We start from the raw sequence: 144,179 nt of genomic DNA, 5'->3' as shown, positions 1-144,179 counted from the left end.
AATTCAATATGTAGTCTCAGGGTGACCTTGAACTCATGGTGATTCTCCTACCTCTCCCTCCTGATTGCTGGGATTAAAGACGTGCGCCACCACACCCAATGAAACTTGATTTTGTTTTCTGTAAGAAAGATTATTAAACTAATTTTCCTAATGACGTGTGATTCATATATGCCAATGTTAACACATCACGTGTGTTCAGATATCCTAATTCCAATGATTACATGTTTCCTCATATAATTTCAAAAAAAGAAAAAACAGTGGCCAATTCTGTTTTGGAAAGAAAAATTGTATTGTACTTAAGAAGGAAGGTAGGTAGTTTTTCCTTTGATCTGTGCACATTTTCTTGGAGTATATGTGAAACATTGTATCAGAGGGAGAAATTACTGAGAAAGGCAAGGCAGAACAGTGGGTCTTCAAGGATGGGAGATATATTTTCAATAGGTCTGGACTTGGGAGCTACTTTCAAACAACTTCAGAATTTTATTCAACTTTTTGGAAGGCCTGAGGTCAAATAGCCTTAAAATATAAACCAAATATAAATTCCAAGAATAGATGAAGGTAATGGACCTAAGAGTTACCCTCATTTGTTTTCCAGTAGGACGCACCATCGTACCTGGGGCAAACCTGACACAGTGTTTGTGAAACACACAGGTACATGGAAAGGAAAGGGTCTGCTTTTCTATCTTTTTAAAAATTTATTTATTCGCAAGGAGGGGATAGGGAAGGAGAAGGGGAAGGAGAGAGAATGAGAACACCAGGGCCTATAGCCACTGCAAAGGAACTCCAGACACATGTGCCCTTGTGCATCTGACTTATGTGGGTCCTGAAAAATCACACCTGGGTCATTTGGCTTCACAAATACCTTAACTGCTAAGCCCTGTTCTTGGCACATGTGTGTGTGTGTGTGTGTGTGTTAGCATTCCAGGGTCTCTTGTCATTGCAAACAAATGTGAATGGATAGGTGAGTGAACCCAGGCTGGCAATATTTGTAAACATTCACCTTTGACCACTGAGCAATCTCCCCAGCCTAGCATTGTTTATCATTTGGGGGTGGTGTTATGGTGTGTATTTTATAATTTAATTTCTGATTATGGCTGAATAATATCTTACTTTATGTAGAAACTGCATTTTGTTTATTCCTTTGATGATAAACCTAGGTTATTTATATATATTTGGCTATAGGGAATTATGCTGCTCTGAAATTAGAGTGCAAGTACATAAATTCTTGGTTTTCATTCTCTTAAGTGAATTCAGAGGAGGAAATTAGTAGATCACACAGCAACTGTGTATTTGCCTTTTGAGGAGCCATCCCATACACAAAGTTGTGTGTTTTCCACAGCATTTTACATCCCTCAACACCAGTATACAGGTATTTAATTCCCTCACATCCTTTATAACCTATCATTTTCCTTTTCTTTTTTAAAAATAGCTATCCTAGTGGGTATGAAATAGTGTAGAATGCAACATATTTATAATTTTTTCAGAGGTAGCTTTTATTAGAGGCTCAGTGTTCCTTCTAGGCATTATTCAGTTCATTCTGGAAATAATTCTTTCTCTACCTCTATCTACCTACCTACCTGTCTATCTGATGTGAGACCTGTGTGAGGTATAAAGAACACAGCAGGGATAAGATAGGCAAGGTTTCGGGCTGGAGAGATGGCTTAGAGGTTAAACGCTTGCCTGTGAAGCCTAAGGACCCCGGTTCGAGGCTCGGTTCCCCAGGTCCCACCTTAGCCAGATGCACAAGGGGGCGCACGCGTCTGGAGTTCGTTTGCAGAGGCTGGAAGCCCTGGCGCGCCCATTCTCTCTCTCTCCCTCTATCTGTCTTTCTCTCTGTGTCTGACGCTCTCAAATAAATAAATAAATAAAAATTTGAAAAAAAAAAAAGATAGGCAAGGTTTCTTCTTTCATAAAGTTAATACTTCAGTGGGAAAATAGACAGTTTTTAAAAAGGTAAATAAATGAGATGATAACTTTATATAAAGAAATACAAAGCACTGTGACAAGAGAGCTTGAAGTTAGTATTTGGACTTGGTGCTCAGGACCCAGGTCCTTAGAAGCATCTGATACTTCTTCTGAGTCCTGGCTAGTGAAAGGACTAAATAATGTGTCACGTTCAAGAAATAGATGGACAATGACAAGCAGCTGGTGCTTGTCTACCATTCAGAGCCACCTGGAAACAGGCTTACTGGGAAGTCAGTGCCATCACCAGAAGCCACATCATGAAGGCTCTCAGGGGAAAGAGTACCGATGTTACTCTAAATGTGATGGGAAGCTAGTTGGTGGCTTGTAGCAGAAAAAGAGACAGAGGCTTGATCTGATAGACCTCAGCACTTTGTTAATGGCAGAGACAAGTGCATGCACAGTACTGCCACTGTGAAGAGCATCTGGGAAAGAAATGATGACACCTTGGTCTAGCATGTAGTGGGAATTAAAGCAGGAAGAGAGGTTTGATAGTTTGTAGCAGAAGCAACAGAATCCATGGGACATACAGGAAAGACATTATGTTGAGGATGAGCCTAGGTTTTGACCTGAGCAGCTGGATGGGGCCATTAACCATGATGAGAATGGGTGGAGGCTAAATGGGTTTGGGAGTAGTTATCTAGACCCCTATAATGTCATGGGATGGTGTTGCCTACTGGACATCCATGCTGACACCTCAACTAGGTGGTGCAATATAAGACTGTAGGAGCCTGTGGAGGTACAACATTTCGTGTTTATTTGCCCAAGTGATAGTTAATGCCTTAGATCTAAGTGGGGTTACTTAAGACAGATGGCTGCTGTAGAAGAGAATGGATAATCCCTGGAACTTCAGTATTTAGAGATCAAGCAGAGACAAAATGCCACTCAAGAAAGTAACAGACCAGTGAGAGAGCAGGGAAGTCAGGCCAATTTCACATCTCACAAGTCAAGGAACAGAAATCTCTCTCCTTGAGAGATAAATCCATTAGCTGTGCAGAAGAATAAAGTTAAGATAGGGTAAAGAACTGGCTCTATTCCATTTGATAAGGGCCCTCATGAGTATGAAGATTCTATATCCAACATCATTAAGTCCTTCTTTCAGTGAACAACTCCTGAGTCTACAAGTTGCCAGAGACCAGCCCAAGAGGGTGAGATGAGAGGGCCCAGTAGAGAAGTAAAACAAGGACAAATGGCATTATAATTCAGCATGATAAATTATGACAACAGCTGGCTCAAGGGGACTTAGGATGACAGTGACTGAGACAGAGCTGCATGCAGTCCTGGTGCTGCTCATTTGCAGCATGACAAGCTGTTCTCTCAAAGGGGCCTGGTAATGCCAGTCTCAGCACGTTGAACCACAGCAAGGGTTTAATGAATGTCAGCCATGGAATGTGAGGTAAGAAAGGGATGTGGCCTGTCTGCAAGAACTCAGTAAGATGTCACAGAAAGAGGGATCATTCGAACTGGTTCTGGAAAGTGCAAGGTGAGCCTATCTGGGCTACAAGAGACCTACGGGAATTCTAGACTGGAAATAGAGGAGGCAGGCGCAAGAGTGGAAAGAGAGCAGCTGTGGAGTGGCATGGATGTAGTTTCATGTATGTATTATAGGTATGTAGTGAATGAAGACAGCTGAGCATAGTTTGGTTGGAAATGCTCTTGTATTCCATGAAGGAGAGCAGGCCTTGCTCTTCAGAGAGAAAATCTTCCAAGAAGATTCTTAAGCAAAAACCTGGCATGGCTAGGGTTCCATACTGGAAAGGTGACTACTGTCAAAACAAGGAGAAGGAGGCACAGGTTCTCTGTGTGGGCAATTAGAAATGTAGAAGCATTGGTTTATAAATTAACACAGGCAAGTATGAGAAAATTTAACATTTTTAGTGTTGTTTTGTTTATTCAAGGCAAGGTCTCTTTACATAGCCATGGATGGCCACAAACTCACAGACCTGTTCCTCAGCCTCGTAAATGATGGGATTCCAGGTGTACACCTCCTTAACCAGGGACATTTTTGATTGCCAGAATATGGGTTGTAAAAAAGTTTGAATGATGTTATAGTGGAAAGCAAGACTGTAAGATGAAAATGGTGGTTACAGAAGGAAAAACGGGACATAAATTTTATGGATTCAGATGTAGGTATGAGAGGGAGTCAAAATGCTGAGAATTCCTACCCTGCATGTGACCCTAAAAATGGAATGAAAGCAAAAAGCCCTGCATAATTTGGGGGTAGAGGATCAGTGAACATTGTAGCTGACAACATGCAAAGGACATTCACGCATGTTACTCCTCTAACCATTATAGCATGTTGCAACATAGCCATGCATATCACTACACTGCAACTGGGAATGACTCAGAATCATAGTGCAGCAAATGCAGTCTAAGTAGAGTTCAAATCCATTTCTCCAGAAACCTATAAAGAACTTTGTAGAACTCAGTAACTTGCAGGAAACAAGGACCTGTGCTCTACAAAAGACCCACGAGTAGTAGCTCTTCCTTGTCATCCAAGCTTTTATGTTTTTTGTATGTTCCTGGAGAATAAAGAGAGTAAAGTATGACTTACATTATTTCTAGATTTACAGTAGTTAGTTAGGACCTAACTTAAGTTCCACATATGTAGCTTCAAGAAAATTTCCCTAAGCTCTTATGTGGCCCACAATATAAGACACTGGACCCCTGTCACAGAATACTTGCAGCTTAGCTGCATGAAATAATGCAGAAGTAGTTAGTATCGGAGTTAGTAGAATTAATGGTTCTTCATTGTGAGCATCCTTTTGAATGCCATAGCCATAAAATTGAGGTAGGAATCCACATCAAGTAGTGAGAGATGGAATTATACCTCTTGTGAAACAGCTTCTTGAATGTGCCACCATCAACACACTTACGAATTCCACGCACACAGGAGCATCTAGAAGCTCAGGGTCTGCAACAAAGCGTATCATTGGTAGCCAACGAGGCCTCCTACAATGAACGACAAGGCTCAAATAGAACCTAAAACCACTCTGCCAAGAGGAGCAGTGGAGTTGCTGCACACTGTATGTTTACAGTAGTTTCCTCGCAAGGTCCATGTGCATGTAGAAGAAAGGAGATTCTTCAAAGAAGAGGCATGGCCCAACACATGAGCACTGAGAGCTATGGGGCTATACTCTTAGGATGTTTCTTTACCAAATCCATTCTCATGAATGTCAGAAGCCCCAGAATTATTTAGAAATAAATAAATAAATAAATCACTTCCCCAAGGGTATAGACCTTTGGGAAGGCAGTTTTACACCAGACTTTAGCTCAGAATGTCACAGTGAACCTGAATTTATGAATCTCTTCCCTTTCTATTTAAGAAAGCTATGGTTTCTCAGTAGCTTATAGGCCTCCATGCCCTTTAGGGAACAAAGCTTACCTATTTGGCAGAAATGTTTCCAACAGAAGCCTCCAATGACAACAGGGATGACTTAAAGCAGTGCCACAGGTGTTGTGCCACGACCCCTGACCAGGAGCCAAGACCCCCGGTCACCCAGGAATCACCTAGAGGACCGCCACAGAAGCCGAGACACTCAAATGTAAAAGCAACAGGTTTCTTTTAATGTCAAGCTTAAGCAGGGACTCAATCCACACAGACCGATGCAGCGGGAGTGGGAGAGAGCCTCGACCTTCTAAAAGTAGGGGTTCATAAAGGAAAAGAGTGGGAAGGGGGAAAAGGGGTTACATCACATAGCATCTTTTAAAATGATTGGTTCCAAGAAGGCACGCGCGGGAACATTTCTAGTTGCTCATCTCTGGTCAGCAGACTGCTTGCAGATCCTATCTTTTGCAAGGGGCCGGAGGCCCCCAGAGCTAAGTATTTCTGGAATGTCCTGTTGAGCAAGCGAGCATGAGTTTCAGAAGCAAAGGTCGGCACTTTAATCAGTTAGTTCCTTATCTGAGCCGAGCCCGGGATCCTCCTTTGTTCACAATGGTTTGTCCTACAATGGCAGTGTCATTGTTTAATTAGTTACGTGTTATTTCTTTCTGGTCTCTCATTTCCCCCTCTCTGTGTGTCTTGGGGAGCCTATCTAGGGTCCCTATTTGAGTGTTTAAATATTTCCTGTATCTATGTTGGTTGTCACTGGTTGGTAGGAGTAATTTCTTTGTACCATCAATTGGATGGTGCCTAGCCGTTGTTTCATAAACTGTACCAGCTTATTTAAAATACAGGGGCCAAAAGTAAGCAATAGAAGTAGGATGAGTAGGGGTCCTAGGAGGGTGGATATCAAGGTAGTGAACCAGGGGGAGCGATTGAACCATGATTCAAACCATCCTTCTTGAAGTATGTGTTCACGTTGCCGCTTCTGTAATCCCTCCCTTATTTTAGTCATTGATTTTTTAATTACTCCAGAATGATCAACATAGAAGCAACATTCTTCTCCTAAAGCTTGACATAGTCCCCCTTGTTGTAGAAGGAGTAAATCTAAACCCCTTCTATTTTGAAGAACTACCTCCGCTAGGGAAGTAAGTGACTCTTGTAAATGGGAGATTGACTTTTCTAATTCTTGGATGTCTGAGTCTATTGCTATTCTGAGGTCAGTGTACTGTTGGTTCTGAGTCACTATGGAAGCTATTCCCGTTCCTGCTCCTGCAAGTCCCAAACCTAGTAGTAAACTAACAGTTAGGGTGGTAATCGGCTCTCTCTTTGTTCTGATTAAGTCTACACCCAGATAGCGGTTCATCTCTTCAGCTGAGTAGTAGGTTATTTTAGGGATTAATCGTACCTGAACACAGGAATCCTCAGCAGTGGTTAGCACAGCTGCATTAATGCAGGGTGTGAGCCCTGTATTGTAAACCCACCAAGAGTCTTCAGAGGGAATAAGAGGAGGAAGAGGCATTGAGAAAAATGGTCTGATCACATAAAGGAGAGGGAATTGAGTTAGATTGGGCACCAGTGACACATAGTCTTTGTCCGGATACCTGTTGGAGGGTAAGTTTTATATTTCTTGGCTGTTGCCATTTGAATTTGTTTATATCTGATGATACATTATATGAATCAGAGACTGCGACTCCTTCATAAAATGGGGGCCTCGCATTATAGCATAACCAACAGGATTCGGTGAGATCAGGTCTAGAGGAGTTAAGGAAATGATAGGTAGAGTCTAAGAGTGAGAGAAGAGGGTTGTGTTCTTCTTCTTGCATTAAATCCCTGCTAGGGTTTCTTTCTGTGTCTTCTGCAGGCCTCCCTGGAGGTTTTTGTGTTGTCATTTTATAGGCTTGTGATGGGGGGGGGATGGGGCTTTGAAGGAGGTAGGGTCCTGGTGTTATTATGTGGGGCAAGAGGTTTGACTGGTGCGGCTTGAGTTAAAGCCTTATTGGGCCCTATAGCCTGGGGTGGCTGTAGGGGTGTAATTTTTAAGAGAATGGTGAACAGGACTCCATTGTTATATCCTGACTGGTAGAGTCACAATCCCCAAGTAATCCCTGCATCCCATTTTGTCTCCTTTTTTCCTGCTTCAGTAAAGGAAACGACAATGGGATTACATGTAGGTTGCCTCGGGGTACATTGAGTGGCCTTGCTCCTTCGGATCTTAATGAGGCTTGAGGGGGATGGCTTTACCCAAGAACAAGTCCCAGTCTGTTCACATCCCCATGCTTTACAATAAAAATCTGCTTCTCCCCCACATTTTGAGATTTTCCTCCTATCTGTGGGGACTGGACATACATAAAAGCAGGTGCCCTGTAAGGTTTGCATGGCAGTATGAGTTCCACATCCTGGGATTCCTATCCTGCCTTGGTGATGGGGGTCCTGTTTAAAAAGGGCACATAAGTCTAGAGTCAGATTGGGCCACCAAGTTCCAGGGAGATGTGTTTCCCAAGTTTGCATTACCACCTGTTTGGAACTAGGGGTGATGATCTGCCAGAAAATGTTATGTGGGAGATGAGGGTTTCTAGCAGCCCAGCAAACCTGGCTATTAATTAAGCAAACAGTAAGTAACAGTATCAGTACTTGTTTTAATTTGGGTCTTTCCGGTGGAGGCGGAGCTTCAGTGGGTCCTCTGGGTCGGGATGGCTCGTCCATGTGTCTCCAGCTTGCCAGGGAAGCGGCTTTACGTGGGTCCAATGGATCCATGAAGTGATGCCATCTACCTTTATGGCTGTGGGAGTGGTCATCAGCACGATGTCGGGGCCTTTCCATCTGTGTTCTAAGGACCTCCGTTGGTATCTTCTGATGAGTACTTTGTCTCCTGGTTGGAACCTGTGGGGTTTTGGGGGAGCAACAGTCTCATATACAGCCCTTAAATGTGGCCAGATCTCTTTGTGAGTGAGCTGTAAACGCTTTAAAGAGCGAATTAGGTCCTGGTCATCCATTTGTTCTAGAAGGTCAATTTGGAGGCTTGGGATAATAGGAGGCGGCACTCCAAACATTATCTCAAAAGGGGTCAGACACATATGATATGGGGAGTTCCGAACTCGGAACAAAGCAAAGGGAAGGAGAGACACCCAGTCAACGCCGGTCTCTAAAGCTAATTTAGTCAAGGTCTCTTTTAGAGTTCTATTCATTCTTTCTACCTGTCCTGAACTCTGAGGGCGATAAGCACAGTGCAACTTCCAATTGGCCCCCAGTGCAGTGGCTATTCCCTGACTTACCTGAGATATGAAAGCTGGTCCATTGTCTGAACCTAGAGAGATTGGGAAGCCATACCTGGGCAATATCTCTTCTAGTATCTTCTTAGCAACCACCTGCGCAGTCTCTGTTTTTGTAGGGAAGGCTTCTACCCAGCCTGAAAATGTATCTATAAACACTAGGAGATAATTATATGCTGTTTTTCAAGTCCTAATTTCAGTAAAGTCTAATTCCCAATAGGCTCCTGGTCTGGTTCCTCTCAGTCTGGTTCCTGGATTGGAGGGAAGAGATGTAGCATTAGTCATACAGCAAGGCTGGCAATTAGATACAATTTGCTCAATGATCTGACTGGCATTTTTTATTTTGAGGTGGGAGTTACGCAGTAACTCCTGCATCCGCTTGATTCCTAGATGGGAAGAATGGTGGATCTTTTTTAGAATTCTCTGTCCCAATCTTTGAGGTAGAATCAGGCGGCCATCCTCTGTTTTCCACCAGTCATCAGACTGTTGGGCTCCTTTTAATTGTTTAATCCATGTTAAGTCTTCTGAGGTGTATTTTGGAACGTCTGGAAGTTTTCTGCCTCTGGGGTCTACCAGGACAGGGGCTATCCTAGTTGCCAGGGCCACACGTTTGGCTGTCTGGTCAGCTAAGTTGTTTCCTTGGGGAATTAGTCCGTCCCCTTTTTGGTGTCCTGAACAGTGAATGATAGCCACCTGTGTAGGGCCCCAGAGGGCTTGGAGCAGATCTAGGATCTCTTGCTTGTTTTTAATGGTTTTTCCTTCAGCTGTCAAGAGCCCCCTCTCTCTGTATATTGCTCCATGGACATGTGCCGTAGCAAATGCGTAACGGCTGTCCGTATATATGTTTAGTTTTTTTATTAGCCCCTAGTTGTAAGGCTTTGGTGAGGGCTATAAGTTCTGCCTTTTGGGCTGATGTGCCTGCTAGAAGAGACTCTGCCCAAATGACATCTGTCCCCGATGTGACTGCGGCCCCCGCGTACCTGTGTCCATCCTGGATGAAGCTGCTGCCATCTGTAAACCAGGTTACTTCAGCGTCTTTGAGGGGGGTGTCCTTGAGATCTGGCCTTACGCTGTACACGTGAGCCTGTATCTCCACACAGTCACGGAGAGGCATCTCCAAGTCCGGATCAGGCAACAGAGTGGCAGGGTTCAGAGTAATGGGTGTCTGGAAAGTTATTCTGGCTGGATTCAGGAGCAGAGTCTGATAGTGGACCATGCGGGCGTTGCTGAGCCAGCGGTCCGGCGGTTGCCTTAGCACTCCCTCAATGGCGTGAGGGGTGGCAACCGTAAGGTTTTGCCCCAAAGTCAGCTTGTCTGCATCCTTTACTAGAAGGGCTGTGGCAGCTATAATCCTCAGACATGGGGGCCACCCTGCTGCTACAGTGTCCAGTTTCCTTGACAAGTAGGCAACAGGGCGCCGCCAGGGTCCTAAGCTTTGGGCGAGGACTCCCTTTGCTATCCCATTATGTTCATCTATGAAGAGCATAAATGGCTTAGTCACATCAGGGAGGCTTAGGGCCAGGGCTTCTAGAAGGCGTACCTTTAAGTCATCAAAAGCTTGTTGGTGATGATCTGTCCATTGGAAAGGCTGGTTTTCCTTGGTGGCTTCATATAGAGGTTTTGCCAGTTCTGCGAATCCAGGGATCCACAGACGGCAGAAGCCTGCTGTGCCAAGGAATTCTCTAACTTGCCTGGGTGAGGTTGGTGTTGGTCATCCGGAGAACAGTCTCTTTCCCGGCATCTGACAGCCAGCGTTGCCCATCCCGGAGGATGTATCCTAGGTATGTCACCCGCTGCTTGAAGATCTGGGCCTTTTTAGCAGAGGCCCGGTATCCCAGATTGCCCAACGCCTGTAGGAGGTCTCTGGTTCCCGCCAGGCATATCTCTTGGCTGACTGCTCCTATTAAAAGATCATCCACATATTGTAACAGAGTAAGTCCTGGGTTACGTACCCGGAAGTTTGAGAGATCTTCATGTAAAGCCTCATCGAAGATTGTAGGAGAGTTTTTGAATCCTTGAGGCAGCCGAGTCCAGGTGAGTTGGCCGTTGATTCCAATGTCCGGATCATGCCATTCAAAAGCAAAGTATGGTTGGCTCTGTGGGGCTAAGGGTAGGCTAAAGAACGCATCTTTTAAGTCCAGGACAGTATACCAAATGAGCTGAGGTGTTAGGCTTCCCAACAAAGTATAAGGATTAGGAACTGTTGGGTGGATATCCATTGTTCTTTTATTTACTTCCCTCAGATCCTGGACTGGGCGGTAGTGTTTGAGTTAGGCTTTTTCACTGGTAGGAGGGGAGTGTTCCAAGCTGACTGGACTGGCTTTAGGACCCCCAACTGGAGGAGCCGTCTGATGTGGGGGGTGATCCCCTGTTTGGCCTCCATTGGCATTGGGTATTGTCGTACCCTAACTGGTGTAGCTCCGGGTTTTAGTTCCACCAGTATGGGGGGCCTGTGTTGTGCATATCCCATCCCACCAGTTTCTGCCCAAGCTTGCGGATATGCCATCAACCAGGAAGAATCTAAAAGTTCCCCCTCCTTTGCATGTTTTTGGAAAAGCCTGTATTCTTCTGTTATATTGGTAGTTATAAGAATTTGGGCTATTGTAGCCTTTAATTTGGGTGAAGATCCACCCATGGCAGAAACTTGTGCCCCCTGTTCTGAAAAGGATATCTAGGCTTTCATTTTAGATAACAAGTCACGTCCCAACAACGGATATGGACATTCAGGTATGACCAGGAAGGAGTGGGTCACCTGGTTGGTGCCTAACTTAACAGTCCTCCTAGTTGTCCATTGGTAAGGTTTGGTGCCTGTGGCTCCCTGGACCCAGGTAGTTTTCTTTGTCATGGGCCCCTCTGCTTGTAATAGTACCGAATTTTCTGCCCCAGTATCCACCATAAAAGTTATTTTCTTCCCCTCCACATCAAGGGTTAGCCTGGGCTCAAGGAGGGGAACTGAGCCCTGTCCCCCTCAGTCACTGTCTTCTTTACTGGCTGCCAGGATATTAGTCTGTTGTTTAGTTTTGGGACAATCTCGGACCCAATGTCCTTCCTCCTTACAGTATGCACATTGATTCTTTCTTACCTTAGATTTTGTTCCTTTATTGTCTCCCTTCCAATGGGATCTCCTCATGCAAGTGGTGTCCTGGGTGGTGAGATTTCCAGTGGCAGCTAGAATTTCCTTAAGATCTTGACGATGCTTGGTCTGTTGTAGTTCTAAGATCTTAGTTAAATTTCTTTCCTGTCTCCTTTCTTGTTTAATTTCTTTTTCCTCTATGCTTTCTCTTTTATCAAAGACCTTTTCCGCCACTGCTACTAAGTCCCTAATATTTTTCTCTCCTAACCTTTCTAATGACTGTAACTTTTTCTTAATATCAGGGGCGGCCTGATTAATAAAAGCAAACATGACAGTGGTAGCCGCTTCCCCTGACTCAGGCTCATATGGAGTGTATCTGCAGAAGGCTTCTTGGAGTCTTTCTAGGTAAGCGGCTGGACTCTCATCTGGTCCCTGTCTGACATCATATACCTTGGACATATTGGCAGGCTTTCTTGCTGCTGCCCTGAGACCCGCTAACAGAGTCCGGCGATAGATCAGGAGTCTCTCCCTACCTTGTGCCGTATTGTAGTCCCAGGTGGGGCAGGTAGTCGGGAAACTGCCATTTATTATGGCAGGGTCGGTGGTGGGATCTCCTGTAGGCCCTGGAATGAGTTTGCGGGCACTTTCAATGATCCTGCCTCGCTCCTCAGTGGTGAACAAAACCTGTAGGAGCTGCTGACAATCATCCCACGTGGGCTGGTGGGTGAAGAGCACAGTTTCTAACAGATTAGTCAGTCCCCTAGGATTCTCAGAGAAGGGAGCATTCTGAGAACGCCAGTTGTACAGGTCACTGGTGGCAAAAGGCCAATAGTGAAAGGGCTGATTCCTATCCGCATCAATGGGTCCAGCAGGGCGGAGCGGTAGAGCCACTGTCTGGTCAGGGACTTGTGGGGTAGCTGCCCTCCGGCTCCGTGTAGCCTGAGCTGGTCCCTGTGGATTTGGAGGCAGGCTGTCTGGGGCTGGGGCCTCTAATGGAGGTTGGGGAGGATTAGGGTTGGGAGGAGGTACATAGGGGGGAGGGAAGATGTCGATTTCCTTGTTTCCTCCTGTGAGGATGGGGGCCGTCACCTCTGCAGTGGGTTTGGTATCTCTTTTAGGGGAGGCGGCCAGCACCTGTGAAGAAAGGGGTAGGGGGGGAAGGAAGGGCTTTATCCAAGGAAGAGGTTCTTCTATCAAATTTCTCCAGGTTGCAATATAAGGAATTTGGTCAGGGTGTCCACTCCTAGGACGAAAAACAATTTTTTCAACTTCTAATATGGTATTCAGGTGAAAAGTTCCCTCTGGTGGCCATCCTACATTAAAGGTGGGCCACTCAGAGGTACAGAGCGTGATCCATTTGCCTTTCTTAACAGCTATTCCGTTCTCTCGGGCGACACTTTTGACATCCTTCCAGTGTGCCAGACAGAGTCCTAGAGGAGAATAAGGTGTCTGTCCCATGTTATAAACGTCCAGGGGAAAGCGTCCGTAGGATCAGGGTGAACGTAACACACAGACATACAAGTACAACACAAACACAGAGGGCCCAATAGAGAGTTATGTGCACTTCAGAGCTAAATTCAAATCCGTGATGGCCAAATGAGTCTGTGTCCTTAAGAGACAGCTCAACAATACCAAACACGATACAAATGGGAGCTGGTCTCCCCAAATCCGTGATGGCCAAACAAGTCTGTGTCCTTAAGGGATGGCTCAACAATACCAAACACGGTACAAATGGGAGCTGGTCTCCTCAGTAGGTTGGCTCTGTCCTCCAGGACAGGGTCCCTACTCAAATGAGGGGGCAAGACGTCTCAAGCCTCCTCCAGGTCTGCCCTTACGGTGCGTCCACCAGGGACATAAGACCTGTCCAAAATTACAGGACTACAAATGCCATGAATGCGGCTTGCCAGCAAACTGAAAGTAAAAGGGAAAAAAAAGAAAAGGAAAAGGAGTGCTCAGTTACTCACCCGGCCAGTCAGAGAAGAAACCTTCGGGGTCTTGGGTTCGTTGGGGGTCTCTAGGGATCCCGGACGAGCCCCCAAGATGTTGTGCCACGACCCCTGACCAGGAGCCAAGACCCCCGGTCACCCAGGAATCACCTAGAGGACCGCCACAGAAGCCGAGACACTCAAATGTAAAAGCAACAGGTTTCTTTTAATGTCAAGCTTAAGCAGGGACTCAATCCACACGGACCGACGCAGCGGGAGTGGGAGAGAGCCTCGACCTTCTAAAAGTAGGGATTTATAAAGGAAAAGAATGGGAAGGGGGAAAAGGGGTTACATCACATAGCATCTTTTAAAATGATTGGTTCCAAGAAGGCGCGCGCGGGAACATTTCTAGTTGCTCATCTCTGGTCAGCAGACTGCTTGCAGATCCTATCTTTTGCAAGGGGCCGGAGGCCCCCAGAGCTAAGTATTTCTGGAATGTCCTGTTGAGCAAGCGAGCATGAGTTTCAGAAGCAAAGGTCGGCACTTTAATCAGTTAGTTCCTTATCTGAGCCGAGCCCGGGATCCTCCTTTGTTCACAATGGTTTGTCCTACAATGGCAGTGTCATTGTTTAATTAGTTACGTGTTATTTCTTTCTGGTCTCTCAACAGGATGCTGACGTGGATAAGGCAGGGAAGTGTCTGCAAGTAGAGGCATGAGGCTCACGGAGACTACCAATTCATCACTGGGTTTAAACAAGCTTCCTCTGCCCCTGCAGGCCAGGAGAGCAAATATTCTTTTTGGTTTTGTTACGTTCTGTTTACTCCTTGCCTGCCTCTCCACATTGTTTCTCTAGATTCAACAGAGCAGGTGAAATTGTCTAATTGCATTTATACTGAAGGTACATAGATTTTTTTTTTATTTTAATCCCCTAAATAATCCAATATAACAACTGTGTTCTGACCTGAGCAGGTTTGTGTATACTTAATGAGATAGCTGAGGCTAGAACTTAAGGGTAAGCATGAAGCTCGTTATTGTTCCATTTACACCTTATGCATGCACATAGGCTAAATGTAAGCTTACACAACATTATTAATTTGCAGCATCCATCATATAAATATAAACAAAAACATGCTCAGGTCTCTGCCCTTTCACAGGGATAGAAACTAGGGTCCTTCTACAGCATCTAGCACTATCTCATGTGGGTGAGAACTACAGTGGAACTGTAACATTTTTTTATTGCTCTGGCCAATGGAGTCTAGGGCCTTATTCTACCTCTAGCTATACTCCAGATCATTCTCAGTACTATCTGAAAAGGCAACAATAGATGGGAGAAACTACTCTCTAAGGCATAGTTCACTGTGCAGCCTGCCGGAGCCTGCCGGCTAAAAGGGTTTGAGCCTGATGGGGAGTGAGGATTAAGGAAAGACAGAAGAAAAGAGTGAAAGCATGGACCCCAGTCCAGGGCTGAAGCAAGGCCTCAAGCCAGGACTGAAGACCTGATTTATTTCACAGCATTCCTTTTTATATCTTTTTACAAACAGTTTTTCTATGGACAAAGATTTTATGAGCTTTACAAGTTCCTTATCAAAAAACCTTCCCATTACAGAGTTTTTGCATTTCAATCATTTCTCAGTACACAGGACCAGCAAAATGGCTGAAGATACCTAATCTTGCTTACAGGTAGGCTGTTATGGTTATGCTAATGTCTTGCTGCCAGACACTGAAGATACACAATCTTACTTGCTGGAAGGCTGCTATAGTTTTGCTAATGTTCTGCAGCCAGAAGCCCAGGGCTATGGATACAAGTCCAGCCAAAATAGCTCCCAAAAGTAGCCTTAGAAGACCACATTTCCTCAGGAAAGACCCAAGAAAAGCCAGGTGTAATTATGGAACTGCAGCATTGGTACCAGTTGGATGGCCTAGAAGTGTGAATTCATGGATGGAGAGATCACTTCGAGGTTAAAGGAAAAATGTCATTTCTTTTTTAGAAAGTAGGAAAATTGTACACATTTCTTTTCTTTTCTTTTTTTTTTTTTTTTTTTGACTTTTTTGAGGCAGGACCTCATCCTACTGGCAGCTAAATTGGAATTCATCCTGTATCTCCAGGCTAGTCTCAAACTCATAGCACCTCTCCTATTTCAGCTTCCCAAGTGCTAAGATCAAAGGTATCTGCCCTGCCCCCATGCTCAGCTATTTTCCTTTTTTTGAAAAAAATATTTATTTATTTATTTGTTTGTTTGTTTGTTTGTTTGAGAATGAAGGAAAGAGAAAAGGAGAGAGAGAATGGATGTGCCAGGGCATCTAACCACTACAAATATACTCCAGAGGCATAACCTATTTTGTGCTTCTGCCTTTATTGGGGAATTGAACCTGGGTCCTTAGGCCTTACAGGCAAGCCCCTTTACCTCTGAGCCATCTCTCCAATCCTATTTTTCTTTTTCACTGAGAGGTTTAATATATGCATGTGGACTAAATTGATCGCATTCCCATCCTTTCATTCTTTCTGGTCTCCTATCGCCTTGCCCCCCTCCCTTCCTTGAAGACCCTCCTCTTTCAAGGTGTCCTTCCTGTGTTTTGTTGTTTTACTCTTCTTGCCCTCCTCCGTCCTCCATGTCAAAACGTTAAGGGCTCAGAATCATGCAGGTCTTGTGGGGTATCTAACCACTGTGGGATCATAAATGCACCTGTCAGTTCATGTTGGAGAGACAGAGTCCCAAAGTACATCTAAGCACCCTGTGTCTCTTACATTCTTTCAGCTCCCTCTTCCCCAGTGTTCACCTGGAGGACATGGTAGAATTCTCCTTTATCACTGGACAGTCTCTAGGTTCCTCCTTTGATGAGTTTCAGTCTCTTTTGTGTCTACCACCATTTTCATAGAGATGGTTTTCTTGTTAACATTGACAGCAGCAGTCATACAAATGTTAACTATTGGGCTGGAGATATGGCTTAGTGGTTAAGGAACTTTCCTGCAAAGAAAAGGACCCAGGTTCAATTCCCCAGTACCCACATAAGCCAGATGCACAAGGTACTGCATGTGTTTGGAGTTCCTTGCACTGGCTAGAGACCCTGGTGCACCAATTCTCCCTCCCTCCCTCCCTCTCTCTGCTCCCCTCTCTAAATTAAATAAAAAGATGTGTTTTTTTTTTTAAAAGAAACATTAATTTGTAGGTTCTGTTTTCCCAGCCCAATTACAAGTTTGGAGTAAAGTCCAACAACATGCACCCAGGTGGCTCTAATATCTTCTCACATTTGAAATCAACTAGAACTAAGTTTCCACTAACTTTCCATTTTCATAATTCATCTACACCCACGACTACGTGGGAGGAAAAATGAACACAAATAGGGTTATAGCTGGGCATGGTGGTGCACGCCTTTTATCACAGCATTTGGGAGGCAGAGGTAGGAGGATTGCTGTGAGTTCGAGACCACCCCAAGACTCCATAGTTAATTCTAGGTCAGCCTGGGATAGGGTGAGACCCTAGCTTGAAAAACCAAAAAAAAAAAAAAAAAAAAAAAAAGGGTGGGGGCATTATAAGTGATCACAAATAATATAAAATGATAGAAAATGATTAGTAAGAAAGTCAATATACCAATTAGTTTTTTTCCCTTAACTGTCAAATGTGAGTTCTTTCAAATTATGTTACAAAACTTCTATTTTTGCCATTGTGCTGGTGCACTACTTTAGTCCCAGCACATGGGAGGCAGAGGTAGGAGGATCACTGTGAGTTGGAGGCCACCTTGAGATTACATAGTGAGTTCCAGGTCAGCCTGGGCTAGAGCAAGACCCTACCTTAAAAAAAAGGTACATATGTTTGAAAGCAATCTTAGACACATCTTGCCTTGGTATAATTTGCAGGTGAGGAATCTGAAGGGTGTAAGATTTTACTGATTCACAAGGTTAAACAAGCTCATCATTGTGTGTCTCAGGAGTGAAATCTCAGGTTAAAAGTTTAGACTGGGTTAGGGCAAGAGGCAGGAATAAAATCTTTGTTTACACCTTGTATTATGTAGCTGTGAGATCCATTGATGCCATCTTCCCCCAGAGCGTGAGTTTGAGAACTGTCTCATTTATGTTGCTCTCTCAGGAAGCCACCAATCTGCTGAGGGACCAGACACCAGGCAGCATTTGCCAAGGTAAAAAGCCTTTCACCTGGTGTTTCCTTCCTCCCCAGGGCCAGGCACTACACCACCCCAGCCTCCACCTTCCCTCTGTTACACAGACCTCAATTCTGGAAGGCCATCATAAGCAGCTCAAGCAGGAAGGACTGTTTTGAGTGAATGATGGGACCAGCTTACTGTTATTACTAATGGCCACTGTTTGATATGCGCTCTTTGTTCCTCCTTTCAGATCTCCTTTAAGAAGTGGGGATTAGAAGGTGAAAGCCTAGAGCATCAGGCCAGATCCATGTCTTCACTGCTTCCAGAGTGCACATGAGACAGTAATGAGGGACAATGGCAATGCAAACACATGGATATTGCTCTCACTTTGGGGACCATAGGAATGGTAACTGAACATTGACCCATTGGTTTTTATTTTACTTTTAGAGGTAAATGTCTCATATTTCTGTAAAATCACCCTGAAGCAAAGGATAACAAGCCTAATATTTTTATCTTTCTATGTCTGGGCAAATATATCTTTCCTGATTTTCTTGGAAGAAAGTGCTTAGGGCTGAAGATGCTCCACACCAGAATCCAGGCATTAGTAACAGCTAGGATAAGGCCACCATGGTTTGAGTTAAAAATGAAAACCCAGAGCTAACAAAAGGCATTGATGAAATACCAGCAAGATTTGGAGTCTAATATGACATCCAGAAAAAAAGTGCCTGCTAATGCTAAGAAAGGTTTTTTCTGATAGTAATCATAACCCCCTTCGGGACACATAGAAATTAATTGTGATAATACTGATAATTTTACTGATTTTTGACTATAACTTTTGCTTTGGGTTTTATGGGACTATATGAATTAAGACAAGCTAAGTCCTGTTATTCTGCCTGGGCTCCTTGCAATTTAAAATATTAGGAAGAAAATTAACTACTCAAGATGTTGACAGTTGGGGTAGAAAAAGAAAAAAAAAACAACAACAAAAAACAGGAGGCAAGTGACCTTGAGCAGGAGAGATAGCTGAGCAGTTAAGGCGCTTATACACTTGATGGCTTGGGTTCAATTACCTAGCACCCATGTAAAGCCAGATACACAAAATAGTGTACATGTCTGGAGTTTGTTTGCAGTGGCAGGAGGGCCTGGCACACCCATACAATGTCTTCTCTATATATGTTTGCAAATAAATAATCAATAAAACTTATTTATTTATCTGACAGGAAGAGAGACAGACAGAAAGACACATGCATGCACACACACACAAAACACATAGAGAATGGGTGTACCATGGCCTCTAGCCACTGCAAACAAACTCCAGATGTATGCACCACCTTGTGCATCTGGCTTACATGGATACTGGGGAATTGAACCTCAGTCCTTAGGCTTCACAGGCCTTAATCACTAACCCCTCTCTCCAGACCCAGTACAAATACTTTACCATGACTGATTTTTTTTGTTGTTGTTGTTCTTTTTCTTTATGTGGCTTTATAAGCCATGTAAGTTTCAGTCCTCCTGAAACTTGGATTCATTCCTGACAATGTGTACAATGGCTACCAGGAAGAAGTGAGCTGATCAGTGGAGGATGTGGGTAGGACATTTCCACCAGCTCATACTGGCTGCTCTGTGTCTGCTATTTTCATTATGTTGAAGTGGACTAACATCCAATTTCATCAAGTATGGTGCTTGAGTTTCTGGCCTGGGTCCCAGGGTGTTTGTCACCAAATAGAGCCTATTTAAAGACAAAGAATACAAGTTCAATTTTGGATATTAAAATTGAAGGTACAGATAAATTGTCAGGTACATGCCTAGAAGTTAGCATTGGGAAAGTGAGCCATGGAGTCCAAGGGGGAGGTTAGAGTTTTATGTGTTAGCCCTCTGTAGATAGGTAAGGCAGTTGAAGTCAGTTTGGATAAAGAAAAATCCAGGGAAAGTTTGTAGAAGAAGAACGGATCATGTCTCAGGATACAAACCAGAGTATGTATGTATATGTGTGTGTGTGTGTGTGTGTGTGTGTGTGTGTGTGTGTGTGTGTGTCTGTGTGTGTGTGTGTATGTATGTATGTATGTATGTATGTATGTATACATATACACACATTCTGAGATCTGTAAATGTCAGAGTGTGGTGTAGCTCCCCCTCCAGAAAAGTTCACTACACTTGAAAATGTAAAATTCAAATTTTAGCTGCCTCTACTGTCCTAATGCAAATGTTCTGGGTTTAAGAACACCGTGTGGCTATGTAGGGATATGTAGTATTTTATCTTTGAAGAAAGTCATGTGAATAAGACACAACCTATTCCTTGTATCTTTTAGTCTTTATTTAAATTAAAAAATCAAACATCAGGCTCTGTTACTATGACTGTGGATCTGGGGGACATGTCCACTCAGACATGATGGAACAGGACAGCCTCAAATCTACTGGATGACAAGGAATAAGCTATTGCGTGCTGGTCAATTTTCAACAGTGATCTAATTTCAGAGTAATTTCAAAAGATCTGACCAACTGCACAAGCTAACACTACTGGGCATTCATACTAAAACTTGTCTGTGTTAAATAAAAGCCCTAATGTTTTGAGGGGTGGTGTTTGACATATCAGGCAGAAGGAGAGAAGACTTGTAGGGAAAAGGTGAAGGAGAGACTAAGGGCCATGGCAATTGTGGGTGGGGGAGAGGTGGAGGAGGCAGAGGGAGAGTCCTGTTCACTCTAATACATAATTGATTCCTAGACCCTAACAAACACAATTCAACTGGATTCAGATACACACCAAAAACTTGCAGGGAAGGAGATAAGATCAACTAAGAATCTTTTAAATTAGTCTTATATTCAGAGAAAAAAAAAAAAACAGAAATTTTGTCATCATCCTATTCTTTCAGATCATCAGGCAAACAAAAGATCCACAGGAAGTCATTTAGATCTGTGCTTCTTAAATCCAGCCCCTGGGGCTATCCCCCAAATAATGAATCAAGCTCATCCCCTGCTGAGTGAATCTAACTGAAAATTATAAAATATTGTGTGTGTGTGTGTGTGTGTGTGTGTGTGTGTGTGTCTGTGTGTGTGTATGTGTGTATATATGTACAAATACATTCAAGAACAGAGGTTTGCCTTCCCCCTTTCTTATTCACCTTAAAAACAGAACCTTAATATAGAGGACAATTACTGCCATCACTTCAGAAACAGTCTCACATAGCTAGTGTGCAATGCAACAGTGAAGTAACTTTTTGCAATTCTCTAGGAACGAAATCTCACTCTACACAAAGGCTTTCTCCTCAAGTTGTTGGTTTCCTTATTGCTGACAAAGCTGACAGCCAGGAGACAGACAGCAGAGTGTGGCGTGGGTGCTCTTACATACCAACCCACCCCGTGTCCTCTACCTGGCTAAGCCTTGAACTTCCTCACGGGTTGCATACAGAGATCTCAAACAGGGAGGGCAAGTTGGGGTCTGAGAGGAGCTCCTATCTGACAGTGAGGTCCCACTTGAGAATGTGATGTTGGAATACATTCTTGCAATAAGTGAGCTACTACGTTGTAAGTTTATCTAACAGAGATGCAGTAAAAACCTTGCAGTCAGATGTGAGTCCTGAGCGTTCTTCTTCAACACTGGGGTAATATCTGCCACATGTCCAGAGCCTGGCTGGAATATGATAATGCCTGTTCAACACTGGGATAATGTCTGCCACATGTCCTGCGCCTGGCTGGAATATCATAATGCCTGTCTAAAGTGGATGGCACAGGGCAACTTTGGAACAGTGTTCTGCTAACGTTGAGTAACACAGACATAATTTTTTTTTTTTTTTTAGTACTGGCATTTACAATCAATATTTTGATTTACAAAGACTATTAAAAATAGATTTACTATAAGGATTTTGTAATAGCCAAATAGGGTGGTGAATGCCTGTAGTCCCAGTACTTTTGAGGTGTGGAGGAGGACAGTGAGTTCAAGGTCAGTCTGGATTATATACAGTGAGTACCAAGCTAGCCTGGGGTAAATAGCAAGACTGTCTACAAAAATAATGAGCTAACCCAAACAAAAGTAAGTAGTAATTCTTTTTTAATTATATATGTATATAGCATATATATTATGTATGTGTGTGTGATAGATAGATAGATAGGTTTATGTGTGTATGTGTGTGTCTATATTATATATATGTATATATATTATATATATGTATATATGTTATATATACATATATAATTTATATATATTATATGTATATTATATATACATATATATAAATGTATGTATGTATATAAAAATGTATAAATATGTGTATATATATGTATACACATATACATACACACACACACACACATATATATATAAATACATATATATACATATATATATATATAGATGGATGGCAAACACAGAGGGGGGAGAGAGAGAGAGTAGGAGGGAGAAAGTGAAGGAGAATGGGCATATCAGGGTCTTTTGTCACTGCAAATAAACTCCAGATGCATGTGCCACTTTGTACATTATATATCTGGTTTTACTTGGGCACTGGGGTATTGAGACCAGGCTGTCAGACTTTGAAAGCATGTGCATTTAAATGTAGAGGCATCTCTCCAGCCCACATAGCAATTCTTTTTGTTGTTTTTCTTTTGCTTTTTGAGGTAGCATCTTACTCTAGCACATGCTGACCTGCAACTCACAGTGATCCTCCTACCTCTGCTTCCCAAGTGCAGGGATTAGAGGCATGCACCACCACACCCAACTCCAAATAGCAGTTCTCAGCAAAGTTTAGAAAGCTTTCATTTTCCCATCAGGTGGAAAGAGGGTTTTGTTGATGGGCTCAGAGCGATTTATCAGTTTATTGTCCCCAGGATTTAGGAATTACATTCTATGACTGTATTAGGCAGAGCCACAGGAAGATGCTGACACTTGCACATTCACATGGCTCCACAGAGTGTTTACCTGGCTGTGCCTTCTGAAAATTAACAGCTGTTTCTTCTTGTGCTGTGCTTTATGTTGCTGTTGTTGTTTTCTTTTGTGTTTATATGAATTTTATATGTCTGATGATTCAGAATTTATGTTCTGGTAAACAGATCAGAAATCACTGTTAAAGACACAAAAAGTCTTCTGCTTAGTTTTTGTTCTCCTTGTATTCAGATGTTTTATGCCCCAAACGGTGAGTTAGTGCAGCTGGCATGTTCGTTTAGAGGACGGGATTGGCATAGGTTACATTAAGTGAAGTAATCCAAACTCAGATGAGCAAGCCACGTGTTCTCTCAGACAGGAGGGTGGTAGCTTGTAATATCTGTTAGTATGTCTATATGGGAGACCAATCTGAGTAGAACCTGTAAAGATAGAATGACATAACTAAAAATGCGCATAAAGAGGTGAATAGGAGCCAGGGGGGATGGAAAGGTGAAAGGTCACCTGTGACACATAAATAGGATGGGGGACATTAAGGAAGAATGGAGAGCATGAATCAACTAAAACAAATTGCATTTAAAAATCCCAAGACAGATGATGCCTAAATTTCTGCAGGCTAACTAAAACAATGAAATTAAATTTTAAAAGAGGAGATGGCTCTACTTTGGTTTGCTTCTAACTAGGGCCATTTTTGTTAGTGAATGTAGACGCTGAGGTGGATAACAGTGCTGTTGGTGCTATGTCCAATGTGGCTGCATTGTGAAGTTTAGCTCCATGATTGCACCTGTCCTTGTGTTAAATGTTAGAGAAACACCACAACCCCATGACATTTCTGGGAAGAGCTATGTAGCCATTAGAGATCTCTAAATTAATGTAGCACTCCCTGCGCATCACTGGTGACTCCTCCAAAGGTTGTTTGTCTACAGAGGAATCCAAAGACACTGAGAACAGGTGAAGGTCACTTTGCATTGAAAGTCATGACTCCTCCAACACACGAATAGTGTCAAACTATTGATATGGGGATTCAGACCTTGGCAGGGATGAGGGGGCAGGACAAAAATGTTCTTATGATTGTTACTTAGTAAACTTTTATTTGGAGAGTGTACTGCTATGTATGTTACAGACAACAAAACACATGACCTGTGAACCATCATAAAGAGTAAAATCCACAGGGTGGTTCATTCTGAGGTTGAAATGAGGTGGTTATATACACATTACCTAGATACAAAATAATGTTAGCTCTCTTTTCCTTTCCCACATGCACAAATATTTTCTTCCCCATCTCAGGGGAAACCTTGTGTCATATTCAGTTTGTATAACATAACCCTAAAAGACACTCTTAAAACCTTTCTTTTCCACCTCTGTCCCTGTTTCCAACTCCCAGGAACTTACTAGGACAGCTCTACCATTCATCATGCTAAGGGCTCAGTTAGTTTTATTTTTCACAAGGCATCTTCAATAGATCAAAGTTTAAGCTTTAGAGGAAACATCCATTTTAATTTGCACAGGAGATAGAAAAGAGGACTATTTTGTGGACATGTTACTAAAACACATGCATTGTGGAATGTGGAGAGGGCAAGGATAATGGTATTTTTTATTTAAAAACTCCCTGCATTTTATAATATTTTATTGTTATTAGAGAAATTTTTCCTTCTTGAGATAGGTTCTTCCTGTGATGTCCAAACTGGCCTTGAGCTTGACTTGGAGTGATTGCTCCTGCCTCAGCCTGCTCTGAAGTAGCTGAAACTACCTGGGGATGAAGGCACATGTCACTGCATCTAGCGGGAATGCTTTTGTTTTTAGAAAAATCTGGTGAAGAAAAACGATGTATTACCATCTATCTGTAATCAAATATTGCTATCCAGGTATACCGGGATGGAAACGACCAAGTCAAATCCCTTTGCAAACACACTGACTAGACCAAGGAAAATGCTGGTCAAAACAACAGAATTCTCATCTGTGGAATGTTTTTAGTAAGACACTTGTAGATGTTCAGACGATTTTCGATAAATGAAGCTGGATTCTACAGGTTTGCAGAGGATAGCACTCTGGAAAGTATCAGTATCAGCCATTTACTTCTGGTAGGTACAAGAGGGAGAAAACCCATGACTGAAATAGCTCTGCATGTGTGATGGCTGCCATTCCATAGCAAGTGACCTCATGTGCTGGTTCTGGGGCCGGAGGGTGTTCTGAAGAGGCAGAGAAAGGTCTGAGGAGATAAGTTGTCAATTTAAGCCTGTCTAGTATTTCTGTGTGTCTGGATAAAAATGAGAATTCTTTATCTGATTCAAGCATCTAAATATTTAATCATTTAAATATTAAAAGTTACCTCACATGTTTTCAAAGATTATTTTCTGCTAGTCTCAAGTACCATCAGCTCAAGAATGTGTGGTGAGGGGCTGGAGAGATGGCTTAGCGGTTAAGCGCTTGCCTGTGAACCCTAAGGACCCCGGTTCGAGGCTCGGTTCCCCAGGTCCCAGGTTAGCCAGATGCACAAGGGGGCGCACGTGTCTGGAGTTCATTTGCAGAGGCTGGAAGACCTGTCGCGCCCATTCTCTCTCTCTCCCTCTATCTGTCTTTCTCTCTGTGTCTGTCGCTCTCAAATAAATAAATAAATAAATAAATAAATAAATAAATAAATAAATAAATAAATAAAAAAGAATGTGTGGTGTGTTTGGTGCATGATGAACTCAAATTTGGGTGACCCTGTAAACACACACAAATATAGAAAAAATAAATCTTAAAATTATAAATTTTGACTGGGGATATGTGTTAGCCTGCAAAACCTAAGTATCCAGGTTTGATTCTCCAGTACCCACGTAAGCCTAATGCACAGGCTAGCACATGCATCAGAGTTCATTGCTGTGGTAAAGGCCCTGGAAAGCCCGTTTTCTCCCTGTTTTTTTTTTTTTCCCTCCCCACCTCTCTCCCTCTTTTTCACAGTCAAATAATTAAAATAGTATTTCTTAAAGTGTCAACAAGTAAACAAATACTATAAATATGGCAAAGTCCAGACAAATAACAAAATTATTTCATTAGATTGATAATTGATTCACCCTTAATACTTTTTCCTTCGTCCCCATACCACCTTCATAATGTATAATTTTTCCTTGACAACTTCTCTACTTACAATAAACCATGATTATGCCCTCCCTCCCCAATTTCCCCTTCCCAACTCCGCTCTTCATCATATCCCTTCCCTCTTTTTGTTAGTGTCTCTTTTGTTTTTATGTCATCATCTTTTTTTCCTATTATGGGGTCTTGGGAAGGTATTGCTAGGCACTGTGAAGTCCAGGATATGGAGGACAATTTCTGTCTGGGGAGTTGTACTGTAAGAAGTCCTATGCTTCCTTTGGTTCTTACATTCTGTCTGCCACGTCTTCCACAATGGACCCGGAGTCCTGGAGTGTGTGATAAGAAATGTTTCAGTGCCGAACACTCCTCTGTCACTTCTTTTCAGCTTTACCTGCCCCCTCTTTAGTTCAATACTATTAAGCAAAACTTAGGGTGGCGACATAGATTTTGCATCTTGCACCTACATTGGATCCAGCTAGCTTAGAGGTTAACCATAGTAAATGAGTTGTGCACACAGGGTCAGAAGGCACTGAGACGAATTAATAAAGCTATAGGGAGCTAGTTAATCTGTAACTGTGGCTCATTGTCGAGATTGGAGCTAGTTTAATTGCCCTAGCCCTTCTTCCATCTTGCTAAAATGCTGTCAGATCATATTGTTAATTCAAATTCTCAGGATCTGTTGGAGTTCAAACTCACAAATCAGTTTCTCTCTAATAAACTCTACTAAACTAAAGAACTCTTCCTTTCGGCAATCCTCAACACTTCTTCATAGAAAGGAAGATCTTGCAAAGGTTCAGCTGGGAGACTAGAAGAATGAACCCCATCTTCTCCTCTAATATATTTTCCCCCCCTTCTTCTGGATAAAGTAGACAGAAAGGTAGGGGTTAGGTTCCAGAGTGGGGGGACTCCAACCTTTGTTTCCCACCCCACGTTCGGGAGGGAAGTTTCTGGAAGTTGTTCTTGGGTGTGTCTCAGCTCGGATATCTGGACCCCTGGGGGGCCCTGCCTTATCCAGTTGCCATGGAGCGCCCCGGCTGTGGTCCTTCTGGACCAAGCATCTTTTGCACGCTCCACCGCCATCCTCCCTGCCTAGGGCTCCGGCGTCCTGGGAGGCCCAGAGCGGTGGGGCTGCGGGCAGCTAGGAGTTCCTCTTCCAGCACATTCCTTGCTGCTGGTTTAAGATTAATCTCTCCTTCCCTCTCCTCCTACCCCAGGGTCCCAGAGACCCCGCCGCCCACATCTGGGACAAAGTTACCCTTGCTCCGCGGGCTGCTGGGTGACAGGGCATTAAGGCGCCTATGGTTGCTGGCTGGGTTTTTCTCTCTCTGATTGTCATGAATTGATACTAGTTTTTCAAGGATTCCCCAAGGTTGGTTTGTTTTAGCTCCGTGACTTTGTGTTCAAAACTTTTTATCGCCGCGGTAAAAATGGCCTCAAATAGTTGAGCTTAGCAACTTTTCTTTCAAATTTATCTGAGCAAATAGATGAGTGAATAAAGGTATTATTAAAATGCCCTTGGTTTTAAATAATTGTCAAAATTTCGATACTGCTCGACTTATTTTTTTTTTTTTTTTTTTTAGAACATGCTTTGTATGGGAACATCATGGGTTAGTACCATCTTTTTCCTCCTCCCAGCCCCCATTCCTCTAGGGCCCTCCTCAGTGGGGTTGCTGGTGTTCCCCATTTTCTCTGTTTTATTGTTTGGATGTTGGGCCTTATAAAAGAGATCCTTAGTTTCTGTTTTCTTGTTGTCCATCTTTTCTTTATGCTTTGCTTTCTGGCCTTTTTTTTTTTTTAATAACCTTGTCCCTCTACTGAGCTTGTCTTTCCAACTATTTTGTGTTTAATTTCTGAAAGCTAATATTTGCGTGTCCTTTTAGGGTGTATGCATATCTTTTGTCCATGCAATCGTTCTCTTTATGTTACTTTATAGACAATTGTATTTTTTGTTTTCAATGTTTATTTTAGAGAGATGTTGGGAAAAGAGAGAAGAAGAAGAAAGAGAGTGAATGAATTAGAAGGGGTACTTCAGGGTTGCTGCTAAGGAACTCCAAGGGCATGCTCTATTTTGCGGATTGGCGTTTACATTAGTATTGGGGAATTGACCCCAGCCACTAGGATTTGCAAAGCAAGAGGCTTTAGCCACTGAGCCATCTCTCCAGCACATTAGTCCTTTTTTATTTTATTATTTTATGTATGTGTGTATGTAGGTATGTATCTGTCTGTCAGTCTGTCTGTCAGTCTATATAGAGAGAGGTATGTGTGTAATAAATTGGCACCCAGGGCCTCAGCCACAGAAATTGAATTCCAGATTCTTGCACCAGCGAGTGGGCATGTGTGACCTAGTGCTTGTCTCACCTTGTGTGTTTGGCTTACATGGAATCTGGAGAGTACAAAATGTGTGTTTAGGCTTTGCAGGTGAGTGCCTTAACCAATAAGCCATCTCTCAAACTCCATTATACCTTTTTTTTTCCTGATGTAATTGTTAAGGTTTTTAAATGCTTTGCTGTTTGCTGCATGTTGTTCATTTCAACCAAATTGCATTGCTTTATCTTTTTGTAATCCATAATTGTCTGCATATATGCATGTGTACATGTACACACACACACACACACACACACACACACACACACACATTCTTATAAGTCCAGTGGAATTACAGTCCAAAACCCTGCTGGATGTTTCAAATCATGGACAATACTGAACTCTTAGGTACTATTTTCGTATACATGCCTATGATAACTTAAAACTCTGATGAGTTCTCATGGTAAGAAATTAACAATAAACTAGCAATAAATAAGACAAGCACAATATACTTTTCTAAAAGTTCAACAAGTCTGGTATCCCTCTAATGTATCTTATTGTATTGAGCTCCTCTGGTATTGATGTAAGCTGGAACAAAGCCTGTGTGAAATGCATGACATAGGTGTCAAGCTGCTGGGAAACTGATGTAGTGTCAGATGTTTGGTTGATCCAGGCTCATTATATACACTATGGACATGTTGATTGTTGGATGTCAGCAGTAGCTTGTTTTCATGGTTGTGAGTCCTTTGCATTGAAAGATATTTGCATAGATCTTTTGGAAGGACATTGAAATCAGAAGTTTCTGTTCTTCCATGTTTTGTGCTCAAGTGCCTCCTTTGCATGTTTGTGAATGTAGGTTCTGTCAGAGGACCTGGGTTTATCATAATTATCCTTTTTTCATAATTTCTTCACCTGGCAGAAATGTAACAGAAAGTTGGTTCTTCACTGGCAGATGCATCTCTGGTAGTTTGTGTTTCTCAAACTGATAAATCTGTGTAACCATCCCTTTACTTGTAGTAAGTGGTTGGTGATTCTTGTTTGAGTGAATCCCTCACTTGAAATCTTCATATAGACTCAGGTTTTTGTTGTTATTGTTGTTGTTGTTGTTGTTGTTGTTGTTTGAGGCAGGGTCTCATTCTAGCTCAGCCTGACCTATAATCCATTCTGTATTCTCAGGGTGGATTTGACCTCAAGGTGATCCTCCAACCTCTGTCTCCTGTCACGCCCACCTCACCAGCAAGGAAGACGACACAATCAGGATTCTTCTGTACACACTTTATTGGGGATTGCCAAGCTGCTAGATGCGAAGTCCTCAAACCAGGAAAGGCCATGGGTTATATAGGGTTCTTGACTGAATGTCCACTAATGATTGGTTACCAAAGGATATGTGACCGCCAGTGATTGGTTACTCCCTGGATACCTCATTAGCATCTGCCCACACCAGGTCGCTTGCGTAAGTGAACATGTGCACTGTGCTTATTTATTTCAACTGTGACCAAGAAGAAACCAGAAACTGGTGCCATCTTGTAATGGCGTCTGCACGGCTCCTTACATCTCCCCCTTTTTCATTTTCTAGACACCAAGAGACCAAATCACCGATCTAGCCTTTCCCACTTCTGGCAACAGGCAATCAAGGTTATAAGGCCTTGGAAAACTCACAAGTCACCTTATCCCATGCAATGAGTTATTCCTCAGGGATGTGTAAAGGCTGAGTGTGAAATAAAACTAGAAGTCTTATGCCTAACCTGGTGCAATGAGAACAAGCTCTCAGGGTGCAAAGGCCACAAGACAGCTTAAAAGAGGAGAGAAATGTACAGGTCAAGCAATTGTAAAATTACGCACAGGCACATCAGGCAATTACCAAAGAAGCCCAGGGTAAACACCAATCCTCGGCCTCAGCTCATTATTGTTTCAGAGTTATCAACCAAGCATTAGGTGAATGTCCTGTTTCCAGTGCATCAAATGCTTGCACTAGCATGGCATTGTCTCTGAGTCTTTGACTTTGCATCTTACAGAAACACCAAAGACATCCGACTGTAGCAGCGATCATTAACAGCATCATGGAACCCATTCCAGCCCATTCCTTCAAATAGAGGGTAGCTTTCTGTATCCAGTGCGATAATCCCGCAGCCAAAGACAAGTCCACTCATGTCGAATTCACATGGGTAATAGCAAGTCAAAGTTCTCGTACAGATTGATCAAATTCAGTAGTCCAGTTAGTAAGCAAATAATGTGATACTTGGCGTGACAGATTTGCAGTATAAGTTAAATTATGATATTGAACAGAGGTTATACACAATCCAGACATTTTCCATTCACATCCCAATTGTGCCAATTGCCATAAAGTATCAACTTGTTCTTGCACTAAATCAATTCTTTGATTAACAATCATTAACCCTCCTCTTAATTGTGCATTAATAGAAGTCATGCATTACAGGTAGAGGTTTTGGGAATACTGAGAGTATTCCCCAACAGGTTTCTCTCCATATCCCCAGCAGGTTGAACAGGGGTAATATCATCAGCACAGCAATCACGATCTTCATCCTTTTCTGGACTCTCTTTGACCACTCACATCAGTCTGGCAGGAACCCAAATGGGATTATCTTGATCCTGTGGAAAAACTCGAACAGCTCCCCTTGATCTTATTAAAACTGGATCCGGCCCTTCCATTGATTAGATATAACATCTTTCTATTTTATTTTTTCTGAAACTGGTGATGGTGGCAGACAATGCCTGTCTGCTGCTGACCTACCCATCACATCCAAATTTAAAAAATTAAGTATAAAAAGAGCTAGGGAAATAGTTCCTTTAGGTCCCAACGTCGTGGGGCCTATTCCCCCTTTTTGTTTAGATAAATATGTCTTAAGTGTACCATGAGCACGTTCCACAATTCCTTGTGCTTGTGGGTTATAAGGTAGTTCTGTCTTGTGTTCTATACCTAAGCGTTGACAAAATTGCTGAAAAGTCTTTGAAGTATAGGCCGGATCATTGTCTGTTTTAAGACTGTAGGGTTTTCCCCAAGCAGCCCAGGCCTCCAAGCAATGAGTGATGACATGGGACACCTTTTCCCCAGCAAGGGCCGTGGCATGTATAATACCAGAGTAAGTATCCACAGAGACATGAACATATTTCATTTTTACAAAAGCAGGAATATGAGTTACATCCATTTGCCACAAATGTAAGGGGCGCAAGCCTCGAGGATTAACGCCCAGACAAGGAGTATGTCTGAACTCTGCACAATTAGGACAATGGAGTACAATATTTCTAGCTTCAGCTCTAGTTAGCTGAAATTTATATCTTAAGGTTTGAGCAGGAACATGATATAGTTTATGAAAATCTACAGCAGCTTCGTACCTGTTTGCAACCCAAAAATGGTGTGTTGTGGCAACATCAGCCAAATCATTAGCTCTAGCCATAGGGCCAGGCAACAGAGTGTGAGCTCGAATATGTTGTATAAAAAAGGGATGACACCTATTTCTGATAGAATTTTGAATATCATGAAAGATATGTGCTACTTTACTTTTAGCATTAATAGGTCCAGCAACTTCTAATTGTTTAACAGCATTTACAACATAATGGGAGTCTGAGATAATATTAATAGGTCTTGAAAAGTGTCGCAACACCAAAGCAAGTACTGCACATCCCACCAATTGCGGAGAAGTTAAATTAAACTGTAATTGTACTGGCACTTGGTCAATAACATAGCTCCCCAGACCTGTCTTTGATCCATCAGTATAAATGTCTATAGCTCCTAAAAGAGGTTGAGAACTAGTAATCCTAGGGAAAATTATTTCTTGAGTGAGAGCAAACTGTAATAGTGGATGTTTAGAATAATGGTTATCTATTTCTCCAGAAAAGGTGCATCTTAAAATGGCCCACATATCAATAGTGGCACAGAGAGTTTGAACTTGAAATGTAGTATAGGGAACAATGATTGTTTCAGGAAATTTGGCAAAATGTGTGATGGCTAGTTGAAGTCCTTTTAAAGCAAGCTCTGAAACTAACGTAGGATAATGTCCAATAACTTTTCCTGGAGAGGAATGAGAATGGACCCATAACAGAGGTCCATCCTGCCACAAAACAGCAGTGGGTAACAAGGATGATTGTATTATACACAGCGAAAAAGGTTGATCTTCCGTTATTCTAATTAACTGAGAACTTTGTATAGCCTTTTCTATTTTTTCTAATACCTTAATAGCTTCAGGATTAAGATTACAAGGAGAAGTAATATGAGCTTCTCCTTCTAAAATTTGAAGCAAAGGTTTTAACTCAGATGTGGAAATCCTCAAAAAAGGTCTAAGCCAATCAATGTCTCCTAATAATTTTTGAAAATCATTTAAAGTTTTTAAATGATCTCTACGGATTGTGACCTTTTGAGGCATAATTTTATCAGGATATATTTTTGTACCTAAGAAACTACCTATTACTCCTTCTTGTACCTTTTCAGGAGCAATTATTAAACCTTTTAAGTTTAAAGATTCATTTAATCTCGAATAAGCTACTTTTAGGTCCTCTCCAGATTGCCCACATAATAAAATATCATCTATGTAATGGCAAATTTTTATTTTTGGAAATTGTTGTCTTATTGGCTTAATGGTATGAGAAACAAACAATTGACACATAGTTGGGCTACTGGCCATGCCTTGTGGCAGGACCTTCCACTGATATCTAGCATCAGGTCACTCATGATTGACAGATGGTAAAGGCAAATGTTTGTCTATCACTCTGATGCAAAGGGATGGAGAAAAAACAGTCTTTAATATCCACTATAATAAGTTCCCTATGTTTTGGCAGAACTGAAAATAAGGACAGACCTTTTTGTATAGGTCCCATACGTCCTAACTGACTCTGCAAGATCCTTTAACTGTTTATGTCCTATGGGCTCATGATATCGGCCCTGAGCTGGATCGTCAAACACTGGAAATATTTGTTGATTTTTTCTTATTTCTTTTGGCTTACAGAAAGAAGTTCCCTCCATGTATCTTGGCACTTCCCTATTTGTTAAGGGTGGGGCAGAAGGCACAACAGGCAGGTCAGGGTGATATCTCTCAGCCTGATACTTGGCAGCTTCCTCCTCTAACACAGCCTCATCATACAAGTCCAACTCCCCTTCGCTGTCTGAGGATTTAAAAGATCTTACAGAAGCAGTCTCAGAACTTGATGAGCTTGCCACATGTAAATGTTTGAATTCACTTAATAAAGGACATAAATTATTACCTTCTAAATCTTTAAGCTTTGTTTCCTTTTTACCACTAACCTTCATTACATTTTGTTCTTTCTTTTTATTCTGTTTTCCTTTTTGTTCCCTTTTTCTGTTTCTGACATACTGTCCTGATGTTCCGCTAAAGTCCTCTGGCCCTGTTTCACTTTATTGAGCATACAGGGCAAGAAGAAAATCACAACAATAGGATCAACCCCCCAGACAGCATACCTATCAGAAAAAAGTCCGGATCCGTCCGTCCCGTGTGTCAGTTCTGAATCCTCCTAAAAACAGGGATCTTCACTGGTGCAAGATGTCTTTGTTTCCTGGGTTTCAGCACCACTTGTTCGCCCTCCTCACCAGCAAGGAAGACGCCACAATCAGGATTCTTCTGTACACACTTTATTGGGGACTGCCAAGCTGCTAGATGCGAAGACCTCAAACCGGGAAAGGCCACAGGTTATATAGGGTTCTTGACTGCATGTCCACTAATGATTGGTTACCAAAGGATATGTGACCACCAGTGATTGGTTACTCCCTGGATACCTCATTAGCACCTGCCCACACCAGGTTGCTTGCGTGAGTGAACATGCGCACTGTGCTTATTTAGTTCAACTGTGAAAGAAGAAACCAGAAACCGGTGCCATCTTGTAATGGCATCTGCAAGGCTCCTTACAGTCTCCTGCTGTGAGTGCTGAGACTAAAGGCATGTGCCTGGCTCCCACTGCCTTTTGTTAGACACATTTTCTATTCATTTCTCCTACACTTTAATTTCTTTTCTCCCTTTCTCTTTCCTCTCTTTTGTCCCTTTGCCTTATCCTTTCCTACCCTCCACCCTCTTCTATTTTATTTTATTCTTTTATTTTGACACAAGATTCCAAGCTAATCTAGAACACTCTACATATGTTGGATTCTAACTCATAATCTCCTCACATTGGTCCCTCTCAAGTGTTGGATTTCAGGCATGAACCATTACACCCACCCAGCATACCCAGCTTCTTTTCCTTCTCAGCAAACAAGCATGAGTTTCTTTGTTCTTCACAATTCCATAAGTAGAAAATTCCTTTTTAAAGCAGATCTTAATTAACACCTTCAGCCTTTGAAGTTTTAATTTCCTAAATTGAGAAGTTTTAGTTTTTTCATAAGGAAGTATATTACATCTTTTCTTTGCCCAGCTCAGGCTGCTGGCATCAAAGTTCTTATGCTCTGAGGCCACTGGTTAGTAAAATAAGGGCTGCTTGAACACAAACACTGGAATCTGGCAGTTGTGATAAAGGACAGTGCCTACTGTGTAGTAAGCACACACACACACACACACACACACACACACACACAGGAGTAGCATATATGGCATGGACACACTGGACAAAAATGATTCATATTTGAGATGGAATGGAATGAGATTGCATGACATTACTCAGTGACATAAAACCTTTATTTCTGTAAGGTGCTATTTCTAAGTAAAAGGTAATATGAATGATTCTACCAGTCTTCCATCATTTCTTCTTCTCATTTTGTGACTCAACTCAATTTTAATTAACTACACAAAAATCTGGATTTATAAAAATAAGTTTCTTGCTGGGTGTGGTGGCTCACACCTTTAATTGAAGCAGTGAGTTCCAGGACACCCTGAGACTACAGAGTGAATTACAGGTCAGCCTGGGCTACTGTGATACCCTACCTCATAAAACAAAACAAAACAGAAAAAAAAAAAAAAAGGAAGAATGAATTGTACAGTAAGAGTCTAGTTCCAACTCTAACGTTTCACATATTTGAATATTTGGTTGGGAACTACATTAGAAGAAGTGAGAAAATTTTTAAAGATATATTTGATTTATTCTCTTAAAACCAAGAGCTTTTATTTATTCACTGATCTGCTCCTTAGGGCTTTCTCTGTGTCATAGGTAAGAGCAGGCTTTGGTTTTGCAATAGTGAACGAGTTGAGATAAGTAAAACTTCTGTCCTTAAAGTGTGATCAGGTAGGAAAGGCAAACAGTAAGTAGACAGAGTCAGATGAGATAATTACATCTGGAATATTTTCTGTTTTATAGAGATGGAGCAAGAGTTGCAAAATGGAGAACCTGCTGAAATTAGAATCATCAAGGAAGCATCCAAGAAGGCGTTTATGTTTGTAAATAAAGGACTGAACACCAATGAATTCGGCCAGAAGGAAGAAGCAGAAAACTACTACAAGCATGGAATAGGACACTTGCTCAGAGGAATTAGCATTGTATCCCCAGAGCGTGAGCACACAGGTCCTGCGTGGGAGTCAGCTAGACAGATGCAACAGAAGCTGAAAGAAACACTAGGGCATGTGCGCACCAGGCTAGAGATTCTAGAGAAGGGCCTTGCCACTTCCCTGCAGCACGATCTTCAGGAGGTGCCCAAGTTCCATCCAGAATTCCCACCTAAATACATGGTGAAAAGTCAGGTGAACCTCAGTCCTTCAGTTCTCCAGTCAGCATGCTGAGGTGACTGGGAACACTCCAGTTGAGTGCAGGGCCACTTGCCACAAGACCCTCTTCTCTTTTAGCACCATCACCAAGCCATCCAGCAGAAGCTCCCCCCACTTACACTCCACAGGCTGCACTGTGTGCTATGGACCAGACTGGGGATATTTCATCATTTGGAGAAGACTTCTGTAGGAACCACACACCTCCACCCCCTCTTGAAACCTCAGGGCTAGATGCAGATGAGTTGATTTTAATACCAAGTAGAGTACAGGGTTTTTGTTTGTTTGTTTGTTTTGTAAATCCTGCAGGAGAGGTTAATATGTGGGGTACTTTCAAATTGTGAGGTTCTTGGATAGTTCTCTGGATACAGCTCTAAACCAGCCTCCTGGGTTGCTTCAGGTAAGCATAAATTGAAATACATGCTAGATTATGTTTCATTATTTTTAATGTCTGTAGTATGTGTTATGTGGTTGTGTGTGTGAGGTGTAAGCACGTGTACGTTTCTAATGTGGTATTTCTGCAGGGCTTCCTCTTCATTCATTCTTACTCGTAGCTCATTCTGTATTTCATTCTCACCAGTCTCACAGCCACTGAGCAGATGCAGTCATCCCCAACCTTGTCAGGCATTGGTTGAGAAATGTCTGTCTAGAAGCTCAAACTAGAAAATTTGAGCAGAATGCAGTCAGTCCAAGAGGAGAGATTTGCCCTAAGTAAGATTAATGTCAGGACATTGCTGTGCATTTTCCTGAGGTATTATGAAGGTGGTCATCTAGGGGTACCAGGTTCTGAAAGGATGTCTGCAGGCATGGGGAACTTGGGGTCTTGAAACAGGAACCACTCTGAGTATAACAAAGGAGCTTCTTTGAAGGGAGAGCACTAAGTAAACAGGGCCATTGCTTTTGTCTTGAGTCCAGATGAGGTGGTTTACTCATGGCTGTGGTTATCTATACTCACTCTTCCCTATGGAATGGTGTGCTCTGAGTACTTATGCAGCTTTTACATGGAAGTCAACTTGAAACTTGTTTAAAGATAGTTGGAGGCTTATTAGAGTTGTGTATAAGAGACACTTTGGGGCATTGTTGAAAGTATCATTGCTGAAGTAGAATAATGCCTAGATTATTTTGTGAAAGAAGCTTGATTATAAAGAGCAACTTTTTTGTTTGTTTGTTTTTCAAGGTAGGGTCTTATTTTAGCCCAGGCTGACATGGAATTCACTATGGAGTCTCAGGGTGGTGTCCAATTCAGGACAATCCTCCTACCTCTGCCTCCCGAGTGCTGGGATTAAAGGGGTGTGCCACCATGTCTGGCTCAAGAGAAACTTATTGACTAGGGCGAGGGATGCTTTCATAAGAGTGACAATCTCTTCTGACGTGATAGGAGTGCTACTGGTAGCATAAAGCTTAACAAAGAAAGCAAAAGGAAGAAAGGAAGGAAGGACTGTGTCTTTTGCAACTGGAGATTAACAAAGCTCACCCCAGGCACCTTGTACTTGGTTATATGATCTCAACTATTAAGATGATTTTTACACTTGCCTTTCAATTTGATTTTCAATCTTTTTCATGCTCCCATTTTCGGTCTGAACTAAAAAGTAAACTTGCACCTAGCATTTAGTTACTGTCTCTTTAATAAGCTCTCATTTATGTGTACACAGATATTTGTAACAGACTATTGTAAAAAGGTGTTAACATATGTTACTCAGTGTGCTTACCTTAAAATATAGACAATAACAAACCCTCAAAGTGTTAGACATTAGGTAAAATATTCTATGCTATAGCAAATCACCATTATTCTATTTATGAAATGAGAACAAGATTATTTTAAGAAGTCACCCCTGGAGTTTTAGAACTTCAAAGATTCTTTTTCCTTCAATTTTAGTTTTGGTGTGATGAAAAACCCATTCTATCTCATACAGAACATACATGTATGATTTCCGTCTGAGAGTGAGACTGGGAGAAGTCAGCTAATGGAAAAGCTCACCAATCACATTTAGGAATATTCCCAGGAAATCAAGATGAGCAAAAGTCACAGAATAATAAGTTTTCCAAGTATATTTATTTTAGCATTTTTTCAAATCTATATCCATACTATTAGCTAATAGTTTATTGTATTGTCTGACTTCTTATTTTCATCATGTATATACTCAGTTTCCTTAAAGTTTCCAAATTACCTTGCATCCTTTCACATGGCATATCTACCTGTCATGCTGTAGAAAGCGTAGTAATTTGCTTCATTATGACCTGCCTGATGTTTTACTATATCCAAAGATAATGTCTTCTGACTTTTTATTTACTGATAATAGCTTTTGACATGAATAGAAAAATGAATCCATAAAAGAAAAGGAATTTTAAATGCATGTTAAGCATATTCCAAGAATAAGTCTTTAGCATTACTGCTGGTGTACATCATGCTGGTGAGAGTTAATGATACTGTCTGAATTTTCCATTGTCCTTATAAAATCTCACACTCTTAACTTGTGTTCATCACATCACATGTTATTTTACTAGTGTGACAAACCATGTTTCTTGACAGTAAGACAGTGTTCTAGGAATTGACAGTTACATTTTTGTTACTAAGAGAAAATAACACACGAGAAATAAATGCACTGCAGAATTCTAACTTACTAGCTTCTGAATTTAAATAGAGTGTAAGCCTGACCATTTTGGCAAGCCAACCTCCCCATGTGACACTGCAGGATCACAGGAGGGCTTTGTGTCATTTTGTTTTAATTTCACAGTACATAGTGATCATAGAAACATGTCTGTTTCAGCTCTTTGATGTCAGGTTTTCTTGGGATTAGTACAAAATAAATAATACAAACCCTATAAAAAAAAAAACAAAACACCTGTTTTGTGTTTGTATTTACAATAATTTCTCTACTTCTTTGCTTTCAATTGCATGTGTGAAGGTCCAAACATCACTTTTTAGTTGTCAATCTGAGCAACTTAATTGACCTGCCTTTGCTTCAGAATTCTGGTAATCAAAGGACAATAATCGTCACCACTTTAAAATGGAAACAACCTAAATGCCCATCAAATGATGCATAGATAAAGAAACTATGCTACATATACCCAGTGGAATACTATACATTATGGATGGAACAAGACATTATGATGTTAGGTGAAGTAAACCAACATAGCATGACCAGGAACCATATGCTGTTACTCATGTGTGGAATCTAAAAGCTTTTCTTATACAGTTGAATAGAAATATGGTTATTAGCCAAGAGGAGTGGGGCAGAGGGTCAGATAAAAAAGCCTGATCAGTGGATACTAAATTATAATTAGGTAGGAACAAGTTCAGGCATGCTGTTACATAGGGTGATTACAGATAACAGTGCACAGTACACTTCAAATATCCACAGAGAATAGATTTGAAAGGCTTCAACATAAAGAAATCATGAACAAAGAGTTAATTATGTTCACCTGTCTTAACTTATAAAGTGTACACATTCATCAAAGCTTTGGTACACACCATTAATATGAACAATTTTTATGGTTTATGTACTAGTTAAAATAATTTAAAATGTCAGCCAGTTTTAGAGGATGTTATGAGGATGTGAAAGTATTTAAAATACTGTTTTTAGTTTTATGGAAAGGGCAAGAAACAGATAGAAAGAATAGGTGTGCCAGGGCCTCTAGTTACTGCAAATGAACTCTAGACATATGCACCATCTCGTGCATCTGACTTTCGTGGGTACTGGAGAATCAAGCACCTTAACTGCTGAGTCATTTCTCTAGCCCTAAATAAGTACACATGTTTGTAACACTAGAAAACAGTTTAAATTTGCTTGTTTGTCACAAATTTTAATTATTTATTTCAAGCAAAGAAAGATAGAGGAAAGAGAGAGACATACAGAGTCTCCAGCCACTGCAAATGGACTCCAGATGCATGTTCCACTTAGATACGTGTGCCACTTCGTGTATCTTGCTTTATGTGGGTATTGGGGAATTGAACCCAGGCAGTTAGCCTTTGCAGGCAAGCTTCTTAACCAATGAACCATCTTGTCAGCTGAGTTTGCTTATTAACAAAAAGGGATGTCTAAATAGAATAAGAGAGAGTTTTAATTTGCTTGATCAGAATTTGTTTAAATCTAGCATCATCTTTAGTTAAACACAGGACTACTTATGGCCATCAGTTTCAAGACTGTTATTAGTAGAATTACAGTATTTAGTAGTCTTATTACAGGATGATAAGACTAGCAAAAGATTAATTTTAATGGTGGTGGACTTTTCTAGTATAAAATTTTTATGAAAATGTATTCTATTTATATTATTTAAATTTTTTTTCAGGTGTGTGACTGCTTGTATCATCTAGTTCCTGACAGATCCCCAGTTCTGAAGTTCACTGTGGGAGCCTATATGTTTCCTGGCACTAAGTTACAAGCAGCAGGCTGCTTTGTGGGAGGGGTTTTATTCTCTGAGCTACCAGAAGATGACAGAGAACTCTCTGGCGATCTTTTAAGACAATGTTTGACCTTCAGCTCTAGGTAATTTGTGTTGTTTGGAATGAAGTGAGCACTGCTGCTTTTGTATATAAGAGGGCTGAAGACATAGCTCAGTGGTTAAAGGCTCTTGCTTACAAAGTCTGATGGTCTGTGTTCAATTCCCAGTTCTCACCTAAAGCCAGATACACAAGTGGCATATGCATCTGGAGTTTGCAGTAAAAGGAGGCCCTGATGTGCCTAACTTTCTTCACTTCCCTTTCTTAAATTAAAAAAAAAAGTTAGAAACCTTATAATAATCTTCAATGTTACCAAGGTTAGGAGACTGGTAGTATATAATTTTCTTCTTTATAACTTCTTGACAACAACTTGATTCAAATACTGGTTGAGATTGTTGGCTCCAGAATCAGCATTTCTGGGTTTGGATTCACATTCTTCCAGTTAGTAGCTGTTAAATGCATCCATCATTGAACTTCTCTGTCCTTTACTTTCATTATAATAAACTGAGGGAAATAGTACTAGCATCCTCATTGAGCTGTGGTGGAGATTCTCCTGTACTGGGAGAGGGTAATGCTCTGTGAATGGTAGGTATTTCCACAGCTAGTTTACTGTTTGATTGAACCAAATTGCAAGTACTGAAGGTAATTTTAGCAAATGGATTAGTTTGAAAATATTAGGTGTCCTATTGGCATTCTGGGATAGACAAAAATGTAGTGTGTGTTATTTTTTAGTTGTAGAGAAAAGAAGAAAGTACTTTGCCTCATGGTCTGCTGACTGTGAGTTTAACATGCCACAAGTAGAAACATGTCAGAGAGCCTGGTAGAGGATAGCTGCTCTCATCATGGCAGTTAGAATTCACAGCTGGGGTAGGAGCTCAGGACAAGATATACTCTTCAAGTATACACCCTATAAAGATCCCCTTTCTCAAATTAGGTCCCCCTTGCAGTTCCTACACTGATAATCCTTATCACCACATTATTCCATCAAGTTCTTGCCCTCTAGATCTAGTCAGCTGTCAGTTACTGGATCAAGTGGCAGAAGACCTGGCCTTCAGCACTTGAGCCTTGAGGGACATTTCATACCCAAGCCATAGCAATCATCCCATGAACGTTTCTTATTTAATAGCCTGTCTTGTCTTTGCACACACTTGTCTGCCAGGGAGCCAAGATGGATTAGTAAATTGAGGTTTCCTTAGGTGTTCTTGCTCGTCCTGTTTGGCAAAAGGATACTTTTTATGCATAATGACAGTTATATGGGATTTAATGAGGCTAGAAAGATGATAATATAATTAGCATGTATTTGGGCTGTTTTTAACCAATTGTTATATCATAGGATAGCAAGTAAGAATAGGAGAATACAAAGTTATAGATAGATAAATACATATATAAGAGATCTGACTGTCAATCTATCTACCTACACACCCACACATACATGTATACACATACACATGTACACCTGTATAAATGAAATAGTCACTATTAATATGACAACACATTAGAATAGCCAGCAGTTATTTAAGCACTGTTAACCAAACAATTTTCATACAGAATGATGTGGCCTTGCAAGTTCAGAGGGAAGAGTTTGGGACATGGTTTCTCCCTGAAGTAATATGTCGGTATTCACAGACCTAATGCAGTACTGCTATTTCCTTTACCACTAGAGTCATTGGACCTTTAGTGCTGGCCTTCAGGTAAGAGACTGACTGACTTTGAGGTTACAATATCCTCATTTTCTGTGTTGTATGTATATTTTCTGTGTTCAACTGTAAATTACATTTGCAATAATTTTTATTCCTAAGCACTCATTCAGCTAAGTGTTTGCTAATAAACACCTACAGTATTAAATGAAAACTGCAGAAAATTAAGTCTTCCAACAATAGGGTAGTAAAAGTGAGTGTTGTGAATTTGCCATTAAATTAATTTTAGTATTCTAAATATTTCCTAATTTTATTATTCATTAAATCCAAAAGTAACAGAATGATGGTAACTGATTCCAACAACTGCTGTTAGTTGTGCTTTATTCTTCCCCTTTTGTAATTTATCTGAAGCTGAATGCTGTGTAACAATCTCTCAGTGTGTTTGAGGTTTGGTAAAAAGTGAAATAGACATTTAAAGAAGAGACCTGGGGAAAGGATAGTTGTTTAATGCTTGTGCTGCACTGACGACTGGAGTTCAGATCCCAGCACCCTCTTAAAGCCAGACATGCATTGCAAGAAGTCAGGCGAATCCTAAAGCATGGAGGCCAGCTAGTTTGTGTGTTCACAGTGGCCAGTGAGAAACCCTTTCTCTAACCATGTGGAAGGCGAGGATCCCACGCCTGTTCTCTGACTTTCACATGCTCACAGTGGCGCATAGGCACATGCCCACGTTAACACATGCATATGCTTGCACACATACACAAAGTTTAGAGAAAAGAAGTGAGTTGTTTGTGGACTATTAGACACTGATGTTTCAGCAAGTATGTCATGAGACCATGGTTTGATGTCCCTAGAGGAAAGTTGTCTGAATAGTCCACTTTGAGGTACGCTTAGTTTCTTATTCCTTAGGCCAATTGCAATGGAGCAGAAGGTGAAGATGAGTTCCAAATCCCCGGAGACACAAAACACCCCCTGGCTCCCTGACTGAATCTTCTGGAACTGATGTGAGGCAGTTGGATCCTTCTTTAGGCCAAGGCCGCAAGGATGTGCATCATAAAGGAAAACATGGGGGGAAAGGTAAATATTAAAAAGGAGGGTGTGTGATCTGGCTAATGTGTATATATGATTATATTCTCCAAAGAACATCAGCTTGTGTAGTCACAGACTGATCACTGGCAGTCACATGGCCCCCTGTAACATTCCCTTTTCAAATATTTGTATTCAGCCTGTTTTTAAGGAATGGGTTTCTTACTCTAGCCCAGGCTGAACTCGAACTCACTTTGTAGACTCGGCTGGCTTTGAACTCTTGGCAGGCCTCTCTCTCTTAGGTCTCCTGATAGCAAGGATTAAAGGCATGAGCCTGGCTTGAATTCTTTTTTTTTTTTTTTTTTACAATAATGACAATGCATACTTTTCACTTGTTTTTTATTCTCTTTGATCTAATTATGCCCCTGTTTATTTATTTAAATTCCATTTACTTTAATTTTTTTTTTATTAATTAGATTTGTACATAGTGAATACAGTCAAGCTGGTATTCTTGTTAGGCTGGTCCAAGTCCTATCCCCTCCCCTTCGTCCCTCATTGTTGAGGTATATTGGTCATGCAGTGTGGAGTTAGCCCACAGTTATGGGTAGGAGAAATGTCTCTTCAGATCATGACTCAACATGTTACTCTGACATTCTTTCCACCCCTCTTTGCAAAATTTCTCTGAGCCATGTTGGGTTCATTTTTGGTCTGCTTTAGTGGTGAGTTGTTGGGGACCTCTAGGTCTCTGAATCTGATTTGGTAGGAGTTGGTTGTTCTCTTGGTCATCCTCCTTCACCCTTGTGCTAGTACTGAGTTCACCAAGAAAACAGCACCCTTGCTTGTTTTGGCAATTGTCCTTAATTTCAGATGGAGTCCTTTAGAGCTATGATGGGGTGGTTCTCTCCTTAGGATCTACATCTATCTGAAAAAGAGAAGCAGATTCTCCAACAGAGAGTACAGTTAGCCTGCTTTCGAATATAAAGGCCCCTGGTGATAGCTAGACTGATTGCCACTGGTGTTTTTTCTGGTTGAATCTTTTCTTGGAGTTTAGAAGCCCCTATTTGGATAGCTTTACCAGTGAATTCAGCTCCTTATACTAAGCCCTAACTCATCTAGGAAGCACCTTTTTAAAGAAAAATTTAAATTAGAACCAGTTATATTTTAAGCTCTTTAATAAGTAACATCACCAAGAAGAAGATAAAAGCTCAATATTTAGATCCCAAGTATGCCATACCATAAGCATTCAAGCCAACTAATCTTAGTGTCTAATACTTAGATCCTACATCTCTGTGACAAATCTGTACTGGTTTTTGTGGTCACTACTGCCTGTAGACTCTGTGTATGTTACTGACCATGGTGCTACAGACAAAGCATGAGTTCTGGCACCATTTAAAGACAACATTTGACAGGAGGTGTTGCAGTCCGGTTCGCATTGCTGGTAGAAATCACCCAACCAAGAGCTACTTCTGGGAAAAAGAGATTTATTTTGGCTTACAGGCTCGAGGGGAAGCTCCACGATGGCAGGGAAAAATGATGGCATGAGCAGAGGGTGGACATCACCCCCTGGCCAACATAAGGTGGACTACAGCAACAGGAGGGTGTGCCAAACACTGGCATGGGGAAATTGGCTATAAAGACCATAAGCCTGCCCCCAAAAATACACTCCCTCCAGGAGGCATTAATTCCCAAATATCCATCAGCTGGGGAGCTAGCATTCAGAACACCTAAGTTTCTGGGGGACACCAGAATCAAACCACCACATTCCGCCCCTGGCCCCCATAAACTGATATCCATACATGGTGTAAGATACAATGCATTCAGTTTGACTTTAAAAGTCCCCATAGTTTTTAATCAATCTCAATGATGATCATACATCCCCATAGTTCAAGATCTTTTAACTGAGCCATAATACCAAAATATAACCTCAAAAAACCCATAATGACACAAAATAAATATTCACACTGCAAAAGATGGCATTGGGCATAGCAAAGAAACATTCAACCAATACAAGATTTAAAACAACCAGGGCAAACATCAAACTCTGTAGCTTCAAGTCCAGCAACTCTAACCAGTGACAAATATTCAAGTCCGATAATTCTAACCAGCAACAAGTCTCTGGCATTCCAATTCCGCCCCTCCAGCTAGGCTACTCACAGTCCTGGGAAACTTCATCGGGGCCGGCAGCTCCTCTGCAGCCATCTCATGGTCCCGGCATCTTCACTGGGTCTCCACTGCAAGCCACGGTTCATCCTCATGGCCCCATGGGGTCTCTATGCAGGCAACCAGCAAACCTGCTTCACATTGCCCATGGCCATTTCCAAAACACAAGACCATGTTGCAAACTCAATGACCCTCTTTCCAGCATTTCTTATACTCCACGATACCAGGTAGGGTGCCAATTTGTTAATCCAGGGGGGAATAAAGCAGACTTTGAAGAACAGGACATTCCCTGAGCACTCAGGCCCCTTCAAAAAAGTCGACATTCTTCTTATTGCCCCAGCGCAGGTCAGCTAGCCCAGTCTCAAAGGTTGTAATCTCTTAGTTGCAGCTGAACAGGCAACAGTTCACTCAAAGATTTTTCTTTCTGTGCCATATCCCTCTGCACACACCAGTTCATTTCTACGCAAAGCAACCCTGTCCAACTTCTCAGGACACAGGCACAAGAGCAAGCTTCTCACACAAACTGCTAGCCCAGTCCAGGCACAGCTCTTTCTCACCCTCATAAGCCAAACCTCACAGTCCATAGTTCTTACTGCATTCAGATCTTGGAGCTCAGACCAGAATCGTCCTTTAAGCTGTACTTACAGCACTGCGACGCATCTCTTAGGCCAAGGTTTCAACTCCTCCCACATTCCTCTTGAAAATCAGTTCCAAAAGGCCAAAGCCACACAGTCAGGGGTCTAGCAGCAACCCCACTCCTCGGTACCACTTTATTGTTGCAGTCCGGTTCGCATTGCTGGTAGAAATCACCCAACCAAGAGCTGCTTCTGGGCAAAAGAGATTTATTTTGGCTTACAGGCTTGTGGGGAAGCTCCACGATGGCAGGGAAAAATGATGGCATGAGCAGAGGGTGGACATCACCCCCTGGCCAACATAAGGTGGACTACAGCAACAGGAGGGTGTGCCAAACACTGGCATGGGGAAATTGGCTATAAAGACCATAAGCCTGCCCCCAAAAATACACTCCCTCCAGGAGGCGTTAACTCCCAAATATCCATCAGCTGGGGAGCTAGCATTCAGAACACCTAAGTTTATGGGGGACACCTGAATCAAACCACCACAGGAGGTCCAGTCATTTTTGTCCTTTTGTCTTAGTCCAGACACCATTTTTCCAAGATATCCTTAAAGAGACACAAACAATACAAACTTGAAACCTGAATATGTGTATTTCAAAGATCATGGGTGAACTATTTGCTTTGGACTGAAGGAGGTAGGTAGAGAATCTAGTTTGTTGGGCCCTGAAAGGCCCAGGCGTGAGGCCTAGTGGAACTTCCTGAGCCTAGCTAAAGTTTGGCGACCTGTCTCTGGCCAGCTATGACTCAGCAAAACAACTAATGGCTTCTAGCCTGCTACCTCCACATGGCAATTGTAATTACCATTTCAATAGTTAAAGTTTACTATTAGCCCTTACTTCTTCACACATGCTAAAATCCCCGCTTTTGTCCCCAACATGATATAGGCAACTGATCAGAGTAATAAAGCGAGTTGTTTCTGCAAGTTCCTGCATTGAAAAGATTCCTGACTCAGTGTGGTTTTTCTCTGGTGGTCAGGAGAGGTTTCTGAGTCTTCTGACACTCATAATCCCTACAACCCCTATGGAGGAACCAGCAGGCCTGGTCCTTCCCTCAGCACTACCTGACTAGGAAGGAGCCCCACATAGTTCCTTCCTTATCAAAAAGCCCAAGTCCTTGGAACACTGCACCCGTTAGTTTACTCAGCCTGAGGAAGGAAAATATGACAACACTGAGAGGAAGAGATAGGTCTGGATGGCTCAGCCATGTCACCAGCCAAGGTGTGTTGGCCTTTGTTTTCTCCTGCTGTGTGCCACTCAAATGCCAGAAGTCATTGTCAGAGAGACCAGATGGCAGGGCCTTCTCCAATAGAGACAAGAGGTCCAAAACCAGTAGAAATGAAGACAAAGAAGTTGAAGAAAGAGAGCAACAAGAGGATAGAGAAACACAGTTTCTCCAAAGATGGGAATAAGGGCATTGCCTTCCTCTCTAGAGCCCAGGACTTAAAATGTTTTTCTCTTTGGATAAGCTTGAAACAATAAGTTTTATAAAGTGTTCATATAAAACATTTAAGGATGTTCTCCCAAGACCTGTGGCATTGTGATGTGATTTCTCCAGTCCATAGTTATGAAGTGACCAAATGAAAAGCATACCAATTTATGTGAACATGTTAACAATGAAAAACAGCATATATGTGGAAAATGTGGTTTATCTTCTTGTTTCTGTCAATAACCTATCTTTGTCTCTACTTTTACTCACAGTCCTACACAGAAAACAGCAGTAGGAAAATCAGGGCCAAACACAGATTCCCATAAGTAGAGAAACCTACAAAATTCATGAAGACACCGCATCACAAAACTTTCTGAGTCCCTAGCTTATAGGTTAAGAAGGTTTAACAAAGGAAATAAAGTTGAGGAAAGAAGATTGAGAAATCACAAAATAAGAGACAATGAAACACTGAGAGTACAACAAGGATTTTATGAAGCAGAAAAGGATTTCTTTTTGATAACTGAGAAAAATGTATGAATATAGAATATCAAAACTCACAGAACTAATAACGATAAATATTAGAAGTGAATAATTACTGCCACGTGATAGAATAAGAGTGTAACACTGGCAAATATATTAAAACTGCAGACACTGTTTAGATAATATCATTTACTGGTACCTATGTGTTCTAAATGATGTGTGTTACCAAATATAGGCTAGCTTTATTCTTACATCCATGTTGTGTACTGGGCAGTGCTGACACATGATAACAAAAAGCAAAAATGAATGTTTGCTGAAAAAATATGAGGTAGATCAGTAACTTAGATATCTACGTTGAACCTTACTACAGTTTCGGGCACACTGGTTACTTTCAACGAATTAAAGAAACCAACTATCAGTATTTGCTCTTAAGAAGAAAATACACAAACCACAGCTTTCTATGCTGGACACAGCTGAAATTCAAGGTAACACAGATCTGACATTAATGATAAATTTCAATAGCTTTATAATGATAAAGTTAGTTTGTGAATACTAATTGTTCCATATTTGGTTTCTGATATTCTTTACCTGGTTAATAGAGTAGAAAATTGGTATACTGACTACTGCAACATGAGGACTACTCCTCATATGACAGAGATTTTTCCTTGTATTTTACTTGGCTTGTAAAAACCAGGAAGTGACTTATTTTAGCCTTCAGCTATGTCACCAGATCTGTTGTGGTTTTATAGGAGTATTGTCTGTAGATGTTCAGTTTATTCTCTGTGCTCCTTGGGAGAGCCTAAAGACCACACTAGGTAACGAGTTCCTACAGAGAATTTAATAAAAAATACAAGGGTGACTTCCAGTTATATGGTGGCACAGGAACCATGCCAAAGCAGCTTAGCAGAGAAAAATCCAAAACACACAAAACAAACAAACAAAAACCAGCAAAATACACTCTTCTGCTAAAAAGTGAAGTGTGTAAGAAATTACCAATGGCATCAGAGGAGAGTTCCAGAGCCCACATTTGCAGACAGAAGTGGCTCCAGCAGCAGTGCACCAGGTCCCTGGGGCCACAGCTTCCATGCTTGGCTTGAGCTGCAAGAAAAGCCAGGCGACAGGATTTTCCACTCATGCCACAACTCTTCACAGACTCAAGAAACATGAAGGGAAGATAGCAGTGAACACAGAGGAGTAGGTCAAGAGGTAGAGCATACATAGAACAGCGAGAGACCTACAACAACCACTGACAGCCTCCCCTCCCCCCCACCAGCATAAGCACCAGAGACCAGCAGGAGATCACAGAACACAGCACTGGCGACCATAGCAGTGATCCAATGACCCAAGCAGCCTTCCTGAGCCTGCAGTGCACCAAAGAGGGACCCAAACAGGAGCACAGCATAATGGAATGCAAAATCATCCCAAAAGGTAACTGGGATTACATCAGGTCAGTACCTGCCAAGTGAGCCTAGTATATAGGCCTGAAGTGGAAATGCTAACTCTACCTTCCATATCAGGATAAATTATATGTTAAATCTGATGGATGGTCATATTTACCATTCTTAAATAAGCTATATTATGGGCTTGTTATTTGTTGCTTCATGATTTATAGTCGCTTTGTTTCCACTTCTGTTGTTCATTAAGGAAGTGTCTCACCTGGTCACAAGCTAACTTGGAACCCTCTACACAACAGATATCTTAACCTCTTAGTTGGTGTTAAGGGTGTGGGCCACCATACATCCTAAGAGGCAGTGACTTTGTTAGAGGACCTGGTTGTCAAAAGACCTATTGTTCCATAAATACTCTGTGTTGTTTTCCATTGAATGTATACATTGTTTATATAAATTTTAGACTCTGCCTGTAATTTGTTCCACACAGCCTACTTGGATACTCTCATAGCAGGCAAACCCAACAGCTAGGGTTACTTTTGTAGATATTCTGAGAGTCTTGAGAGCCACACCTAGTGTTTTAAGATCCTACCCTGAAGGTATGTAATAGCAGCCTGATTGATACATCTAATAATACTGCACCTAACTAGAAAATTCAAGCATTAAAATAATCCAAGATGCAAAAATACATACGTTATAACACATGAACCACGAAAAATCAAGACAATATAAATCCATCAAAAAGTATTAATGGATCAGAAATGACCTTCAGTGAGAATGACTTAGAGGAAATTCCTGAGAAAAATTTCAAATGAAAGATTATGAACGTGCTCAAAGAAGTTAAAGAAGAAATCATAGGAATAAAAGAAGACGGAGGAGACCAATTTAATGAAATAAAGAGGTTAATACAAGACATAAATAAGGAAGTAGAAATTATAAAGAAAAAAACAGTCAGAATTACTAGCAATATTAAAGAAATAAGAAACTCTGCAAAAAATCTCACCAGTAGAATGGGTGAAGGAGAGGACAGAATATCTAAGCTAGAAGACAAGGTGGCAGATCTAATACAGTCCAACAAAGAAAAAGGAAAACTAGTAAGAAAGTAATAATGGGAATTTCAAGATATTCAGCGTACTATGAAAGGGTCAAACATAACAATTCAGGATATAGTAGGAGAAGAATTCCACTCCAAAGGCAGAGTAGGTGTCTTCAACAAAATCATAAAAGAAAATTTCCCCACAGTTGGGAAAGTGGTGCCAATGCACTTGCCGGAATCCTTCAGAACACCAACCAGATAAAACCTGGAAAGAAGCTCTTCTTGCCAAATTATAACAAAATTATCAAACACACAAACCAAAGAAAAAATATTGAAAGCAGTTAGACAGAAAAATCAAGTTACCTACAAATGTAAGCCCATCAGGAACACAGCAGATTACTGAACAGAAACTTTCAAAGCCAGAAGGGCATGGAGTGATGTATTTCAAGATCTGAAAGATATCAACTGTCAAACAAACTGCAAAGGTATCCATTCAAATAGATGGAGAAATAAGGATATTCAATGACAAAAGCAGGCTAAAGGAGTATTTGAAGACAAAACCATGTCTACAGAAAATACCTGAAAGAATCCTCCATGCTGAAGAGAAAGAAAAACACATATAAGGAACCTGAGAAAACAAACAATACTCAGATACTGGTTAATGAAAGAGAGTAAAGTTAAAACCAGAAGAACTAAAAAAAAAAAAAAAAAAAAAAAAATGTATACACACCTTTAAATATCTTTAATATCCATGGACTCAATGCCCCAACCAAAAGACATAGGTTTGCAGACTGGGTTAAAAAGCAGGATCCTTCAATTTGTTGCCTCCAAGAAACTCACCTTTCCACAAAGGATGGGACACTATTTCAGGGTGAAAGGTTGGAAAATGATGTTTCAAACAAATGGACATAGAAAACAAGCAGGGCTTGCTATCCTAATATCTGGCAAGGTAGACTTCAGTTCAACATTAGTCAAGAAATATAAGGAAGATGAAAGGCCCAAGAATTCAGAAGCTGAGAAACACTATCACGCTCCAAAGGGAGCTTAAGTGGGCCCCCTGCATACCTCAAACTCCAGGCTTTACTCTCTGTTAGAAGCAAGTAAAGAATCCCTCTTCTCATTATATCAGAGACTGCCTCTAATATAAAACTAGGTAAAAAGGGCATGAGATAGCCCTCAAGGATGGGAAATGAGTAATGAAGTGAACCACTTATTTGGTTTCTGTAAATAGCCTGCACCATAAGACTTAATAGCCCACACTGTAAGCCTTAGTAGCCTTAATAGCCCACTCTGTAAGCCTTAGTAGCTCGCACCATAAGCTGTAGCAGCCTGCCTCAGACCACCAAGGTCATAGGAGGCTGATACCATACTCTGTTACCCCCACCTAAGGAATTGCACAAGTGCTGACCTCCAAGGTCATAGGAGACTGGTACCACACTCTGCTACTCCCACCCAAGGACCTGCGCAAATGCTGACCACCAAGGTCACAAGAGAATGATTGGTCCATGAGGGGCTTGAACAAAGTAAACTAATTGGCTTAGAAACTATGGGGTGGCACAAACTGACTGGCTAACACCCTGAGGGGCTCCTGATATTAAATAATGATTGGTCTAATGCACAGGCTTTGTTAGAAACCCTATAAAAACTGCCCCATTCCTGCATTTGGGGCTCTGCAGTCCTCTACCCCTGTGTGGTGTATGACTGTGGGCCCCAGCGTGCTTGGAATAAAATCCTCTTGCAGTTTGCATCAAGACCGCTTCTCGTGAGTGATTTGGGGTGTCACCTTATCCTGGCAGAGTGTGGGGGCCCCCTGCAGGGGTTTCTTCCTACATTGGGGGCTCGTCCAGGATAGAAGGCCCCCACACACACCTGAGAACTGACTTGGAGGTAAGGGGGCCCCTTTGGAATGAATGTTTGCTGGCAGGTGTTTTCGTTTTGAGTATCTGGTTTCTGGGATGTGCGCTTTTGGCTTGGTTTGATTTGCAGCTGTCCTCTAGGGCCTTAAAGGGCCAGGGGACCGTGATCAGCAGACGTGCTAGGAGGATCACAGGCTGCCACCCTGGGGGATGCCCTGGGAGGTGAGGAGAGCCAGGGACACCTGGTAGTCTCCTACTCACAGTCAGAAGACCGAGTACTGCTGTTAGAGTGGAAGCTTCCTCCTTCGCGGCCATCCGATTCTTTTGCCTACTTGTGGAGGACGCGGACGGGTCACTGGTGTCTGGATTTGTTAGTCTCAGTTGTATGTGTTGTTGTTGTTCTTTGTGTCTTTGCCTATAGTTCTAAAATGGGACAGATGTTGACGACGCCCCTTAGCTTGACTCTTGACCACTGGAGTGAAGTTAAGTCTAGGGCCCATAATTTGTCAGTTGAGGTTAGAAGGAGACCCTGGCAAATGTTTTGTGCCTCTGAGTGGCCAACTTATGAGGTCGGATGGCCATCAGAAGGAACCTTTAATTCTGAGACTATTCTGGCCATTAAAGATATTATTTTTCAGAATGGACCAGGCTCCCGTCCCAACCAAGAGGCTTATATCCTCACCTGGAAGGATTTGGTGGACATCCCCCCGCCATGGGTCAGGCTGTGGCTGAATAAACACAGGAACTCAAGCTCCAGAGTCCTGACTCTTGAAAATGCAAAAAAACCCTCTACTCCCCGTCGCATCTATCCTGAGATCGAGGAACCTCCGGCTTGCCAGAGACTCAGCCTGCCCTTTCCCCCCTTACCTAGTCCTGGGAGCTGAGGGAGGGCCTCTGGCCCCTCCCGAAGTTCCGCCCTCCACACTTCCCACACCTCCGCCTCTCGCCTCTCCTGAAGTTCCCCCCTCCGCCCTTCCCATGCCTCTGCCCTTCACCCCTCCCGAAGCTCTGCGCTCTGCCATGACCGCTCCATCCCTCGCCCCTCCCGAAACTCCGCCCTCCACTCTTCCCAAGCCTCCTCCCCACTCCCTCCCTGAGCCTCCGCCTCCAGGCTTGCCCAGGCTTCCTTCCTCTGCCTCTCCTGAGCTCCTGGAAATGGGAGGGCCGGCCACAAGGACACGGAGCTGGAGAGATGCTACCCCGGAGGGAGCAAATGGTATTGTAACACTGCCGCTATGCGAGGCAGGTCCTCCCATGCTGGGGGGCCAACTACAACCCCTCCAATATTGGCCTTTTTCCTGTGCAGATCTTTATAACTGGAAAGCTAACCATCCCCCTTCTTCAGAGGAACCCCAAGGCCTCACGAGGCTGATGGAATCTCTTATGTTTTCTCATCAGCCCACCTGGGATGATTGCCAACAGCTGTTGCAGACACTATTCACAACTGAGGAACGAGAGAGAATTTTAATGGAGGCCAGAAAAAATGTCCCTGGGGCCGTGGGCGGCCCACGCAGCTGCAGCATGAGATAGACATGGGGTTCCCTCTGACTCGCCCTGTTTGGGACCACAATACAGCTGAAGGTAGGGAGAGCTTAAAAATCTATTGCCAGGCTCTGGTGGCGGGTCTCCAAGGTGCCTCCAGAAGGCCCACCAATTTGGCCAAGGTAAGAGAGGTGATGCAGGGGCCAATGGAGTCTCCCTCAGTGTTTCTTGAGAAGCTCATGGAAGCATTTAGGAGGTTCACCCCCTTTGACCCACCTCTGAGATTCAAAAAGGCTCAGTAACATTAGCTTTCATAGGACAGTCAGCTCCTGATATCAGAAGGAAATTTCAGAGATTGGAGGGATTACAGGAAGTTGAGCTGCGTGATTTAGTAAAAGAGGCAGAAAAGGTATATTACAAAAGGGAGACAGAAGAGGAAAAGGAGCAGAGGAGAGAAAGAGAGAGAGAAGAATGTGAAGAGAGACATGAGAAAGAGAGGGAAGAAAGGGAGGATAGGCCCAATAGATGACAAGAGAAAAATCTGACCAGGATCCTGGCCACAGTGGTAGAAAAAAAAGGAGAAAGGGAGAGAAATTTTCAAAAATTTAGGACAGGCCCTAGGCAGATAGGGAACCAGGGCAACAGGACCCAACTTGATAGAGATCAATGTGCCTGTTGCAAGGAGAAAGGGCACTGGGCAAGAGACTGCCCTAAGAAGAACAGCAAAAGACCTAGGGTCCTAACCCTTGGAGAAGATGAAGACTAGGGAGGACGGGGCTCGGAGCCCCTCCCCTAGCCCAGGGTAACTCTGAAGGTGGAGCGGAAGCCAGTCGAATTTCTCGTGGACACTGGCGCTGAACATTCAGTACTCTTGGAACCAATGGGAGGGCTAAAAGATAAAAAAATCCTGGGTTCTGGGTGCTACCGGACAATGGCAATATTCATGGACTACCCAAAGAACCATTGACCTGGGAGTGGGATGGGTAACTCGTAGTCATTCCTGAATGTCCAGTGCTCCTCCTTGGTAGGGACCTATTAACCAAGATGGGTGTTCAAATTTCCTTCAAATCAGAAAAACCAGAAGTGTCTGCTGGAGGTCGACCCATCACCGTGTTGACCCTCCAGCTAGATGATGAGTATCGATTATACTCTTCCCCGGTAGAGCCTGATCAAGACCTAAAGCCCTGGTTAGAACAATTTCCCCAAGCCTGGGCAGAAACTGCGGGCATGGGCTTGGCGAAACGAGTACCCCCACAGGTCATTCAACTAAAAGCCAGTGCTACACCAGTATCAGTAAAACAATATCCCATGAGCTGAGAGGCCCGAGAAGGAATTCGGCCCCATATCCTAAGACTGATTCAACAAGGTATTCTGGTATTGGTTCAGTCCCCCTGGAACACTCCCTTACTGCCAGTTAGAAAACCCGGGACCAATGATTGCTGCCCAGTACAGGATTTGAGAGAAGTCAATAAGAGAGTATAGGACATACATCCAACTGTCCCAAACCCTTACAACCTCCTTAGTGCCCTCCCACCAGAGCAGATTTGGTATACAGTGTTGGATCTAAAAGATGCTTTCTTCTGCCTAAGATTACATTTGGACAGCAAACCTCTTTTTGCCTTTGAATGGAGAGACCCAGATACAGGAAGGACTGGGCAGCTCACCTGGACCCGGTCAGGGATTCAAGAACTCCCCAACCATCTTTGATGAAGCCCTACACAGGGACCTAGCCAATTTTAGAGTTCAACACCCACAGGTAACCCTCCTTCAATATGTTGATGACTTACTCCTGGCAGGAGCTACCCAACAGGACTGTTTAAAAGGTACAAAAGCATTACTGCTGGAGCTGACTGACCTTGGTTACCGAGCCTCGGCTAAGAAGGCCCAAATATGCAAAAGAGAGGTAACATATTTGGGGTACTCCTTGCGGGATGGACAAAGATGGCTGATAGAGGCACAAAAGAGGACTGTAGTACAAATACCGGTCCCAACTACAGCCAGACAAGTTAGAGAGTTCCTGGGGACAGCTGGGTTCTGCAGACTATGGATCCCAGGGTTTGCAACCCTAGATGCCCCCCTCTATCCACTAACTAAAGAGAAAGGAAAATTCATTTGGACCTCTGAACACCAGGGGGCATTTAATGGCATCAAGAAGGCACTATTAAGTGTGCCTGCCCTAGCCCTCCTTGATGTGACCAAACCATTCACCCTTTACGTAGATGAGCGTAAGGGGATAACCCGGGGAGTCCTAACCCAATCCTTAGAGCCATGGAGAAGACCCGTTGCCTACCTATCAAAGAAACTTGACCCTGTGGCTAGTGGATGGCCTATATGTCTAAAAGACATAGCGGCAGTGTCCACGTTGATCAAAGATGCTGATAAACTAACTCTAGGGCAGAGGATAACTGTCATTGCCCCCCATGCCCTGGAGAGCATTATCCGGCAGCCCCCAGACCGATGGATGACTAACACCCGTATGACTCACTACCAGAGCCTGCTCCTCACCAACAGGATAACGTTTGCCCCTCCAGCCATCCTCAACCCCGCTACTCTTCTGCCTGAAGAAACTGATGAGACAGTGACTCATGACTGTCATCAGCTGCTGGTTGAGGAAACTGGGATCTGAAAGGATCTCACAGATGTCCCACTGACTGGAGGAACATTAACCTGGTTCACAGATCGAAGCAGTTACATTGTAGAAGGTAAGAGGATGGCTGGGGTGGCGATAGTAGACGGAACACGAACAGTCTGGGCCAGCAGTCTGCCAGAAGGAACTTCAGCACAAAAGGCTGAACTCATAGCCCTCACACAGGCCTTACGACTAGCTGAAGGAAAGTCTGTGAATATCTACACGGACAGCAGGTACGCTTTTGCTACTGCACATGTACACAGGGCCATCTACAAACAGAGAGGGCTACTTACTTCAGCAGGGAAAGAAATTAAAAACAAAGAAGAAATTCTAAGTTTGCTAGAAGCCCTACATCTACCCAAAAGACTGGCCATTATGCATTGCCTTGGCCACCAAAAAGCCAAAGATTCTATCTTCAAAGGAAACTAGATGGCTGACCAAGTGGCCAGGCAGGCTGCCCAGGGGGTCAACCTTCTGCCCATAATTGAGAAGCCAAAGAACCAAAAAAGTGAGCAACGATATACCCCAAGTGACTGGCAAGAAGTTAGAAAGTTAGGCCAGTTCTCTGAAACTCCAGAGGGGGCCTGTTTTACCTCAGAGGGAAAAGAGATTCTACCTCAAGCAAAGGGACTAGAGTACGTTCAACAAATACACTGCCTAACTCATCTGGGAGCCAAACATCTACAAAAACTGCTGCAGATGTCTCCTTACCATATTCTGAGGTTGCCAGATTTAGCTGGCTTAGTAGTCAAGCATTGTGTACCTTGCCAGCTGGTCAATGCTAATCCCTCAAGAATGCCTCCTGGGAAGAGGCTAAGGGGAGACAGCCCAGGTGCTCACTGGGAAGTGGACTTCACTGAGGTAAAACCAGCTAAGTATGGTAATAAATATATACTAGTTTTTGTAGACACTTTTTCAGGATGGGTAGAGGCTTATCCTACCAAGAAAGAAACCTCAATCGTGGTGGCTAAGAAAATACTGGAAGAAATTTTCCCAAGATTTGGGATACCCAAGGTAATAGGATCAGACAACCTTTGTTGCCCAGGTAAGTCAGGGACTGGCCAAAGTATTGGGGATTGATTGGAAATTACATTGTGCATACAGACCCCAAAGCTCAGGACAGATAAAAAGTATAAATAGAACCATTAAAAAGACCCTCACCAAATTGACTGCAGAGACTGGCGCTAATGATTGGATAGCTCTCCTACCCTTTGTGCTCTTTAGGGTTAGAAACTCACCTGGGCAATTTGGACTGACCCCCTATGAATTGCTATATGAGGGGCCTCCTCCACTGGTAGAAATAACCTCTATACATAGTATTGATGTGCCACTTTCCCAGCCTTTGTTCTCTAGGCTCAAGGTGCTCGAGTGGGTGAGACAATGAGCATGGAAGCGACTCCGGGAGGCTTACTCAGGAGAAGGAGACTTACAGGTCCCACATTGCTTCCAGGTGGGAGATTCGGTCTATGTCAGACGTCACCGCGCAGGAAACCTTGACACTCGGAAGAAGGGCCCCTACCTCGTCCTACTGACCACTCCAACGGCCGTGAAAGTTGAAGGAATACCCGCCTGGATCCATGCATCTCACGTCAAGCCTGCTCCGCCACCGGGCCCCGAATGGCAAGCCGAGAGGACAGACAATCCCCTTAAACTCAGGCTTCACCGTATGGCTTCTGCTTCTCCAGCTATGTGATGCCTCCAATCCCATGTCCCCCAAAAGTTGACTTGGCAAGTGCTTTCTCAAACGGGGGATATAATATGGACTGCAACTAGGAAAGCACCCCCCTGGACTTGGTGGCCTGTCCTGACCCCAGACATCTGTGCCCTGGTAGCCGGGATAGAATTTTGGGATATCCCAGAGCTCACCCCAGAGGAGGTCTCTAGAGAAGTCCACTCTCATGTGGCAAAACAGGCACTCACACAAGGGGTCATCTCCCAAGGTCAATATATGGCAGACAACCCGGGTTGCAGCTCTGGGCCAGCCCAACGTAAGATGCAGTATACTCCATTTTATGTCTGCCCCCGAACTTCTAAACGAAGTTGTGGAGGGACAAAAGAGTTCTACTGTAAACACTGGGGTTGTGAAACTACAGGTAATACCTACTGGCACCCAGCTTCCTCCTGGGACCTGATTACTGTGCAGGAAGGATTAGATGGGAAGAAAGCAGTTCCTCTCAGCATCTCTTTCACCCCCCAAGGTCGAGAGTCCCGAGACTGGATAAAAGGAAAAACTTGGGGACTCAGGTTTTTTATGACAGGATGGGATAAGGGCCTAACCTTTACTATACGACTTAAGATAGAGCCTCCCACCCCAAGACCAGTAGGACCTAATAAAGTTCTAGTAGAACAGGGACCCCCTAAAGTGGCATTACCCAAGCTCCCACCCACAGTGGCAACTAAGACCCATCACATAACGACTGCTAGAACCCCTTTGACTAGCCCACTCTCGGAAGCCCCACACGGGACAGGACAGAGGCTCTTTAGCCTAATCCAAGGGGCCTTCCTCGCCATAAACGCCACCAACCCCAACATTACCTCTGCCTGCTGGCTTTGTTTATCCTCAGGACCACCCTACTATGAGAGGATGGCAACTATGGGAGAGTTTAATATAACTAAAGAACATAATAGTCGGTGTTCATGGGGGACCAAAAACAAGTTGACTATCCCTGAGGTCTCAGGAAGGGGGGCATGTATAGGAAAGCCCCCCCCCCCATCCCACCAACATCTTTGTAATGTTACTCTGACCTATAGTCAGACTTCAGACAACCAATATCTAGTGCCAGGGTATAACAGGTGGTGGGCAAGTGATACTGGGCTGACTCCCTGTGTTTCTACTTCAGTTTTTAACCCATCCAAAAATTTCTGTATTATGGTCCAGCTTGTGCCCGGGTTTACTACCGTCCTGAGGAAGTAGTCATCGATGAATATGACTATCATCCCACCCAATCCAAAAGGGAGCCTGTAACCCTTATCCTAGCAGTCATACTTGGCTTAGGGATAGCCGCCGGTGTGGGGACGGGGACCACAGCCCTGGTCACGGGACCACAACAATTAGAAAGAGGGCTTGGTGAACTACATGCTGTCATAAATGAGGATCTCCAAGCTTAGAGAAATCTGTTAGTAATCTAGAGGAGTCCCTGACCTCCTTATCTGAAGTGGTCTTACAAAACCAGAGGGGATTAGACTTACTGTTCCTAACAGAAGGCGGATTATGTGCAGCCTTAAAGGAAGAATGTTGCTTTTATGTAGATCACTCAGGAGCTATCAGAGACTCCATGAGCAAACTCACGGAAAGACTAGAAAAGCGTCAAAGGGAGAGGGAAACTGACCAAGGATGGTTTGAGGAATGGTTTAACAAGTCCTCCTGGATGACTACTCTGCTTTCCACCCTGATGGGACCCCTAATGGTTTTGCTCCTGATGCTTTCAGTTTGGCCTTGCATACTTAATAAGATTTTTACTTTCGTTAGAGAGCAAGTGAGTGTGGTCCAGATCATGGTACTTAGACAACAATATAAGGGCCTTCAGGGCAGAGAGGAAGATTATGTTTAGTCTTTCCAAGTTCTAGGATTAGAACTATTGACAAGAGAAAAAGTGGGAAATGAAAGGCCCAAGAATTCAGAAGCTCAGAAATACTATCACGCTCCAAAGGGAGCTTAAGTGGGCCCCCTGCATACCTCAAACTCCAGGCTTTACTCTCTGTTAGAAGCAAGTAAAGAATCCCTCTTCTCATTATATCAGAGCCTGCTCCTAATATAAAACTAGGTAAAAAGGGCATGAGATAGCCCTCAAGGATGGGAAATGAGTAATGAAGTGAACCACTTACTTGGTTTCTGTAAATAGCCTGCACCATAAGCCTTAATAGCCCACACTGTAAGCCTTAGTAGCCTTAATAGCCCACTCTGTAAGCCTTAGTAGCTCGCACCATAAGCTGTAGCAGCCTGCCTCAGACCACCAAGGTTATAGGAGGCTGATACCATACTCTGTTACCCCCACCTAAGGAATTGCACAAGTGCTGACCTCCAAGGTCATAGGAGACTGGTACCACACTCTGCTACTCCCACCCAAGGACCTGCGCAAATGCTGACCACCAAGGTCACAAGAGAATGATTGGTCCATGAGGGGCTTGAACAAAGTAAACTAATTGGCTTAGAAACTATGGGGTGGCACAAACTGACTGGCTAACACCCTGAGGGGCTCCTGATATTAAATAATGATTGGTCTAATGCACAGGCTTTGTTAGAAACCCTATAAAAACTGCCCCATTCCTGCATTTGGGGCTCTGCAGTCCTCTACCCCTGTGTGGTGTACGACTATGGGCCCCAGCGTGCTTGGAATAAAATCCTCTTGCAGTTTGCATCAAGACTGCTTCTCGTGAGTGATTTGGGGTGTCGCCTTATCCTGGCAGAGCGTGGGGTCCCCCTGAGGGGGTTTTTTTCTACAAAGGTCACTATATATTGATTAAGGGCACAGTCCAACTGGAGGACATTATAATCCTAGACATATATGCACCTAATCGGGGGGTTCCCAAACTCATCAAACAAATGCTAATACAACTAGGGTCACAGATAACACCAAGAACAGTTGTAGTGGGTAATTTTAACACCCCACTCTCATCAACTGATGGGTCATCATTATTTGCAGATGACATGATTCTATATATAAAGGACCCAAAAGACACTATCAGCAAACAGTTAGAGCTGATAAACACCTACAGCTGTGTAGCAGGATACAAAATAAATACACAGAAATAAGTAGCCTTTCTATGTGCTAACAACAGACACACAGAAGATGAAATCAGAGAATCACTGTCCTTCACAATGGCATTAAAGAAAATATAACACCTTTGAATAAATCTCACTAAGGAAGTAAAGGATCTTTACAGTGAAAACTATAAAACACTCAAGTGAGAAATTGCAGAATACACTAGAAAGTGGAAAAACATTCCTTGTTCCTGGATTGGAAGAATCAATATTGTGAAAATGGCAATCCTACCAAAAGCAATCTACACATTTAATGCAATCCCCATCAAACTTCCAAAGGCATTCTTCATGCAAATAGAAAAAACAATCCAAAAATTCATTTGGAATCGCACAAAATCTCAAATATCTAAAATAATACTGAGCAACTAAAATAAGGCTGGTGGTATCACCATACCTGATTTTAACCTATACTACAGAGCCATAGTAACAAAAACAGGCTGGTACTGGCACAAAAGCAAACATGTAGATAGATCAATGGAACAGAATAGGGGAACCAGATGTAAGTCAGCTGATATTCAATAAAAATGTCAAAAATACTCATTGGAGAAAATACAGCCTCTTCAGAAAATGGTGCTTGGAAAACTGGATATGTATTTTTAGAAAAAGGTCTTTGCCAGCTATACATCAATAGAGGATTAATATTTAAGTTATACAAAAAACACAAAACAAGATATCAAACAAACCAATTATAAATGGGCTTAGGGACTAAATATACTGTTCCCAAAAGAAGAAATATGGAGAGCATATAAACATCTAAAAAAAAATGTTCTACATCCCTGTTGGGCTCCTTCCAGCACAGGTAGTGCTGAGGGTAGAACCAGGCTTGCTGGTTCCTCCCTAGGGGTTGACGGAGGTTGATGAGCATCTATCTGCTGAACCACAAACCTCTCCTGGCCACCAGAGAAAAACCACACAAACCACACTAAGTCTGGAATCTTTTGGAAGCAGGAACTCACTTATTGTCACAGGCGCGTGTTTATATAATGTTGAGAATGAAGGCGGAGACTTTAGGGTGGGGTGAGATGTAAGGGCCAATAGCATACCGCGACCTTTTAGATGATTGGTTCTAAGAGTGCATGACCTTTGAGATGATTGGTTCTAAGTGCGCATGAGTGGGGGACTCTAACTTCCTGTCTGGAGGTGGCAGGCCAGAGGCCATTTGGCCCCCTGCTGAGTTCTAAGTGCCCATGAGCAGGAATTCTAATTTCCTGTGTGGAAGTAGCAGGCCAGAAGCCATTTGGCCCCCTGCTCAGTCATAGCCTAGCAGAGGCAGTTAGGCTCTGGAAGTTCCACTAGGCCTCATGTCCAGGCCTCCCAAGGTCCAACACATCCCTAGTCAGATTATTGGGCTACTGTGTGAGTAGGAAGAAACTCAGTAGCATAGGTCAGTAAGCTAGAAAAGAGATATTAGGGGAAGAGAAAGGAAGGCAGAGGGTTGTTTTATAGAATGGCATTGTACATATGTAAGTAGAAGAATAGATTAATGCAGGTGAAAAGGCCCAAAGTGAGGTCAGGGGAAGAGATTCAGTAAAGGAAAGATGGAGGGAGGGCTAATCAAAATCTGAGAGGATATAAATAAATCTTATGGAATCCTCTGGTTTCAAACAATGGAACACTCAGGAGCCTGAAATCATTGCTATAAAATTTTCAGTGCCAGGAATGGGATACCTTCCAGTGAGTTGTTGGCCAGGGAGGTCACTGATGCCCCCAAAACATTATAGGCCATTGCCGAGGCTGTTGGTTTCCAACCAGGAATAGACGGTAAGACCCTATTGCTGAAGATTCCACTACTTGGGCTGGAAGGCCACTGAGAAATCCTGCTGGAACTCACCTGATAAGTTCCTCCACATAGAGCAGCTGACAGAAAGTTGAAAGAAGCAATCTGCATGCAGTTCAATGGGAGAAAGAGAAATTATGAGTGAAGATGAAAGGCCCAAGAATTCAGAAGCCCAGGAATACTATCACACTCCAAAGGGAGCTTAAGTGGGCCCCTGCATACCTCAAACTCCAGGCTTTACTCTCTGTTGGAAGCAAGTAAAGAATCCCTCTTCTCATTATATCAGAGCCCACTCCTAATATAAAACTAGGTAAAAAGGGCATGAGATAGGCCTCAAGGATGGGAAATGAGTAACGAAGTGAACCACTTATTTGGTTTCTGCAAATAGCCTGCACCATAAGCCTTAATAGCCCACACTGTAAACCTTAGTAGCTCCCACCATAAGCTGTAGCAGCCTGCCTCAGACCACCAAGGTCATAGGAGGCTGATACCACACTCTGCTACCCCCACCTAAGGACCTGCACAAATGCTGACCTCCAAGGTCATAGGAGACTGATACCACAATCTGCTACTCCCACCCAAGGACCTGCGCAAATGCTGACCACCAAGGTCATAAGAGAATGATTGGTCCACGAGGGGCTTGAACAAATTAAACTAATTGGCTTAGAAACTATGGGGTGGCACAAACTGACTGGCTCGCACCCCGCAGGCTCCTGATGTTAGAAAAATGATTGGTCTAATGCACAGGCTTTGTTAAAAAGCCTATAAAAACTGTCCCGTTCCTGCATTTGGGGCTCTGCAGTCCTCTACCCCGTGCGGTGTACAACTGTGGGCCCCAGCATGCTTGGAATAAAATCCTCTTGCAGTTTGCATCAAGACCGCTTCTCGTGAGTGATTTGGGGGTGTCGCCATATCCGGGAAGAGAGTGGGGTCCGCCTCCTGGGGTTCCTTCAAAGATACTCACAGTGGACCCTGCAAGCCTTATAATTGGCCAGCCATGCTAAATGAGCCAACAGGCTCAATAGGGGCATGTCTGTCATGGTGGAAACCAACTGCCCTCTAATTAGACTGGAGGGAATACATCCATGATACTGAAAACTTAAAAAAGGTGTAGTCATGACCCTTAGGGGTGTAATGTCTGCTGATATCTGGTTAAATGTATATAATATGCTTATCAAAGTGCCCAGTAAGCACTTCTCTTATAAGATGTTCATTAATGCTACTCTCACTTTTGGTAGAAAATCTTCTCCTTTCAGATGGCAGTGACCTTGGGATAACTCAGAAGGCATTATGGTGCTAGAAAGAAATGATCGTAGTGCTCAGTACTGTAACACCTCTATCACACATTCCAAGGCTCAAGGTTTAATGTGGTGGAGGTGGTGGAAAGAATGTAAGAGCCAAAGAAGGGTAGGACTCCTTACAATGTGCTCCCCCAGACACAAAATGCTCTGGATATCATGACCTCACAGTGCCTGACACTACCTACACAAGACCACCATAAGATGATGCAAAGTTCATGACTTCAAAATAAAAGAGAGACTTATTGGGTTGAAAAGGGTATATGATGAACAGTGGAGTTTCCAAGGGTAAAGTAGGGGAGGGACGGGAATTACTGATAGTTTTTATAATCATTGAACTTATTAATAAAAATTTGAAATAAAATTTAATAAAATAAAATAAAAATGTGAAACTGAGCTGGAAAATAAATACAGGGGCCTTGTTATATATACTCTTTTTCATAGATTAACCCAAATAGAAATTTTTTGCCATAATCAAACAGCACAAAATGGTTTCCTAAAATATATGATTTTGTAGACTGGTTGGCTCTTGTTTGCTATATCAGCTGAAGGTGAAATATTGCAGTTTGTGGACAGAAAGTCACCTTGTACTTTGTGTCAATCTGTGTTAGTATTTTTGCAAGAAAATCCCTGAGAAAAACAACTTTAAGGAAGAAAGCTTATTTTGGCTCGATTTCAAAATAAGTATTAGTCCACGGTGAGCTGTCACCATGGCTTTGGTGTGAGGTAGGCAAATATCATGGTGGAAGGTCATGTTGGAGGAAAGCTGCTCACTTCATGCTATTAAAGGAGGCACAGAAAGACAGGAAGAAGCTGGGACAGGCATATCTTTCCAAGCTACTGTGAGAGACTACACTTAGGCATGGCATGCAATTTAGCACTTCTAGATTTAAGCTCTCCCAACCCTGAGGCCAGAGGGGAGAGCACAGGATAATGAGCCCCAACTGTCAAGTCACTCTCTGAGTGTTCCTAACAGGGTCTTAGACATTACAAAGCAGATATAAGCCATCCCTCCTGTTAACATTCTGATCATAAGTTCTAAACAAAGCAAACCATCTTCTGTTTTTTGTTTTGTTTTGTCTTGTTTATATGCCTTTGAGATTGGGTAGGTTGCCCAGCAGTAGTAAATGAACAACTCATGACAGTATAAGCTCAAAAAATCTGGGGAAATGATTTTTGAATCAATTCATTTACATGTGAATGACAGGCTGGATTTCTAAACTTTGACCTAGTAATGGTTGGCAGTCTGTAAGGAAAAGGCCAAGAAAACAAGAGGAAAAAAAATTGAATTGGGGATTTAGCTCACTGGATTAACACTTGCCTAGAAAGGATAAGGTCCTGGGTTAAATTCTCAGTCCTGAGAGAAAAAACAAAATCACAAAAACACCAAGAAAAACAAAAAGGTATATGGAAAAAATAATTTAAAAAAAAAAAGGATTTTATTTTCTTTGAAAATCTCTTGAAGTGGCACCTATTGCAAGTATATTAGAAATTTTGTCTTGATCTCTTCCCCCATCTCAAGCACAGAACTTTGGCAATGGGAAAAACATTTCATTATTCTTAGCTAATTAACCAGCTTTAAAAATACTTTTCTGTGTGTGTTTGTGTGTGAATGTGTATACAAAAGTATTTTAAGTATGTGTATATATATCTATATATATACACACATACATACATACACACATATATGTGTGTGTATGTATATATATGTATGTGTGTGTATGCACTTAAAATATCACATATATATATATATATATATATATATGTGTGTGTGTGTGTGTATAAATATATATATATATATATATATATATATATATATATATATATATATATATATTCATATATACACACACACACACACATACATACATACATATATGGGGTATGTGTGTCTGTATGTAGGCACACATCTGTGTGGATGTGCATGCACATGTGTGTGCATGTGAAGGCCAGAGAACAACCTTGGGCTGTTGTTCCTCAGGTTCCAACAACATTTGAGGCAGGGTCTCTCACTGGCTTAGATCTCATCTACCAGGCTAGATTGGCTGACAAGGGAACCTCCTATCTTCACCTTCCCAGCACTGTGATTACAGGCATGCATTGGCACTTTTGGCATTTTATGTAGGTACTGTGGATAGAACTCAGGTCCTCATGCTTATGAAGCAAGCACTTCATTGTATCTTATCATGTCAGTGCCTGATCAACTATTTCTTTAAGAAATTACTTTAATGCATGGGTGGAGCTCTAAGTTCATAGTTTTTTAAATAATAAAGACCTTTTCATTGTGTCGTGAGCTTGATTTATTGAAATATTACTGGCACATTTTAAAGATAGGATAAAAGGAATACATCAGCAAGCCTCTATGGACTGTGAGGTTAAATGTTGGATGTTGGATGTTGGTGAGGACAAGCATTCTGGTGTTTTCTAAAGCTGCTACCAGCAAAACCTGTGAGTAGTCTCTTACTGCCCAGACATCTTTCATGGACCCCCACAGCCTCTCATTTTCACAGTGCACGTGTATGTGCTTAAAGGGCGGTTTGCTTCCTGGTGTGCTCTGAATGCAGATTCCCCAAAGATCCCTTTGGAAAAGGCTGAGCATCTTCAGTCGGTCCTACTGGGAGATGCTGAGGACCATTAGGAGAGAAGTCCCATCAAGGGGGATTATGGCACCCAAGTCATCTTTTTTCCACTTTCTGGTCATGGTGTAAGTAGTCTGCTTCCATGTTCCTCACAATTGTAAAAAGTCAAAACTGAACAGAACACTCAATTTTGAACTGGAGCCTCCAGCACTATGAAACAGCCTTTTTAACTTTATCAAGATAAGGCCCTCCAGTGTTTTGCTGAAGGAACAGCTGACTAATAGAATTTGAAAGACAGATAAGCATTTCCATTGTTTTGGGGGTAGGCATCTTAAACTATTTGTACTACATAACAAAATACTATAAATTTGTGGCTTAGAAACAATATAAATTTACTTCTTTGCTGTCTTGAGCCTGGGCAGTCCAGTCTGCTTCCTAGCTCACTGTACAGCACCTCTGTTTTTCCCATGGGCAGCAGCAGATGCAGAACATTGCTCTTGGGTCTCTTTAAAAGCAATCAGTCTTATTCAGGAAGGCTCCTCCCTCATGACCCAATTGCCAAAGTTCCCATCTTCTAACACTAGCACTTTAGGGATGGGTCGGCACTTCAAAATTCAGATTTTTGAGAGGACACAAACCTCACAACACAGCACCTAGGGGAAGAGGATAAGGCAGAAATTGTAAAGACAAGAAAATCATTTTATATTCATATCTAATTGGTAGTGTAAGGATTCCTGAAGATTCTCATTGGCGCTTCTCCTAAGAGCAAAACATACAAGACCATGCCAGGAAAAATGTGTAGTTATAGGACAATAGATGATACTCTAAAAACTAGTTCTTTCTACTTCTGGGTATTTATTTCTACATTAATAATTAAAAATGAAAATACAAAGCATTGATTTTCTAGCTCTGTCTTGTAAACAATGCTTTTCCTAGGTTATGAAGTTTAAAGCTGTAGGGGAAACTCAGCATTACTATGATACCTGACAAAATGGTGTGAGCCACTTTTGCACTCCATTCAGGTAATTCTTTAGCCTTTTCTTCTGAAATTGGCTCACAGGGTACCATATGACTCAGATTAACTTCTTCATTTGAAATATCTTTAATCTAAATAGTAAAATTACTTCAATATGTGTAAGTCAGTTTGAAAGAGGAAATTATATAAAATACCAAGCCAACAAATATTACCTATAATTAATGAAAACTTTATCTTAAGTTAACATATGTCATAAAATGCAATACCAAAATTGCCATAATGGTCAGAACTGTTCAGGTCTCATGTAGGCTTCCAGTGACAAGACTTAAGTATCAATATAACTCCAAAACAGCATTTGCTAATTAACATCCAAAATGTCTAAGGTTCCTCTTTCTTTGACAAGCCTATGAGTTGCATCATATGTGGATATCTTCCCTACAAGTTTGTATGTGTATGTATAGCACTCATGTTAAATGGATAAATAACAGAGGATACATCTTAAAAGACTGGCTCTGTGCAGGAGAGATAGCTAAGGCACTTGCCTATAAAGCCTAAAGACTCAGGTTTGATTCCTTAGTACCCATGTAAGCTTGATGCACAAGGTGGCTCATGCATTTGGAGTGGCTAGATGCACCAGTGCACCCATTCTCTCTCTCTATCTGTCTCTTTCTCTCATAAACAAATAAATTATATGTTTATATGTGTACATATTTACACACACATATACATAATATATACATATATGTATGCATGCATCATATATATACATAATACACACACACACACACACACACACACACACACACACACACACATAAATAAATCCTGGCTGTATTATAAGCCAAGTATAAGTCCAAGTGCAAACATGATTATGTATAAACATGCAGTGAACTGACATTCCATTTAAATACTAACACTGGAAATGACATGGCCATTGCACTCATGAATTCACAGCAGCTGTGGTGACTGTACAAAATATAAGACAGGGCCAGACATCATTCCTTCATGGTTGAAGGAGGGACTTCTGAGTTCTTGCCACTTCCTGAAGTGCTACTGATAGTTAATGGTGACTGAAAGAAGAGGTTTCATTATCTTCAATGCTTAATGCACTAGTATGTGGGGAGAACATTGGTTCAGCAGCAGTGGGTAGGGTTACAGGGGTTTAATGTAGTCCATGTATCAAATTACAATGTTCATATGAAACCATTAGGAAATTGTGAATATTTCTTTGACTATGCATGAAATATACTTGGATAAATACTATGTTAAAAATTACTACTCTAGAAAGAGAAGGTAAGTGACTGCAGACAGAAAAAGGGCACAAACATCTTACTGCATATCCTTTTGTTCCTTTGAAGCCAGGTTCATGCCTTTAATACCAGCTATCAGGAGACTTAAGATAAAGAGGACTGCCAATAGTTAAATGCCAGCTTAGTCTACAAAGTGAGTTTGAGTTCAGCCTGGGCTAGGGTATGAAACTCAGTCCTTAAAAGCAGGCTGAACACAAAAACTTGGAAAGGGAATGTTATGAGGGTTACTGTCAGTGAGCAGTCTGTGACTGCACTCAGGTGTCATAGGTTGTTGCTAGAAAATCTTCAGTGCCAGGGATGGGATACCTTCCGGTGAGTTGTTGGCCACTGAGGTCACTGCTGGCCCCACAACATTATAGGTCATTGCCTCAGCCCTTAGTTTCCCATCAGGAATAGTTTGTAAGACAATATTGCTGAATACTGCACATACTTGGGCTGCAAGACCACTGAGAAATCCTGCCGGAACTGAGCTGATAATCTTTTCTATGTAAAGCAGCTGACAGGAAGGTAGAAGAAGCAATCTGCATGCAGATCAATGGGAGAAAGAGAAATCACCAGTGAAGATGCTCAACAGTGGACACTTCAAGCCTGATATTTGGCCACCCAGGCCAAATGAGCCAATGCATGTAATAGTGTCATGTCTGTCATGGTGGAAACCAACTGCCCTCTAATTGGACTGGAGGCCCACACCATGGGAGGGAATACATTCCTGATACTGAAAACTTAAAACAGGGGTAGTCATGAGCCCTAGGGGTGCAATGTCTCCTGATGTCTGGATAAATTTATATACTATGGTTATCAAACCACACAGTAAGCACTTCTCTTAATATTTACACCCTTATATTAATGGCTACTCTCACTTTTGGTAGAGAATCTTCTCTTTTCAGATGGCAGTGACCCTGGGATGACTCAGAAGGCATCATGGAGCTGGAAAGAAGTGACCAGAATGCTGATCACTGCAATATCTCTATCACACCTTCCAAGACTCAGGGCCTAATGTGGAAGAGGTGGTGGAACGAACGTAAGAGCCAAAGGAAGGGTAGGACTCCTTACCACGTGTTCCCTGCAGACACAAATTGCCTGGATATCCATGAACTCACAGTGCCTGGCACTATCTACACAATATCATCATAAGAGTAGGAAAAGATCATGACATCAAAATAAAAGAGGGACTGATTGAGAAGGCAAGGGGATATGATAGAGAATGGTGTTTCAAAGGGGAAAGTGGGGGGAGAGTGGGTATTACCATGTACTTTTTTTATAATCATAAAAGTTGTTAATAAAAACATGAAAAAAAGAAAAAAGTAAAGGACAACTGGAATGTCTACACAATGGAATTCTACACAACAGTTAGAAAAAAAATGACACAATGAAATTTGAAGAAAAATGGTTAAATCTAGAACATATCATTCTCAGTGAACATATCCAATCACAGAAAGATAAATGCCACATGGTCTCCCTCATCTGTAATTCCTAACCTCAATAAGCCCGAGATGTTGACATACCTCATAAGCATCTTGAGGACCTGACAATGGGAGGGGGAGAGCAAGTGTGGGAGTGGAGTACATAAAACTGAAACTAAATGGTAATGGTACCATAGAATTTCACATCCTGGAAGACAGAGTAAATGGTTGAACCTTAATAGCTCCTTAGAGGGATCACCTGAATTCAATTAATCTCATCTCTCTCTCTTTCTCAATTTCTCTTTCTCTCCCTCCCTCTTCTCTCTATCTCCTTTATATTACCTGTTCTTTCCTTCATTCTTTTCCATGGTGCTGGCCTGTAGCTCCCTATACCAGCATGAGGATAACATCCACAATGAGCTGTTGATCAGAGAGACTTCCAAGTTTTCCCAAAAGTAGGCAGATTTCTGTCCAACTACTTGATGACCCACCAAAAGTTAGTGGTAAGTCTCTAAGTCTGAAGACACCATAAGCCATTGTCATGGAACATGAAGTGACCTTGCTACAATCTGGAAGGGACCAGAGTGTTGGTTCATCTGGTGCCAGAATGTGCTATCTGAGTGAATAACAAAACTGACCAACATCTGTCCAAGCAACTCAATATCTAAGCTATCCAGCAATAAACAACCTGACATGATGATCACCCAGGTGATATAGTGTCACATATACATTGTGGGTAACCAACTGCTCTTTAATTGGCGAAGTGATCCACTGACTGGCACATAACCCATAGCTGCAGCTGGGAAACAAGTCAAAATCATATTAAAAAAAAAAAAAAAAAAAAAAAAAAAAGAGCTCACTTTCCACTATCAAGTTCCCACCAACTGTGGGCTATAAGAGGCCTGACTTCACTCCCATCTGGACAATTTTCTCCTCTTTTTCAGATGGACACAGATCCCAACAAGAGAATAAGCCCATCAACAGGGTTCTGGATGAAACCAACTGTAATTGGGGAAATGAGGAAGAGTACTGCTTTCTTAATTAACCTGATAACAACACAAGGTTAAAGGAGATAGACACAGAGAACCTTACCTCCTACCAAACCAGATATCCAGAGGCAAAGAGGCCCCAAAGGCCAAAACTGAACCCAACCTGGCTCAGGGCAATCTGTGGAAGATGGGGCAGATTGTTTGAGAAACAACTTGAGTCATTATGCACAGACATTGCCTCTTACCCGTAACTGATGGCTAATCCCACAATGCATGACTTATATTGCCCAACAAGGAGGGTCTCTGAGGATGGGGAGGATAGGGAGGAGGGTAATAATGATATCAACATGATAGTGTATACAGTGTGTACATATCTCATAAAACATGGAGGGGATTGGAGCATATGAAGTCATTGGCTTTTATGATGGTTGTTAAAAGAAGAAATGAAAAATTGATTGTTGGGAACTATGTGTATTTTAGGAGATATATAGATTCCTGTGAAAATCCTTTTCAATTGCCCAGGAGGCCTTTACAAGAAGCAATTTGCTATTAAAACAAAATATCCAGGTCCTAGAGAGTTTCTTTAGTGTTTAAAGTGTTGGCCATCAAAGCCCAAGGACTATGGTTTGATTTCTCAGTACCCATATAAGCTAGATGTACAGGTGATATATGCATTTGGAGAGTTTTAGCAATAGATAGAGGCCCTGGCAAAAAAAAAAAAAAAAAGACAAGCAATCATGTCATAAGAATGCCCACTACAGGTATGGGATTGGCTCTAAGTTAAAGGCCTTTGGTTGCTTAGTCTGCTGTCCCAGTTTCCATTCCTCTGTACCAGGATAAGTTAAATCCAGATGTACAAAGTAGCACATGTATGTGGAGATTGTTTGTAGTTATAAGAAGTCCTGCTGCTCCTATTCTCACTTATTTTCTTTGCCATTAAGTAAACAATTAAAAAAAAAATACAACCAAGAATGCCTGACAGTACTGCTCCCCTGTAAGACAATATAGCAACATTTTTGTGCTGTCATTGATCAGTACCAAGAACATGATCTTGTATCAATGAATACATAGGGAAAATACCACCATAATTGCCTGCAGTAGGTGACCAATCAAGCTACATAATCAAGGAAAGATGGTGGACTTTGTCTTGCCTCTTGAGTTGCATTGCCACTTTGTTGTTTTGCCTCTTTCTTGCCTGTCCTCTTGCATTACATTGTCTCTTAATCTTGCTCAGATGTTGCTTATTACCTTTCCCCTTGCCTTGCCCCTTGCCTTGACTTTCCTCTTCCCTAATCATGCCCTAAATGCCTTGACTTGCCTTGCCTTACCCCTTCCCTTAACTTGTGTCTTGACTTGCCTCTTGCTCTGACTTGTCCCTTGCCTGGCATTGCCTCTTTTCTTGCCTAAGCTCTTTCCTTGCCTTGTCTCTTGCCTTACTGTGCTTTTGAATTTCTTAACCTCTACCCTTTCCCTGCCTTGCATGTTGCTTTGCTTTGCCTCTTCGCTAGCCTTCCAGTGTCCTTGGCATGGCTTGCCTTACCCTACTTGCCTTTTGTCTTACTTCACCCATTGCTTTCCCTGGAGCATTGCATTGCCTTTGCCTTGCTTTTCCCTTTTGCATTGACTGCATTGTCTTTCCTTGCTGTGATTTCCCTGCCTTATCTCTTGCCATGCCTGCCATTTCATCTTGCCTCTTGACTGACCTCTTGCCTTTCCTGAGTCTTGTTTTCTCTGGTGCCTTACCTTGCCTCTTGCCTTGCATTATCTCTTGTCTTGTCTCTCCTTTTGCCTGGCCTGGATACTTTCCTTGCCCCTTTGCTTGCATGACCTCTTGGCTATCTACTCTCATGCTTTCCCTGCAATACTGACTTTACTTACCTTCATCTTCTTTTCCTGAACTCTTTCATAACATTGCTTCTTGCTTGATCTCTACAATTGCCTGGCCTGTTGGGAGCTGTAGCTGTTACTTGACCTCTTTTCTTGAGACTTTAGACACTTAGGCATTATTGTACAGCCTTGGTGAAGTTGACTGTAGGCACATAGGCATTGTTGAGAAAGTTATATATATATATGCTTGTATCTGCCTGAATAAACATGAGCCTTGATCAGAACTTATCTTGGCTCCATTCCTTGTGTTCTTGTCTCAGATCCATTCCCACTCCCTCCTTCGGGGTCTGCTTGACTCTCATGCAGCAGGTCAGCACAGTGTGGTGCCTGAACAGGGCCATGAATATGAGGGGCTTCAGTGAGGAATGCCAACATCACCCAGGATCTGCGGAAGAAAGTGAAACTAAAAGGAGGACTGTAGTTGCCCGCTCAGTCTTCTGGAATAAGGTAAGTTGCCACAATTATGGGACAAGCAAAGAGTAAAATGGAACTAATTTCTGTAGTAAAAGATATTTTAAAAGCACAAGGAATTGGGATTGCAAATTCTTTAAGCAATTTTTTTGATTTTTGTTAATCAAATGAGCCCTTGGTTTATAAAGCAGGACAGGGAAAATTCTAATAACAGATGGCTGGAAATCTCTAGGCAAATCTTATTTATCAGAGGATTTGTTCTTTCTGTGTATGTGTGTTCATTGTGCTTGCTAGTTATGTCACATTTATGACTGTTTATAACTAAAGAGATGAGATGGACGCAGGTAACAACCTTTTCTCTTCTAGAGAACCATTTCAAGGAAATCAAAGACCTGAGCATAGAAAGAAAAAGGAAAAGTTAAATGTCTTTTGCAGGAGTGAATTCACCAGATATTTGTTCTACATCAGCTTCACCTTACATAGATGATCATTACAAACAACAGAACTCCCTCTGAAGAGGTAACATAATTTGTCAGATATTTTTTAAAAGATTGTGATGTCCTGTTTCTTAAAAGGAGGAGGCAACTGACTTGACTTCTAAGCCAGCCTGCCTCAAGATAACAACACAATTTGCCTTAATTGCTCCTAATAAAATCATTTCCCAGTCTGTTATTGGTACGAATAACATAAAATTGTATTAAGACTACTTTCTTTTCAGTAGTAGGATTAATCAATTTGGTGTAATTTTTAATAGCCTTATAAGGAAGATGTTTAATTATGGGGTGAAATGAATTGATTGAAGGAACTGCGAAGGAATTTTTCAATGTTGGGACATAGAGGGCTTGATAAAAATGACTTTCAAGTGGTAGTCAGATCAGAGTGTTAAAGCATGTAAATAAAGGTGTGCGGATGTAAAAAAAAAAGAAAAATTCAGGCTAAACCTAAACACCATCCTAAAGTTAGAGGTTTTAAGACTGTTTACAAACTCTTAAGAAAAAAATAAAACTAATTTTCAGGCTAAAATATGTAGGGATAGCAGCTTGCTTAAGCTTTGTCAAATTTAAGTCATGGATAAACCATAAAATTGTTTTATGTTATTAAAAATGTCTGTGGTACATGTAATCAGTAGCTATCAAGTTTAAGCCAAAATCTTTGGTTGTCAAATAATGTTTTTTTTTTTCTTTCAAAAAGATTTATCAAGGGTTATATTAATATTTAGCTAGCTGTTTTGGCTCAGAAAACACCAGATTCTACTCTATTGTATGTAAAGTAACTGTCTCAATTTTGGCATCTTAAGTCCAGTGCTTATAACAAAATTAACCCTTAAGACATATTCCCTACTTTAGGGTATAGCCTCATGCTCAAACAATGGTCATCATCTGAGAAAAAAAAAAAAAAAAACAGTCAAGCTCCATGGTTCTGTTTCCAATGTTCTCTGGGTAATTTGTACCCACACAGGTATCTGAAGTAATCAAAGATGTTTTCACACAGGTACTAAGACCTTATACTGTCTTTCTTGTCCTTTTCTGAGAATTTCTAGTTAAATTCATTAAGTTTGTAAATTAACTGGTACTGTTTTCAAGATTGGTAACAGGTTCTGCCTATATTTATAAAAGTTAGATATTTAAAATGTGAAATGTGCCTACTTTCTATACCTCAGATATATGGCTTATGCTGCCACAGTACAACAAAACATTTTAAAGATAAAACAAAATGATTTTAGAAGCGCTTGTGTCATTCTTTAACTATGTCTATTCAGTAATTAAATGTGCTGTATATGTACATACATCCAGGCTGGTGTAACTTCCTTTCTAAGTGTATTAATCACCTATGTATAAGCCAAAGCCAATTGGAATGATCGGAGTAAAAAGTGTCAATATTTTGGCCTGTGCTCCCAGGTCGTGAGGCCACTAGAGATGATGGGACACTTCTACACTGGCATCCTAGTAAGTTGCCTGTCTTCCTGAGCAGGGATGATATGGAGACCCAAACAAAATTGGTGTACAATGTGAAACAGAAGAGTCACAATTGAGGAGCAATCAGTCCTCCTGAATTCCCAAAGAAGGGAAAACTATTTGGCCATCATGGCCCTGACTCCTAACAGGCAAAAGACACCAGAAAGCTATTGGGCTACTCCTGTATCCCTAAAGTCTCTTTGGATAGACCTCCAAAATTAATCCTTAATTAAAATGTTGCTATCTGAATGGTCTTAAACACTCAGAGAGAAATGTATAACCAAAGATAAAAAAAAAATACCTTAAATATATGAATGGCCTATTAAGTAACACAAGAGCTTTTCAAGAGGGGAAACAAACAAACATTAAGCCATCTTTTAGTTCTAATTCTATAATAAAAAAACAACTATAAATGTTCAAAAGGTTATTTTCAAATATAAAATATATAAATAAGTTCTGAGACCAAAAAATATATTTGTACAGCCTTTAATGACACCAATAGCTCTTTGTTATCAAGAATGTGCATTGTGTATATGTTTCTGATAACTCTGCTAACATCGCATCTATTTTACAAGCCATATTGAATACCACTATGCCATTTAATGAACAGTTTTTAAAGAACATCCCAGCCAGCTCATCCTCAGATGGTCCTGAGACAATCCAAGCCTGTCTACCTAGATTCCTTCGACCTCCAAAAAGACCAGTTTGCTGTGTGCTCACTTCTCATTAACTCCTTATTTTTATTCTTTCTTTATTCTTTCTCTGTTTCACTGTGTACACCACACTAGCTAGCATGTGAGATTCTTGGGATTCTTTTGTCTCTGCATTCTCTGTTAGGTTATAGGTACTAGCTCCTGCATATGAGTCCTAGGGATCTGGACCCAGGTGCTTGTGTTTGTGTGGCAAGAGGTTCCCCCTGACATATCTTCCCAGCCCCTTACCATATTATCTTTTTGTTTTGTTTTGTTATGATGCTGTGAAATGGATCAAGAGTCTGATCTATATTAGGCAAGCACTGATCTATTCCCTCAGATTTGTGTTCACCTTTTACCTTGGAAATAAAGTCTTGCTTAGTTTTCCAGGCTGACTTTGAATTCCCTCTTTAACCTAAGAGGGTTTGAACCTGTGATCATCTTGCCTTTTGCAGTAGTTGGATTATTATTTCTGGGACAAAACACAAAACACAAAACCAAAAGTAGCCTGTGGGTGATTTCAGGCTGACAGTTTGAAGAGGAAGTTACAACATGGTGGAGAGAGCATATGACAAGGAGGAAGCTGTCACATAACTGGGTGGAAATAGTGAGTATTTGGCTTGCAGTTGAGCTGACAAACCCCACAGTTGGCTCCCTGTGACCCACCTCCTCCTGCAAGGATTCAAGTTTTATCATGGTTGAAAAGCACAGGGGAGCAGAGTCTGAGTATCCCATCTTTTATATCTGCTGGGAGGTAACAGCAAGAGTGAGCAAACTAAAACCAGCAAATTAGGCTAATAAATAATCCTCTAAGCTCACCCTCAATGACACACCTCCTCCAGCAAGGTTCTGTGTCCCAAAGTGACACCAATTGGGGATGAGTAGGAGGAGTAAGCACAAGCTCATGAGGCCATAGAGGGCATTTCACATTTAAATTACCCCACCCAGCTTCCTAAGTAGCTATGGTTACAGACTTATACTACCAGGTTCAGCTTTTATCATATAACCTTTTAAAATTCATGGAAGAGGGGGAGAAAGATAGTTACAGCCATAACCTTGTAAAATTCATGGAAGAGGGGGAGAAAGATAGTTACAGCCATAAGCTTGGTTATTATACACATAGACTTTGCCTCTCCCTCATAACTGATGGCCACTGCCACAATGCAAGACCCACAGTTGCCATGGGGGGATGATAGAGAAGGCTAATTATGTTACAATCATGGGTGTATACACACTAAATGCATAACTGAAAAAAATACATAATTTACACAAAAATGTTTCTAGGGAACTAAATGTAAAATTAAAAACTAAATAAATAAGTAGTTTTTCATGGAAGAAAATTGAATATATTGGGTGTCAGGTGTCTGAAAAAAAATCTGTCAGGCTCTGGTACCCTAGAACCTGGCATTATTTCTTAGTACACTAAGAAGTGTCTGTGCTTTCCATAGTATTTCTGAAACAATCTTAGGTGATTATTCACTAAACTGTCCAAACTGAGGACTCCATTCAGATGCAGATTATTCTCTGTAATCTATTCAGAACACTTTTCTGGTCATTGCCTTTCCCAATGCATTGAGGGTACTCAATGTGACAGGAATTCAGTTGTCCTTTCCTTTCCACATTGATCTCATCTTAGATCTACCACGGACCTGGGCCACTGTCCACTTAGCAATGCCCACCCCAGAGACATTCCTCCCAGAGCAAGCCTCCATATCCTGAATGTTCTACTATCCAGAGGTCAGTATCACAACCACATGAAGCTATAGGGAATATTTCACATCAAACATACCACATGAAGGGCTGGAGAGGTGGCTCCTCAGTTGAGATGTTTGCCTACAAAGTCTAATGACCTTGGTTTGATTCCCCACCACCCACTTATAGCCAGATGCACAAAGTGGCAAATGCATCTAAATTTTGTTTTCAGTGGTGGGAGGACTTAGCATGCCCATTCTCTCTTTCTCTCCCTTCTTGCAAAAAAATAAATAAACATTTAAAGTTTACAATCTAAAAGCTACCACATCAGACATATGACTTCTTGGATTTCTCTCCACCATCCAGGCAGGAATTATAGAGCTATCTAAATGGTATCATATAAATCAATCTAATAAATCCCATTTTATTTCATATAAGTGTACATATGTATACATGTGTCTATGCACATATAATATGCATTTTATAATGTAATATATATTATATTAATATATTAATTTGCAATGTATATATGTATTCTGTTGAACGTGTACCTTTAGAGAATCCCACCTAATACATCCTCCTCTAAGTATAACTCAGGGAACATAGACTTTTTAATGTCTTGTGCTTTTTTAAACACAATTTCCCCTTTATTCATGTGGTGGTTTGATTCAGGTGACCCCCTTAAACTTATTCATTCTGACTGCCAGATTCTGAGCTAATGGAGATTTTGAAATTAATGTCTCCTGGAGGCAGTGTATTGTTGGTGCAGGTTTATGGGTATTCTATCCAGTTTCTCCTTGCCAGTGTTTGGCACACTCTCCTTTTGCTATTGTCCACTTTATGTTGGCCAGGGGATGATGTCCACCCTATGCTCATGCCATTGTTTCCCCCTGCCTTCGTGGAGCTTCTCCTCCAGCCTTTAAATGCATACAAACCCCCTTTTTTTCCCAAGAAGCTTCTTGGTTGGGTGATTTCTAACAGCAATGCGAACCTGACTACAACAATTCTATTTGATGTGAAATCTGGAACTAACAAATCCCAGGACTGTGTAAGGCATGAAAGAACAACTCAAGAATTCAGTACAAACACCTGAAGTCTAGCAATGGAGCTAGGCTCTTAATCTGAAGCTGACATTGACAGCTTGACTATAGGTGCCACTCAGCTTTGTGGGTTTCTTTGCCTTTCAGCAGGGATGATTAGCAAGTACTATTTCTGCTGACTGAGGAAGAGTAGCCAACCAAGGCAGTGTGAACTTGAGTGTGGCTGCAAAGGTCAGGGGACTGTTGATGTTCAACATTGATATCCTTTGAATAGAAATGGGACATACTTAATCCAAATAGTTGACTTGAAGTCCCCCTGAGGGGACTTCTCCTCCATGCATATTACAATCCAGAAGAGAATGACATTTAGTAACATAAGGGTGAAGCACATAATTTCACCTGAGATTCATTCTTGGTTAACAAGATGATTAAAAAATTGTGGGACTTATGGAGATAGATTAACTTATGCAATGTTTGCCTTAGGACCATAAAGACTTGATTTCAATTCCTAGAATCCAAAGGGGTGGGGGTACAGATGTGGTGGCATCTATCTATAATACAATCACTAGGGAGGAAGAAGCAAGTGGATTTCTGGGGAGCATTGGCCAGGCAACCTAGACTAAAGGTGAGCTCCAGGCCAATGAAAGACAATGTTACAAAGAAAGTGGATGGGCTTTCTGATGAATGACAACTTAGGATGTCCCTTGGCCTCCACAGACATATATACATAAACACATCTATGCATGCCTGCATGTTTACAGACACACACATGGTCTATGTTTGCACATACACTCACAAATATATACATACATATTTCATATATGTATATATGAAAATAAACAAAAGTCTAAGACTTGCAAGTTAGTGAACTCAACTAAACTACCTGGAGTCCCAAATTATGGTAATTGGTAATGGAATACAGTGGTGTGCAATTTTAAAGATAGGACAGTAAAAGAATAAATATTGGCCTGGAGAAGTGGTTCACTGGGTAAGACACTTGCTTGCAAAGACTAAACAACCAAGGTTTTATTCCCCAGTACACATATATGGCCAGCTTCACAGTTGTACATGCATCTTGAATTTGTTGGCAAAGGCTGAAGGACTTGGCATACCCATTTTTCTCTGTGTGTCCATTCTCTCTGGGAGTGACCACAGCTCAGCAACATGGAATTAGGTTACCCCATATTGAGTGTTCAAAAGTGGCAACAGGGTTGTTGAGATGGCTTGGTGGTTGAGACACTTGCCTACAAAGCCTAAGGATCCTGATCCCCAGCACCCACATAAACCAGATGCATCTCTCTCTCCACCTCTCTCTCCTCAATAAATCAAATTAAAAAAATAAAATATTTGGGGTAACAGATTCATAAAGTTTTTATTAATAACATAAAAAGAGAGTCATAAACCAAGGCAGTTTTCCAATACATCTTTAGGAACACCAGCTAGGGGGGTTCCAGCATTGTGGGAAAGTCTCTGCTGTAGACTTCAAGTACTATATGATGACATTGTTAACCACTGGGTTTGAGGAAGCTAGGAGGTACATTTATACATTGCAAGATAATTTAGCTAATATTTTCTGAGGCTGGCAATCACTGACTACTTAAGAGGCTTAGCTACTGGACCTGATGGCTCATGCCTTTAATCCCAGCTGTCATGAAGATGAGTTAAGAGGCTCAGAGTGAGTTTAAGGGAAGTCTAGAACTACAGAGTAAATTCATACACCATGAACTCCAACCTAGAAATAAAATGAAGTTGAGACAGCCTGAGACATCCAATATTTCACTATTATCACAGGGGTTCTGGTTAGTCAATCAGCATACAGAATGCTGAACATAGATGAGCTTTTTTCCCAGAGAGTTCCATTCACCACATTGTTACAGACATTCATGCACACTTAGACAAATCTGAGAACATGTCACTGTTGTATATGAAAAACGACCTTGACCATTTCTTACAATTCCCTATTTTTTTTTTTCCTAGAGAGAAAATTGAGGTGGAAATAATTCAAGCTGGATGGTAATACAAATATTACTTCCAGTTCTAGAACAAAGAATGTTCTAGGTAAATTCTCCATGTTGCAGAATCACAGTGAGGCAGAGGAAGGGGAAGGCTTCAAGTGTCTCCTGTGTGGAGGGATTGGACCTGGAAAGCAGAAAGCTGCAAGCTTCTATCAACAAACAGGCCAGCATCTGAGATTAGTTCGGGGTAACATAATTTTCTTTCTCTTTTGATTTTCCCAAAATAGAATTAAGAGGCAAGTAGTAGGGGAGCAGGTGATTGTTAAGAAAATCCCCATTGATTCTTGTAATTATATTGGTAGATATTTACAGTTACAGATGATCCACCATGTGGTCTTTGGAGCGTTCTATGTTGAGCATGAACCCCCTGAAGAAAACTCCACAGAGGAGAGTGGTACAGTTTGTCATGGGTGTTGTTGAGAGTTCACATGGTTCAGTGGATAATGTGCCTTTCTGAAAGCATGGAGCTGAGGTTGATCAATAGTAACTATGTAGAGATGTGGGGCATGGTAAGACATACCTGAACTCCTCATGCCTGGGAGGTGGAGACAGGAGGAGCCAGCCAGTATAACCTATTGGGTGATCCATTGAGGCCCAAAAAGAAGTGGACCATGTCTCTGTGGAAGAGCACCTGAATGCTCTGGCTGTCCCATGCATCTACATGTACACACATGAATACAGGTGGATGGATAACAAAAGTGATTTGAGTGGGGGATATTTAATTATTTTTTTTTCTTCTACCTCAGAAAGCTTCCCAAAGCAAGTGGAGGGAAAATAAATTCCCTGAGTGCATACACATTTAATGAAACTTGGATATTCAATTCAAGTAGCCCATTAAGGCAAAGACTGTAATACAACCAAAGCACATCCAAGTCATTCCAATCATGTTCTCACAGTGATCAATAACCAATTCATTCATGAGAGACACTCAAACTCATATGGCAATGAAAGTGATCATCTGTGTTTCTTAATTCACTTTATACATAGGAAAAACTACTGTTCTGTTCTCTATCACACAGGTAGTTCTGAAAATGGAGCCCCTCTCCACTGATATCAACCTCCAGTACAGTCTGGGCACTTTGTATTCTATCTCAATTGAAGTTCAAATTTCAAAGTCTTGGGACTTAGGAAGACATCTTTTACCCCCAATCTGGTTTAAAAAGAAGTTTCTTTGCTTTCAAAAAAAATGCCTGATATATATTTCAAAGGGACTTACATTTCAAAGTACACATAATGTTTCTAAAGCATATGGTCCAAGAAGAGAAAGAGAGAGAGAGAGAGAGAGAGAGAGAGAGAGAGAGAGAGAGAGAGAGAGAGATTATACCTCTACTTACAGTTCGAAATGTTTACTGACACATGATGAGTATAAATGCTTAGGGATAATTGTGATGTTTACCTGACATGTAATGTGTATCCTTACTGAGACATGGTGATGTTTAACTGACACATGATGAGTATATATACATAAGGGTTCATGGTCATGTTTAACTTATACATGAGTGTAAATACCTAAAGGTAATTGTCATGTTTACCTCACATGTGATGAGTGTATATCCCTAGGGACACAGGGTGATATTTAACTGACCCATGGTAAAAGTATATATGTAAGTGGTCATTGTGATGTATAGCTGACACATTGTGAGTGAGGGTGTATACCTAAGGGGACATTGTGATGTTTAGCTGACACATGATATGTGTATATATCTGTGGGGTCATGGTGCTGTTTTCATTTATGTGTGCAGTGTATCATGATTATAGTGGCATTATTTAGCTTTTGTATTTTGTTCATAACATTTACATTTCTTTGGAGTAAGGATATTCACAATTCTCTAGTACCTCACTTGAAATACATGAGACAATACCTTAACTCTTCTGTATGACCACAAAAACTCATCCTCTCCATCTAATGGTGTCTGTGTACTCATAGTCATGACATAGATAAGGAAAAAAGCTAGCTTCATGAGCGTAAGCCTTAAAAGTGCAGAGGAGGAAACATCTCCCTTCCACAAAAGTAGCTTCTTCTTTTAAATTAATAATTTCTATACTTACAGACAATAAACCAGGATATTTCCCTACCCTCTGCTACTTTCTCTTTCAAAATTCTAATCTCCATATTTCCTCCCTCTCTCCATTGGTCTCTCTTCTAATTTGATGTCAGCATCTTTTTCTCCTATTATGAGGACGTTGTGCGGGTACTGCTAGGCACTGTGAAGTCATGGATTCTGAGGCCAATTTCTTCCTGGACAGTTGCATTGTAAGGTGTAGTACCCTTCTTTAACTCTTACATTCTTCCCACCACCTCTTCTGCAATGGACCCTGAGCTTTGGAGGGTGTGATAGAGGTGTTTCAGTGCTGGATACTCCTGAAACCCTTCTTCTCAGCACTGTGCTAACTTTTGGGTCATGCCATTTGTTATCACCATCTGAAAAGAGAGGCTTTCCTAGCCATTGAGAATAGAATTAATATACGAATATGAACATGAGATGTAGTGCTTTCTGGGCAGTTTTATAAGAATAGTATATACACTTAGCCAGGCAAGAGCAGGCTTCATTGCCCTAAAACTCATGACCTCCCCTGCCACAGGCTTTTAATTAGGTTTTCAAGACCAGGCCATCATTACCTCCCATATAGTGGGGATGCAGTCCAATTAGACAGCAGTTGGTTTTCTCCAGAGCAGACATGCCACTATTGCGCTTATTTGGTCATTTGACCTGTGTGGCCAAACCTGAGGCTTCCAGCATCCACTGTTTTCACCACTGATGTCTTCTGTCTCCATGGGAGCTGCATGAAGTACAGCTTTCTGTAGCTTTCAGTTGGCTACTCTGCAGGGAGGAAGTTTTCTACCCAGCACTGGTGTGTTCCTCAGTGACTTTGCTGCTTAGGCATGTTAAGTCTTCTGCAATAGGGTTTTACCACCTGTTTCTGGAGAGAAATCAGGGGCTTTGGCAATAGTCTGTAATATATGGGAGACAACAGGGACCTCCCTGGCCAACAACTCACTGGAAGGTAACCCATTACTGCCACTGAAAATTTTCTAGTAACAATCTATGGCTTTTGGATGTGCCATTATTCAAAAAGACAAGTTTTCATATGTCTTATTCAGAATATCTTGAATATTGTTTGACCCAACCTCCCAGACTTCTTTTACACAACCTCTTCCCCTGGCCTCATTAGGCCTTTTACCTCCCTGTAATCTGTTCTTCTACTTACATATATACAATACTATGCCTTAAATCTTTCCCTCTCTTATATCCTTTTTCCAGCTTACTGGCTTCTACTACTGATTTTTGGTTCCAGCTCATACAAAGTTCTATATATTTGTAGCTAGGATCTGCATATGAGAGACATCATGTGGCATTGACTTTCTGGGCCTGGGTTGCCTCACTTGCTATAATCCTTTCCAAAACCATCAATTTCCCCACAAATTTCACATTTCTTCATGGCTGAGAAGAACTACATTGTGTAAATGTACCATATCTTTCTTCTCCATTAATATGTAGAGGGACATTTGGCTGGTTCCACTTCCTAGCTGTTGTGAATACAGGATAAATAAATATGGGCTGAAGAGATGGCTTAGCAGTTAAGCGCTTGCCTGTGAAGCCTAAGGACCCCGGTTTGAGGCTTGGTTCCCCAGGTCCCACGTTAGCCAGATGCACAAGGGGGCGCATGCGTCTGGAGTTCGTTTGCAGAGGCTGGAAGCCCTGGCGTGCCCATTCTCTCTCTCTCTGCCTCTATCTCTCTTTCTCTCTGTGTCTGTCACTCTCAAATAAATAAATAAATAACATTTTAAAATAAATAAATAAATAAATAAAGTTGCACAGGTATCTCTATGGTAGTGAGAAGCGTTATTAGGATATATGTCTAGGAATTCTATAGCTGGATCATATGGTAAATCTACTTGCAGCTGTCTCAAGAACCTGCACACGGATTCTGACAATGGCTGTACCAGATTACATTCCCACAAACATAGAAATGTTGTCCATTTTCCACATGCACAACAAGATCCATTTTAATAGTAGTGATAAGGACACTCAAAGTAGTTTTAATTTGCATTTTCCTGATGGCTAAGGATGTAGAACACTTTTTTAGATGTTTATATCCTATCAATATTTCTTCTGATGAGAACTTTCTATTTAGTTCCATAGCTCATTTTTTAACTGGGTTGTCTGACTTTTCTTTCTTTCTTTCTTTTTTTGTTTTGAGTATTTGTATATTCTGCTTAATAATCCTCAGTCAAATGTGTACCTGCCAAATGTTTTCTCCCATTCGGAAGGTTGACTGATGTATTCAGTGTCCTTTGCTGTACAAAAGCTTTGCAATTTCATGAGGTCCCACTGGTTGATTACTGGTTTTATTTACTGAGAAACAGGGGTTATATTCAGAAAGTAATTGCCTATGCCAGTATGTTGAAGGGTTTCCCTTACCTTTTCCTCTAGCAATATCATAGTTTCAGGTATGATATTAAAGTTTATGACCCACTTGAACTCGATTCTTGTGAATGGAGAAAAAAAAAGAATCTATTCTCAACCTTCTACATATACATATCCAGTTGACTCAGCACCACTTGTTGAAGAGGCTGTTTTGTCCAATGAATATTTCTGGCAGTTTTGTCCAAACTCACAGGCCTCTAGTTGCCTGAATTAACATCTGAGTCCTGAATTCTGTTCCATTGACCTACATGTCTGTCTTTGTGTCAGTATCATGCTGAATTTGGTACTATAGCTTTGTACTATAGCTTAAAATCGAGTATAATGATACCACCAGCATTATTTTTACACTTGATCTTAGCCAAAAGGCTGAGAAACAATGCACCAGCCTTATTTTTGTTACTTAAAATTGTTTTGGCTAGTCCATATTTTTGTGTGCTTCCAAATGAATTTGAGGATTGTTTTTTCTTCTTCTGTGAAATTGTCATTGGCATTTTAATGGGGATAGAAATGTGTACATTGTTTTTGGTGAGAGTGACATTTTAAAATTGTTGATTCTTCGAATCCAAGAACATGGGGTGTCTTTTTGTTTCCTCTTGTCTTCTTAAATTTCTCACTTGAGTATTTCAATGTTCTCATTGTAGAGACCCTTCACGTCCTTGGTTAAGTTTATTCCAGGGTTTGTGAAAGGGAGAGATTCCCTGATTTCATCCTCCATATGTTTGCTGTTAGTACATGGGAAAACTACTGATTTCTGCATGTTTATTTTATATCTTGATACACTGCTAAGTATTTATAGCTCTAAAAGTTGGATGGTAGAGTCTAGGGTTCTTTATGTATAGAACCATCTCATCTGAAAATAATGATAATTTGATTTCTTCTTTCCAATTTGTATCCCTTTCTGAGTGTCTTTCGCCTTATTGCTATAGCTAAGACTTCCTAAAGGGAGGACAGTAAACACCTTGCCTTATTCTTGAATTTAGTGAAAAAGCTTCAGGTTGTTACCCATGTAGTTTTATGTTGGGTTTATATTTTTCATAAATAGCTTTTATTATGTTGACATCTGTCCCTTCCATTCCTAGTCTTACCATGAAGGGATGTTGGAATTTGTCAAATCCCTTTTCTCCATCTATTGAGATTGTCATGTGATTTTTGTCTTTCAGAAAATTTATAGATGCATTACATTTATTGACTTGTGTACATTGAACAATCACTGCATCTCTGGGAAAAAGCCTACTTGATCAAGATGAATAATCTTTCTGATATATACTTGCATTCTGTTTCAACAACAACAATATTTTGTTGAGAATTTTTGCATCTATGTTCATGAAGGAGAATGGTCTGTAATTTACTTTTTTTGTTGTTGTTCTGTCTTTGTCTGGTTTTAGCATCAGGTTGATGCTGGTTTTATAGAGGAGTTTGGTAGGATTCCTTCCTTTTCTATTTTATGGAAAAGTTTGAGAAGTAATGGTGTTAGTTCTTCCATGAAGGTCTGGTAAAATTCACCAGTGAATCCATGTGGGCTTGGACTTTTTATTTTAGTTGGGAGACTTTTTATAACTGCTCCAATCTCCATACATATTAGAGCTCTAGTTATATGGTTTACCTCTTCTTTATTTACTTTTGCTAAGTTACATGAATTAAGGATATCATCCATTTCTTTTGGAATTTCAAACTTAGAGGCAAATGTAGTCTTAAAGTATGTCCCTATTATGTTCTGAATTTCCTTGGAATCTGTTTTTTATTTGAAAGTAACTTTTTAAAATTAATTATTTTTGTACTCAGTGAATACAATCAAGTTGGTAGCATTATTAGGCTCATCCATTACCTCCTCCCTCACCTTGGCCACTCCTTGTTGAGGTATATGGGTCACGCAATCTGGAGTTAGCCCACTCTTATGGGTAGGATAAATGTCTCTGCATATCATGACCCAACATATGACTCTGAGATTCTTTCTGACCCCTGTTCCATAAAATTTCCCTGAGACATGCTGAGTTCATTTTTGGTCTGCTTCAGTGATGAAGGGATGGGGACCTCTGGGTCTCTGGATCTCTGATTTGGTAGGAGTTGATTTTTCTCTGTGTTGATCTCCTCAACGCTTGTGCTGGTACCAAGTTCACTGAGAAAACAGAACCCTTGCTTGTTTCACCAGTTGTTCTTAGTTTAACCCAGGGCCCTTCTGAGGTATGATGGGGTGGCTCTCTCCTTAGGATCTACTTCTTTCTGAAAAAGAGATGCAGATTCTCCAAGGTAGAGTAAGTTATCACCAGACAAATGAGATAACCCTTACATTTTTATAGAGAATTTAATAGGTGTAGGCTCTCTTGTAGCCCACAGTTGTGATAGCTTGATAATGGACAGTGGGCTTATATTTGGATATGGTTCTGACTTGTTTCTCAGCTCCAGCTATGGGTCTCCTGACATTGAGTGGATCAGTTAGCCTAATCAAGGACATTTGGTTTCCCACCATGACTGTGTGTTACTATTGCACTTGTGTGAGCATCACAACCTGCCCCAACCTGCGGGACCTAGTTATTCGTGAGGGCACCAGGAGGACCTTAGCCTGTGAAGAAAATGGGCGAGAGAGGGGAATGGACTAAAAAACCAATGCTTGTCGAGAGTTGTTTATTCAGCCAAAAGGCTCATCTTTTAAAGTCAGTTTTAGGTAGGGGAGGGGTAAGGGGAGTAGAGGGTGAGACAGTACAGAATCTTCTTGCACAAGGCATGGATCATATGGAAGGGGGTCAGGGTGACCTAGGTGGTGGAAGGTTACAAACTCTTCTTGGCCTCAGGCCAGAGACATTGTGGTTGTTCTGGGAAGTCATAACTCAGGGGCCTTGATACTGCAGGCACAGAGCAGAATGTTTGTTCTTTAGCCAGAATGCAGCGGGGGTGGAGGAGGGGGTAAGGGAAAGATGAAGCATTTCTTAAGGGTGGTCCCCAACATCTCCCCCTCTCTTATGTAAAAAATGAGGCAAGTGAGGCAGTCATTGCGATCCCCTTGGTCACATGTTATCAACATTTAGGTTTTAGTGCCAATTGTTTGTCACGTTCAGTGGGTCCCAGGGTAGCCTTGAGGATGTTAAACAGGGAGGCAAGTGTCCCCAGGGATCGGGCAAAGCCATTATATCATTTTGGCAGGATGTTTCTGTGGCCAGAGTGTCTAGAGTGTTCCTGACAGTAGGGGCACAAACGGGACCTGAGCCTGTTAGAAAGGCAATGCTAGGCCCTTACCCGTCATTGGGTCAGCCTCCCCTCAGCAAAGTCGCCCTGTCTTAGGTGAGCCAAGACTTAGTCACCTGTTCCGTCACTGACTTACCAGGTCACTCACTTTGTGGCAGCGCAACGCACCTCTCCCACAGAACAAGCCAATAGGGTCCTCCCAGGATCCCAAAGGATGGATCTTGTATGTTAAAAAGATGACCTTAAGCATTGGAAGTTCTTTTTGTAGCCAATAGTTGGAGGGGGATCGCAGAGACTTGAACCATCACATAGAGGGACAGGACCAGAATTTCCACTGAAAGGAGGGTTTTTGTAGGGTGGTAAAGTCTAAAGGTTGAGGGGGAGGGCCGGCAGGTTCTTTGGCTGCATATGTGGTGGAGACTTCTTCAGTTGCCAGGCGATGGTAGTGGACTTCCACCGGCTTGATGGTGGCGTCCACCTGATTCTTAATGAAACTGGCTAGTCATCTGAAGGCCCAGGGGCCAAAGGAGATAAGCAAAAGGAATCCAAAAAGGGGGCCTAAAAGACTAGGAAGCAAAGTAGTTAGCCAGGGAGATGTAGAGAACCAACTTTTGTACCATGACTCTTGTTGTTCTCGGGCTCTCTTTCTGTCCTCTAGATTTCTTTTTATTTTGTTAAGACTGTTTTGTACCAAGCCAGTCTTATCAGAGTAGAAACAACATTCCTCCTTTAGAACCACACAAAGTCCACCTTCCTTTAGGAACACCAAATCTAGCCCCCTCCGGTTTTGGAGTACAACCTCAGAGAGCAAGGCCAAAGAGTCTTTGAGATCTTATATCCCCTCATGTATGAGGTTAAGATCTCTGTCCACTAAGGCACTGAGTTGTGTAAAATGCTATTGGGAGGTTACCAGTGAGGCAATGCCTGTTCCTGCTCCCACAACACCAAGTCCCAGGAGCACAGTCAGGGTGAGGGCAGTTAAAGGCTCTCTTTTTGGTCTAATGGTAATGCCTTGATCTATAGTAGTTGTAAAACTTTCAGAATCATGAATGAAAAATTGTGGCAAAACTATAACTACAACACAATAGTCCTTAGTCTGTAAAAAGTCCTTGTTGACAATAAAGGGAGTCAGCCCCATGGAACAAGCAAGATAGGAGTTACTAGGGGCTTTAGTATATATAAAGGAGTCATTGATAATAGTAGTTTGGTTCAGGAGTCAGAGGAGGGAGCATATCAGGGCCTAATAGACACAGTCCAAGGCTGAAAATGGATGTAAGAGTAATACCCCCCTCTGGGGCAGAGTGCCAGAATAATTCCTCTGCACTGTTAGTAGACACAGGAGATGTAAGGATGGCAATTCCCTCATAAAAGGGAGGCATTGGAGAGAAACAAATCCAACATTTCTGGTAGGCAGGATTACTAGTATTATGGATAGCCTCTAAGGAGGCATTGACCAAGGAAACAATAAGATCAGCAGAGCTTGGGGGTCCTTTAGGAATGGTGGGACGAAACAAGGTATGTGTAGACAGTCTATTCCCCTTTTATTTTTTCCTCTCATGAGAAGACCCTCCAACTGCTTTAGGGGACTGGGTCAAAGACATCAGATCATTTACTACTTCCTGCTGAATGGGACACGAAGTGGAGACTTGTTGCAGTTAGAGAATCTCTCCTAGAGAGGGGAACTATTTTAATGTACAGAGTGTAGGAAGATAATCTTGAAAGAGAACTTTGGAAAGAAAGAATAAAAGTAAGGAGTTACTGAGAAGTGAGCACACAGTAAACTGGTCTTTTTGTAGGTTGAGGGAATCCAGGTAGACAGGCTTGGATTGTCTCAGGACCATCTGAGGATGAGTTGGCTGAGATTTTCTTTCAGAACTGTCCATTAAATGACACAGTAGTATTTAACATGGCTTGTAAAACAGGTGAGATGTTAGCAGAGTTATCAGAAACATATACATAACATTTAATCTTAATAATAAAGAGCTATTGGGTGTCATTAAAGGCCATATATATATATATATATTGGTCTTAGAACTTTTTAATGTTTGTTTGTTTCCCCTCTTGAATACCTCTTGTATTACTTATTAGGCCATTTATATATTTAAGCTATTTTTTATCTTTGTTTATATATTTCTCTCTGAGTGTTTAAGACCATGCAGATAGCCAAAAGTTCATTAAGGATTAATTTTGGAGGTCATCAATGGCTCTCCAAAGAGACTTTAGGGACACAGGAGTAGCCCCGTAGCTTACTGGTGTCTTTTACCTGTTAGGATGAGTCAGGGACATGCTGGCCAAATAGTTTTCCCTTCTTTGGGAAGTCAGGAGGACTGATTGCTCCTCAATTGTGACTCTCCTGTTTCACATTGTACACCACTTTTGTTTGGGTCTCCATATCCTCCCTTCTCAGGAAGACAGGTGACTTACCAGGGGGCCAGTGTAGAAGTGTCCCATCATCTCCAGTGGCCTCATGACATGGGAGCACAGGCCAAAATATTGACACTTTTTACTCCGATGATTCCAATTGGCTTTGGCTTCTACATAGGTGATTAACACACTTAGAAAGGAAGTTACACCAGCCTGGATGTAGCACATATAGAGCACATTTAATTAATGAAATAGACTGAATTAAAGAATGGCACAGGGCTTTTAAAGTCATTTTGTCCTATCTTTAAATTTTTTGTTGTACTGTGGTAGCATAAGCCATATATCTGAGGTATAGAAAGTAGGCACATTCCCATTTTAAATATCCAACATTTATAAATATAGGCAGAACCTGTTACCAGTCTTAAAAACAGTACCAGTTGATTTACAAACTTAACTCATTTAACTTAGAAAACAAGTAAGGCAGTATAAGGTCTTAGCACCTGTGTGAAAACATCTTTGATTAGTTAAGATACCTGTGTGGGTACAAATTACCCAGAAAACATTGGAAACAGAACCATGGAGCTTGAATTGTTTTTTTTTTTCTCAGATGAGGACCATTGTTTGATCATGAGGCTGTGCCCTAAAGTAGGGAATATGTCTTAAGGGTTAATTTTGTTATAAGCACTGGACTTAAGATGTCAAAATTGAGACAGTTACTTTATATACAACAAAGTAGAATCTGGTCTTTTCTGAACCCAAACAGCTAGCTAAATATTAATATAACCCTTGATAAATCTTCTTGAAAGAAAAAACATTATTTGACAACCAATGATTTTGGCTTACTTGATAGCTATTGATTTCATGTACCACAGAAATTTTTATTAACTTAAAACAATTTTATGTTTTACCCATGACTTAAATTTGATAAAACTTAAGCAAACTATCCCAACATACTTCAGCCTGAAATTTTTTTTTTATCACTGCAGCCAATATCCTACTTAAGTTCCTTTTTTGTCTCCTTTCCCATTTTTTTTTTTCTCTTTTGCTTCCTTTTTTTTTGTCTTTCTTTTCTTTTTTTCTCTCTCTCTTATGATAAACCTTTTCAGTTTTCTTAATTATGTCTGTCAAAGCTAGATCTTGTAAACCCTCCAGATGTTACAATTTTTTTTTTTTTTTTTTAATGTCTGGAGCGGACTGCCTTATCTATGTCATTGTTATCATTGCCTGTTGACCTGGAGAAGTAGGGTCAAAAGGAGTATATCTCCGGTAAGCCTCCATCAAGCTTTCTAAAAACACAGAGGGAGGTGGAGGACCTCTCTTATCTTAGCCAGATTCGTGGGACGGTGGGCAGCCCCCCGGAGACCTGCCATCAGAGCCCGGAGGTAGACTGTCAATCGCTCCCTACCTTCTGCCAAGTTGTAATTCCATTCAGGTCGGGTGAGAGGGAATCCTGCATCAATCTCATTTGGGAGCTGGGTAGGCTGCTCATTTGGGCCAGGGACATGCTAGGGTCAGGGGGAGGACCAAAGGCTCGTAGGGGCAGGGCCACGGTGGAATCAGGTCCTTTGGGACTTTGGCTTCTAGTCCCTGCAGCGGGTCCATCTCCTCCTCCCTCAGCCAAACCTGGAGCGGGGAGAGCAGGGGGGTAAGGTGGGGGAGATGGAATCAGGGCAGAGAGCCACTCGGGAGGGTCCTCTATTTTAGGATATATTTTGGGCTGAGCCTAGGGGTCCAGGGCCATTCGGCTTAGTTTTCTCGTCGCTTGTTGGGCCACTGCCAGGACTCGGGAGCCTGACCGTGGCGGGGGTGGATCCAGGGCTTGACCCATGCCAGGGGATACGTCATTCGGCTCTCGCAGACCAAGATGTATGGCTGTTTCTTCAGAACAGGATTAATTAAGGCTGATGAAGGCTTATATGGGGGAGGCTTAGAGGGATCGAGGGGGGGCAAAGGAGGATATAATTGAGGGAGGTTTGAAGAATCAGAGACATGAGCCCTATTTCTAACTTCAGAGAAATGAGATACTGTCAGAGTCAGGGGGGTCGTCACAGTCTGTCCCATAATTAGAAACAAGAGGCCACAAACAAATACAAAATAGATACTGACAAAAAGAAACCAAACACCGTGATGCCTCCGATGTGTCCAGAACAGAAAACCAAATGCAGTTTCAGATGGAAGATGCCTCCGTGGTTTCTCCTAAAGGAGAAATACACAATCTTCCTTTACCAGATAGGAGACTGCCAGCCACCCTGACTCTCCTCAGATCCCGGGGCGTCCCCCAGGATTGCAGCCTGTGGTCCTGCCAACCACCATTGTCAGGTCCTCATGGTCCTGAACAATAGCTGCCCAAACTGAAATTAAAGATCAGAGCAATAGAAATCACTCAGACAAACACTTAGTCATACAAGCGGCGCCGCAGACATTTACATTGTTTACCTCCAAGGGGGTCTCCGGAGTCCTGGGTAGATGTGCAAATCCCTGGACAAGCCCCAAATTGAAAGACCCCCAGACTAGGAGACCTTTACTCAAGTCCCGAGATAGCACGCACCCAAAGACACATGGGAGACCAAACTTGCTGCAAAAGCATGAGGCTTTATTCGGGAAACCAGAGCTCTGGGGTTGACATGTATCTCATGCAGGAGACAGAGGAGTCGACCTTTGTCCTATTGGGTGTTTCTTTTTATAGGGTTTTAAAGCAAGGAAGGGAAAGCAGAGGGGGTTTCACAAGGGCATGTGCCAAGCTTGTACAGTTATGTCTACATATCTTATTTCTGCATAATCAAAGTTTAAGTCCTTTTTCTTTACCTTAACTCCCCTTTCTCTGAGATAAAACTTTAAGTCCTTAATAAAGGATGCTTAGACAAAGAATGGCCCATTTTATGGGACAGAATGAGTGAACTTACCAGATCTAGCCGTCTCCTCAGGCAAAGAAGCGGTGATCACAAGAGAACTCCTCCGGAGGATCGTCAATAAGGGGTCTTCATCTGACTAGGTCCATGCCTGAGCCCCACGTTTGGGCGCCACTTGCCCCAACCCGCGGGACCTAGTTATTCATGAGGGCACCAGGAGGACCTTAGCCTATGAAGAAAATGGGCGAGAGAGGGGAATGGACTCAGGCAAACCAATGCTTGTTGAGAGTTGTTTATTCAGCCAAAAGGCTCATCTTTTAAAGTCAGTTTTAGGTAGGGGAGGGGTAAGGGGAGTAGAGGGTGAGACAGTACAGAATCTTCTTGCACAAGGCATGGGTCATATGGAAGGGGGTCAGGGTGACCTAGGTGGTGGAAGGTTACAAACTCTTCTTGGCCTCAGGCCAGAGACATTGTGGTTGTTCTGGGAAGTCATAACTCAGGGGCCTTGATACTGCAGGCACAGAGCAGAATGTTTGTTCTTTAGCCAGAATGCAGCAGGGGTGGAGGAGGGGGTAAGGGAAAGACGAAGTATTTCTTAAGGGTGGTCCCCAACAACAACCGGTTATTTGCTGATAAGTACATTAGTCCATGAGTTGCTTGGACAGATATTGGTCATTTTACCCCAGTTGCCCATGTATCATCTTCTGGTGCTAGACCTGCTGACTGTCTTTAGATTGACTCTTCCAGCTTCCAGCCACGCCATTCCATTTTACATGTCAACCACATAAGGTGTCTTCAGCAGGGTCTTACCACTAACCTTTGGTGGGTCATCAAGTACTTGGACAGAAATCTGTATTTCTTTTACGAAACCTTGTAGGTCTCTCTGATCAAAAGCTCATTGTGGATGATAGCCAAATGCTGATACTGGGAGTTACAGGTCAGTGTGCACTAAAAAAAGAAGAAAAAGATAACTAATATAAAAGAGTTAGAGAGGAAAGAGAGAGAAGAATTCAAAAGGAAAAAAGAGAGAGCGAGAGAGGTAGGAGCTGTAGAAGATTAAGGTCAGTCTTCATCATACCCTCTCCAGTGTTGTGGGTCATGATGCCATTTTCTTCTCTAATTTTATTAATTTTTGTTTTTTCTCTCTTTTGGTCAGATTTGGTAAGAGTTGACCAATCTCTTTGTTTCATTGATTTCTTGAATTTGTGGGGGTTCTATTCATTAGTTTCTGTCCTAATCTTTATTATCTTTTCTTATCTACTGGTATTGATTTGCCTTGATCTTTTTTTGCAAGGTCTTGAAGTTCAGTGTTATGTTGTTTACTTGTGAACTCTCCAGGTTCTTAATAGGTACACAGAACTATGAATTTCCCTCACAGGACTGCCATCATTGTATCCCAAAGGTTTTCATATGTTATTGATTTTCCTTTTGATTTCTTCAGTGACCCATTCTTCAGTGTATTGTTTAGTCTCCATGAAGTTGCGTATGCTCTGTACCTTTTCTTGGTTGCTGATGCACAATTTAATCCCATTGTGTACAATGGATAAATAGAGTATAATGTTATTTCAATTTTTCTCTATTTGTTAAGATTTTCTTTATTCCGTAATATATGTCCTTTTTATAGTATTTTCCATTCACTTCTGATGAAAATGTATATTCTGCAGCATTTGGATGGAATATTCTATAGTTATATATTAGGTCCATTTGTTTCATGAAAGCATTTGTCCAGATATCTTTCTGTTTAGTTTTTGCTGGAATGACCTGTCAATTGATGAGAGTAGGGCATGAAAGTTCCTCACTAAGATTTTGTTTGATGTTATATGTGACCTTAAGTCTAATACTGTTTTTTGATGAAATTGGAAGCCCCCATGTTAGGTGCATATTTGTTCAGGATTTTAATGTCCTCCTGTTAAGCAGTACAAAGTGACCTTCTTTATCATTCCTCACTAATGTTGGTTTGAAGTCTGTCCTGTCAGATATTAGGATAACAACCCCTGTTTGTTTCCTAAGCCCATTTTCTTGAAATACCATTTTCCATCCTTTCTCTAAGAGAGTGTCTACCTTTGACATTCAATAACAGACATTGCAAGCCTTACATTTGGCAGCCAGGTGCAATAGTGGCATGTCTGTCATGGTGGGAACAAACTGGCCTGTAATTGGACTGGAGGTCCATTCCATGGGAGGGAATACATCCCTGACACTGAAAGCTTAAAACAGGGGTAGTCATGAGCCCTAGAGATGTAACGTCTGCTGCTGTTTGGCTAAATGTATAGACTATGCTTATCAAAGTTCCCATTAATCACTTTCCTCAATGTTCTTGCCCTTATGTTATTGCTACTCTCATTTTTGGTAGAGAATCTTCTCTTTTCACGTGGCAGTGACCCTTGGATGACTCAGAAGGCACCATCATGCTGGAAAGATGTGACAGTAGTTCTCAGTACTGCAATATTTCTATCACAATTTCCAAGGCTCAGGGTCTATTGTGGAAGAGGTGGTGGAAAGAATGTAAGAGCCAGAAGAAGTATAGGACTCCTTGCAACTTGCTTCCCCCAGACACAAAATGGACTGGATATCTATGACCTCACAGTTCCTAACACTACCTACTCAAGATCATCATAATAGGAGGAAAAGATTATGACATCAAAACAAAGGACTGATTTGAGGGGTAGGTGATAGATGGAGAATGGAGTTTCAAAAGGGAAAGTGGGGGGAGAGGACATTACCATGGGATACTTTTTGTAATTGTGGAAGTTACTAAAATAATTGAAAAGAAAAAAAAGAGATGAGTTTCCTTGAGGCAACAAATAGCAGGATCCTGCTTTTTAATCTGATATGCAAGCCTATGTCTTTGGTTGAGTCATTGGGCCTTTTCTATTAAGAACTTTTACAATTTTTTTCTTGCATATTTTTATTTATTTGAGAGTGTCAGACAGAGAAAAAGATTCAAATAGGTACAGAATTGGTTTACCAGGGCCTCTCACCACTGCTAATGAACTCCAGATGCAGGAACCCCATTGTGCATCTGCCTAACATGGGGAATTGAGCCTTGAACCAGAGATATATGCTTCACAGGCAAGTGCTTAACTGCTAAGCTATTTCTCCAGCACATAATATTAAGAGTTGTTATTGAAGGTATCTATTTATTTTCACCATTCTTGTTTTGTAATGTTTCCTGTTTTCCCTTTACTTATTATTTTAACTGATTTTGAGTATGGTTTACTTTTTGCCTCCCTGCGCCCATGTGTGTTTTGTTTTGCTTTATTTTCAGCATAAAACATTCCTTCAAGTATATTTTGTAGACCTAGTTTAGTTGTCATAAATTCCTTTAGCCTCTTTTTTTGGTTTTTGTTCTTATTTTGTTTTGGAGGTTCATATTTGTCCATCAATTTGGATAGATAGTTTTCCAGGATAAAGTTATCTTGGTTGACAGTTTTTATCTTTCAGAACTGGAACACATCATTAGAAGACCTTCTGGCTTTTAAAGTTTGTATTGAGTAATTTGCTGGTATTCTGATGGGCCTTCCTTTGTAGGTAACTTGCATTTACTCTCTAATCAATTTCAAAATATCTTCTTTGTTTTGCATGTTTAGAAGTTTAATTATAACATGGTGAGGAGAGAATTTTATCACGTTTTTTTCTGTTTGGTGTTCTAAATGCTTTTTGGAACTTTATTGGCATTTCTTTCCCAAGTTGGGGAAAATTTTCCTCTATGGTTTTGTTAAAAACAACTACTAAGTGTCTGGACTGAAATTATTCTCCTTCTGTTATATTGTGAATTCATACTTTGATCTTTTCATAATGTCCCAAGTATCTTGAAATTCCCTTTCTTACCTTGCTATTAGCTTGTCTTTCTCTTTGTTGGACTGTATTAGGTCTGTAACCTGGTCTTCCAGTTTAGATATTCTGTTCTTTCTCTCATCCATTCTACTGGTGAGACTAACCCTAATCCAGGACCCTAATCCAGGACCCTGGCCCATGGGATGGAGATGTCCACAGTCAGGATATTTTTGCACCTCATTAACCTAATTTAGAAAAGCCCTCATGGACATGCCCAGAGATTTGTGTCCATGGCAATTATAGATACTGCCATATTGCTCATCATTATCAAGTGTCACAAAAAGAAAGTAGAAGAAGTATAAAAATATATTATTATAAACATGGTTTGTAGGGTTGGAAAGTGGCTTAGCAGTTAGGGTGCTTGCCTAAAAAGCCAAAGGCCCAAGTCCAATTCTCCAGATACCACATGCACTAGGTGATACATGCATGTTGAATTCACTTGTGCTGACTAGAGGCCATGTAATACCCATTCTCTCTCCCTTTCTCCTTCTTCTTCATATTCTTCATCTTCATATTCTTTTTCTCTCTCTCTTGAATTTTTTTTTTAAAGTGAGCTACAGGTCATGAATTGGTCTTGGGTCTGGATAAGTTAGTAGACTAGCTGTTAAATATGTATAAACATAATCTTAATCACTGCATAAGATGGACATGGTGGCTCAAACCTGTTATCTCAGAAGAGGGGAGTGGAGGCAGGAAGATTAACACTTTAATATCACTGGACTGGGCTTGTTGTTGCATACCTTTAATTCCAGCACTCAGGAGGCAGAAGTAATAGTATTGCCATAAGTTTGAAGTTACTTGAGACTACATAGTGAATTATTCTAGATTAACCTGGGTTAGAGTGAAATTCAAATTCAGAAAGCAAAACAAAATTCAAGTTCATCCTTTAGTACTAACACATTTAAAGCTAGACTACAATATATGTGGCCCAATATAAAACCAAAAAAAATCATAACTTGTTTATCTCTTGAGTTTTTCATATAACTAGTCCATGGAAAAGTATGGATAACTGATAATGGCCAGGGAGGCTGGTGATGGAAAGGGTTGGGGGAGGCTTGGGAGCCTCTGTAGCTGTCACAATATACATGTTGAAGAAACTTAAAAATGAATAGACTTCATAAAAGGTAAATAAATAAGTCAAAGACTGGCCTGGTGCAACTTGACTTTAATCCATGCACTGGAGAGTCATAGGTAGGAGGATAGTGGTGAGTTAGAGTCCAGCCTCGGTCTACACAATGAATTCCAAGTCAATCTGCATTAAAAGGAAACCCTGCATTAAAAGGTGACACACCATTATCAGTAATAGACAGATCATCCAAACAGAACCTCAACAGGGAAGTAAGAGAGCTCAACAAAACCATACAGCACTTAGACCTAACAGACATCTACAGAACTTTCCATCCCAAATCCACAGACTACACATTCTTCTCAGCAGTCCATGGAACATTCTCTAAAATAGACCATATACTGGGTCACAAACACTGCCTCCACATATTTAGGAAAATTGACATAATTCCCTGCATGATATCAGATCATAATGCTATATTGCTAGAAACCAAGAACAAAAAAACCAATAAGAACCCCAACAACATCTGGAAACTGAATAGCACACTCTTAAACAATAAATGGATGGTGGATGAAATTGCAAAATTCCTGGAATTGAAATACAATGAGAACACATCATACCAAAACTAGTGGGACACAATGAAGGCAGTCCTCAGTGGAAAATTCATAGCACTCAATGCCTTCATAAAAAAAATACAGAATGATCCCAAATCAATAGCCTAACCATCCACCTAAAGACATTGGAAAAACAAGAAAAATCCAAACCAAAGGGTTCCAGAAAGAAAGAAATAATTAAAATCAGAGCAGAAATTAATGAATTGGAAACCAAGGAAACAATTAAGGCAATTGACAAAACAAAGAGCTGGTTCTTTGAAAAAATAAACAAGATTGGCAAACCTCTGGCCTATTTGATCAAGCAAATAAAGGAGACGCTCCAACTTAACAAAATTCAAAATGAAAAAGGAGAGATCACAACAGACATAAGTGAAATTGGCAGAATCATCAGGACTTATTTCCAAAACCTCTACTCCACAAAACTGGAAAATGTGGAGGAGATGGATAAATTCCTGGACACATATCATCTACCAAAGCTAAACTCAGAGCAGAATAATCACCTCAATGAACACATTACATTCATAGAGATTGAAAAAGTAATAAAAACCCTTCCAAAAAAGAAGAGTCCAGGACCAGATGGATTCCCAGCCGAATTTTATCAAACCTTCATGGAGGAACTCAAACCAATCTTTCCAAAACTGTGCCACACAATTGAAGAACAGGGAAAGGTCCCCAACTCCTCCTATGAAGCTAGTATCACCCTAATCCCAAAACCAGGCAGAGATGCCACAAGAAAAGAAAACTACCAGCCTATTTCCCTAATGAACATAGATGCAAAGATCCTGAACAAAATACTCGCAAACTGAATCTAACAACACCTGAACCACAAGACACTGGAGAGGGTAGGGTCAAGACTAACCTAAATCTTCTACATCTTCCCTCCCTCCCTCTCCCCCTCCCCCCTCTCTTTCTCTCCTCTCTAACTCTTGTATATTAGTTATGTTTTTCCTCAATTTCTTAGTGGGCACTGACCTGTAACCCCCACTTCTAGCTTAGGGCTACCATCCACAATGAGCTTTTGATCAGAAAAACCTACAGTTTCCCAAAACAATGACAGACTTCTGTCAGAGTACTTGATGACCCACCAAAGGCCAGTGGTAAGACTCTATTGCTGAAGACTCCATACACAGCTGACACATAAAATGGAATGGCATGCCTGGAATCCAGGAGAGAGTCAATCCCCAGACAGTCAGCGTGTCTAGTGCCAGAAGGTGCTACATGGGCAACTGGGGGAAATGACCAATATCTGTCCAAGCAACTCATTGTCTAGCCTAATTAGCAACAAATAACCTGATGTGATGCCCATACAAGTGCAATAGTGGCACACAGCCATGGTGGGGAATCAACTGCTCTTGATTTGGCTAACGGATCCCCTCAGTGTTACCAGACCTATAGCTGGAGCTGGGAAACAAGTCAGAACCATACCCAAACATAATCCCACTCTCCAATATCAAGCTACCATCAATCTTGGGGTACAAGAGGGCCTACACATATCAAACTCTCTATCAAAAATGTGTTATCTCAATTTTCCGGGTGCTAACTTACTCTCCGTTGGAGAATCTGCTTCTCTTTTTTCAGATAGATGCAGATCCTAAGGAGAGAGCTGCCCCAACATACCTCAAAAGGGGCCCGAATGAAACTAAGGACAATTGGTGAAACAAGCAAGGGTGATGTTTTCCTAGGGCCCACATAAGCCAAATGCACAAGGTGATGCGTGCATCTGGAGTCCCACTACATTGGATGAAGGCCCTAACATGCCCATATTCTCTCTCTTTCTCCCTCTTTCTCTTCCTCTTTCAGTTTTTCTCTTTGTCATCTACCACTCTTTCTCTCAAATAAATAAATAAAAATAGAACTATTTAAAAATATGTACCTCCAGGACTGGAGAGGGAGCTTAGTGATTAAGGTACTTGCATGCAAAGGTAGAGGACTCAGGTTTATTTCTCCAGGACATAGGTAAATCAGGTGCACAAGGTGGCACATTGCCTGGAGTTCCTTTGCCGTGGCTGCAGGACCTGGAACACCCATTCTTTCAACACTCTCTCAAACCTCTCTCTCTCTCAAATCAATATACAAAATGTAAATATAACTCTTCTCCTAAAGTCTATAGTGTAATGTGTAGAATCAGCACCAAAGAAATGCAGGCAAGAGAAACAGAAATTCAAGGTCATCTTTGGCTACATAGCAAGTTCCAGAGGAGTGTTAGGCTCCATGTCAGCAGAGTGCCCAGAGGCTCTAAAGAGTTTCCTTGGGTTTCAATTTAGTAATTTTTATATTATCTGTGTTATCAAAATAAAAATTGAAAATGTGTTCCTTGATAAACTGAAGACAGTCACTGTACATGACGGGTCACACCTTTAATCACAGTATTCAAAAGTCTCAGGTAGAAGGATCACCTGGAATTTTAGCCTGGACTACATAATAAGGTCCACATCACCCTTGGTTGTAGTGAAACCCTACTAGGACAGTTAGGACAAAATGAGCCTCTATCTTGAAGTCATAAAAAAATATAAAGAACTCATTAATATATGGTCTGAATGTTACCATAGGAAACATTGGTATTTACCCTATCTTGAGTGATATACTTTGTTTATAAGATGCAGTAGGTAACCATCTCTCTTGCTTTCATTCAGATCTAGGTTCAGTTACCTTTCCTCATCTTAATGAGAGTCACTTCTCAAACACATCTTTCTCATTTTAAAGGGTAGCTCACACCTGAATTTAGAATCAAAAATACTACATGGCAGTGGTCCTATGAGTACATTACTTGCCTAGAGTGTGAAATGTTCTGGACTCAACCCTATATAGTGAAAAAAGTGGGAAGTTAAGAAAATAATTCAGTGAAGTTCACTTCCCAATATCAAAGTAAAAATGTTGAGTATTGTGGTGTGCACCTGAAATTCCAGTGCTGGGGAGATGGAAAGAGGAGGACCCCTGGCCAGGCAGTCTAGCCTAGCAAATGAGCTTCAAACCTATGGGAGACCCTCCCCCTTTCCCTAAAAAAGAACAAATGGATGGTGTCCTGAGGGTGACATCAAAGTTGTGGTTATCCTTTGACTTCCTTGTTCACATACACAGAAGCACTCACCCATATGTTAAAAGAGAGAGAGAGAGAGAGACAGAGACAGAGACAGAGAGACGGGACTGGGAGTGGTGGTGTACACCTTTAATCCCAGCACTCAGGAGGCAGAAGTGGGAAGATTGGCTTGAGTGTGAGGCCAGCCTGGGACTACAGAGTGAAATCCAGGTCACATGGCCAAGTGAGATACTACCTTGAGAAGGGAAAAGGGGGCTGGAGAGATGGCTTAGCAGTTAATATGCTTGCCTATGAAGGCTCCACTTGGGAAAGTATTCCATTAAGGACTAGCAAACACAACCTACTTAATAATGGTAAACAATTTTAAAAAATAAAAAGAAAAACTAATTCCTCAAACTGAAGAGGAACATCCTGTCCATGAACTAACTCAGGATCCCTGGCCAAACAAGCTTGAAGAGCAGGCACACCTAAGCACCACCAGAGCCTCCTAAAGTCACCCACCACACAGAAGGGGAAGCATAAAGAAAAGAGCAGAAGATGCCTACCATGGTGTTTATCAATATAACTGTTTTGATTCCACAGAACCAAGAACGTGAGATGCCCATGGCAGTACATGTGTCTGGACTTGCTTTGCGGAGGCCAGAGGCCTTGGTGCTCTTGTGTGCTCTCTATCTCAAAAATATAAAATGAAATAAAAATAATATTAAAAAATAGAATTGTGCAGTAGAATAATGCCAGCTACTTTAATATACAAGATTTAAGTTGTGTTATTATCCTGGTTAAACTTACTGTCTTGTGTTTATCACCTTATACATTTGATGTCAAAAGCTGTCACAAAACAAAGAGTGGTACAAATGCACCTTTTAGACACGTCTTGTCAGAACAAGATACTTGGGACTACTAATGCACTAGCAAAACAAGGCATAAAAATGTTAAGGAGGGTGAATTTGTAGCCCTGGCATTGCAGCCACATCCCTGCCATACTGCAGAAGGAAAACTGGCCTCAGGTACCAGCTAGCCTTCTGTGCCAAGACAGAAGCTTGCTTAGTGGTTGTGTGTTTCTTCTCTTTTCTGACTGTCTAGGTCATATGTCTCATTCCCCTTCATTTGTTCTTAGGTCTTTTGTTCCAAAATTCTCACTTGTGAAAGGTAAGATAAACAATATTATTTTCATCACTCTGGATATTAGGATGCTTCAAAAGCTTGACTCTAAAAGGAAATGAATATTTTGACTACCAACTTAAAAGATCTCTGTTGTTAAGCTCTGATATTTCCTTTTCAATGACTCCACTTGGGAAAATATTTCATTAAGTACTATCAAAAGTAGCAGCCTGGGCTGGAGAGATGGCTTAGCGGTTAAGCGCTTGCCTGTGAAGCCTAAGAACACCGGTTGGAGGCTCGGTTCCCCAGGTCCTATGTTAGCCAGATGCACAAGGGGGCACACGTGTCTGGAGTTCGTTTGCAGAGGCTGGAAGCCCTGGCGCGCCCATTCTCTCTCTCTCCCTCTATCTGTCTTTCTCTCTGTGTCTGTCGCTCTCAAAAAAAAAAAAAAAAAAAAAAAAAAAGTAGCAGCCTACTTAATAATGGTAAACACTTTAAAAAAAAGAAAAAGAAAAAGAAAAACTAATTCCGGAAACTCAAGAGGAGGATCCTGTCCACAATCTAACTGAGGATCCCTGGCCAAACAAGCTTGAGGAGCAGGCACATCTAAGTACCACAGGAGCCTCCTACAGTCACCCACCACATAGGAGAAGGGGAAACCTAAAGGAAAGAGCAGAAGATGCCTACTCTGGTACTTATCAATATAACTGATTACTAAAGTAATTTTAACTGCCTTCAGCTGGTAATCTAGAATAATTCTCCATTCCTGACTTCCACAAACTTTCTTCTTATGGTCCTCCCTAACATAACTCAAAAGACCTACAAAAGGGGATGATTGATAAATACTCTAACATTTATAGACCTGGTGAAAAAGTAGTCATTATTTTTGTTGTTGTTTTTGAAGCATATTCTCTTTCTAGTCCAGGCAGAATGAGAAGATTCTGCAGCAGTTAAACTTACTTGATTGCAAAGTGTACATGTTCAGGTTCAATTCCCCAATAACCCCATGAAGCCAGGTCCACAAAGTGGCATGTGCCTGGAATTTGTGTGCAGCAGCAATATGCCCTACCATACTGAAAGTATTTCTTAATCTCTCTCTCAAATAAATAATAGTTTTTGAATGTCAATCTTTTTATTTTTCTTCATAAATCAGAAAAACTGAAGAAGACATTGTGATGAGGTCAGCCTGAGGGTACATATTGAATTCCAGGTCATCCTGGGCTACAGTAAAACACCATCTGGAAAAAACTGTAAGGAAAATAAAAGCCAGCCAAAAGAAGTATATGTCATTTTAAACTTTGGTAATATCTTCACTTAGGTGGTAACCTTTTCCAGTGTCACCTTACCAAATTTTGCTTATTTAAACAAAATATTTTTATTTGACAAATCTTATTTCATTTTTGAATCAGAATCTAACTGTACCCAAGCTTACCTGAAACTCACTATGCAGCTCAGGTTGGCCACAAACTTGCAGCCTTATTAGAGATGGGAATAAAGGCATGAGCAGATCTAGTAAATGTACTTCTTATTCTTCCTTGTTTTCATATTCTCATTTGTCAAGCAGATGGCTACAGAGCTTCTGGGACTAATTCCATTGTTACAAGAGGAGTCCCATCAGCCTGGGGGCTAAGATGTTCTCTTCTAATAGGGAACAAAGATGTTCCCTCATTTTAAAATTTTATTTATTTATTTAATTTATTTAAAGAGAAATAATGTAAAAAGGGAGGAAGAAAGGGAGGGAGGGAGGAACGGAACGAAGGGCAAAAGGGAGGAAGGAAGGGTATAAGGGCCCTTTGCTATTGCAAATTAACTCGAAATTCATGTGTTCTTTTATGTATCTGGTCCTATATGGGTACTGCGGAATTCAACTCTGGATGGGAAGCTTTGCAAGAAAGCAATGTTGCCTATTGAGCCATATCTGCAGCCTATTTTCCTGCCATTTTTTGCTCAGCTGGTATAGTAAGTCACCTATTCTATGACCATAATTCATATTCTTCAATGAAATTCTCTATTCATATATTCCATTCTGAAAGGATAGTTTAAATATAATCTGAGTTTGGAACATGACTCCAAATTTGCCTAAGTAATTCTATAAAGCCAATTTTCTCCCATAATATGCCCTGATCTTTTCATTATTCATTTAAACCTGTCACATTTTGTCTTCCAATCATTCACATTCTGCTCTGAATTTGAGCATTTGATGTTGTTGTTTAGTTTAGTTTAGTTTTGTTTTTCAAGGTAGGGACTTGCACTTATCAGTGCTGACCTGAATTCACTAAGTAGTCTCAGGTTGGCATTGAACTGACAGCAATCCTCCTAACTCAGGCTCCTGAGAGATGGGATTAAAGTCATGAGCCAATATGCCAATCACATGTCTAATGTTTTTTTTTTTCTTCTCAATTTTTATCAACATTTTCCATGATTATAAAAATATTCCATAGTAATACCCTTCCTCCCCTCACTTTCCCCTTTGAAATTCCATTCTCCATCATATCCCCTCCCCATCTCAATCAGTCTCTCTTTTATTTTGATGTCATGATCTTTTTCTCCCCTTACGATGGTCTTGTGTAGGGAGTGTCAGGCACTATGAGGTCATGGATATCCAGGACAGTTTATGTCTGGAGGGTGCACATTGTAAGGAGTCCTACCCTTCCTTTGGCTCTTACATTCTTTCCACCACCTCTTGCGCATTAGATCCTGAGCCTTGGAAAGTGTAATTGAGATGTTATTCAGTACTCCAGTCACTTCTTTCCAGAAATATGATACCTTCCTATTCTTACCAAGGTCACTGCCATCTGAAAGAGAAGATTCTGTACCCAAAATGAGAGTAGCATTAATATAAGGGTATAAATATTAAGAGAAGTGCTTACTGGGCAGTTTGATAAGCATTGTATATACATTTAGCCAAAAATCAGCAGATGTAATATTAGGGCCCATGAATACCCCTGTTTTAAGTTTTCAGTATCAGGGATGTATTCCTTCCCATGGAGTGGGCCTCCAGTCCGATTGAAGGACTGTTGATTTCCACCATGATCGATGTGCCACTATTGCACCCATTGGCTCATTAGGTCTGGCTTGCCAATTTTAGGGCTTGCAGTGTCCACTGTTGAGTATCTTCACTGGTGTTATCTCTTTCTTCCATTGAACTGCTTGTACAATGGCTTCTTCCAGTTTTCTGTCAGCTGGTCCACATGGAGGAGGTTATCAGCTCAGTTGCACCATGGTTTCTCAGTGGCCTTGCAGCCCAAGTATGTGGAGTCTTCAGCAATAAGGTCTAACCATCTATTCCTAGTGGAAAACTAAGGGCCTTGGCAATGGCCTATAATGTTTTGGGGGCATCAGGGACCTCCCTGGCCAACAACTCACTGGAAGGTATCCCATCCCAGGGAATGAAAATTTTCTAGCAATGACCTACGTCTCCTGAGTGTTCCATTATCAAACACCGGAGGAGTCCATTTGATTCATTTATATCCTCTTAGATTTTGATTAGACCTCCCTCCTCCTTCCCTTTGCTCCGTCTCTTACCCTGATCTCACCTTGGGCCTTTTCACCCCCATTAATCTATTCTTCTACTTACTTATATACAATACCATCCTATTAAGTACCCTCCTCCCTTCCTTTTCTCCCCCCCCCCTTTTTTTTGTTTTTTAGCTTACTGGCCTCTGCTACTGAGATTTTTTCCATCTCACACAGAAGTCCAATAATCTGTAGATAGGATCCACATAAGAGAAATAACATGTGACATTTGGCTTTCTAAGTCTGGGTTACCTCACTTAGTATAATCCTTTCCAGAAGCATCCATTTTCCTGAAAATTTCATAACTTCATTTTTCTTTACTGCTGAGTAGAAGTCCATTGTATAAATGAGCTACATCTTCATTATCCACTCATCAGTTGAGGGACATCTAGGCTGGTTCCATTTATGATTGGGTGGCAATAAACATGGTTGAGCATGTATTTCTAAGGAAATGAGATGAATATTTAGGTTATATGGCTAGGAATGCTATAGCTGGGTCATATGGTAGATCATTCTTTAGCTGCTTTAGGAACATCAACACTGATTTCCATAATGGCTGGACCAGATTGCTTTCCCACCAGCAGTGTAGAAGGGTTCCTCTTTTTCCACATCCCAGCCAGCATTGATGATCATTTGTTTTCATGATGGTAGCCAATCTGACAGGAGTGAGATGGAATCTCAATGTAGTTTTCATCTGCATTTCCCTGATGTCTACATGTTGATGTAGAACGTGTTTTAGATGCTTATATGCCATCCATATTACTTCTTCTGAGAACCCACTATTTAGATCCAGAGCCCATATTTTGATTGGCTTGTTTGATTTCTTATCATTTAACTTTTTGAGCTCTTTGTATATCCTAGATATTAATCCTCTATCATATATATATCTGGCAAAGATTTTTTTCCCATTCTGTACATTCCCTCCTTGCTTTATTCACAGCATCATTTGCAATACAAAATCTTTGTAATTTCATGAGATCCCACTGGTTAATCTGTGTTTTATTGCTTGAGAAATTGGGGTTATGTTCAGAAAGTCTTTGCCACAACCAATATGTTGAAGGGTTTCTCCTAGTTTTTCCTGTAGAGGTTTCAGAGTTTCAGGTCTGATGTTAAGGCCTTTAAACCATTTTGACTTAGTTGTTGTGCATGGAGAGACAGAATAATCTATTTACATCCTTCTACAGATACAAATCCAGTTTTCCCAGCACCATTGCAGATGAGTATTTTTGGTATTTTTTTCTCCAATGAGTATTTTTGGTATTTTTTTATCGAATATTAGGTGGCTATAGCTACCTGGACTTGCATCTGGGTCCTCTATTCTGTTCCCCTGATGTACATGTCTGTTTTTGTGCCAGTACCATGCTGTTTTTGTTACTATGGCTCTGTAGTATAGGTTAAAATCAGTTATGGTGATACCACCAGCCTTTTTGTTGCTCCGTATTATTTTAGATATTCGAGGTTTTTTGTGATTCCAAATGAACTTTTGGATTGTTTTTTCTATTTCCATGAAAAATGCCATTGGAATTGCATTAAATGTGTTCATTACTTTTGGTAAGATTGCCATGTTCACAATATTGATTCTTCCAATCTAGGAACAAGGGATGCTTTTCCATTTCCTAGTGTCTTCTGCAATTTCTCACTTGAGTGTTTTATAGTTTTCATTGTACAGATATTTTACTTCCTTGGTTAGGTTTATTCAAACATACTCTATTTTCTTTGATGCAATTGTGAATGGGATTGATTCTGTCATTTCATGCTCTGTGTGTTTGTTATTAGCATATAGGAAGGCTACTGATTTCTGTGTATTTATTTTGTATCCTGCTACACAGCTGTAGGTGTTTATCAGCTTTAACAGTTTGCTGGTAGAGAGTCTTTAGGGTCCTTTATATATAGAATCATGTCATCTGCAAATAATGATAACTTGATCACTTCCTTTCTAATTTGTATCCCTTTTCTATGTATTTCTTGCCTTATTGCTATGGCTAAGACTTCCAGTTCTATATTAAATAAAATTTGGACAGTGAACACCCTTGTCTTGTCCCTGATTTTAGTGGAAAATCTTCCAGTTTTCCCCACTTAGTAATATATTGGCTATAGACTTGTCATATATGTTCCTTCTATTCCCAGGCTCTGCAGGACTTTTATTATGAAGGGAAGTTGGGTTTTGTGAAATGCTTTCACTGCTTCTAATGAGATGATCATGTGATTTTTTTGTGCTTCAATCCCTTTATATAATGTATTACATTTATCGATTTGCATATGTTGAACCATCCCTGCATCTCTGGGAGAAAGCCTACTTCTTCAGGGTAAATGATCTTTCTCTTACATTCTTGTATTGTTTGCCAATATTTTGTTGAGAATTTTTGGATCTATGTTCATGAGGAAGATTGGTCTGTAATTTTCTTTTTTTGTTCTATCTTTGCCTGGTTTTGGTATCAGGGTGATGCTGGCTTCATGAAGGAGGTTGGTAGGATTCCTTTTTTTCTATTTTTTGGAAAAGCTTAAGAAGAAATGGTGTCAGTTCTTCACCTGAAGGTCTGGTAAAATTCAGTAGTGAATCCATCTGGGCCTGTGGTCTTTTTAGTTGGGAGATTATTGATAACTGTTCAGATCTCCATGCTTGTTATAGGTCTATTTAAGTGATGAATCTCATCTTGATTTAATTTAGGTAGGGTGTATAAATCAAGGAAATCATTCATTTCTTTCAGATTTTCATACTTTGTGGAGCATATGCTTTTATAGTATGGCCCTATGACTTTTTGAATTTCTTTTGTATCTGTTGTGATGTTACCTTTTGCATCTCTAATTTTCTCAATTTGTACCTCTTCTCTCTTTCTTTTGGTCAGATTTGGTAAGAGTTTATCAATCTTGTTTATCCTTTCAAAGAACCAACTCTTTCTTTCATTGATTCTTTGGACTTTTTAAATTTTTATTTCATTAATTTCTGCCCTAATCTTTGTTATTTCTTCCCATCTAGTGATGTTTTGGTTTGCTTTATTCTTCTTCTTCCAAGTCTTTATGATGAAGCATTAGGTTGTTTAGTTGCAACCTTTCTAATTTCTCAATATATGCACTTTCACCTATAAATTTACCTCTTAAACTGCCTTCATTGTATCCCAGAGATTTTTTGTATGCTGTGTTCTCCTTATCATTTTACTATATAATTTTTTGATTTCCTTCTTGATTTTTTCACTGAGTCATTCATCATTTAGTAGTGTGTTGTTTATTTCCCTGATTGTGTGTATGCTCTATAGTCTTTCTAGATATTGATTTGTAGTTTGATTTCATTGTGGTCAGAGAGAATGCAAGGAATTATTTCATTTCCCTGTATATTTTAAGATTTGCTTTGTTTCCTAATATATGGTCTGTTTTAGAGAATGTTCCATGTGTTGCTAAAAAGAATGTATATTCTACAGCATTTGGATGAAATGTCCTTTATATGTTAGGTCCATTCCTTCTATGACTTCATGTAGTCCTGATGTCTGTCTGTTTACTTTTTCCTTGTATGACCTGTCAATTGATGAGAGAGGGGTGTTGAAGTCACTCACTTCCACTGTGCTTGGTGTTTGCCTTAGTTCTAATAGCATTTGTTTGATGAATTTTGGGGCCCCCATGTTAGGTGCATATATGTTTAGGTTTGTCATGTCCTGCTGTTGGAGGGTACCTTTAATCAATATAAAGTGTCCTTCCTTATCTTTCTTAATTAATGTTGGACTGAAGACTACCTTGTAAGATATTAGGATAGAAATGTCTGCCTATTTTCTAGGTCAATTTATTTGAAACACCTTTTTCAAACCTTTCACCCTAACACAGTGTCCACCCTTTGTAGAAAGGTGGGTATCATGTAGGCAACAAATTGAAGGATCCTTCTTTTTAACCCAGTCTGCAAACCTATGTCTTTTATTGGGGCACTGAGGTAATTGAGGTTAACTGATATTACTGAAAGGTGCATATTCATTTTTGCCATTTTTTGAAGTCCTTCCAGTTTTACCTTTGCTCTTTCTCTTATTTTTTTTATTTTTATTTTATTTCATTTTTTTTTATTTTTTGAGGTAGGGTCTCACTCTAACCCAGGTTGACCTGGAATTCACTGTGTAGTCTCAGGGAGGCCTCGAACTCATAGCGATCCTCCTGCCTCTGCCCCCCAAGTGCTTTCATTAATGGTGTGTACCACCATGCCCGGCTCTATCTTTGCTCTCTTGAGTTAACTAGTATTTCAGTATTGTTTATTTATTCCCAGTTCCTTCTATGTGTGCTTGTCCTTTTATTAAGCATGGAGATTTTTTCAAGTATTTTTTGGAGAGCTGGTTTTGTCTTCAAATACTCCTTTAGATTGCTTTTGTCATGAAATGTCCTCATTTTTCTGTCTATTTGAATGGATAGCTTTTCAGGATAAAGAAACCTTGGTTGAATGTTGTTTTCTTTCAGAACTTGGGATACATCACTCCATGCCCTTCTGGCTTTTAAAGTTTGTGTTGAGTAACCTGCTGTAATCTTGATAGGCTTGCATTTGTAACTAACTTGATTTGTCTCTCTGACTGCTTTCAATATTTTTGTTTGATTTTTGTGTTTTGTAGTATGATTATTGTATGGTCAGGAGAGTTTCTTTCCAGGTTTTGTCTGGCTGGTATTCTAAAGGATTCCTGAAACTGCATTGGCACTGCTATCCCAATTGTTGGGAAGTTTTCTTCTATGATTTTGTTGAAGATGACTACTATGCCTTTGAAGTGAAATTCTTCTATTATTATTATTATTATCATTATTATCATTACCATTATTATTATTATTATTATTCTATGCCCTGAGTTCTTACTTTTGATCTTTTCATAGTGTCCCAAAGATCTTGAAATTCCCCCTCATACTTTTCTATTACTTGGTCTTTCTCTTTGTTGGACTGTATTAGATCTGCCACCTGGATTCCAGCTTAGATGTTCTGTCCTCTCCTTCATCCATTTTACTGGTGAGGTTTTCTACAGAGGTTTTTTTTTTTTTTTTTTTTTTTTTTTTTTAATTTCATTAACTGGGATCTTTATTGTTAGTAATTCTAACTGGTTTTTATTTATTATTTCCATTTCCTTATTTATGTCTAAGATTGACCTCTTTATTTCATTAAATATATGTCCTGTGTCTTTGCTTCCTTTGATTTCTTCTTTGAACATAATTTCAATCATTCTTTTGAAATCTTTCTCAGGCATTTCCTCTAACTTGTACTCACTGGAGGTCATTTATGATCCATTAATTCTTTTGGTAGATTTATATTGTCTTGATTTTTGGTGGTTCTTGTGTTATAATGTATATATTTTTGCATCCTGGATTATTTAATGATTGGAATTTTTAGTTATCTAAGTATTGATGTTATATATCTTCAGGGTAGGAGCTTAAGCCACTATGTGTGGCTCTCAAGACTCTCAGTGTATCTACAAAAGTAATTCTAGGTGTTGGGTTTTCCTGCTATGAGAGTATTGAAGTAGGCTGGGTGGAACCAAATACAGATAGTTTCTAAAATTTATGTAAACAAAATACACTTTCAATGAAAAACAGGACAGGTATTTATCCAAAAGAAGGTATTATGACAACCAGGTCCTCTGTCTGTCCCTTAGGCTGTGTGGTGCCTCACCCATCCCCTTAATCCTCACAACAAGGAGGTTAAGATTTCTGGTCTGTTTATGGTTCTAAGTCAGCTTGTGAACAGATGAGACACTTCCCTAATTTATAATAGAAGATGGAGATTCTGAGTTTAAATAAAAGGCTCATACTGAGAAGAAAGGATTAAAAAAAATTTTTTTTGGTTTGTTATTTAGTTTATTTATTGAGACAGAGAAAGAATGGGGGAGAGAGAATTGGCACATAAGGACCTCTAGCCACTGCAAACAAACTCCAGATACATGTGCCATCATTTGCATCTGGCTTGCCTTGGATCAGAAAAATTGAACCTGGGTCCTTCAGCCTCACAAGCAAGTGCCTTAACTATTAAGCCCTATCTCCAGCTCTGGAAAGAATTTTAAATTACATTTATTTATTTATAAGCAGAGAAAGAGAGAGAGAGAGACAACACTCCAGGGAGTCCTGGAACTGCAAACAAATGCCAGTTGCATGTACCACTTTGTGCAACTGGCTCTAAATGGGAACTGGAGAATCAAACTTGAGTCATCAGCACCTTATCCATTGAGCCTTCTCTTTAACCCAGAAAGTATGCAGCGATCACTGGTAGAGAGTGGGAGAAAGAAGAAGAAAGTGGAGCCCTAGAAGCATGGGCAAAGATTGCAGTTAAAGGGAAATGGCATATGCATGGTATCTCAACAACACTGATTACAAAATAAGATTGAAGCTCATCGTTCGTAGCAAATTGTCCCTGTATTTTTCTTAGAAAACACCCAATACCCAAATGATAATTAATCAGTAGATTGAGTGAATGACATTACCAAGGATAACACAAGGCATCAAAAGTACTTTAAATTATAAATATTGAATTTTATTACATTTAGTATCATTAAAAAAATACCTATTTGTTGTGTGTGTGAGGTCTTTCATTTTTGTCAGAGCCCACCTGAACTCCTGGAGAGCAAGGGCTTGATGGGATATTTCTACTTGATCAATTTTGGTCCCTGTGTTGTCTAGGTATGAGCTCACTCCCCAAACCACCACCTTTCCCACATTCCAGTGGGGTTCCTCTGCACCCTGAAGTTTCTCCATTCACTGGGACTCAGAAAGGCTTCTGAGCACAGATGCCAATCAGTGGTTTTGGGAGGCAGTCTGGCAAGGGACCATCAGGATCTTTCTGAATAATCAGAAGTACAGGCAGTTTTGACTTGATCTTGAGGCAGCTTCCTGTGTGATACACTGGGCTGATTTTGAGAACTTAAGGTCTCTCATTTATATTTCACACCCCCTTCAAGTGCCTCCTCCCACCCTCCTTTTATGCCTGCACCCCTCCCTGTCCTGGAGGGTTCATCGGACCAACTTAACCACATCTGCAACTTTCTGCCTTTCACTTACTGCACTTCTAGGATCAGGTATCCTATGTTCACATTCCTGTCAGTGAACAAAGCATGGCTCATGGATGGTGTCAGGAGCCATAGAGCAAAAGCCTCTCCATTTTGCCTGGGCCTGCTCATAAGCTGACTCATTACTCAGAAAGTAATATCCATCCAGCTTTCTGCTAGGTACTTCTGGAACCAATCAGCAGACTGCTTACAGAATCTTATCTTTTGCAAAAGGCCAGTTTATGGTCAGGATGTGAAGCCTGGTGCAGTCAGGATGTTAAGCCACTGCGGCAAGATTAGATGAACACTAATTACATCCCCTCTAGGATTCCTGACAACTCCTTGCCCTGGCCATGTCCCCTTCCCCCTACAACTTGTTGCCCTAACCATGTCCTCCTTCCCCTACAGCCCTATATAAACCTACATGTAAGAATAAACTCTCGAGGCCATGACAAACACCTAGCATGGTCTCCTTCTTGTGTCTGTTTGCCTTCTTTTATTCAGGTTAATTTTCCCTTCATTTTCTTGTTCAACTCCCTACTGGCCAGGGCAAGTGGCACCCAACATGGGGCATGAGGTACGAAGAAAGGCCTGAACATCACTCAAAGTGGATGGCCATCCCAGCCATTAGACCACCACCCCACTGGAGGGGTGAGTGAAGGTCTACATAGAGGTCACTACAGGCAATACACCTGTAAAACAGACCCACACTTTGATTGATGCAGAAAAGCCCACCTGTGAAACTGATCCATTTGAGGTAAGCGATGAATTTTAGGCAATTAAGGTAAAGACTACTGAGTCATTTTGTTCAAGGCACAAGAACTGCAGGACTTCCTGTTTGCACTTGTCTTCCTCCTTTTACTGTCAACTGGAGCCATCCTGTGAAATTGCAACATAGAAACAGGGCAACTGAAGCCTCTTGGCCAGGGCTACCCTCTGGCATTGGCTGAAGGCCCCTAGCTCCTTGTGCGAATCCCAACAGCCTGTTCAAGCATTGGCAAAGACCTCCCATCTAGCCTCTCTTCCTATCAACAAAGCTGGGTATGCAACAGCCAGTAAATGCTCTTAGAGTGGCTGCCAGTTCTTAAAGTTGTGGTCAGGCTCATGTCAGACCCACCTGAGAACCCCCCCCCCCCCGTGCTGGTTCTCCAGCTGGGAATGTTGCCCTCTGGTCTTGCTATTTCTCCTCTTTCCTTTTCTATCATGGGACAGACCCTAAGTAAGCATAACTTGTTTTTTTTTAGAAAAGCACCACTTGAAACTTGCACTGTTTTGCTATGGAGACCAACAGAATAGAATGTGGGCTCAGCTGGTCACCAGGCTGCTACAACCAGTGAGGATCCAGTAGGGAACTGCAGGCTCCCCAACCACCATTATTTCTTATCAAATGTCATCTGAAAATAATATTGAAGTAAATTAAAATATACCCACCAAGTGGCCACTATTTTTGAGAGAACTGCCATCGTCAGCCAGTATGGCTGCACACATAGCCACAGTGATTTGTTATCTCTGCCTGTCTCAGGACTGTGGTTACAGGCATGCATGGCTATGTCCAGCTTTTTAAAACAGCAAATATGTTATTCATTTATTCATTGAGTTGAGACAGAATGGGCACATCAGGGCCTCTAGCCACCACAAACTTCAGATACATAAGCCACCTTGTGCATCCAGCTTTACACTGGGGAATTGAGCCTAGATACTTTGGCTTTGCTGGCAAGTGTCTCAACCACTAAAAAAGACATCTATTGCACCATCCATATGATCTGCATTTTACATGGTGCTAAGGAATCAAACTCAGGTTGTCTCAGGCTCTTGCAGGCCCTTCTGCTTGTGTAGTGCCCTTAACCACTAAGCCATTTCTCCAGCTCCAAGCAATTGACTGTGTATTCTACCAATCCAGTGATAGGAATAAAGTGTGTGTGTGTGTGTGTGTGTGTGTGTGTGTGTGTGTGTTATGTGTATGTATATACATTTATTTATTTATTTTACTTATTTTCAAGTAGACAAAGATAGAGAGAGAATGGGCACCAGTCCATCTAGCAAGTACCTTACCTACTGAGCCATCTCTACACCAATGTGTGGTAATTTTATTTTATAATTTTTACATGTCTTAGAGCACTTAGCTAAAGCTACAATATATACTTGCTGGATTCAAAAGTGAAGATTTTTGGTGTTCTACTGTGAGTTCCTAAGTAAAACTGGTTCATTTTGGAATCAGGACAAAACAAAAAATATGCATTCTGCTTTTTGTTATTTTGAATGCATCTGTGATCCAGCTGCAACATCTGCATCAAGCAGAAATGACAAGGAAATTCAAACATTATACTTAAAACATAGCCAGCCCTTAGGAGACTGGCTCAAGAAGAAGATCATGAGTTTAGCTCATTCTGAATAGTGAGCTTGGGATATAGTAAGGCAAAGAAAGGATGGGAGGGGTATATCAGTAGATGTAAGGTGTTTTATTTTCATATTAATTTTTATGTATTTGTCAATGGAGAGAAGAGAGAGATAAAGATAGATGGTCACAGTAGGGCCTCAGTCACTGAAAACAAACTCCAGATTCATGCATTGGTTTGTGTATATGGATTTATGAAGGTACCTGTGACTCAAACCTGGGTCATTGGGTTTGGCAAGCAAACACTTTAACTGTTTAAGCCATTCCTCTAGCCACTGTTTGTTTGTTTTTAATATAAATTATTTATTTATTTATTTATTTATTTATTTATTTATTTCAGAGACAAAGAAAGAGTCCGATACAGAAAGAAGGAAAGAATATGCCTCCGGCCATTGCAAACAAACTCCAGGCACATGCTCTACCATGTGCTGTGCATCTGGCTTTATGTGCATTCTGGGAAATGTACCCTTTGTTTTTTTGGGCTTCTCAGGCAAGCACCTTAACAGCTAGGCCATCTTTTCAACTAGTGTTTGTTCTTTTTTGAAATTTATATTTTCATTTACTTATGTGGATGTCTACACATGTATTCATGCACCAGAGTCTCTTGCTACTGCAGACTGAAAACAGATGTATGCACTCAGATTGATGTACATGCTGGGGAATCAAAACTGGACCAGATGGTTTTGCAAATAAGTTACTGAGACTAATGAGCTACCTCTTAAGCCCCTATTTATTGTTCTTGTAGTTTTTAGGCAGGGTCTCAACTCTAGCTCAAGCTGACCTGGAACTCCTTCTGTAGCCTAGGCTGTCCTCAAAATCATGGTGATCACTCTACTTCAACCTCTCAAGTGCTGCAATTGCAGTATGAGCACATGGTGGTTTAATGTTCATCTACCATAAGGAATAGTCTTTCAAAGGATATTAAAATCATAATTGAAAAGATTGGATTTATCATCTTGGATTAAGGTACATTCCCATCCACTTAGTGCCACCAGAAGATAGCAATCGTGGAGCATCTTGAGCTGTGCAAGGGGAAGACATAGCTGATGGTCCCATTACAGATATATTCTCTTCCTCCTCTTTATGACTAACCCTACCCTATTTACTAACCCAGTGTCTACAAAGCATCTTACCTGTTACCCTTAAAAAAGTGTGATTTGATGCAATTATGCATTTTGTTTTGTCAGAGTCACATGTTGGGTCATGACTTGCAGAGACATTTATCATACCAATAACTGGGAGCTAACTCCACAATGCACGACCCATTTTCATTAACAAGGAGGGTCTAATGGGAGGGGGTAGATCACAGATGAGCCTAAATAATGGTACCAAACTGCCTGTATTTACTGAAAAGAAAACTAATAAATTAAATTAAAAGAAAAGTTACATGAAAGAATTATATAAAAAAAATTACACGTGTGTGTGTGTGTATTGGTTTAAATTTTTAATATGGATTAAGGAATGATTTAGTGATTAAGGCACTTGCCTGCAAAGCCTATGGACCCAGGTTCTATTTCCCAGTACCCATGTAGGCAAAATGTACAAGGTGAAACATGTGCCTGGAGTTTCTATACAGTGGCTAGATGCCCTGTTAAGCCAATTCTATCTTGTTATTGCTCTGTCTCAAATAAATGAACTGATTTTTTAAATATAATAGCTCTATATTTATCTTAATATGCATTTCTTGAAAATGAACCTAACACAACGAACGTGACTTCACAGGAATTATTGATTAAGACTACAAGTTAATTAAAAATATATTGAAGGCTAAGAGCCAAAAAAAAGTAGGACTGCTTACAATGCACTCTTCCAGACACAAAATGGCTTGGATATCCATGACCTCACAGTGCCTTTATTACCTACACAAAACCTTCTTAGTAGGAGTAAGAGATAATGACATCAAAATAAAAGAGACTAATGGAGGAGGTGATATCCTGGAAAGTGGATTTTTGAAGGGGATTGGGAGACGGTAGGGGAATACCATATATTATTGTCTACAATTGTGGAAGTTGTCAACAAAAGTTGTTTAAAATATATATTTAAGGCACTGAGGAGAATGCTCAGTGGTGAAAAGCACTTGCTTGCAAAGCTTGATGGTCTAGATTTGCTTCCCCAATACCCATGTAAAGCCAGATAGACCAAGTGTAGCATGTGTCTGGTGTTTGTTTGCAATGGAAATAGGTCCTGGAGTATGAATATGTCAAAAATCATGGTGATCTCCAAATGAATGATTTTCTTACATGACTAGTAATGTGAATCTCCTGTCCAAAGTCTAAGCTTTTGGAATGCAGGAGAATTGACAGAGGTGTTTAAGAATTCCGGTTGTTTTTTCTTCCTCTCTTACGCTCTGTGGGACATGGAAGCAACTTGGAGAATTATCTATGAATTAAGATACTCATCTTAACACACTGAAATGGTTACCATCAATTTTTATCATCACAATTCTTTTTCTTTTTTATGTTTTACAGAACAGGGGAGAAGACAGGCATGCCATGGCCTCTAGCCACTGCAAATAAGCTCTAAACTCATGCACTATCATGTGCATTTGGCTTATGTGGGTATGTAGGCAATTAAATCTGGGTCCCTAGGCTTCACAGGCAAGTGCCTTAACTGCTAACCCATCTCTCCAGCCAATTATTTTGCTCTAAGTGAAAATTACATGTTTTAAGAAAATGTCACCAAACTTTGATCAATTCATGATATAAAAAGAAATTATGACTCACTTTGAAATATGAATTGACAAAATGAGTATGCATTTAAAATTTTTTAAATATTATTTGCCAGCTGAGGTTGGCGGGGGAGACAATCTAGGGCCTCCAGCTACTGTAAAGGAAATCCAGACACATGTGCCAGATACACCTTGTGTATCTGGCTTTAGGTGAGTATAGGGAAATAAAATTTGGGTCATTAGGCTTTGCAAGCAAGTACCATAACCACTGAGCAATTGATCCAGTCCCAGACTTTTTAAAATTGTTAAATGTTAATATACAAATTCAGAGTGTTAAAATTGTTAAGTAGAAGAAAAAATTATTTCTATAACCAGTCATAAAACTTCACAACACCAAAGAAAAATAGATATTTATCAGTAATGAGACTGACAATAGATTTCTCAGTAGCAACAGAAAACAAAATAGAGTACCAGACTCCAGGTAGTTTGTAGTGAAAATAAATCTTTTACATTTAAAATTATGTATCAATAGAGTTAGTTTGAAGAAACAAGGACAAAAGCTAAAGTTATCCAGTAGAGAAACCAAGAGTTTACCACCTCACACTGTTTCACTCAAGCAAACTAAAGAATTTGCTATGAGCCTAAGAAAAATATTCCAGAAAGAAGATCTGAGAAATGCAAACAAATGATAAGTAAATAATAGTTTATATTTGTGGGTGGATCTAAAAATCATGCCAATTAACTTACAGGAGGGAACATAGGATAAAAAGTGAAATAGGGCTGGAGAGTCGGTTTACAGGTTAAGGGTCTGCCTGTGAAGGCTAAGGATCCTGGTTCAAGGTGCAAATTCCCAGAACCCACGTTAACCAAGGGAGCGCCACATCTGGAGTTTGTTTGCAAATTCTGGAGGCCCTGGAGAACCCATTCTCTCTTTAAATCAGCCTCTTTCTCTCTCTGTCTGTTGCTCTCAAATAAGCAAATAAATAAAAACAAAATTTTTAAAGTGGAATAGTGAACAATAAAAATTGGAGGAGGGTTTAACTGTTAAAACAGCCTAAAGTGGATGCATTATGTAATAAGGGAATAAAGGTATTTATTACTTTTCTGTTTTATGTAAAAGTAGCAAAATAATTGCTTGAAAAATGCAAACTGTATTATGTCAAATAAATTGTGATGGGAATGTTATGGAATACAAGAAAATAAAAACAGGATATATACATGTTGCAGTCCAGTTCACATTGCTGGTAGAAATCACCCAACCAAGAGCAGATTCTGGGAAAAAGAGATTTATTTTGGCTTATGGACTCCAGGGAAAGCTCCACAATGGCAGGGGAAATCAATGGCATGAGCAGAGAGTTTTTATTACCCCTTGGCCAACATAAGGTGGACCATAGCAACAGGAGGGTGTGCCAAACACTGGCGTGGGGAGACTGGCTATAGCATGCATAAGCCCACCTCCCAAAATACACTCTCTCCAGGAGACGTTAATTCCCAAATGTCCATCGTCTGGGAACCTAGCATTCAGAACACCTAAGTTTATGGGGGCACTTGAATCAAATCACCACATTCCACCCCTGGCCCCCATAAACTGAAAACCATTCATGATATAAAATGCAATGCATTCATCTAACTTTAAAAGTCCCATAGTTTTTATCAATTCCAATGTTTTCATATATCCCCATAGTCCAAGATCTTTTAACTGAGCCATAATACCAAAATATAACCTCAAAAAACCCATAATGGCACAGAATAAATATTCGCACTTCAAAGGATGGCATTGGGCATTCAACCAATACAACCAATACAAGATTTAAGCAACCGGAACAACCATCAAACTATGTAGCATCAAGTCTAGCAACTCTAGCCAGTGACAAATCTTCAAATTGATAATTCTAACCAGCAACAAGTCTCTGGCATTCCAATTCTGCCCCTGCAGCTAGGCTACTCACAGTCCTGGGAAACTTCATTGGGGCCAGCACCTCCTTGGCAGCCATCTCATGATCCCAGCATCTCCACTGCATCTCCATTGCAAGCCACCATTCATCCACATGAGCCCATGGGGTCTATATGCAGGCAACCAGCAAACCCACTACACACTGCCCATGGCCATTTCCAAAACACAAGACCATGTTGCAAACTCAATGACCCTCTTTCCAGCATTTCTTACACTCCATGATACCCGGTAGGGTGCCAATTTGTTAATCCAATGGGGAATAAAGCAGACTTTGAAGAACAGGACACTCCTTGAGCACTCAGGCCCCTTCAAAAGAGTCTACATTCTTCCTATTGCCCCAGCATGGGTCAGCTAGCCCAGTCTCAAAGGTTGTAATCTTTCAGTTGCAGCTGAATGGGCAATAGTTTACCCAAAGATTTTTCTTTCTGTGCCATATCCCTCTGCTCACACCAGTTCATTTCTATGCAAAGTAACCCTACACAACTTCTCATGACATGGGCATAAGAGCAAGCTTCTCACACAAACTGCTAGCCCAGTCCAGGCAAAGCTCTTTATCATCCTCATAAGCCAAACCTCACAGTCTATAGTTCTACTGCCTTCAGGACTTTCAGCTCTGACCAGAATAGTTCATCAACCTGTACTTACAGCACTGCAAGGCATCTCTTAGGCCAAGGTTTCAACTCCTTCCACATTCCTCTTGCAAATCAGCTCCAAAAGGCCAAAGCCACACAGTCAGGTATCTAGCAGCAATCCCACTCCTTAGTACCACTTTACTGTTGCAGTCTTTTTCTCATTGCTGGTAGAAATCACCCAACCAAGAGCAGATTCTGGAAAAAGAGATTTATTTTGGTTTACAGACTCAAGAGGAAGCTCCGCAATGGCAGGGGAAATTGATTGCATGAGCAGAGGGTGGACATCACCCCCTGGCCAACATAATGTGGGCCATAGCAATAGGAGGGTGTGCCAAACACTGGCATGGGGAAACTGGCTATAACATGCATAAAATGCCCCTCAAAATACACTCCCTCCAGGAGACATTAATTCCCAAGTGTCCATCAGCTGGGAACCTAGCATTCAGAACACCTAAGTTCATGGGGGCACCTGAATCAAACCACCACAATACACATTCAAAAAGACCTCTATAAGTCTTTGAGATTTCTCCTTTCTTTTTTTTTTTTTTTTATTGCTCTTTTCATGTTTTTCAGGGTAGGGTCTGACTCTAACACAAGCTGGCCTGGAATTCAATCATGTAGTCTCAGGCTGGCCTTAGACTCTCACTAATCCTCTTTCTATTTCTGCCTCCTGAGTCCTGGAATACAAGGTGTGCACAAGCAAACCCAGCCCAGACCAGCTCAGCTTAGCTTTTTTTCTTTCTTTGTATGCCATTCTTGTTCATGGTAAATAGTGTTTTCAAATTGTTAAGTGTGTGTGTTTTTTTTAATGAAGAATTAAACACTGGGCCTCACACAAGCTATGCAAACACTCTAAGTGAGTGGTGTTTCCAGATTTTTATTTGGAGATGGGTCCAAATTGCCAGAGCAGGCCTAGAACTTTCTAATTTTCCTGGCTTAGCCTCCACTTTGCAGAAGCTAGAATTATGGGCTTATGCCACTTGGCCCAACATAATGGGAACTTATCTTTGAAGAGTTCTTTTCTCATGAGTATTCCTTTCAGTGTAGGTTGTACAAGTGTCCATTCAGATTGCTTTTATGTTTGCTTCACTCAAGTATTCCAGAACCACCTTCTCTGAGGAATCTTTTGGGAGGATAGGAGATTTTTTTAAAAAGTAAGAAGACTATTGTCTTTGTTTTTAGATTCTAATGATACATGCATGTATTATTTTATTTAAATTATAGTATATGTTAAAGTTTCTTTAATAATACATACATACATAAATTAAATGCAAAACACATGAAGCATAGGTCTAGAATTTTACATTTTGATCTGGATTAATTTACTTTTGATTCTTTGTTTTTTTTTTTGTTTTGTTTTGTTTTGTTTTGTTTTTCGAGGTAGGGTCTCACTCTAGCCCAGGCTGACCTGGAATTCACTATATAGTCTCAGGGTGGCCTCGAACTCACGGCGATCCTCCTACCTCTGCCTCCCGAGTGCTGGGATTAAAGGTGTGCGCCACCATGCCCTTACTTTTGATTCTTTATATGTCTGCTCCTTTGCCTGTCCACAGGACTTGTCTTTTTCCCCTAGTCTTGTCCTCCAATACTTTTCAGGAATATTTTCAGCTTTTAGGCAGTGTGCTCAGTTCCATTTTGTACTATTGCAATCTTACACACCCTGCCTTCCTACATCTAGGCGTGGAGTTAAAGATTAATAACGCCTTATCAACATTGATGATGACTTACCACCCCACTGTGTTTGTGACATAGGTTTATTCTCAGCACCAATATCAGTGAATTCATGGCCAGAGAAGTATGGGCTGTGCATCCCACAATGCAGCCCCTTAACCTAGAGTTAGAGGGTGGGAGGGAGGGTGCAGAGGCAAGGGGAGGTTCAGGGCCTGGCTCCCCATACTTGAGGCATGAAGAGAAGGCAGCAATCTTGGCCTGTAGAGTGAGGGGTGGCCATGGTATAGTTGGCATGGAGATGTCAATATGGAGGCATGCCCTTCATATATTTTCTTTCAGTAGGAGTGCTGAACAAACTGAATAACCATATGCAGGAAATTGAAATTTGAACCACTACACTGAAGTAAGTGGATCAAAGACCTCAATATAAGACCAGAAACTCGACTCCTACTGGAAGAAAATATATGAAGTACTTTCCATGATAATGGAAAATGACTTCCTGAACAAAACTCCAGTAGCTCATGATCTTAGTGATTCAACCAATGGGATCACATGAAGCTGAAGAGTTTCTTTACAGACAAGCATACAATAAGCAAAACCAATAGCTTACCCACAGAATGGGAGAAAATACTTGGTGGTTATCCAACTGGCAGAGGCCTAATCTCTAGAATCCACAAAGAACTCAAAAATCTAAACAGTAAAAAGTCAAACACCACACTCACAAAATGTGGCAAAGAGCTGAACAGGCAGTTCACAGAGGAAGAAATACAAATGGCAAACACACACTTAAGACAATGTTCATCATCGATAATCATCAGAGAAATGCAAATTAAAAACTATGAGATTCCACCTTAATCCAATAAGGAGAGCAAACATCAAAAAATCAAATGAAAATAAATGCTTGTGAGAATGTGGAGAATTAGGAACACTCATCCATTGTTGGTGGGAATATAAGATGGTACAACCATTTGGAAACCAATATGGAGACTCCTGCAGAACTTGACTATAGAGATAGCAACAGACCCAGTTATTCCCTTACTGAGCATCTACCCTAAAACCATTAAACCACAGGCCAGAGAGATTTGTCCAACAATGTTTGTAGTGATCAATTCATAATAGCTAAGAGCTGGAATCAACCCAAATGTCCATCACTAGAAGAATGGATAACTAAGATGTGGTATATCTACACAATGGAAATCTATACAGCAAGTAAGAAAAAAATGACACAATGAAATTTGAGGAAAAATTGTTGCACCTAAAACAGATCACTATCAGTGAACTTACCCAGTCGCAGAAAGAAAATTGCCACATTGTCTCACTCATCTTACAGCACCTAACCTGCATCTACCCAAGATGCCTTACATAGCCAGCAAGCATCTCATGGACTAGACAATAGGATGGGTGGGGAGGAACTGGAGGGCAATGTAGGGGGTGGGAAACACAAATCTAGACCCAAATGGCAAAGGTACCATAAAATTCTACATCCTAAAAGGCAGACCAAATGGCTGAACCTTCACCAGGCCCTTAGAGGGAACACCTGAGCCACAAGACACTGTAAAGGGTATGATGAAGACTGACCTTAATCTTCTACTGCTCCTCCCTCCCTCCCTTCCCCTCTCCCTCTCTCTCTCTCTCTCTCTCTCTCTCTCTCTCTCTTCTAACTATTTTGTATTAGTTACCTTTTCTCTTCCTTTCTTAGTGGACACTGACCTGTAACTCCCAGCACCAGCATGTGGCTATAATCCACTGTGAGCTTTTGAGCAGACAGACCTACAACATTTCCTAAAAGAGAGACAGTTTCTGTTAGAGTACTTGATGACCCACCAAAAGCTAGTGATAAGACCCTACTGCTGAAGACACCTTATGTGGTTGACACATAAAATGGAATGGCATGGCTGGAAGCTGGAAGAGAGTCAGTCCCCACACAGTCAGTGCATCTAGTAGCAGAAGGTGCTACATGGGCAACTAGGGGAAAATGACCAATATCTCTCCAAGCAACTCATGGTCTAACCTACTTAGGAGCAAATAACCTGTCGTGATGCTCACACAAGTACAATACTGGCACACAGCCATGGTAGGAAACCAATTACTCTTGATTTGTCTAACTGATCCTCTCAGTGGTACAGGACCCATAGCTGGATCTGGGAAACAAGTCACAACCATACCCAAACATAAGCTCACTCTTCATTATGAAGCTACCACCAATCGTGGGCTACAAGAGGGCCTACACCTATTAAATTCTCTATAAAAAATAAGAGTTATCTCATTTGTCTGGTGCTAACTTACCCTCCATTAGAGAATCTGTTTCTCTTTTCCAGATAGACATAGATCTTAAGGAGAGAGCCACCCCATCATACCCCAAAAGGGCCCAGCTGAAACTAAGAATAAGTAGCGAAACTAACAAGGGTATTGTTTTCTTTGTGAACTGGGTACCAGCACAAGGGTGAAGGTGATCAACACAGAGGAAAATCAACTCCTACCAAATCAGCTATCCAGAGACCCAGAGATTTCCAACACCTCCTCACTGAAGCATATAAAAAATGAACCCAGCATGGATCAGGGAAATTTTGCAGAAGAGGGGTGGAAAGAACATCAGAGCCACATGATATGTGGAGACATATATACTACCCATAACTGTTGGCTAACTCCAGAATGCATGACCCATATAGTTTAACAAGGAGAGGCCTGGGTGAGGGGGTATGATATGGAAGAGCCTAACAATGGTACCAAGTTGACTGTATTCACTGAATACAGAACTAGTTAATAGTAATAATAAACAGAAAAGAAAAAAAAATACTCAAAAATTAAAAAAAAATTATGTTTCACATTGCATGTCGTTTTTGGGTGCATATCTTAACATGTTTGTTTTTCATATTATAGTCTGCTGCAACTTCTGAGATTCCAAATTCACCCATCTCCATATAGACAAGCACTCAGACATCTTCAGCTGCCAACAGTCAAGACTGTTTTGCCTGGTGGAAAAGTCATGTCAAACACTGTTTTTGTTGGAGGAATTGATGTTAGGGTATTGTACTCATATTTCATTTACATTTTAAAATATGTTGTGAAGTCCTGGAAAGATGGCGTAGGAGTTGATGTGCTTGTCTACAAAGCCTATAGATGCATTTTCAGTTCCCTGTGACCCACAGAAGCCAGATTCACAAAGTGGTGCACTCATCTGGAGTTGAAGATGAATTAGGGAAGAAAATTTTCACATCATCTAATCTGTCTTTATAGTTGATTTGAAAATATTCAATGATTTCTTTTTCGTAGATGGAAGAAACTGATATTGGGGTGTCTTCTGGATTTGGCTCAGGAAAGTTAAGTGAGGATAATCAATGATAGGTAATGGCTTGTTCAAATGGTAAGTAAAACATGCTCACTGTAGTAACTTAAAACACTGAAATCATTCACAATCAGAGAATATACTGGTATTCAACTGGCATTTGAATGCTTGGTATAAAATATATTGCTTTGTTAATATATTTCATGGATAATAACTTGTTAACTTTTGGGCTGGTGAAATGGCTTAGTGGCTTAATAGCTTAAGGTATTCGCCTGTGAAGCCTACAGGCCCTGGTTCAATTCCCCAGGCCCATGTAAGCCAGATGCATGAGGGGGTACTTGCATCTGGAGTTCATTAGCAATGGCTAAATACCCTGGTGCACCCATTCCTCCCCTCCCTCTCCCTCTCTCTCTTTCTCTCCCTCTATTTTCTCTCTCAGGTAAATAATATTTGTAAAAAGTTGTTAACTTTTATTTATTTACCTTCCTCATTGGTATTTCAAGATTTCCTACCTTTATTTTGATGAAACAAGTAGAAGATTTTTCTCTATATTACACTGTAATTTAAATTTTAGCTATCTTGTTTTTGAAATAAGTTAGATTCAGCTTCGTAGGTTAGGCAGTATTATATTATTAATGACTGAGGTTCTCATGCTACCTTAGTCTTAGCACTTTCTGACATAAATCAGGTTAAGAAAACAATGCAGTGACATTTAGAGAGGATCTATTAATGTTGATCTTAGCTATTTATCCTTTATTGTCATGTTTTATTATCACTTCCATTATTTTACAGAATGCTACATTCTGTAAATCATGTACTATGTGGTTGTGATTTTATATTTAATTTATTTGTTTTACTAGTTATGTGTTTATGTAATTTTACAATGACGTGGATGTGCAGAAGATAGTAGAAGTAATAGTCTATGGAGAACTCATCTTAATTTAACTGATTGATGCAAAATGTATAGACTTTCATCCTGAATGTAGCCTTGCAATTATTCATTTAAAGGATGGTATTTTTCTACACATCTCATATAAAAACACAGTGCTTAGGCTTTTGGTGCCTGGCCTCTTTCACTTAACGTAATATTTTCAAGTGTATCATTTCTTTTTAGTTACAATTACAACACATTTAATTATCCATATATCCATTCATAGACATTTGGATTGTTTCTACATTGTGGTTATTATGACTAAATGAATATTGATGTACCAAGTTACTGTGTGTACATGTATTTTTGTTAAAATGAAATTAGGGAAACATTTTGTAACTGTGTTTAACATTTTGAGGAACTGCCAGGATTGGCCCAAAATGACCACATAATTTTATGTTGAGAAGCTACTTTTTAACCAATACTTTTTTTTGGGGGGGGGAGGGGGTTTGAGATAGGGTCTCACTCTGGCTCAGGCTGACCTGGAATTCACTATGTAGTCTCAGGGTGGCCTCGAACCCTTGGTGATCCTCCTACCTCTGCCTCCCAAGTGCTGCGATTAAAGGCGTGCACCACCACACCCGGCTTTTTGTGTTTTAAAGAAAGGAAAATGTCCATTACAAATCTGTGCTGAAAGCTAGTCTTGGTGGTACACACCTTTAATCCCAGTACTTCAGAGGCAGGGGTTAGGATGATTACATTGCCATGAGGCCAGCCTGGGCTAGAGTGAGACCCATCCTGAAAAAAAAAAAAAAAAAAAAAAAAAACATGCTCAGGGCTGGGGATATGGAGCTAGGCTTAAGGCAGCAGAGTTTGATTCCTTAATATCCATGTAAAGCCAGGTACACAAAGTGGTGCATTCATCTGAAGTCTATTTGTAGTGGCTCATGGCCCTGACATCCTCTGTTTCTCTCCCTCTTTATATCTTTCCCTCTCTCTTTCTATCTCTATCTCTCTGTCTCTCTCTCTCTCTCTCTCTCTTCTTTTAAATAAATGTATGAACAAAAGGGTTTGGCAGCCTGTAGTTGTCTTTATCTACACCTATTTCCATGGTCCAAGCTACTTGAGTATTCTATTTCAATGGTAAGTCCTAGTCTTGTTTTAATTCCAGCTCCTTTTAAATCTTGTTTCATACTTGATGTCTACAAATTAGAGCCTTTGAAAACTTTGTGACTGAACTGAAATGAATTAGCACAAGTTACATGGTACAGAAGTCACCCATTTTTTATTTGAGAAAGTGATAGAAACAGAGAAAGAGAGAGAGGGAGAGAGAATAGGCATGACAGAGCCACTGCAAACAAACTCCAGGGATTTGTATCCGTTTTGTATGTGGCTTTGTCTGGGTACTGGAGATTTGAACCTGGGCCATCAGGTTTTGTAGGAAAGCGCTTTTATGCACTGAGCCACCTCTTCAGCCCCAGCTGTCACCCATTATGGTACAGCAAGTGAATCAAACACCTAGGAAAGAGGCACAATTAAACTAGATGTGTAGAAAAGAAAATACCTCATTTATTTGTACTGTCATCTATTACATGTTTTATTAGCTCTGTTTCTCTTTCTTCCCTTTATCTTCATGTTCATAAGCAACAGAGTGAAGGAAACACTTTACTATATACAAGTCTGCCTTCAATATCCAAGGGTTCTGAGTCCTTATATTCAGCCAAGAACAAAGAGATTTTCTTTTTACCCTATGCAGACTTTTTCTTGCCATTCCTGTAACAATAACTTAATTTGTAACTTTATTTGTATTAAGTTAAAGTGGAAGAGTTAATTGTGACTACAGGAGATTGCATACGTTGTGTGCAAATACTATGTTATTTTCTGTAGATGGTCTAATCATTAGGTTTTGTTACACATGGTGGTTTCTGAGAAAAGTGCTTCTCAGAAGACATTTTTTTTTCCTCTATGCTTCTCAAATGTGTGTCATCATAGGTTAATGATAATAAAGCCTTTAAGTATAAATGACTTAGAGGTTTGCATCTAAAAAAAATAAATTTCAGTTTGAGGTGGAGAGCTATTTGCAAACTACAATTTTTAGCAAATACAATTTAGTTAGTAAAAACAATACATTTAAGAATTACACACATTTTCTACCAGCTCTCATTGGGAAACAACTGCCCAGTCATTAATCAAAAAGTACCTAAAATATGCTGGACATAATGGAACAGGACTTTAAACTGTACCTTGAAAACAGATAACCCAAAAATAATATTCATTCTAATTGTAATGTTGAGAATCTGACTTGGGCATTTCTGAGTTGCTGGGATTTGGTTTTAAACTCAGCTGTTTAATAAAACGTAGCAAGTCTTGGTGCATTTGTTATTGTAAAGTTCAGAATTTCTCTCAAAGGATTGCCTTTTTTGCATATAATATCTGCATTAGGGATTTCATAATATTTTGGGGTCAGTAACTGTTTTAATATATGATCAATGATTTAATATGAATGTTTCTTCTTCATTATCCACTCATCATTTGAGGGACATCTAGACTTGTTCCATTTCCTATATTGTGAATTGAGCAGAAATAATCATGGTTAAACAAGTATCTCTAAGTAATGAGATGAGTCCTTAGGAGTGCTATAGTTGAGTCATATGGTAGATCAATTTTTAGATGTCTTAGGAACCTCCACACTAATTTCCACAATGGCTGGATCAGATTGCATTCCCACCAACAGTGTAGAAGGTTCCTCTTTTTCTACATCCCTGCCAGCATTTATGATCATTTGTTTTCATGATGGTAACCAATCTGACAGGAGTGAGATGGAATCTCAATGTAGTTTTAATCTGCATTTCCCTGGTGACTAGGCATGCAGAACATTTTTTAAGATGCTTATAAGCCATCTGTATTTCTTCTTTTGAGAACTCTCTATTTAGTTCCATAGCCCATTTTTTAATTGGCTATTTGATTTATTATTATTTAACTTTTTGAGTTCTTTGTGTATCTCAGATATTAACATTCTCTCAGATATATAGCTGGCAAACATTTTTCCCATTCTGTAGGTTGCCTCTTTGCTTTATTCACAGTGTCCTTAGGATATATGCCTAGGATTACTATTGCTGGGTTATATGTTAGATCGACTTTTAGCTGTCTTAGGAACCTCCACACTAATTTCCACAATGGCTGGACCTGACAGCTTTCCCATCAACAGTGTGGAAGGGTTCATCTTTTGCCACATCCTCACCAGCATTGATGGTCATTTGTTTTCATGATGGTAGCCAATGTGACAGGAGTGAAGTGGAATCTCAATGTAGTTTTTATCTGCATTTCCCTGATTAGTAGGGATGTAGAGCATTTATTTTTAGATGCTTATATGTGTTGAGTATTCGGTTGTGATCCTAATGGGCTTACCTTTATAGATAACTTCATTTTTCTCTCTAACTGCTTTCAATATTTTTTCCTTGGCTTGTGTGTTTGGCAGTTTCATTATAATATGGTGAGGAGAGGATCTTTCTAGGTTTTGTCTGGTTGGTGTTCTAAAGGATTCCTGTAACTGTGTTAGCATTGCTTTCCCAATTGTGGGGAAGTTTTCTTCTATCATTTTGTTGAAGAAACCTACAATGCCTTTGGAATGAAATCCTTCTCCTACTATACCCTGAGTTGTTATGTTTCATCTTTTCATAATGTCCTGATATCTTGAAATTCCCATTGATACATTCTTAATAGTTTTCCTTTCTCTTTGTTGTACTGTATTAAATCTGCCATCTTGTCTTCTAGCTTATATATTCTGTCCTCTCCTTCATCCATTCTACTGGTGAGATTTTCTACAGTTTTTTTATTTCATTAACTGTGTTCTTCATTGCTAGTAATTCTTACTGGTTTTTCTTTATAATTTCTATTTCCTTATTTATGTCTTGTATTGACCACTTTATTTCATTAAACTGCTCTCTCGTGTCTTCTTTTGATTTCTTCTTTAACTTCTTTGAGCACGTATTTAATCATTCATTTGAAATTTTTCTCAGGCATTTCCTCTAAGTCATTCTCACTGGAGCTCATTCCTGATGCATTAATACTTTTTGGTAGATTTATAATGTCTTGATTTTTGTGGTTCTTCTGTTAACATGTACATGTTTTTGCATCGGGGATTAATTTAATGCTTGAATTTTCTAGTTAGGTGCAGTATTCTTAGCTGTATCAATCAATCTGAGGTTGTATATCTTCAGGGTAGGAGCATAAGCACTGGGTGTGGCTCTAAAGACTCTCAGAATATCTACAAAAGTAACCCTAGCTGTTGGGTTTCCCTGCTATGAGAGTATTCAAGTAGGCTGAGTAGAACAAAATACAGGCAGATTCTAAAACTTATGGAAACAATGTACACATTCAATGGAAAACATCACAGAATATTTATGGAAGAGTGGGTGTTGTGACAACCAGATCCTTAGGATATGTGGTGCCACAAACCCTTAATACCAACTAAGAGGTTAAGATATCTGCTCTGTAGAGGGTTCTACATCAGCTTGTGACCAGGTGAGACACTTCCCTAATGTACCATAGAAGTGGAAACAAAGCAACTATAAATCATGAAGCAACAAATAACAAGCCCATAATATAGCTTATTTAAGAATGGCAAATATGACCATCCATCAGATTTAACATATAATTTATCCTGATATGGAAAGTACAATTAGCACTCCCAGTTCAGGCCTATATACTAGGCTTACTTGGCGGGTACTGACCTGATGTAATCCCAGTTACCTTTTGGGATGATTTTGCATTCCGTTATGCTGTGCTCCTGTTTGGGTCCCTCTTTGGTGCACTGCAGGCTCAGGAAGGCTGCTTGGGTAATTGGATCACTGCTGTGGCCGCCCGTGCTGTGTACTGTGATCTCCTGCTGGTCTCTGGTGCTTGTGCTGGTTGGGGTGAGGGTGGGGAGGCTGTCATGATTGCTCTAGGTCTCTTACTGTTCTATGTGATGCTCTAACACTTGATCTACTCCTCTGTGTTCACTGCCGTTCTCCCTTCACCTTTCTTGAGTCTGTGAAGAGCTTTGGTGTGAGTGGAAAATCCCCTCACCTGGCTTTTCTTGCATCTTAAGCCCAGCCTGGAAGCTGTGGCCCCAGGGATCTGGTGCCACTTCTGTCTATTTTTGTAGGCTTTGGAACTCTCCTCTGCTGCCACTGGTAAGTTCTTAAACACTTCACTCTTTAGTAGAAGAGTGTTATTTTGCTAGTGCTTTTTTTTTTTTTCTTTCTTTCTTTGGCTTTTTGTCTCCTATGTTACTTTGGCATGGTTCCTATGCTGCCATATAAGTGGAAGACAGCCCTTGTGTTTTTGATTAAATTCTCTGTAGGACCTCTTTGCCTAGTATGGTCTTGAGGCTCTCTATGCTCTACCATAGAGCATAGAGAATAAACTGAACATCTACAGACAATATTCCTATAGTCAAACAACAACAGATCTGGTGACATAACTGAAGGCTAAAATAAGTCACTTCCTGGTTTTTACAAGCCAAGTAAAATGCAAGGAAAGATCTCTGTCATATGAGGAGTAGTCCTCATGTTGCAGTAGTCAGTATACCAATTTCCTACTCTGTTAGCCAGGTAAAGAATATCAGAAACCAAATATGGAGCAATCAGTATTCACAAACTAACTTTATCATTATAAAGCTATTGAAATTTGTCATTGATGTCAGATCTGTGTTACCTTGGATTTCAGCTGTGTCCAGCATAGAAAGCTGTGGTTTGTGTATTTTCTTCTTAAGAGCAAATACTGATAGTTGGTTTCTTTAATTCGTTGAAAGTAACCAGTGTGCAACAAACTGTAGTAAGGTTCAACATAGATATCTAAGTTACTGATCTACCTCATATTTTTTCAGCAAACATTCATTTTTGCTTTTTGTTATCATGTGTCAGCACTGCCCAGTACACAACATGGATGTAAGAATAAAGCTAGCCTATATTTGATAACACACATCATTTAGAACACATAGGTACCAGTAAATGATATTATCTAAACAGTGTCTGCAGTTTTATTATATTTGCCAGTATTACACTCTTATTCTATCACGTGGCAGTAATTATTCACTTCTAATATTTATCGTTATTAGTTCTGTGACTTTTGATATTCTATATTCATACATTTTTCTCAGTCATCAAAAAGAAATCCTTTTCTGCTTCATAAAATCCTCGTACTCTCAGTGTTTCATTGTCTCTTATTTTGTGATTTCTCAATCTTCTTTCCTCAACTTTATTTCCTTTGTTAAACCTTCTTAACCTATAAGCTAGGGACTCAGAAAGTTTTGTGATGCGGTGTCTTCATGAATTTTGTAGGTTTCTCTACTTATGGGAATCTGTGTTTGGCCCTGATTTTCCTACTGCTGTTTTCTGTGTAGGACTGTGAGTAAAAGTAAAGACGAAGATAGGTTATTGACAGAAACAAGAAGATAAACCACATTTTCCACATATATGCTGTTTTTCATTGTTAACATGTCACATAAATTGGTATGCTTTTCATTTGGTCACTTCATAACTATGGACTGGAGAAATCACAAAACAATGCCACAGGTCTTGGGAGAACATTCTTAAATATTTTATATGAACACTTTATAAAACTTATTGTTTCAAGCTTATCCAAAGAGAAAAACATTTTAAGTCCTGGGCTCTAGAGAGGAAGGCAATGCCCTTACCCACATGTTTGGAGACACTGTGTTTCTGTATCCTCTTGTTGCTCTCTTTCTTCAACTTCTTTGTCTTCATTTCTACTGGTTTTAGACCTCTTGTCTCTATTGGAGAAGGCCCTGCCATCTGGTCTCTCTGACAATGACTTCTGGCATTTGAGTGGCACACAGCAGGAGAAAACAAAGGCCAACATACCTTGGCTGGTGACATGGCTGAGCCATCCAGACCTATCTCTTCCTCTCAGTGTTGTCATATTCTTCTTCCTCAGGCTGAGCAAACTAAAGGGTGCAGTGTTCCAGGGACTTGGATTTTTTTGATAAGGAAGGAACTGTATTCTCTCCCTGCCTCCTTCAGTCAAAGGCAAATAGTTCTCCCATGATCTTTGACATACACATATTCAGGTTTCAAGTTTGTATTGTTTGTGTCTTTTTCAGGATGTCTTAGAAAAATGGTGCCTGGACTAAGACAAAAGGACAAAAATGTCTGGACATCCTGTCAAATGTTGTCTTTAAATGGCACCAGAGCTCATGCTTTGTCTGTAGCACCCATGGTCAGTAACATACACAGAGTCTACAGCCAGTAGTGACCACTCAAACCAGCACAGATTTGTCTCAGAGATGTAGGATCTAAGTATTGGACACTAGATTAGTTGGTTTGAATGCTTATGGTATGGCATATTTGGGATCTAAACTTTGACCTTTTATTCTTCTTGGTGATGTTACTTATGAAAGGGCTTAAAGATGTAATTGGCTGTAATTTAAATTATTTTTTTCTTTAAAAAGGTGCTTCCTGGATGAGTTGGGGTTAGTGAAAGGAGCTGAATTCACTGGCAAAGCTCTCCAGAAAGGGGCTTCTAAACTCCATGAATGGATTCAACTACAAGAAACACCAGTGGAAGTCAGTTCAGCTATCACCAGGGGTCTTTACATTGCAAAGCAGGCTACAGGATGAACAGCGAAAGTCGGTCAGTTCTTGGCTAAGGTACCTGTTTCTTTTCAGATATAGTTTACTAGGACTGGGGACTAGGTTAGTGGGCAAGCATGAGGAGCTGAGTTCAGATCCCCTACACCATATACAAATGCTGCATGTGGCAGAATGCACCTGTAATTCCAGTGCTAAGAAGGCAGAAACAGGCAGATACCTAGGGCTTACTGGATAACTAGTCTAGCTGAATCAGTGAGCTCTAGGTTCAAGAAGAAACCCTGTCTCAAAACACACCATATCATAAAAAGGACAGTGAATGAGGAAAACACATGATATTGACCTATGTCCTACATACACTCATGTACACATATACCTGCATGCACACATGTGACCTCACACACATGTGCATATGAACATGCACATACCACATACAAATGCCAAAAACAAAAGGACATAATTATCTGGTTTATTATCACAAAGGAAGAAGCAGGATAAAGCAGTTTTACCTTGCTACTCCCAGGGGGACCTCTGGACCACTAGCATCAGCTCATTTGGAAGTCTTAGAAATACAGAATTTCAGGTGCCTACAGTATCTGATGAATTTATAAAACCCCTCCACAGGTCATTTTTGTACAATCAAGTTTGAGAAAGTGGTTACAGGGTTGTTTGTTGTGTTGGAAACATTGAGAGTTGAGTCCATTTTAAAGTGAGATACGTTCTTCAGTGGATCACAGTTTTTTTATAATTGTTACAGGGTTGAGAAAGAAGCCTGCATGAAAGCTGACTCAGTGGTTCTCATGCCAGTCTTCCCACAATGCCTCTCTTTTTGTCAGTTTTAATTTCTCAACATTAAAATTTGATATTTTTTTATGGGCCTGGGAGGTTGCTTAGTGGGTAAGGTTCTTCCTTGAAAGCCCAAAAAACCCAGGCTAGTTTCCTCAGGACCCATATAAGCCATGTGTACAAGGTGGCACATCCATCAGGTATTTGTTTGCAGTAGCTAAAGGCCCTGGTGCACCCATTCATTCTCTGTCTCTTATAAGATTTTAAAAAATGTTTTTTTTTTTAATATGCAGAAGTAGGTCCTCAGTGGGGTTCTTTTAAACTTAGTGAGATGGTGTGTGTGTATGTGTGTGTACGTTTGAGTGTGTAACACTAAGTATCAAATGTATGTATGACACTTAGTATTCTTTGATTCAAATGAAATAAAGATGGATGGTTTCTCTTTAAATAAGAGGACATTACAATCCTAAACATATATGCACCTAACATGGGGGCCCCCATATTCATCAAACAGATGCTATTACAATTTATATTACAGACAACGCCAAACTTGGTGGTAGTAGGTGACTTCAACACCCTTCTCTCATCAATTGACAGGTTATCCTGGGAAAAATAAACATAGAGTCATCTCGAATAAATGAGGTCATAGAATGAATGGATCTAACATATATCTACAGGACATTTCATCCAAATGCTGCAGAATATAATTTTTTTCAGCAGCACATAGAACATTCTCTAAAATAGTCCATGTATTAGGACACAAAGCAAATCTTAACAAATACATGAAAGTTGAAATAATTCCTTGAATTCTATTTGACCACAATGGAATCAAACTACAAATCAATAGCAAGAAATGCTATATAGCATACAGAATATCATGAAAATTAAACTACACATGACTAAATGATGAATGGGTCAATGAAGAAATCAAGAAGGAATTCAAAAAACTTATACAGTCAAATGATAATGAGAACACAACATTCTAAGAGCTCTGTAACACAATGAAGTCAGTCCTAAGAGGTAAATTTATGGCTTTAAGTGCCTATATTAAGAAATTCGAAAGGTTGCAAGTAAACTTCCTAATGCTTCACCTTAAAGCCTTGGAAAAAGAAGAACAAGGCAAACCAAAAATCAGTAGACAGGAAGAAATAACAAAGATTAGGGCAGAATTTAATGAAATAGAAACCAAAAAAAAAAAAAAAAAAATCCAAAGAATCAATGAAACAAATAGTTGGTTCTTTGGCTCGGACTTCTGGCCAAGATGGCAACCTTCTAGCTGTGCAGCAGATACCGGGGAAAGAAAGGCAAGAAATTAGGGGTTATCAGGGTTTTATTGCCAGTGGGAGGGCACAAAGTGGGGAAAAACAGGGAATCACGGTTCCCCCCTCAGGTGGGTAGTGTACCCCTCCATACAGCCGCCATGCCCCACGCCCCAGCTGTGCTCAAGTCGTGTGCCCGCCAGCCCATTGCGCGCCCACCAGCCCACTGTGCTGACACGGGGACCTCCGTCGTTGTGCTCTGATCACGCACGTTGGCCCGCCATGCTGTGCTCAGTTTGCACACCTGCAAGGGCCACCTCTGCAGTGATTAGGCTACTGCCAGACCCCCCACTGCTGTGCTCTGATTTCTTGCCTGCCAGCCAGCTTCTGCTGTGTCCTGATCCATGCCCACATCAGCTTCCTCTGCAATGCAATTGCACGTGCAGTGGGCCCAGTCCCACAGCAAGGGCACACAAGCCCACACTGAGTCACTAGCACCAGCTCAGGTGCCATCCCCTACCTGTATGTCGCCAACCATCCCCCACTCCCCTGAGGCAGGAGAGTACAGAGTGTTTGCAGGTCCCAGTGTTCCAGCCAAAGTTTGGGCAGCTTCAGGGCTTGCTACCTCAGTCCCCTTTCAAGCTCGAAGGCAGGTAGCTTTGGTGCATTACTGGGTGAGAATTCAGGCAACTTTGGGGCCCCTGTCAGGAAGTAGATAGGCGGCTTTTGGAAGAAAGAGCAAAAACCCAGGCTGCTTGCAACTGCCCGAGGCTGCTTTGGATTCTCATTGAGCTAAAGCCAAGGCTGCTCCACCCATCTACCTGCCCACAGCGCAAAAGAAATAACATGACAAATAAAATGCAAGAAAATCCAGACAGATCACCCAGCCCAACCAGGATTACATCTAACCAAAACATAGAAGAGTGTTTAGTATCAGAATATCAAGTGGAAGCTATGAGCAATGCAACCCTGACCAACCTACTGCTAGAAATTGCAGGAAAGCTACAAAGGACAGATACCCGTGTGGATGCTACCATCACTAAGCTAAAGCAATATTATAAGATACTGGAAGAAATTCAAAGACAGCTAAGAGAGTTGAGGTACAGTGAATAAAAAGAGGACCTTAAAAATCAGCTGGCCATACTAAATGAAAACATAAAGAAATGCAAAGATGATTTCCAAGAATCATCAAGAAAATCAGAAAATGAGGTGAAAAGGGAGCTGTACAGAGCAATGAAAGTGATACATAGGAAAGTAGTAGAAAATGCCAACTTAATTGAACAAGTCCAAAACATGCCAGAGGCTGTCAAGAATAGAGTCAGCAAATTGGAGGATAGAAACAATGATCTGGAACACAGGATGGAAGAAACAGTTTGAGAGTCCAAAAATTTCATTTAGTTCAAAAGTTTCTGTGAACAGAACATGAGGGAATTGTGGGATCCACTGAAACATCCTAATATCAGAATCATTGGAAAACCATAAGGAGAAGAATTTCAGACCAAAGGCATGGAGAACTTATTTAACAAAATAATTGAAGAAAACTTCCCCTGTATCTTAAAAGAAAGGTCCATCAATATACAAGAAGCAAACAGAACTCCTAACCGACTAGACCAAAGAAGAGACTCCCCAAGACATATTATCATTAAGACTCTAAACATTGACACTAAAGAGAAAGTCCTAAATGCAGCTAGGGAAAAACAGCACACCACTTTCACAAGAAACCCCATCAGAATTACTTCAGACTTATCAATGGAAACCCTGAAAGCTAGTAGGGCCTAGAATAAAACTCCAAACCCTAAGAAACTATGGCTTCTAACCCAACCTACACTACCTGGCAAAAGTCTCCCTTATAATGGATGGTGAAAGGAAAACTTTCAATGACAAAACTCAGCCTTACAATTATATGAACACAAAAACAAAACTACAGAAACTATTCCAGGAAATTCTCCACAGAGAAGAAACAAATAACCAAACACAAATGCATACAAGAAGCAGATCACAACAGCCAAACCCAGAGTAGACCCCAAAAATTTCAAATTCCATGAAAACACCAACACACCTCTACTACCACAACATGACAGGGATCAAATCAAATCTCACAGTCATCACCCTAAATATTAATGGCCTTAATTCACCCGTCAAGAGACACAAGCTAACAGGGTGGATCAAAAAATTAGACCCCTCAATCTGCTGCCTTCAAGAAACCCACCTTACAACTAAATACAGAAACCTCCTCAAGGTGAAAGGGTGGAAAACATATTCCAAGCAAAGGGGAATAAGAAACAAGCAGGTGTAGCTATATTAATATCGGATAAAATTGACTTCAAACCAAAAACAATCAAAAAAGACAAAGAAGGCTACTTCCTAGTTATAAAGAGAACAATCCATCAAGAGGATATTACAGTCATAAATCTGTATGCACCAAACACAGGGGCACAACAGTTCATAAAACAAAACCTACTTGACAATAAAATAGAAATAACCACCAACACCATCATAGCTGGGGACTTCAACACACCATTATCAGTAATAGACAGATCACCCAAACAGAAACTCAACAGGGAAGTAAGAGAGCTCAACAAAACCATACAACACTTAGACCTAACGGACATCTACAGAACTTTCCATCACCAAACCACAGACTACACATTCTTCTCAGCAGCCCATGGAACACTCTGTAAAGTAGACTATATACTGGGTCACAAAGACTGCTTCCACATATTTAGGAATATCAACATAATTCCCTGCATGATATCAGATCATAATGCTATATTCCCAGAAATCAACAACAAAAAAACCACCAAAAATCCCAATGGCAACTGGAAACTGAATAGCACACTCTTAAACAATAAATGGGTAGAGGATGAAATAAAAAGTGAAATTGCAAAATTCCTGGAATTGAATGACAATGAGCACACATCATACAAAAACTTATGGGACACAATGATGGCAGTCCTCAGGGGAAAATTCAAAGCACTCAATGCCTTCATAAAAAAGACAGAAAGATCCAAATCAATTACCTAACCATCAACCTAAAGGAATTGGAAAAATAGGAAAAATCCAACCCAAAGAGTTCCAGAAGGAAAGAAATAATTAAAATCAGAGCAGAAATTAATGAATTGGAAACCAAGGAAACAATTAAGGCAATTGACAAAACAAAGACCTGGTTCTTTGAAAACATAAGCAAGACTGACAAACCTCTGGCCAATTAGATCAAGCAAAAAAAGAGAGAGACTCCAAATTAACAAAATTCAAAATGAAAAAGGAGAGATCACAACAGACATAAGTGAAATTGGCAGAATCATCAGGACTTATTTCAAAAACCTCTACTCCACAACACTGGAAAATGTGGAGGAGATGGATAAATTCCCGGATGCATATCACCTACCAAAGCTAAAGTAAGAGCAGATTAATCACCTCGATGAATCCATTACACTCATGGAGATTGAAAAAGTAATAAAAAACCTCCCCAAAAAGAAGAGCCCAGGACCAGATGGATTCCCAGCTGAATTTTATCAAACCTTCATGGAAGAACTCAAAACAATCTTTCTAAAACTATGCCACACAATTGAAAAACAGGGAAAGGTACCCAACTCTTTCTATCCCAAAACCAGGCAGAGATGCCACAAGAAAAGAAAACTACCAGCCTACTTCTCTAATGAACATAGATGCAAAGATCCTGAACATAATACTCGCAAACCGAATCCAACAACACATCAAAAGCATTATCCACCTTGACCAAGTGGCATTTATCCCAGGTACACAAGGGTGGTTCAACATATGAAAATCTGTCAATGTAATACACCACAGAAACAAGCTTAAACATAAAAACCACATGATCATTTCAACAGATGTAGCAAAGGCCTTTGACAAGATACAATATCACTTCATGATCAAAACATTGGAGAGAATCAGCATGCCCGTTCACATCTTAACATAATAAAGGCAATATACAAAGGTCCAAAGGCCCAAATAATACTTAATGGAGAGAGACTGGAGAAATTCCCATTGAGATCAGGAACAAGACAGGGTTGTCCTTTCTCACCTCTGGTTTCCAATATAGTTCTGGAAGTCCTAGCTCAAGCAATAAGACAGGAGAAGGAAATAAAAGGGATACAATTTGGAAAGTAAGAAGTTAAGTTAGCTCTATTCGCAGATGACATGATTGTATATGTAAGAAACCCAAGAGACTCCATCCCAAAACTCCTGAAGGTGATTAACTCCTATAGCAAAGTAGCAGGATACAAAATCAATGCACAAAAATCGGTAGCATTTCTGTATGCAAATGACAAGGATACAGAAAAATAAATAAGGACATAGTCCCAATTTCAATAGCAACAACAACAAAAAAAATAAAATACCTTGGAATAATGTTAACCAAGGAAGAAAAGATCTATACAAGGAAAATATGAAAAACTCTCAAGAAAGAAATTGAGGAGGACTTGAGAAGTTGGAAAGACCTCCCATGATCCTAGACAGGCAGAATTAACATTGTGAAGCTGACAATCCTACCAAAGGCAATATATACATTTAACACAACTCCAATTAAAATCCATACAGTGTACTTCACAGAGATAGAGAAAATGATCTCAAATTTCATATGGAAAAACAGAAGGCCTCGCATATCCAATCATATCCTCAGCAAAAGAAATACCTCTTGTGGTATCACCATACCTGATCTAAAGCTATACTACAAAGCCATAGTAATAAAAACAGCATGATACTGGCAAAAAAACAGGAGTATAGCCGGACGTGGTGGCACACACCTTTAATCCCAGCACTCGGGAGGCAGAGGTAAGCAGGATCACCGAGGGTTTGAGGGCACCCTGAGACTACATAGTGAATTCCAGGTCAGCCTGAGCCAGAGTGAGACCCTACCTCAAAAAAAAACAAAAAAAGAAACAAACAAACAAACAAACAAAAAAAAAACCAGGAGTATAGATCAATGGAATAGACTTGAGGACCCAGATTTTGGGTCAAGCAACTATAGCTACTTGATATTTGACAAAGGCCCAAACAGTATAGGCTGGAAAAAAGACAGCATCTTCAACAAATGGTGCTGGACAAACTGGATAACCACATGCAGGAAACTAACACTTGATCCACACATTTCAACATGCACTACACTCAAATCCAAATGGATCAAAGACCTCAACATAAGACCAGAAACTCAAATACTACTGGAAAAAAATTTAGTAAGTATTTTCCATGATATAGGAATGGAAAAAGACTTCCTGAACAAAACCCCTGTGGCTCCAGTTCTTAAACAGTCAGTCAACCAATGCGATCATATGAAGCTGAAGAGTATCTTGACAGACAAGCATATTAGTAAGCAAAGCCAATAGCAAACCCACAGAATGGGAGAAAATATTTGCCGGTTATCCAACTGATAAAGGCTTAATCTCTAGAATCTACAAGAACTCAAATGTCTAAACAACAAAGAGACAAATACTCCACTCAGAAAATGGGGCATAGAGTTGAACAGGCAATTCACAGAGGAAGATATACAAATGGCAAACACACACTTAAGACAATGTTCATCATCCCTAATCATCAGAGAAATGCAACTTAAAACAACTATGAGCTTCCACCTTACCCCAATAAGGATAGCCAACATCAAAAACTCAAATGAAAATAAATGCTGGCGAGGATGTGGAGAAGCAGGGACGCTCAATCACTGCTGGTGGGAATGCAGGATGGTACAACCTCTTTGGAAGGCAATATGGAGACTCCTGAAAAAGCTGACTATAGAAATACTGACAGACCCAGTTATACACTTACTGGGCATCTACCCTAAAACCTTCAAACCACAGGCCAGAGAGATTTGCTCAACCATGTTTGTAACTGCTCAATTTGTAATATCTAAAGGCTGGAATCAACCCAGATGCCCATCATTAGAAGAATGGATAACAAAGATGTGGTATATCTACACAATGCAATTCTATACAGCAGTAAGAAAAAGCGACATAAAGAAATTTGAGGAAAAATGATGGGTGAACCTGGAACAGATCATTCTCAGTGAGCTTACCCAATCACAGAAAAAAAAATTGACACATAGTCTCACTCATCTACAGCACCTAACCTGAATCTACCCAAGATACCTTACATATCCAGCAAGCACCTCATGGACTATACTGTGGGAAGCCGCGCTGTCTTCATCAGGCTTTGCTACGTCAGCTTGTTTACTGCTTTTGTATCCTAATCGTTTGCACATGAGCATATGACGTTATCCTAACATGGCTGCTCACCTATCCCGATTGGGTGATGCAAAGTCGTCTGATGAGACTTAAGCCAATCAGACGACGCTTCACATCCACATGACCACAAGTATATAGCTTGGCGCTACGTAGGGTCGGGGTCCTTCTCTCTTTCAGTTTGGAGCTCCCAATAAAGTGAGCTTGAGAAGAATCCTGTTGTTGTCGTTCTTCCTGCTGGCGGGAGGGGTGCGAAAAGTGGTGCCGAAACCCGGGAACAAAGACATCTTGCACCAGCGAAGATCCCTGTTTTTAGGAGGATTCAGAACTGACACACGGGAAGGACAGATCCGGACTTTTTTCTGAGAGGTATGCTGCCTGGGGGGTTGATCCTATTGTTGTGATTTTCTTCTTGCCCTGTGTGCTCATTAAAGTGAAAGAGGGCCAGAGGACTTTAGCGGAACATCAGGACAGTATGTCAGAAACAGAAAAAAGGGAACAAAAAGGAAAACAGAATAAAAGGAAAGAACAAAATGTAATGAAGGTAAGTGGTAAAAAGGAAACAAAGCTTAAAGATTTAGAAGGTAATAATTTATATCCTTTATTAAGTGAATTCAAACATTTACATGTGGCAAGCTCATCAAGTTCTGAGACTGCTTCTGTAAGATCTTTTAAATCCTCAGAGAGCGAAGGGGAGTAGGACTTGTATGATGAGGCTGTGTTAGAGGAGGAAGCTGCCAAGTATCAGGCTGAGAGATATCACCCTGACCCGCCTGTTGTGCCTTCTGCCCCACCCTTAACAAATAGGGAAGTGTCGAGATACATGGAGGGAACTTCTTTCTGTAAGCCAAAAGAAATAAGAAAAATTCAACAAATATTTCCAGTGTTTGACGATCCGGCTCAGGGCCAATATCATGAGCCCATAAGACATAAACAGTTAAAGGATCTTGCAGAGTCAGTTAGGACGTATGGGACCTATACAAAAAGGTCTGCCCTTATTGTCAGTTCTGCCAAAACATTGGGAACTTATTATAGTGGATATTAAAGACTGTTTTTTCTCCATCCCTTTGCATCAGAGTGATAGACAAACATTTGCCTTTACTTTACCATCTGTCAATCATGAGGAACCTGATGCTAGATATCAGTGGAAGGTCCTGCCACAAGGCATGGCCAATAGCCCAACTATGTGTCAATTGTTTCTCATGCCATTAAGCCAATAAGACAACAATTTCCAAAAATAAAAATTTGCCATTACATGGATGATATTTTATTATGTGGGCAATCTGGAGAGGATCTAAAAGTAGCTTATTCGAGATTAAATGAATCTTTAAAATTAAAAGGTTTAATAATTGC

The 144,179-nt window shown here is 40.8% G+C and overlaps 1 pseudogene; it reads left to right on the top strand.

The window, feature by feature from the left end:
- Positions 1-35,158: 35,158 nt before the first annotated feature.
- Positions 35,159-134,617, top strand: LOC123457062 (annotated as a pseudogene).
- Positions 134,618-144,179: the final 9,562 nt, after the last annotated feature.

This window comes from Jaculus jaculus, chromosome Y (genome assembly GCF_020740685.1).
Source record: "Jaculus jaculus isolate mJacJac1 chromosome Y, mJacJac1.mat.Y.cur, whole genome shotgun sequence".
Taxonomy (NCBI): domain Eukaryota; kingdom Metazoa; phylum Chordata; class Mammalia; order Rodentia; family Dipodidae; genus Jaculus; species Jaculus jaculus.
The sequence above is the reverse complement of the archived record's forward strand: the minus strand, read 5'-3'. Positions and strand labels throughout refer to the sequence as shown.